This window comes from Meleagris gallopavo, chromosome 17, assembly GCF_905368555.1.
Source record: "Meleagris gallopavo chromosome 17, MGAL_WU_HG_1.1, whole genome shotgun sequence".
NCBI lineage: Eukaryota > Metazoa > Chordata > Aves > Galliformes > Phasianidae > Meleagris > Meleagris gallopavo.
In genome coordinates this window covers 56085-200263 of record NC_139420.1, presented here as the reverse complement: position 1 = coordinate 200263, position 144179 = coordinate 56085, and the positions used below count along the sequence as shown (strand labels likewise).

General features: G+C 39.6%; 4 protein-coding genes across 11 annotated transcripts; 3 read left to right on the top strand and 1 right to left on the bottom strand.

The window, feature by feature from the left end:
- Positions 1-24435: 24435 nt before the first annotated feature.
- Positions 24436-81653, bottom strand: PI4KA (phosphatidylinositol 4-kinase alpha). Its single transcript, XM_010719953.4, has 55 exons — positions 81287-81653; positions 79815-79931; positions 78467-78560; positions 77703-77791; positions 77219-77291; positions 76634-76893; positions 76094-76160; positions 74378-74526; positions 73949-74014; positions 72890-72986; positions 72408-72599; positions 71592-71692; positions 70689-70818; positions 68862-68991; positions 68169-68264; positions 67515-67698; positions 66863-66966; positions 66379-66547; positions 62518-62568; positions 50104-50212; positions 49541-49677; positions 48468-48601; positions 47377-47459; positions 47056-47126; positions 46833-46957; positions 46350-46431; positions 45677-45760; positions 45367-45456; positions 44243-44362; positions 43105-43197; positions 41370-41526; positions 41003-41130; positions 40164-40322; positions 39752-39903; positions 39148-39255; positions 38327-38454; positions 38114-38233; positions 37671-37750; positions 37336-37529; positions 36484-36574; positions 35570-35737; positions 35022-35075; positions 34213-34333; positions 33815-33944; positions 31731-31801; positions 30753-30825; positions 30572-30642; positions 29886-29995; positions 29152-29256; positions 28532-28657; positions 28087-28207; positions 27303-27462; positions 26293-26382; positions 25368-25451; positions 24436-25161 (listed from the first exon to the last, which is right to left on the bottom strand). The coding sequence occupies exons 1-55, from the start codon at positions 81500-81502 to the stop codon at positions 25110-25112; spliced, it is 6366 nt and encodes a 2121-aa protein (XP_010718255.2). The 5' UTR covers positions 81503-81653; the 3' UTR covers positions 24436-25109.
- Positions 51520-61306, top strand: SERPIND1 (serpin family D member 1). Of its 3 annotated transcripts, XM_085238630.1 has the most exons (6): positions 51520-51655; positions 53553-54417; positions 58195-58468; positions 58904-59048; positions 59475-59637; positions 60378-61306. In XM_085238630.1, the coding sequence occupies exons 2-6, from the start codon at positions 53562-53564 to the stop codon at positions 60404-60406; spliced, it is 1467 nt and encodes a 488-aa protein (XP_085094756.1). In that variant the 5' UTR covers positions 51520-51655; positions 53553-53561; the 3' UTR covers positions 60407-61306. The 3 variants fall into 3 exon arrangements, with proteins under 3 accessions (XP_085094756.1, XP_003210894.2, XP_010718253.2); XM_003210846.3 differs by lacking the exon at positions 60378-61306 and having other exon boundaries at positions 59475-59971; XM_010719951.4 differs by lacking the exons at positions 51520-51655; positions 60378-61306 and adding an exon at positions 51919-51997 and having other exon boundaries at positions 59475-59971.
- Positions 81654-81779: 126 nt separating the features above from the next.
- On the top strand, positions 81780-91468 carry SNAP29 (synaptosome associated protein 29). Of its 2 annotated transcripts, none has more exons than XM_010719950.3 (5): positions 81780-81980; positions 83240-83436; positions 84415-84500; positions 85041-85145; positions 86910-91468. In XM_010719950.3, the coding sequence occupies exons 1-5, from the start codon at positions 81780-81782 to the stop codon at positions 87065-87067; spliced, it is 747 nt and encodes a 248-aa protein (XP_010718252.2). In that variant the 3' UTR covers positions 87068-91468. The 2 variants fall into 2 exon arrangements, with proteins under 2 accessions (XP_010718252.2, XP_085094757.1); XM_085238631.1 differs by lacking the exon at positions 86910-91468 and adding an exon at positions 85428-86867.
- An 11030-nt stretch (positions 91469-102498) lies between these two features.
- On the top strand, positions 102499-143630 carry LOC100542338 (clathrin heavy chain 1). 5 transcript variants are annotated; one of them, XM_010719946.4, is made up of 34 exons: positions 102499-103147; positions 113168-113375; positions 118416-118684; positions 118965-119126; positions 119920-120033; positions 121362-121535; positions 121843-122040; positions 122448-122648; positions 122770-122922; positions 123519-123641; positions 124401-124538; positions 124770-124934; positions 125352-125532; positions 125847-126010; positions 127002-127127; positions 127799-127941; positions 128458-128692; positions 130524-130646; positions 131005-131150; positions 131539-131722; positions 132276-132468; positions 132903-133060; positions 133153-133317; positions 133730-133837; positions 134177-134344; positions 134451-134600; positions 135544-135675; positions 135996-136106; positions 136529-136699; positions 137146-137367; positions 138050-138070; positions 141243-141318; positions 141748-141795; positions 142315-143630. In XM_010719946.4, exons 1-34 carry the CDS (start codon positions 103106-103108, stop codon positions 142428-142430), a joined length of 5088 nt encoding a protein of 1695 aa, XP_010718248.1. In that variant the 5' UTR covers positions 102499-103105; the 3' UTR covers positions 142431-143630. The 5 variants fall into 5 exon arrangements, with proteins under 5 accessions (XP_010718248.1, XP_010718249.1, XP_085094753.1 ...); XM_010719947.4 differs by lacking the exon at positions 138050-138070 and having other exon boundaries at positions 102500-103147; XM_010719948.4 differs by lacking the exon at positions 141748-141795 and having other exon boundaries at positions 102501-103147.
- The last annotated feature ends 549 nt before the right edge of the window (positions 143631-144179 follow it).

The following is a 144179-nucleotide window of genomic DNA, read 5'->3' as shown; positions in this document are numbered from 1 at the left end:
TAATTGGCACAAGTTGGAGTTTTATGCCTTGGCATATATGGTTCTTAGAGCTTTATTGTTTTATGTTACTTTACCCTCCTTGATGCAGGTGTTGAGGTTCTCAGCACAGAGACACAAAGAGGCAGTCTCGAGGCTCATCATTCAGAATTCCCACAGGGAACTAGATTCTCAGCTTGTACTTTCTGACTTTAAAAATTCTCTTTAATTCTTCTTTGGATTCTGCTAACTTTCATCCCACTACTATATCTGACAGCACATCCTGCAGCAGGGGACACACCATTTTCTTTACGTAGTATAAAAAATTTGCCTTTCAAATCATGAAACATCTCCTTCCTTTTCTACTGTGGCATGTATAAAGGGGAGTTCCTCAGCATCATCATATTAGTCTTAATTTCACATGCTTCTAGGATAATCTTCCATCATTCCTTCACTCTCCATATTAAACTGATACAAGATGTAGTGATATCGTTAAGCCTGCTAATGCTCATTGATAATAGCCCTGTTTTCCAGTTGTCTGGAAAACAGGAAGAATCTGTGTCCTTGTACTAAGTAGATGACATGATATACTGACTCCCATATGCCAGGCAGATAAGGAAGTTCCACCTGGATCAGCTAATTTTGTGAAAGCAGATATTATAAGATCAAGGCAAAGAAATAACTGACCATGCACAAAGACCAGTTTCAACCAGCAAACACAAGTGAAGAGAACTACTAACTTCATCTAGAGTGCGTCAGGATCACTACCACAAAAAGACTGAGCATGAGCAAGGAGGCAGAACCTTATGTTAATGATTTGGGAGGAAGTACTGAATACGTACTGTCCATGAAAATCTTTGCATACGTAACACAAGTAATGCATGTAAGCTAAAGATCTTTTGTACCACTCTACAATCAATGAATATACAGATGACATAGTATATCTGAGAGCTTGGCTTACATAGTTATTATACGAGAGCAGAAAAGGACACTCACCCTACCCTGGGCTCACATAGGAAACTCCTTCCCTACTGGCAGTCAGCTCTTAAATGGCTCTAGGAGAGGTGCAGCCAGGCTCCAACCCCTTCCTGCAGCACAGGAGAATTGCCTTCACCTGTGCTCCCGTGGCTGACTCACTGCTCGCCTCAGGTGATCAATCAGAGGTTCAGGCCGTGATTCAGCAGCCCCATACAACCACGTTTGCACAAGTAGGTGCAAGGATCCCCTCACGCATCCAGTGCCAAGAATAAAAGAGTGCCTGCTTTCTAACACTCCAAACTGAGTCTTAGAGAGTTTCCTTATTGACCAATTTACAGTACCAAAACAATCTTCTTATATGAAAGCTAGCTCATATTTATAAGAGTAATTACTTCCTCCTGAAGACCTTTTATTCCCATAATGCTTCTTTGCACACAGAATGACTGAGAATAGAGCCAGGCTCCCGGCTGACAGTGTTCTCCCAACCTACACTGCATCTGATGTTAGAGAGGAAACTGCCAGATCTTAACCAGGAGCCGTTCTTACTATTGAGACTGCTGGCAGTCCAAAATCAATAGTTACCAACCTTTTCCATGTTGCAGATCCTAAATATTACACATTGTACAGCAAATCTAAGCAGACAGAGAAGAGGCTTGCTTTCCTTGGTCACACTCAGAAAAGCTTCCAAACCACAGATTTAATAAATAACTAAATCAATTGCCCTGAAAAGAGGTACAAGTTTTTCATTTAGTTCAACAAGGTGTTAACACTACAGTACAGTACAGTACAGTACAGCATCTTGTGTGCCAGCACTCTTCGTGGATCTGAAGGAATGATGACCCACAGAAAAATCAGAGAGTTTTGCAACTGCAGGAAGATTTAGCTGGGTTCATCTGTGTTTTCCAGACAGACTTCTGAAGCTGGAGAATCCTAAGTCAAAACAGGGGGTTTAGAGAAATTCTGATTCATTTCCTGTGGCCCTGATTAGCATTAATATATGAAAATTTTCATGCAAAAGTGTGGCATTTAAAGGTAAAATTTCCAACCCACATAATGATTACCTATACTTAAAAAAAAAAGTTTTTTAAAGACCTGTAAATATAAGATAAAAGAGTGAGCATATAACTATCATAGTTAGTATCCTACATAAGTTAAAATAGGTAGCTGAGATAATAAGATTTTTCTTTCAAAATTCTGACTCAGGAAGATGCTTACAAGTGTAATTTAAAACTTATAAATAAAGCTAGTTGAGAAATACTGGTTGCTTTTCTGAAGAAAATTCTGGAGGAGTTTATAATTTGTATTAAAGCATTTTGCTCCACTAACCATTAAACACGCCTTTAAAATATATTTTCAAAGCTGAAATGTTTCTTCCCAAAAACAGAATTACTTTTTTTCCCTTCAAGAAGGAGGAGAGAGAGCAGAAATTAAAACTCAGTGCAAAAATCTGTTTCCATTTTTCCCCTGCAAATTTTCCACAAGACTGAAGTTTAGTTATGCTTACTGTGCTGAAACAAAGGCCAGACAGGGATCCCTCAACCAGTCACATGAGGGCCAGACCTTGCAGACTCTGCACAAGGCTACCCACCTCCAGTGCCATCCCCAGTGCATGCTGTGACTGCTGAGCAGCCCTTGCACAGGATCCCAGCTGCTGCTCACCTCCAGTTAGTCATGCCTCACCTAACCCACACTGCAGCACAGAATTTGCAATCTTCACACACGAGTGCCATGAGTTGATATCCCATGTTAGATATCATGCAGGTGAAGAGCAGGCCTGCAAAGGGAAGCACACTAGGCCCCAGCCCAACCTAGAATAACTTATAGAAGAATGGCTAAAGCCATGGGCAAATCATCTGGTAACACTCTGAGAATGACGAGGAGCTGTGCCAAAGAAAAAGGCATGAGCGATCTTGCCCTGATGAGTCTCCCTCTTTCCAGGGACACCAGGACCCAGCAGAAGCTGTTCCTCAAGCAGCAATCAGGCAGTGACTTCAGCCAGGATTCTTGTCCTCTCTCTCTGGATTTACATATACCAGATTGCTTGGCTTTGCTTTGAACGCAGGCAGAGAATTGGGCAATTCCCTCCTCAAGATGAAGCTAGGGTAGAAATAAGAAAAATGTAAACAAAATTAATCCAGGACAGTGACAACCTGAGGACTGGGGTGGAAGGATTTATTCATTTTCTTGACAATAGCCACAGAGAAAGGAAATAGTCTCCTGCCTCTCCCCAGGGACCTGAATTGAATTCTCAGAGCTGCCAATCAGATCAAGAATTTAACAGCTTTTATTCTGTGGGAAGGCTCTCTGGAGCCAGCAGGTCAGCATCTGGATGCTGCCCCAAGCCTACACAAGCAAATCAGCCAGAATCAGGAATGTGCCTGGCTTGCCATGCAGTGGGAGATTTTAGAAATGCACAAAGAAGCAGTTTCTCTCTCATTTATGGCAACAAAAAGCTGGAAAATCAGAGAATCCTGAATTATTTCACTGAAACAGTAAGGCACAAGCTTCAGACCAAAAATCATAGGTATTTGGACACAGTGTTGCTGTAAACCCCACTTTGAGAAATCCAGACCCTGACTTGCTCCTGATGATTGGCAACCAACTGGTTTCACTGGTTCTCATTTGGAACAGTGGTAATGGGGGAACTATGCCAGTGCATACAAAGAAAGAGACTTTTTATGAGGTTAGCTCTTCTTCCATGACAGTTTGCAAAGAATTAAGTGGCACCTTATGTGACTTTTAGACCACAGCTTGCAAAATTAACTCTCAGAATCACAGAATGGCCTGGATTGTAAGGGACCTCAAGGATCATGAATCTCCAACCCCCTTGCCATAGGCAAACTATTCAGAGTGCAGGGAGGATGATAAGCTCTTAGGGACAGTTATTGCAAAGCTGTGTCCCAGTTGAGTTGCCACTGAATTTACTGATAATCCACATACCAAGTGCAAGGTCCTGCACCTGGGTTGGGGCAATCCCAAGCATAGACACAGGTTTGACAGAGAATGGCCTGAGAGCAGCCCTGAGGAGGTAGATTTGGGGATGTTGGTTGATGAAAGACTCAACATGAGCTGGCAACGTGCACTTGCAGCCCAGAAGGCCAGCCATATCCTGGGCTGCATCAAAAGATGCATGACCGGCAGTAGATGGAGGGAGGTGATTCTGCCCCTCTGTTCTACTCTTGTGAGACCCCACCTGGGGACGGGACTTCTTATAAGAGCACGTAGCCAAGGGATGAGGGGAAATAGCTTTAAACTGGAAGAGGCGAGATTTAGACTAGATATTAAGAAGAAATTCTTTACTATGACAGTGGTGAGACACTGCAACAGGTTGCCCAGAGAGGTTGTGAATGTCCCCCTCTCAGGAAGCACTCAAGACCAGGCTGGATGGGGCTGTGAGCAACCTGGGCTGAAGGGAGGTGTCCCTGCCTTTAGTGGGGGGTTGGAACTAGGTGATCTTAAAGGTCCATTCTAACACAAACCATTCTATGATTCTACGATTCATATTTCTATATAATTAACTTATATAGGTCAGTTGCAGTGAGTCCATCATATACAATGTTTTTTCCTAAACATTCCTGATGTATACACTTAGTATATTTATTACTACAAAGTTTGCACAACTGCTTCTACAGAAACAAACAGGACCAAATGGGTATCTCTGATACCAGCAGTTCAATCTTTACTTCCTTGCAGTTCTATTTCTTCTGCTTTTGTTAAATGCTCAGCAAGAAAAATCATGGTGCAAAAAATACCAGCCCCTCCTTTGTTCTTTCCTTTCATACCATAAATGTTTTATTGTACCAGCATTTTTTTAATGCTGCTTAAAGCATGGTACAACCTATGTAAGATGCCATAATCTTCTGAAAATCCTGGAAAGATTGGGAACCATCTTTTACTGGTAGGGAATTTCCTCAGAAATGGATGAGCCAAAGACAGGATCTTCCACTACAAACACCAGAACTAGTCTCAAACTGCAAAACCTTAGTTCCAGTGATTCCAAAAGAAAATTAGCTACAGAGATCTGCCAAATCCAGAATTGCACAAAGGTATCACAGGCATTGCTCCATCTTTCCAGTGTACTACTACTCATCCAGAATACAAGAGGACTTCATACTTCACTTGATAAACAAGAATTTTTAGCTACTCCCAAAGAGAAGTACTAGAGTACTAGTAAAGACAGTGACATTATGCTTAGTATATTGCATACTTACCTATATTAAGTCCAAAATATTTTGATATTATTGGTAAGAGGGTGGATAGCATCCACTAGAAATTGATCACATTTCTTTTTAAGAAAAGAGCGTTTCTATGTAGAAAAGAAGAGTTGATGGGAAGAAGTACCAAGGCTTCATTAAGAGCACCAAGCAAAAGGTTATGCAAATAACTGACAGAAAGGCAGGCTGTATTCTAGTGAATCTTGCAGATCGATCCAAACTGAGAACTCTATGCTATTGTTATTCACTCATTTATGGTCCTATTTTCACTTCAGTTTCCATAGTAACCTGTTGTCCTAAATCTGCAGTACTTAGTGCCTTTTAGTGTCATGGGCTCTTTTTTACAGCTCTAATTACACCATCATCCACAAGGGGAAATGGCTAGGATGCTTTTCCCACCGCAGAAACATTCAGGAAGTGCTACTCTGTAGATAGAGAGAATATAAAACCCAACCATAAACCTTCAGACATCATCCTTTTTGGACAATTCCCATATGTCATAGATATATATGCTTTATTGTTTGGGTTTTGAACATAGGCCACGGCAAAAATAAGCATGGAATCTGCAGAGGGGAAAAAAAAAAAAAAAGGTTTAGGTTAGCTTTTTCCTTCCATTTTTCTGATCTGTAGTAAAGAGTTAATTAAATATGACTGAAGAAACTCAAAAAATATTTGTAAACTGACTACTCAGTGTTACGTGGATTTAAATATACATAAGCTCGAATGGGGTTGTCGAGCCATATGGCCCAGAAACACTTCCCACTGCCAAAGAAATGAAACTCATGAGCCTGTTTGTTCATTTTCACTTGGCTCTCAGGTCCGCATGCAATTTTCTTCTCAGCATATAAGCGGTTCAGGTTTGCACCTATGCATTCCAGACAGACTCAATAAGACTTTTGGTGTGCTAAATACTAAACACACAGAGACCTTTGTCTTCCTACATGCTGGTAAAACGCTTGTTATGCTAGGCAGATTATTATTGTTATTATTATTTCTGGCATGGTCACTTCCAGCTATGGTGCTTCAAAGTACGATATTAAAAACATAAAGGCAGGCAGTCCTTCGGAAACAAGGAATTGGAACAGCAACATTGAGAACTTCTTACAGTACCCCTTACTGAAACATCTGGAGGAAGTACCATGTAAAGATTAGTGAAGATAGCTAAAAGGCCAAGACACTTACATTCTGTTTCTAGGTCTATCACTGACTGAACATAGCCTCGAGGAAGCATCTTAAAAATTACACAAAAACAGCACCTACCGTATTTTGACTTTTTACAGTAGGTAAAGACGTTTTCTAAAATTTATGGAAACTTTCTTTTATAAGCAATAATAAAAGATTTGTCTACACACACAGAGCCCTCTACTATCATTCCAGTGGTACAACAGTATTTCAGGACATGGCCAGTCATCATTACCCAAAACCAAAGCCTACTTCCTGCAGCTGCTACCTATTCCTTCCATCTCTTCACCTTACGGAAAGAGGCTGTGATCCCACCAAATTGCCAAAGAAGCACTTACAATAAGTACTCCATAACTTTCTTCAGGTGGAGCCAACAACTAGTTTCTAGCCAACAACTTAAAAGTGCTTAACATATTCAACTTTGCCTCATGCTCTCCCAGTGACCAGTGTGAGAGATTACATCAGTTGGTGATTTCATCTTTCAAATTTCATCTTAAGCTGAATCTGGAAGACAATGTTTGCCTCTAATCAAGTGTTTTCTTTAGGGAAAGAGAACAACACTAATGAATTAACACCTCTTTCCTATTAATATGCCCTTTAATCTTTCTAATTTTAAATAGCTGAGAGGCTTTCCCAGTTTTTCCGACAAGGAACCCTACTCCTTATCAACAGAATTTATACAAATATAAAAGTGGTACAAGTGAACAAGTTTTGAAGCTGAGCTTTGTTGAGAGAGATGTCTCATTGCCCCACTTCCCAAAATGCTCAAACTGAGGTCCACTGAACATCCCACAAGAGCCTTCTCGTGGATTATTCTATGAGAATAAAGCATATACTTAAAGTACTACCAGGTACTTACTGTTATCCTAAAAAAGGATATGTTGGGATGATAAAGAAAATGCATTGTTATCTTAGATATTCATAAATCATAATTGAAAATGGAAGAAAATATTTAACTGATTTTTTCCTCTATCTAAGCTTAAAAACTCAACCTTCTCTCTGTTCAGATCCTCAGAAGTTCTCTTGGAAAACCTTGACTCAACAGTATCTTCAACACGTGCAAATAAAATACTTGTGTCATGGTGTTTCCAGTAAGGCCTTTCGACAACACTTGCTCTTCACAAAGGTTATCTCACAAAATTAAAACAAGAGATCCACAAAGCCAGAGTTTCTCTAGCAGATGTCTTATTTAGCAGCAGTTTGAACTGCTCTGCTAAACAGCACAACAGAAGTCCAGAGAACACTATGAGCTGTAGCTGAAACACTGAAAGCCTGAACGCTCTGCTGCTTTTTTTTTCCTTTGTACTTAGGGGATTCCCCATGCTCTGAGTATGCCTGCTTCAATTTAGAACTGTGTCTTTCTAGGAGAGAAGAAAAAAGATGGCTTGTGGCTTCCACACAATCAAAAATAATATAATGTATGGGGCAACTGCAGTGTTGCTTAGTGGCTCCACAATCAACAGAAAAAGATCTAGATCTCCAAATCTATTCTACCTGAGTTTCCAATTTAAAAGATAGAAAGTATTAAACTGGTTTTTGAGGTAATAGTAGTGCGGGGGGAAGAAAGGGGGAATGATGCAGAACGAAACACTGTCTTTCTGCTATATTGTTATGGTTGACAAATATTCACAACACAGTGTGGTCCTCAGTCTATCACCAGATAGATCTCAAGCCAAAATATCAGGAATGCAAAGACTATGATGTCCTGACCATTCACCCATATATGCTTCAAAGAAAAAACAGCAAAAAAATATTATGCAATCTCAATTAATATTCATTTGAATTTGGGAAACATTATTTGTGTCATTGCTGTGCTCTTACTATAATCTACGTGAACAGCTTCTACTGATGCAGAGTACAGATACAGATTGTCTTTATTGAGACAATCATTGAAAGCTTCTCTGAAAGCAACTTGCATAAGGAACAGAAGCAAAAAAAATCCAGCAAAATCTACACCATAACTATTTTCAAAGTTAGGTAAAATGTTAGTCATTTAGACACAGTGACCACAGTTATCAAGCTCAGACAGTTGTTTAAGAAAAAGCCTACGACAATCTGAAAAGCCAACTCTTCACCCTTTATGTATATGTATGTAAATGTATCACCAGACACACCAGGTGCGTTTATAAAGTAAATAGTATTTATGTTTAGTATTCTACATCCTAATTCTCTCTAGAAGCAAGGAGGTGCCATGATTTACCAACATGTCTTGAACACAACATGCTTCCAAGCCAACTCAGGAGCCAAGTTAACTCTACCAGCTTTGGCTTTTTACCCCCTTGAGCTGGTTGCAGTCTGATCCAACCGTACCCTCATCAAACTGTCATCTGCTCCACGTGTTGGCAGATGTTTCCCAGCTGTATCAGAGGTCGCTATTATGACTTCATTGTTAATGACACTTGAAAGATTTCCTTTAAAAACAGATCAGGGCCATTTAAGCTTCAGCACTGGGGGTGAGGTGGAATGTGCATCCTGCCTCCACAATCTGCTCTGCCAGTTGTCTGCATGCAAAACAAGAGCAGCTCTCTCACATGTGATGAGCGGGATGTGGGAACTAAATAACTGCTTGGGCACTGGAAGTCCTTGTAAAGCTATTTTCAAAACATGCTTTGGGAAAAAAGAGAGATCACTGACTTGCTTGTTTCCAGCTAACATATGCTTTGAGATTGAAGAAGCCTGTTTCATGGAGTACAGTGAGGTATATATAGACAATATTACCTGGGGACATGGCACTGGCTGAAAACCACTCAAGAACAGAAACCAAAAAGCATGCAAAGACATGCAATGTTTGCAGAGGTGGGAAAAGCAGGAATGCAGCAATAACTGTTCAAACAGGAGAAATGGCATTATACATAGACCAGCCACTACAGACACAGGCATTAAGTTATACTACATGGAAAGGAAGAATCCCTGGCTTCTTCTTACCAGAGGTCACCATTAACATCTTCGTCCTCCTCAGGGGTCAGTGAGTCCCTTTTTCACTCAGTCTGCATGAGGACGTTAACTCCAGAACCAGCAGAAGCAAGGGAGGCTTCTCTCTGCTGCCTCAGCTTGTCCCTCAGCCTTAGCCTGTTCTGTGCACTGGCAGAGAAGTTGAGCATCTTGGATCTTCATACAACATTCATTACTTATGTCAACAAAGGCTCAGCCATCCCTTTATTTAGATCTTATTATCTGATATGACTGGGAGAATATGACCCAGGGTTGGTGTTAGGGGCACAAGTTTGTGGCTAAGCACGTGTGAAAAATTTTGAGCTCAGGAGAGAAACTCAGCAGCCCAACAACAGAGCTTCTTCCTTCACTGTTCTAGTTAATTACAGCTTACCTCACTTCTCCCCATCAGAAATCCCCTTTGTCCTTTGCACTACCATACTACTAATTGTAGAACGCTCAGCACTGACAGGTGACAAATGAAGTGTAAGTTGGTTCACCACACTGACCCTTCTCGGCAGGGTGTACTGGGCTGGGTCTGACCTTTTTTTGCAGGCTAAGCAAATTTCCCTTCTCTGATATTCTGCTCATGGGATGCTGCTTCATGGCTAGGCACTGGAGTAGAAGCTTTTCACTTCCCACTGCAAGGTTAGGAGGAGTCCTCTCCTGGCATAGCAGCCAAAATCATTGGGACAGAGCATATACAGCAGAATGTGGAGAATATTCTTTTGATAACTGAACCGTAACAATTAAATTTTTTTCTACACAGAAGAAAGTGAACAAGGGGAAATCAGAGCGCAGCTGTAGTGCTGTATTACTGTCAGTCAGCTCACTGACCAGTGGCCTAAACCAAGCCCTCACTTTGGAAAAGCACAGTGCAATAGCAGTCTGCTTCAATACTACCCATCCCTTCTTAGCAAAGCTACCGTTGCTGCCATGAACTACCAAATATCCTGTACACCTTTCAGCAAATAGAGGTTCTCTAACAGAACCAGTCAGCAACAGTCTGTTTTCAAGACAACTCACAAATAAGGGAATAGGAGGGGTGGCTCTATTAAAAAAAAACAAACCATAAAGACACATAGTAGATGCTCAGAAAGCTGCGCTCTGCACATGAAAATGCTCCCCAGAGGAGTCAAAGAATCAAAGCAAAGGGACAGTGATACTAATAGTTTGACTTTTTGAGCGCATCGAAGACCAGAAACAAGTCCCTCGTTACCCTAGAGACCATGACAGAAAAGATCTTGTACAGAATTTAAATGCTGTGATCACATAATTCAATAAGCTAATAATAAGTTAAACCAAAATACCTCTTCAGTGATCATCCATGAGCAGGACAGGAAATGGCTTTCAAGTCCCACACACTGATGCCTTCCTTCACTTCCCCCTGCTAACACATCACCTCCTGCTGGTGGAACAGATACAAAGGTTTGCTCTTGGCATCAGATTTACACAAAGGAAAACAGAAACAGATGTTGTCACTGGCTGGGAGGATGGGGGGAGAGCAGTGGATGTAGTCTACCTTGATTTTAGAAAGGCATTTAATACTGTCTCCGACGACATCCTTATAACAAAGCTGAGGAAGTGTGGGATAGACGAGTGGACAGTGGGGTGGGTTGAGAACTGGCTGACTGGCAGAGCGCAGAGGGTCGTCGTTGGTGGTGAAGAGTCTGGCTGGAGACCTGTAACCAGTGGTGTCCCCCAGGGGTCTGTGCTGGATCCGGTCTTGTTCAACATCTTCATCAATGACCTTGATGAGGGGATAGTGGCCACCCTCAGCAAGTTTGCTGATGATACGAAGTTGGGAGGATCGGCTGACACGCCTGAAGGCTGTGCTGCCATTCAGCGAGACCTGGACAGGCTGGAGAGCTGGGCAGTAAGAAACCGGATGAGGTTCAACACAAGCAAGCGTAGGGTCTTGCATCTAGGGAGGAATAATTGCATGCACCAATACAGGCTGGGGGATGAGCTGCTGGAGAGGAGCTCTGCAGAGAGGGACCTGGGCATCCTGGTGGACGACAGGTTGGCCATGAGCCAGCAGTGTGCCCTCGTGGCCAAAAAGGCCAATGGCATTCTGGGGTGCATTAAGAAGAGCGTGTCCAGCAGGTCGAGGGAGGTGATCCTCCCCCTCTACTCTGCCCTGGTAAGGCCTCATCTGGAGTACTGTGTCCAGTTCTGGGCTCCCCAGTACAAAAAAGACAGGGATCTCTTGGAAAGAGTCCAGCGGAGGGCCACAAAGATGGTGAAGGGCCTGGAGCATCTCCCCTATGGAGAAAGGCTGAGTGAACTGGGTCTGTTCAGCCTTGAGAAAAGACGACTGAGAGGGGACCTGATCCAGGTCTGTAAATACCTAAGGTGTAGGGGGCAGAATGGCGAGGCCAGACTGTTTTCTGCAGTGTGTGGAGATAGGACAAGGGGAAATGGCCAGAAACTGCAGCATGGGAGGTTCTGCACAAATGCACAAACTTCTTTAGGTGAGGTGATGGAGCGCTGGAACAGGCTGCCCAGGGAGGTTGTGGAGTCTCCTTCTCTGGAGACATTCAGGACTCGCCTGGGCACCGACTTGTGCCACCTGGTGTAGGGAACCTGCTTTGGCAGAGGGTTGGACTTGATGATCTCTGGAGGTCCGTTCCAACCCCTATGATTCTGTGAAAAGGGAAAACAGCATCTCAACCAAGAGAGGCAGTCACTAATAGCATAGTAGTGCAATGCATACTCTACTGGCTTGCTGTGTGAGAATCTGATGAAGGTACATATGTGAGAAAGTTGAGAAAGGGTAGAGTCTGGGAAGCAGAAAGGAAAAAGAACATCCTCTTCAATACAGTTGCCAAGGTTAGTCCCTGCCTGTGTCATACCACACTACTCTTCCACACCTTGTTTTCATCTTGTTCATTTCATTCTCTTGCAATCCCATGTCTCCTCAGTCTTGATTGTCATTTCTGATTTTCTCCTCCTTGTTGTGTTTGGGGCTTCCTCCATTGTTCCTGCTCGCCTAGGTACATCTCTTCCATTATTCCACTGGCAAGTCTGCCAAGTGGGGAAATGACCTTTACTTTGCCACTGTACAGCATCAGCAGCTGTACAGAGTATTACGAGTGCAAGGCAGAATGACCCAAATGTTCACACATTGCTATCCACTTGGTTACAAACGGTACAGAAACAGAATCTCCCTCTGACACTGGTGTTGGCATCAGCTAGTAATGTTGTCTCTCCTTTGACATGGAAGGTATACTGTCCCTTTCCCCTTCTAAACTCAGACAACTAGTCAGAAGCAGGAAAAAACTCTGACCCAGCCTGAGGAGAATAGATCCACACTTACAATCCTTCTTGATAGAAAGTCCATGCCCGGCTTCACTTGAGCGATCAGGGAAACCAAGTTTTGCTGACATGTACTCTTTATGTATTTACTTTTACACAAGTCTCCTTCCCACAGTCAGTGAGCAGAGAGTACTAAAACTCCACGAAACACAGCAGGGGACTGTAACACCAAGAAGAGTCATTTCCTCCTGCCAAAGCTAGAGCAGGACAGTACTATTTAATGGGTACAAAGCCTAAAGAAGAGGATCCTCAGCTCTTCTGATATGCTTGTGTATATGGATGCTTCTGGGGAATAAATAATTATTCAGTTAATAGGTACATAACCAGTTAAATTAACATTCATAAATAGGTCAATCTTGCACTGGTAGAATTCCATCCTTGTGACTTTCTTTTCTGGGCAGCTTCCTGACACTTGCCTCTCTTCCATCGTACAAGCCACATGCTAACAATTTCCCTTTTCTCTGCCTAGGAAAGTAATATTCCCATGAGACACCTTATAGAGTACTTTGCTGAAATCCATCTAGACAAAGTCTTCTGATTATTCATGACAATCAAGTTTTCTTATTAAAGAAATACATTTAGTTGCACATATGAATACTGCATAGAACAGGTTGACTCAAGCAGTGCTGCAGAACATCAGAATGTGATGTGTGTGCTCATGCCAGCATCGTTTTCAGACCCAGTGCCTTTGCTTTTCACAGCAGTGGAAAACAAAGGTACCTCCACCAAAAAAGGGGAAGTCCAGCATTTTTTCTTCTCTTTAATTAATAATCATAGAGGGAAGCACAGCTCAATGCAGCAATGACAATTCTAAGAGTAGGAGCTAACTTACTGGAAAAGGCTGAGTAGTAACCCAGACATGACCCCCATCTAGAGTAAAGCCAGAAGGGGTCATCAACTCTTTTAAATTCCTTACTATATGCAATATGAAATCACTTACTGATCATGCAAAAAAAAAAAAAAAAAAAAAAAAGACAGTACTTGCATAGGCTATTCAAGAAAAATTAATTACCTTGATGTGCTACATACATATTGCTGCAACAGAGCAGTGTGTGAGCACATTTACACCAACTGTACAGTTAATTTCAGCAATGGAGATACGGCAGAAATGGGAAAGAACTGCAGAATTGTTGCATATCATCTTTTACAAGGTATGTTATTAGGTGATTTATGCAGCAAGTGTCCCTCAGAGATGGGTCATGATAAATTCATGAGGCATGTGCTTTTGACCACACAGTGCTCTTCTTATGTCTTATTTCCAGCTCTGTCTTTCACCGGCTTCTAGAGAATTTTCTACCTCACACAATAAATGGATGATACAGATAACAGGAACTACTCCACAACAGATGGCTCTTGTGACACACCATGCTCTGGAAGGGAATAGATGCCATAAGAATTCACAAGTCTGGGAGATGGTTGCGCAAGCAGGCTAACTGAAGAAGTTAAGTCTCACCTCCTAATATACTCATTATGGGTACCCACACATGCAGGAAGGACTGACAGTGAGCAGTCCTCAATCAGCTGGCCTAAGATAAAGATACTCTCTACTGTACATGTGCAACTAGACTGAAGCACATGTACTCTAGGGAGAGAGTACTCAAACCAGATCTATCACAGAATGATCTATGTCTCAGTTTGCCCATCTATAAAATTTTATAGCTGGGAGACGCATAGAGAGGATAGAACTTGCATGAGACAAGGACTGTGTGCTAAGCTTGAACTTCCTTTCTGGGAATGATATACCAACAGGGAGATACTACCTCACAACAAACAGCTAGAGCACTACCATTTGATAGAGTTTCTCTGCAGCCTAGATACTCAGCTCTGATCTAGAAGGTGCTAGGAGAATGCTTGTCCTTTTAAACACCTTCACTAACTGCTGCACTTAGGGAGACAATAATAAGCACAATTGGCTGATTCAGCATTTAATAATATGCACTCATTAACCCAGTCAACTCTATACAGCACAATAACCATCACAAACAAGGTGTGTGGAGCAACTTGATATGGTAGGGAAGGATGGGGGAAACAGCCACTTGACAGCCCTACTACTCCCCAGTGTGCTGATGCTGATACTGGCACAGGCTGCAAGTAACTCCTAGCAGCAGGATCCTTCTCACAGTGGGGATGGGGTTCCACTGTCACCTGAGCTGGTCTTAACCATGCACCCAGCTTCCTTCTGCCAAGTTGGAGAGCAGGAGAATAGCTTCCCTTCCCCCAGGGTTTTGCCTGGAAGGGAGTGGTGCATTTAATTAAGCACTACCTGTCAACTCCCCAACAGCCACACATACACACTCCTTCCCCAACCTCCGCCTTCCTTAAGAGTCTCAGGTGGGATTCACTCACTTGCATTTGCTGCTGCTTAATTCAGTCAGGCTGGTAAATAATTCAGCAGTCACTCAGCCAACAAACTGGCAGGCAGCATAAATAGCCCAAAAGAGAGATGAAAGATTGAGAGATAGAGTGAGTCTTTGCTGGAGCTCCTTTTCTACATGCAGGACTTCAGGCAAGAAGCAGCTTCTTCCTTCCCTGCAGTAACACTCTCATCCCCTAAAGAAGCAGAGAGCCTGATGCTCCATGACCAGCTGACCACTCACTGATTGAGGTCCTCCTGAACTCAGCCTTTTGCTTAGCTTGTAAGAGAGGACTTTAGCTTTGGAATCCTCCATGACCAGCACCAACTGCATCTGTGCTAGAGCTGGGTATATGGGAGTCTGCATCACTGAATCAGATCTCTTCTCTGTTTTCCCAGCTGTAGAAGAGAAAATTAAAATCCTTTCCAATGGAATTTAGCAGACCAAACAGGAGCAGCTCGAGAAGCCTGACAGATGAAAGACCAAGCCTTGGCACTTCCAGTCCAGGGATCACAGAGCACTTTTAACAGCAGGCTCTTCATGTTATCCTTCATTACAGGCACATAAACAGATCCAAACTGTTTTGCTGACTCTCCTGATATACTGCAGTCCATCAAGTTTGGCTAGCAAAGACAACACTTCAAACTTCAGATTTTATCAAAAGAGCCCAGCAGAAGGCCAAGAAGTTACTCACTTTGGTATCCTGTGTATAAATGTGGCAATGATTGGGCACAGGTGGCAGAACAGAGGGAAGATCGCACTGATTCTCAAAATCGCCTCTCCTCTTCTCCAAACTACATCACTCCAACTTCACATCAGCTTGATGGGTTGCTTCTCTACCACATCAGCATGCAGAAAGTAAAGAGGCAGGAGGCACCAACTTGTAGAATTGTCAGTTCTCAGGCAAGAGATTCTCCATCTCAAGCCAAGCAGAAAACAACAAGCATTACAGGTATCTACAACAAAGAGCCTTTCCACAGGGACATTTCATCCTCTTAAACAGTTCAGTTTAGTCACAGTCTTTCAACATGACAGTCAGCCTTTTCAAAGTCCCAGTCCCTAAGTAAAAGTCAGTCACTGGGTACATAAGAAATCCACTTTTACAAGCATTCTGACAGTGTTTCAGAAACACTGTTCTTTCCTGCAAGGTATAAGACCTTTCATAGCTCAACGTGTATGATGCTCCCACCAGAGGTTTGGAGTTTTGTCACTCTCGTATCTGCCAGAGACCGTCAATATTCTACCACTGAAAAAAGCTGGTAGAGCAGGTTACAGGGGTGGAAAAATATATATTCCTTTCCCTGTTCCCGCTTGGTACATTGCAGTGGGGAAGGTTTAAAGGTATGAAGGAACAGCTACAGACCAGTCTTAACATTCAGAGAGAACTCAGCCCATTAATTCTGGAGCAGTCAGTGCTGTACAGTAAAAGAGAGGAATTTGGGGGTGTCGGTTGGTTGATGGAAGACTCAACACGAATCAGTGATTTTGCTCCCCTACTCTGCTCATGAGACCCCACCTGGAGCACTGCATCCAGTTCTGGGGCCCCCAGCACAAGAAGGACATCAAGCCATTGGAGCAGGTCCACAGGAGGTCACAAAGACAACAAGAGGACTGGAACACCTCACTTACAAGGACAGGCTGAGAGAGCTCTTCAGCACGGAGAAGAAAAGGCTCCAGGGGGACCTTACAGCAGCCTTCCAGTTCCTGAAGAGGCCTTACAGGAAAGCCATGAAGGGACTTTTTATAAGGGCATGTAGCAACAAGAAGAAGGGAAATGGCTTTAAACTGGACCAGGGTAGATTTAGATTAAAAAGAAGAGATGGAAGTTACCTGATACCGTGTCAGGAGTGAGTCTAACTGACTGAACTCCCACTTCCTTCCCCTTTAGATAGTCTGGCCAACATCTGAATACCACTCCTGCTGTTTCAGGCCTGGATGGGAACAATGTGATAGCACAACACTGCCATACTGTCCTTGGTATTCTAGTCCACGAGTATTTGTTTTACATCTATCACTTGCGACCTCTTCTGAATGGTCATGGTGTTAGTTTTGCAAAAGACTTGTGGTACTTGTCAGGCTTAACCACTGCAATGAGGAAAGAAAAGAGTTGGCCTCTTATTTCTTGTTCCTAGAGTCCTCTCATCTAACAACATCTAATCATGTGAAGGATCATAAGAACAAAGTGCTTAACCTATGAATGAAAATAAACAATCTCTAAAAAAATCAAGTAACAAGTAACAAGTGTTTTACCTATATTTCTAAAAGGCCCTCAGGATTTTCTGGAAAGCTACAGTCTCAAAGGACGTATGCTGGTGAATTCATTTAGATGTTCATTTAAAAACAGGAATAACGATAGTGCTATTCCATGATGGGCAAGGGCTGTCTTTGTAAAGTAAAGCCTCATTTTATTAATCCATTCGAGTTCTCTGGTGTCATCAGTGAATATAGGGAACAAGAGACGTACTATTGTGAAGCAATAGACATATATATTTTGGCTTTACATTAAAAACTGACTTCCAAGGAAATGTTCCAACTTGAGCAATACTTTGGAATGATCCAAGGTAAACACTGTGCTGTTTTGTCTATAAAAACAAACAGCAAACCAAAATATTTGCAGTGAGAATTTCTATGATTCTTAAGTATACAACAGTAATGAAGCTTTTATGAATGTTGTTTTGAAAGCAATTTCTACACAGAGAAAAACAAATTATTATAGGAGAACTATATTAATATGGCTAGTGTGCTTTAGCCAGTGATCTGAGTGTCAGAGGAAAATACCAATCTACGAAGTCAATATCTCAGGAGACTCTTACGTACCAGACGATTTCCAAAATAAAATCCAAATCTCCAAGCACTTTTGAGAGCCCTTGTGCTGCTAAAAAGACCTGTCTCTCAAACCCCTGGTATCCCTCTAGGTCATAACAAGCGTGGCTGACACAAGCACATCAGGCATCGGGCTGCTTGCACACAATGTGCTCATTAGGCAATCGTCTGCCTCACTCTGCACTGACTCCTTGCTAAAAGACATTCAGCCAGTTTGCATGTGAGGATTTTGCTGAGGTGGAAAGATGAGTTTTGAAGGAGATGACAGAGCACTGTACAAACATCTCTTAGATAATCAGTTTCTTGAATCAATCCTTGGAGCCATGTAATTACAGGACAGTTGCTATATTCTGCTAAGCAGAAATACCCTTTGCAAGAGTCAGAGACATGCAGGTTGGTTTATTAATAACATGTATCATGTGAGCATCCTCTTAGTCCCATTGAAAGGGATGGAAAAAAGAGTAACTACAGGACAAAGAAGCTTTTTCAAGCTAGGCAACAGCTAAGAATTTCCCATGCCAAAAACAATTCTACATCCTGTCATGCGCTCAGTCACCTGCCACCCACAATGACAGTAAGTTAAAAAGGAAGTGGTGCTACTGCTGATCACGTTTAGTTCTTGCTTTTAGGTCATCCCTAGGCCCACCTTGGTGAACAGTGAGGTCACATGAGGCTTCTTACAACAGTTCACAGCAGGGTTGTTCAAACCCCTTTCAGTTTGACACAGGCAGGCACATATTCCCTGAACCTTGGTCTGGAATTTTGTTTCAAATACACACAGGCCCTCCAAACAGAACCACAGAATGCAATTGACAGTTACAAGTCAAATATTCACGTGGTTTCCCCCTCAAATCCTAAATCCCATCCTGTAAACTGGAACTGACCATATCCCTGCTCCAACCTCAGTCTACATTTGGGGGAAACTTGACCTCGGTTCACTGAAAGGTTTGCAAATCTAGACCATGTTTTGGGTTTGTAACAAAGCCTCCAAAGCAAACAAAATATTCACGGTTCCAGGGCTGTTTTGGACCTTGTTGCCAGAGCCATGGCGCCATCTAGTGGTAGCAGCTTGTACGAACAAACACGCCTCTACTCGAACATACACCTAATACGCAGTGTAATTCCAGGTCCAGTGAATATCTTTCTCCCGAAGTGCATCAATTATTTGAGAGGCAGAATAGCCACAGTGCTTCAGCAAAAGCCATTCACATCTCAAAGAGAATTTTTTAAAAGGGTTCCTAGTAAAGTGAAGAGCAAGCCCTAATTTTCCTATCACTTCCACAGAACTGGTAAGCAATCTCCTGTGGAAGGGCGAGCCGTGGTAACTTTGAGGGGCAGCAGTCAGTCATTGAACCGGTTTTACACTCAAGTCATATTTAGAATAAAACTGGCAGCTGCTGAAATTTCACTTTTAATTCCATTGTTATCAGTAATACCAAAGTGTCCCAGTAACTGATTTTAGACGAAACAGGACTCAGGTTTCACTTTGTATTTAGAGAGTTCCCTTTCATAGATAGCCATACAAATGCAATTAGTTCTCAGGAACTAGCTGCAGATTTTTGGATTCCTGATTTACGTCATATTGTATTCCTTTGCATTGTAGTTTTCCTAAGTACTGAGCAACCAAAGCAACTCCCAGATTTAAATCACAATCTTTGTGGAAAAAACAACAGCCATCAAGCTCCTTATGCCTCACTTCAAACACTGCTGAAGGAATTCAGCTCATTATATGCCCCCTTTTGATGGGGTTAGGGCAACACAAATTCCTGCTTCTTGGTGAAGTTGCGGCAACTGGTGTTCCTGCTTCAAATACTGCTCTGGTTTTAAGGAGCCCTCAGTGAGATTTAAGTTCGTGAGTTTTACCTTTCAGCCAAGGCAAAGCAGGAACACAAACTCAGCTGGTTACCACAGCTCAGCCAACGTGTAGGAATGCAGTTACCATCGCTCTTGTTCTTATGCACTGAGTCACTTTTCCTACAAGCAGATATGAGCCACATCTCAAAGAAAAGACATCTATTCAGACATCTGTTCGGACTGAAAGAAGGATTACAGTGCCAGCAGAGAGGCAGGGAAAAAACACAATTTCAGCATCATCCTGAAAAGCAGCTGGATTTTCAGGTTCCTGAGGTGTTTGTGAAGTTTCTAGTTCTCTAAATCTAGTGCAGGTGTTTCCTTGGCAGGTTTGTCTTCTTGACTAGAGTGTAATTCCTCCCTCTGTTTCAGTCATTCTGTCTGCAAGTTAATGAGCCTGAAATTACTGTATACTCATTTGCCTCCCTCTGAGCTCTGATCTGTGATACAACCTCAGCTGTAACTGGACTTACTTCTCTCTTTATCAACTGGGGCTGCAGCCTAAAGGGTAGGCTTGATGCTGAAAGCATTAAAATTTAAATCACAGTTTACACGAGGAAAAAGGGAGAAAGCAATTTTCAGAGCCTAGGTTTCTATTGGGATCTACCTCTAGAAACTGTTTTTTAAGCCTGACAGCAGCACAGATCAGGATTATCTTTAAGGCAGAGGATTCCAGGCAACTGATCCCACCTTTGTTACAAACAGCAAAGGGAGGACTATTAACTGCTACTTGCCTGTATTCCAAACGACCACAGGAATTATTCGCCATCATTTTGCTCTTTATAGTTGAACTGTTCCTGTGCTTTTTTTCCCCTCTGGACCTCATTTCTTCCTCCATTTGCCTCTGTTGTTTACTCAGTGAGACTAAACTCATTGCCCATCTACTCACTATGTCTATCATGAAGGTGAAGACCTCATATGTAAGAGATAATGTTACCTGGAGGGCGCTGTATTTTTTCCAGTACGTACCTATGAATCTTAACCAAAATGACAACTTTCATCTTAGCCCACATACTGAATCTCTCTCTAGAAATTCAAAAAAGCAGCTTTCCAAAAACTTACATACAGAAAACCACAGAAACTGGCACGTCTGAAGCTGAATGTAGCTGCTATTTGTCCAACACAGAATGACAAGAACTATTGCACTGTCCACAGTAAACCTGTTTTCTGGTGAACACACTATGGATTTCTACATACTTACTATACTGGAGGAGACCCATCTATTTAAAGACTTCACCTGAGACAATAAGGCAGAGTCAGCAAAGTGCATTTCCCTTATGTCCCTTGGAAGGTCAAACCCTCCTCCCAGCTGAATACACCAGAATACAAACTGTCGGGCTCTTGAGCCATTTCACATCTGATACATAAGTATTTTACTAGCTCTACCACTCAGTATCCGCTGTGACAGATAAGTCACAACTAAAGGTCACATCAAGATTTTTCCTGCCAGATCTGCTCACCTTAAAGGAAAGGCAGAAGATTTGTCTCTCTCTCTTCGATTGCTTGGTCAGCGTGTCCCAGGCACCACTGTCTGTTTCACAATGCCTTGGTGCTGCCAGCCTACCTTGTCACAAGGCTCTGGGTTCATGGGCCAACAAAACGAACAGGATGCCAAAAAGGAGAGGCAACACTCAGCATCACGCAGCTTCATATCAGTGCAGAGTCCTCATGCTAATACTGAGATCCAAGCTCAGGGTCTGGTCCCAGCTGCCAGAGCTCTAACTGCAATGTTTGAGTTTGAAAAGCATTGCCATCTGCAGGGTTGCATTGACAATGGATTTGCAGGTCTGTGTTCACTTTCTGGGGGAAGCCATATTTCAGCTCACAACCTGCACCTCACAGAATTCTTCCCTGTTCTTATCACTCCTACCTGGGTCAGAAAAGGACAGTTGCTCCTCATGCTAGTGCTGGGGTCCCTTCTCTGCTGCCACAGGAGGCAGTTTTACTCTTCAATGGGCTGAGTCGAAGGGAGAAGTAACTCCAGTCTCCAAAGGAGAACAAGGAAGCTGATGTTCACCCTGGACTGGCACAAGACCCAGACCCAGGAATCCTTTTGGTAGAGGGGGTCCTCTGAAATGTGCACATAAAATTTCTGTCCAGGTGGAATAAGGTCAGATATTTTACAGAATCACCAAGGTTGGAAAAGACCTTCAAGATCATCCAGTCCAACCATCCCCCCATCACCAATAGTACTCACTAAACCATGTCCCTCAACACAAAATCCAAACGTTCCTTGAACACCTCCAGGGTCAGTGACTCCACCGCCTCCCTGGGCAGCCCATTCCAGTGCCTGGCCATTCTTTCAGAAAAATAGTATTTCCTAACGTCCAGCCTGAATCTCCTCTGGCGCAGTTTGAAGCCATTCCCTCTAGTTCTATCACTGGTTAAAAGAGAGAAGAGGCCGACCCCCCCAGCTCTCTACAACCTCCCTTCACGTAGGTTATATAGAGAGAGCAATAAGGTTTTCCTGAGCCTCCTCTTCTCCAGACTGAACAATCCCAGCTCCTTCAGCCGCTCCTCATCAGGCCTGTGCTCCAGACCCCTCACCAGCTTTGTTGCCCTTCTTTGAACCTGCTCCAGGGCCTCCATGTCTTTCTTGCAGCGAGGAGCCCAAAACTGGACACAGTAACTCGAGGTGCGGCCTCACCACAGCTCAGTACAGGAGGACAATCCCTGCCCTGTGCCTGCTGGCAACACTGTTTCTGATGCAAGCCAGGAAGCCATTGGTCTTCTTGGCCACCCAGGCACACTGCTGGCTCATATTCATGTTTAAGTTTCTACTGATTTATAACTTCTAATATGTGGCCAAACTGTTTATAGTCAGTCCAGTACACTAATAGTTCCAAGAGTCCTCACCTTCCTTTTCCCAACAGTCTTTCTGCCTTGCATAATGGTAGCTCTAGATAGTACAGGCAGCCAGGCCCAGCAATAGGATTGAAGTTTGACTCTATGCCAGAATATAAGGCGTTCAGAAAAAAAAATTTGCAGGAATATTTTTTAATTACCTACGTTAACAAAATTCTTCCAAGCTCAATTCCCATAGGTGACTTTATTGGATTGTTCACTCATGTACATTTGGCTACCATACACACACAGACCAGTCTCATGTGAGAGACAGCTTTGTGACGTGCACTGGATGCCAGGCATTGTGAAGCTGCTAGGTCTGCATCTTTAACCATACAGCAAGTTCTCAGTAAGGAAACAGACAGCATGTGTGTGAAGACACACAATTTTTTTTTCACCTGTACAGTAACACCAAGCATCTTAAAAAGCTCAGATGAAATGAAATATCTCACCAAGTATCACATGAGAAAACTTCACAATGGCAATATAGGATTTTTTTTTCCCCTCTTCTGCTATCCAGAGACACATTTCTCTCTGAAGCATCACTCTGATACCGCTATGAAGATGAAATCTCTCACAGATGTATGCTCATCCCTTCTCATGTCAGAAGCAAGGTTAACACCCTGCACGTTCTCTCCTAACCAGTACACGCAAATTGTATCGTCTCCCAGATTTGCTAAACACAGGCATATTCTTCCCCCAGGCCTCCCTTACACCAGGCCTGAAGCTAAGGCAGCATCTCCAGACTGGACTGGAGCCAGGGGGAACCCAGAAGTATAGTTACGGAGTAAAGAAAATAAGTGTTAGTCACTTTACCAAGAGGAACCAGCTCCTCTGTCTGCTCACACCATTGGCTGCTCCAGTGCGCACTGCTCCGCCTCCACCAGTAACGTCTGTGCGAGCGCGTGCCTCAGCACGCGGCACGAGGGTCGGACTGCTCCTCAGTCTCAGCAAGTGAGATTAACATATAAATAGCGCTGATAGAGGCACTAGCAGCACTGAACCGTGGGTCCATCGGATGGAAATGAGCCGCTATAAATTCCGCTCCTTACATAAGTGCTTTCTATACGAACAGAAGATGTGGATTGAAAAAAGGTAGATCTGGTTCTCCCACGACCTGGGGTTTCTCATAGTGGAGAAATGACAGAAACACCTTCGCTAAGTGTATTTACACACACACACACACACACACCACACACACTTACTGCTGTTATTATTTCAAAACAGGCACTCTTTTCTACCAGGGCTGTGGAGGCACCAAAATATGTTCTAACATAACGATCAGGGACAAAAACACCCAAAATACCTTTGTGTACCTTAATTCTGATCTTAATTACCTCACGCACCAGAGCAGCTCCTCCACAGGGCTCACGGCGGCCGCGCCACGCCGCTTCCCGCCCCCCCAGGCTTCCCTCAGCCGTGAGCAGCGAGGCGGGCTCCGGGCGCGAGGCGGGCTCCGCCCTTCAGCTCGGCCTCTGCTATTTGCCAGAGCAAAGTGCCCCCGTCGTAGCCAACCCAGAGAGCAGCTTAAATAGAGCGAACACTTCACACCGCTGCTTTCTCGGCAGTCAGTGAGAGAAAGGAAGCCCTACGAGCACAGCGTTGCCCCGCCTCCCAGGTAGGGCTGTTCTCCGACAAAAAACTGTAGCTATCATCACGACTCCCCAAAGCCGGCAAAGAAAACAAACACAGAGCTGAAGTACAGTGAGCAGTGCCTAGCACGTTCTATGGTCTTCTTAGCAGGAAGCAGTGGGGTAGCATGTGCTCCTCTACGCACGAAGCTTGAACAAACAATTTCTCTCATGAGTAAAACGTGACCATGGAGACAGATGAAAATCTGAAGAAAAACATTTCTCCAGTAAAAAAAAAAAAAAAAAAAGTCATATTATAATGAACAGGGCCCAGTACACAAATTGCCAGAACAATACAGTGCATGAAATAAAACTCAGTACGTGTCAAAAACCTTGCAACAAAGTATAAGGGCTTTTATTACATTTTCTAGATTAAATATATCCAGAAGCCTCTTTTTTTAAAACACACAGAAGGAAAAAAAATACATTCTTCATGTACATATGAAACACCACATAGCAGGGACCATGTACAGTGCAAAGTATGAACACAGCTACACAAGACATCACCGATGTGGACAATTATCAGGTTTTTTTCATGCAGTAAAATTTAAGCAATTCAACATTACTGTTTCCAAAGAAGTGCATGCCCTTCACTTCCATGTTATTTTGTGGGATCATGCAGGGAAGTTTTTTTTTTTTTTTTTTTTTTTTTTTTTTTTTTTACTTTTTAAAAGGTATTATAGAAATCCTTGCATCACATGAAAAATTACCAAACTCTACAACTTTACCTCTTTCACACATTCACGATTAGAGTACAGGTTGGTTGGTTGTTTTATAATGATTGCAGCCCAACTCCAAAAATCCAGGGAAAAAAAAAAAAGAACCTGATAAAGTAATCAATCAGACTGATTGTTGTAGTGTCCAGGAAACAGGTATCCACACATGCACACACATACAAAAAAGGTGGAAGATAGTAAGATGTGATTGAACATCTCATATTTATTACGAGTCCGGAGCAAGAGCACTGGGTTGCTTGTGTCACATCAGCAGTGAATCTCTAGCATCATTCAGTATGGGATGTCATTCTGGTAGTACTGAATCATATCATAGGTCCTACTCCTAGAGAAGAAAAACAAAGCCAGAGGCAAATGATAGTTAAAGAAAAACCAAAACACTGCAACCACTGTCAGAAAAACAACCATCAAGATACCACAGAAATAAAATACGGGTAAAGCACAAAAACACTGTTTTTGCTGCACTCAGTTTTGCCAGTTTATGCTGGCTTTCCTTTAACTATAGAGAGAAGACACACATAAATGCCAAACCTATTGCTGAGGAAACAATTCTGGATGATCTTGATGATGAAAGTTGCAGCCTCCCGTTCAGTCATGTTGGGGCTGAATCTGTGTCTGTATAGAAAAAACACCACCACCACAAAAAACAGGATTACAAATTAGTGAGGTTTCTTTTGAGCATGACACAAATGTGTTTCTGCAAAAGCTCAGCCCCATGTTTATTTCACTTGCTGCAAGTATGTAGTTCCTTCAAGACAACACATACATAATAGTAATATTTTAAAAGCACTTGTCTTTATTCTTACAGTGGAGACTGAGGCTGCAAACTTTTGACCAGTTGAGTGGTAACAGCAGGTCTCTCTTTCTAGACAGCCGCTGCTTCTAAAATACCTTAGTAGCTAGCAATGACTGTGAGCTCCAGCCCATTATACTTCATGAATTTTTGTTTATTTTTAGGAAAATGTAGTTAAGTTATATACAGGAAATACTGACTGCAGAACTATTCTGGAGGCATTAGCCTGAAGGGCTGCTTAAAATATGTGTGTTTGGATAAACTTTTCACGTTACAACACAGTCCCTGTTCAGTACTGCATCTGTCAAACAAATTTAAAGTTGCTGCTCCTCAGATTTCAACACCACTTCAGATAGAACACATTACCTCTCATTAAAGCAGATCTTTCCTTTACGGTCTTGCTTTGGTAGTGCTAAGAACTTTAAGATAAAACAGGTACTCACATAGTCACTTAATAGTTTGAACCTAATCATATGAAAAGGCCACTGAAAATCCTGCTTTCTGAGATATCTCCAAAAAAAATCTTAAATTTCTATAACACTAAGAAACGTAAGATATTTGAGTAGCATGACAACAACACTTGCTGCAGAAACTGTGACAATATACATGCTACGAAGAGCAAGCATTATGAACATTTTCCAGTTCCTATACATGCTGACTTACTTTAAAAGCTTGATTGTCTGCCCTCGGAAACATGGCAGCCCTGTATCCAGCATTAACGTAACAAGTGAGACTACAGCATCCATGTAAGGCCTAAAACAAAAAAAGAGGACAAAAGGTTACAGCACTTGAACTTCTGCAGCTTTAGGAGGTAAAGCAGGCAGGTTGAGAAGACTGAAGCTGGACTACACTTTTTTTTCTGTAATTAAAACAATACATGTAATCCTCTCACATTTGTTGACAGAGCTACATCATTGCTTATGATCTCTTTCTTTAAATTTCATTCCTTTATGTTGGACTATCAGAGATTTAAAATGCTGCAAGATGAGGAGCCCTCGAGAAAGACTATATATATTGGGAAATAAGACTACTTCAGCAACGGAAAGGTCGACCAGTGCATCAAAAGTGATACTACAGTAATTAGGAATTAGAAAATAACCTGTTACTCTACTACATAATTGTCTGCTACATCAGCCCAGTTTCCCTTCTTCTCCTCTCCTCCCACTCAGAGGAGCTCCCACTAAATCTATCACTACTCTGCTACTTGGGTGACATTTCTGGCTTGACATAAAACTCTCTAGATTGTGCCACTTCAAGGAAGCAAATTGTGCTCAACTCCAAGACAGCCCCTTCTGGGGCTACTTGCTGAGTAAACTAATTCTGTAAGATAACGTCATTAATATTTCACACTCATGATGATAGAACAATCCCTTATCTGGGCTCTGTCATACTGTCCTCCTAACCATATGCAACATCCACTTCACATCCATTTATTACTCATTCTCTATTAAAGCAAATCTTGCGATGCTGAGTGGGAGCCCATGTGAGAGCAGCCACAGGAACTTCTTGTGGCCTATAAGCATTCATGCTAGACCCTCAGCTCCTTGTCATTTAGGCTGCAAAATTCGTTTCATGCAGCAGTTTGACCTTCTACAATTGTTTATTATTATTTAACATCCCATCTGGTTTTTGTTGTGCAAGCACTTTCCATTTTTAAGCACTTAATGCTTTACCTGACTGCCAGATAGCCTCTGACACACATCTCCATAAACCATTTGAATGGAGTTGCTTCCATTTTTCCTCCCATTATCATCACCATCTCATCAGTCAGCTTAATGTCAGGCTCCCAGCCCAGATTACCACCAGGTGAGCTCTCAAACATGAATCCAAAATCTGCACACAAAAGATAAGCTGCTTCAGATATTCCGGTGGTTAGTTGTGCATTCTTCTGTCAAAGATGGCAGAAGAAAGGAGAGGTACATTTCACATCATAATATCTATTTCCCTACCAGCATTTCAATTCCAAGTGAAAAAAGAGCTTTGATAAAGTGTAAAAACACCAACAAAAGAATTATTTAACATTAAACAATACTGAAGGATGATGACATCAGATAAACAGGCTAAAACATCTGCAGTTCTAGAAAAGCAAAGCTAAGGCAGACATCACAGCCTGATGCAATTACATGAATTTACTCATCAAGTTTAGTTCACATCCAAGCAGTAAAGAAATGTGTATATGTATTCATACATCCATACATATTTATATATGCTTGTATACGCATGAATACACACATATAAATATACATGCATAATCCACACATGCATATTCCTTCCCAAAGCTGGTAAAACCTTGTAAAACTGAAATTATGCAGAAGCAGCTAACGCAACACACATACAATACTAAACTGGCAGGAAAAAATGTCCCATATGTATTTGAAAGTTGAAATCTGATTAATCTCAAATTGAAATTCTATTAGCAGTATTTTACAGCAGAAGGAAAAGATGACTATGACTGACCAATGTGAATGATGTGTCCCTTTTTGTCCAGCATGATGTTGCCATTATGCCTGTCTTTAATTTGGAGCAGAAAAAGGAGAAGACTATACGCAGCCATACTGCGGATGAAATTATAGCGAGCCTGTACAAGAAGTCAAAGCAAATAAGAACACATAATTTAATAACTCACTCATCCCAGAAGCAGATAAAGTTGAACGTTAATTTTCCTCCATTAATGATTAGTTTGAATCATGATTAGTTTGAATCTATGTTCAATAATATTCTCCACATATCTACAGCTGCAATAATTTCTTTAGCTAGCTTACTCATAGCTAAAAATGAATTATCTACATCAGAAGCCATGTACAGCATTACAGTAGTAATTACCTAGTTATTTGTCATTATTTCTTATGGCTAGAACATTACTCAGTTGAAACTGTACTATGTCTGCAAACTGATATTTTACCTTCTGGAATGCAAGAGTAGACTCATCTCCATATTGCCTTGTAAAGTAATCATACATCCCAAAGTCTGTCTGCCTGCCCAGCTGGTCACGGGACGTACAGTCAGGAATGCATTCAATAACACCACACTGAAAGGGAAGAAGAGAAACAGGTCTGTACAGCATACTCCCAACATACATTTTCTACGTGGCTCTCGGCAGTCACAGAGGTCTCCCAAGAGATCTGGGAAAGCCTGCACATCACCATATACAGAATTTCTAGTGTATTCATTAAAAAAAAAAAACAAAAACAAAACTACATCCAACGTTTGAGAATTTCCATGCAACGTAAGACACAAGCAATTTGTGACTTTCCACAGACTTGCACAACATTGTCCCAAAAAACAAACAACAAACATGAATAACCACAAGCAGCAAAATTTCTGAGCCAAAAGCTTTAGAAAATAAGAAAGTAGAAGAACGACTGTGTCAATGGTACTCCAAGTATTTGGTGTGATATGCACAGTATTTCTTTGCAGAAATGTTAACTTATGTGTGCAGGAAAAGATTATTTTTTTGTTCTTAAACTAGGAACTACTTTCTACAGCAGTAGAGTTAACTGCTGTAGTTACTGCTGTACTTACCCCAGGAGCTGTGGCCACCACTCTATATGGAAACACAAAAAGATCCAAGCCTACCAGCTGAAATATATTCTTGAAGAGATCAATGATTTGTAAAGCTAACATGTCCTGTTACGTAAGAAAAAAATTGCACAAGCATTACAGGGGTTACGGATCACAAGTCAGATGACAGAAATGCTCTGAAGAAACTCTGAAGTGAACATAAGTTTCCCCAGAAGGTTGTGCATACACTGTGGTTCTGGGGGAAAAAAAAAAAAAAAAAAAAAAAAAAAATCAAAAAAGGAAAAGTAAAGGATGCTCAAATGGGTAGCAAACAAAACCAAAGATTTAACCGCTGCCAGCCTTTCTATCAAAAGAATATTTCTATTAAGAGAGATACTAATAACTTCAGAGATAATAGCTAGCATTCTCCTTTAATCAAAAAGGACCAAGCTTCAATGTACAAGATAGTACAAGGTATTACCTTGTAAATTATTCTGACATTACCAACTGTTCAATTGAAAAAATGAACTCTAAAAAAGATTTTTACGTCATGGCATTACATGAACCATCTTGTAAGAACAACATTTGTATCCAAGTCAAATTTTCCAGAATAGTATAACACAATTCTCTCCCCATACCTAGTAGGGATTCTCAAAATTTCAAAGAAAAAAAACATTTCCAAGCTAAAATTATTTCCTTCTTTTATACTGTCACAAATTTGTCTTATATAACTGCAAAGTGTAGTAGCTTTGTACCTGTCTGCAGTCATCACCCACTTTAAAGATAGCTGCTTGCCAACAGATTTTCTTACTGTCCACTCCTTCTTCTGCACTTTCATCTATGGAATCAGAACGACACCGCAGACCTGCCCAAAAGGGAAGAAGCAAAACCCAGATGCACACTTCAGTTAGTATTTTCATACCATGACAAGCACCCTACACTCAAAACCACATTTCACACTGAAGTCCCACTACAAAAATTTCTGCTTTGCAAGATGAATTTCATAAGGCAGTTTCCTTTCTTTATTAGAGTTGGAACATATACATCAAAAATCATCTTCATGATTTGCTTGATAAATGCCCAAATTACATTAAGCTAGTCACTTAGATTATCCTGCAAAAGACCACAGAAAGGCAATTAATTTATGTGTTAGTCTAAAGTAACTGTACACATTTTTTCAGGATACTTCTGTGGCGTGCTTCCAGGGACTTTAAAAAAAAAAAAAAAGAAAGAAAAACAAAAAAACCCAGAACTTAAGCTTGCAAAAATTTTCTTCTCTTTCCATTTTATGCATTTTTATTTTTGAGCTGAGCCACAACAGATTAAGTTCAATATGGAAGTATTTCTTTAATGCAGCAACACGGTCACTAAAAGGATACAATTTTAAAGAAAGTGCTGACTCTTACTTAATAGCATCAATGATTAAAACCCATTTACTAACCTTCTTTTTCAAGCTCACTAACTCCACATCGTTTCACTTTAAATTTGGCCAGGTAGGGTGCTTTTGCTGCACTACATTGTAATAAATAAAAAGATGATAAGTGCAAGTTAGCCAAATGAGGATTTATAGAAAATCTAAATATCATGAATTAACTTCGTGGAAGAATACAAGAGCACACTACCTCTGCATAGGGGTTCCTGATTTGTAATCAATGTCCAGAACAATAGCTTCAGGATTGCTGGGCAAGTAGCAGCCTGCAAAATGGAGCAGAGAACAAAGAAAAGATTTATTGGCCAGTGTGACAATGATACTTGGAGAACAACTGTTCTTACTGTCTACAGCTTCATTACATACTTTTGAATTCAATGAATGCTAGAGATAAACTGGAGGATACGGTCTGTACATCACAAAGAATCCAGTACTCTTCCCATTGGTCAATGATTGGCAGAAATTAATGGAATATAGTTTTGAACTAATACTGCAGAATCTTTACCATAGAAATGTACAGGCAGGACTTCTCTTACAAGAATTTCTAGCAAGATGTAGCAGCATATTCCAGTGCACTTTTAGCAAAAGAAAAATGGTAGGAGAGCTGAAACCCATCAGACAGAGGTCAAAGTGCATTTTAAAAGGAAGATTCAGATGGGGAAAATATGTTTAAAATATATGTCTATGTATGTGTGTGTACACATATACACACACACACACACACACGTATAAATAAATAGAAGCACCTTGAGATAGTCATGTTTCAAGGGCATGTCTGAAGCAAGAAAAAGGATAATGAAGGCAACTGGACATGTTTTATTCTCAAGACAAATTCTTTAAGATATTTAATCTCTTTCAATAAAAGGTGGTCCAAAAGATAACTGTTTGCTTCCCCTCTTCAGATATACTTTGCTGTTTTTACCTGTGTTACCTAATTTGACTGTAAGCACTTTGGGGAAAGCTTTGGTGCACAATATAGAAATTAATGGCTGGTAAAAATATTCAAGTTGCTTCAAGAGAAACAATCCAACTGTATGAAGAACAGCCATCTTGTTACCAGCACCAGAATTGTGAGCAGCCACTCGCCAGACATTTAGCATTTGCTTACAGAAAATTTTGCACTGACACTGAATGCAGAAAGACCACTACATTATATGATGAAATCACTTACCAGGCTGTACTTTCACCTCAGACAAAGCACTCAAACAAGCTTTTTTTCTTTCATCTCCTTTAGGAAACGGCCTAGAAGATTAATAATATTTTATATAACTATACATACTATTGTATTTCCCTGATGTTTTGTTTCAAATTTATACAGTGACAAAAATGTCCTACTGCACCACTGTCTTACTGAAGTCCTTGCTTTGTAGATATAACACTAACTGGATGTATAGGGAGCTGTCAAATCCAAAACAGCATAAGAGCAGTGAATTACATATGAAGACACTTCCTTGCAGAGAAATTTGCACATAGAGTACGCTTTTGTCAACAGTGCTATAGTTATACCAATATAATTCTCCTTTGTGGAACTCACACCAGAATAAGAACACTGCTTTGGAAATGGTATAAGCTAACTGAAAAAGGACAAGCCAACAAAATACCTATGCAATTACACACCTAATTTGTTCACATACTTTGCATGATTGCAGGTGTCAATTGGATAATTGGTAACATGGTTAACAATTAGTACATGCAATTACCCAATTTGCACAGGCACTTGTGTTAACCATCTATTGAAATCAGCCATGCAATTGCACACATTTGGTGTAGCACCACGGAACTCAAAGTTATTACTAATACTCTAATTTTAAGCAGTAGATTACTGAAGCAGCAACATAACACATAATCATAGATTATAAATTTACTCATTTATGCCATCTACAAAGCAAATGGCATCTCCTCTGTTGTCTTTACATAGGAAATGCATAAAACGTCTGTTTTTTTAAGTTCCTGAGGTGCAAAATGAAATGCTTGCAAATACAGTCATTAACAGTTGCTTAATTATGATTCCATGCTAACAAAAAGTGTTTTGATTTCATCCTAAATATCAAGGTATTCATGCTCGAGAGCCCTCTTTTAACTCATCCAGCTGGGCGAAAACACTGAAGATGTGGTATTTGATAAGTTTCTGTGAAGCAAGTGTCCTTAAACTCATGCCTTTATACTGCTGGTTTGCAAAGCTTCATTTTAAAGGAGGTATGTTCTAAATAATATATATTATATGACTTTCAAACGTTTTAACACACCTGAGAATGTTCTGAAAATATGCAATAAAACCACGCGTACTGATTTTAGAGCTTTGTGCTGGGCTGCTGCCACCCACTGGCAAGATTTATAAAAGTTAAATTGAGTATCTTGCAGTCAGCAGTGAGAATCTCCATAAGCAAGGCTTTCACTCTTAAAGATCAACAATCTGCTTACTCTGACAGTGCATCTTTCTCTGTAACCACAATTTAGGTACAAAGGAAAAATACTTATGTATTAAAAAAGAACGATTATTTGTATTTCACCACATAGTGAGATCTCCTTGTGAAAAGTGTCACACAGTTTTAGCAGAAGGTAAGTTATTTACCAGTACTTCAGGTGTTTTTGTTGATTGGTTTTTCTTCATGTTTCATTTTATTTATTTACAAGTCCACACAAAGTGTGGATAACATGTTACAATATGCAAAAAAAAAAAAAAAAAAAAGACAGCCAACCTGCCACACTTAAATGCAGGAGTACTGCTTTTCCTGAAGCAAACTTTTCAGAAGAATGCTAACTGCTTAACCAAGAAGCCAAATTAACAAGGTGACAAGACTGATAGAGTTTCAACCTATATAAGAGCATGGATTGTTTTTCCAATTCCAATCACATATTGGAGCACTCTTACATGGAACTAAATTTCACTATTACTAACCACAATGTATTTATAAAATCAAATTAAATCTGAAGTTTACAATCATCTGTTTCCAGAATAAGAAGCAACAGCTGGTTAAGACAGAACTGCTAACTTCAAGCACAGAGATTAGGCCTAGATATAAATTATCTCTACGAGTCAAAGTAAAGTGAGACCTTTCATCCTACGACTGTTAAGTTACAGGAAAGGTTAAGGAAAAATTATCTTATCATCATATAAGTAATTAATTCTCTTTCACTAAAGACACTATTTCAGTACGACTAAAAGCAACTTAGCCTATTAACTATGACATTGTTAATTTCCAGAAGTGCACCCCCAAAAAAAAAAAATCACAATTTCTGTAGTGTAACGCTTACTTGATAATGGCTGAAACATTAGTAATTTTATTAAAGAAATCAAATTCCCGCTGGTAGAATTCCTTGGCTGGGCCAGATAATGAGCCAGTTATCTCCTCTACTAGCTGCTCCAGAAGCTCCCCAATGTCAGCTGCACATGAAAAAGAAAATATCTGTATTAGAAGCTTATTTCAGAAAGTTAAGAGATGTATGTGATGGGTACAAAAAAAGTAGCAATGCAAACATTGCTGCATCTCTTTTGTCAGGTAGAATACTTCAACAGAATGTGCCCTCTCTCTACAAACTGAAGAAGTTTCCAGCTAAAAGGATTCCCTCCTGTCAGGAGAAAGCAAGAAGGAGATTCAGCCTGAACTGAGGCAAGAAAGGAGCTAAACCATATTATATTTCAAAGAACTCACGATCTTTTTGGTGTCCTTCTTCATCCAGGTAGATATTAGTTTTCATGTTCCAGATGAATTGGTGAGCCAAGAGCTGGGATTTGGCAGCTGCCCACAAGATGTATTCTCTAACATAGCCCATCTGCAATTACAGCCAATCCAATAAGAAAAGATCATTACAAATCAAGCAGACTCAACATTACTCCTACTAATAGTGATTCTTAACGGATGGGAAGAAGACTACTGCCATCTCACTCATGTTGTTAAAAGGCTTCTGAAGAATGACGGTGTACTCTAAAAGGTAAGGAATTGACCTAACATGTTTTAGCTCTATTACTGACGTATTCCACCGCTAGCTTTGCACATCTATGCCATCTTCTCTATGTTCTACATGGTTTTCAAATCTTAAAATCTGGGTAGCTCATACTACGTATACAAACCAGAGGAAATGCAATGGCAACTCTGGTATTGCCTGGCACCACTAAATGCTCCTGTATTATCAGAAATGCATACACTATCTTATAGACTGCACATTTGGTGTAAAGAACTAAGTGCTTGCACAGTTCCACAGAAGTTTTCTAGGCAATAAGAACAAACTTAGAAAAGAAGCTGAAGTGTACAAACGAGTTCTACTCATCCCAGGGACAGCAAAAAAAGAGGTGCATCCAAAGCAAGCCAGCTTCTAGAGGCATTTGTCTTTTATGTATTAGATATACCATAATAATAAGCAGCACTATTGTAAGTTTAAATTTTGTCTGTTTGGCAGTTTTAAGCCTAAAAGCCATTTTCAAAGTTTGCTTGGTTCACATGCAGCTGTTTCATATCCTCACCTTATCATACCGCAGTGCCTGCACAATCTGTGGAATGTAGAATAAAATGGCATCCTGAAAAAGATGCCAGAGTTTTTATTGTTAGTGTTTTAGTACTCAAGAGAAGTCACATGCACAGTGAAAAGTTTCCTTCAGTTACATGATAAAATAAAATTGCAAATACCGCTCCCTCTTTACTTTAAACTGTATATATATATCCTCTCCTTTAATACAAGCATTTTTCTGCCCTGTCCAACTTCAAAAATATTAACAACAATGTATTTTATAGTCCTCATGCAAGTTTGACTAGTATTAAAAGTTCTCTGCTGAAAGGAGAATTTGGTAGTATTTGAGGGGAACACTGAAGAATTCAAGTTGGTGCAATTTATGACAAAATAATTACCAGGTACACAAGCCAGTATTATGTTGGACAATCAACTTTAAGTTTGCATCCCAATCTCTTCATGTCCTCCAACAAGGTGTGCCCATTTTGCATACATGTCTTCCCACAGTACTAAAATGAAGCCTGTGGCCACAATGACTGTGGTTGCAACTACACTAAAACTCACCGGAGGAAAAGACCGCAGGACTTTAACTCCATACTGAGCTGTTAGAGGATGAGGTGGATACATGCTTGAAAAATAGGAAAGGCCAGTTGGTGGATCCGTTGGTGCCCAGCACAGAACATGACTGAGCTCAGGTGCATCAGCATCAATTGTGTGCCAGGTAACCAGGTACTGAAAAAACAGGTGAGATCACATTAGGAGCTTATAGCACCCAGTAATATGTAGGAAATGCACATCAGATGGTAATGCTGTAATCTAGCTTAATAAAGCAGGGCAAGAAAAAACATGCTATATTTTATTTTATAGAACTACAGCTATTTTATATTCTTTGGAAAACTAACTATTGGAATCATTCCACCTTCTAGATCACTACATGAAGTTAATGAGGTCACATTACTAAAAGCACAGTAGAGAAGTATGGGGAAAAATAAGAACAGATGAGTTAAAAAAAAAGGTGCAGTTTTCTTGTCTGTTTTAGAGGTGATGTACAGAATGCTTTACTACAGATGAACATAACAAGCCTCTTCTGTTTTAAGAGGCTTGGCATCTCAAGAGTGTGTGTCGAGCTTAAAATAACTTCGCAGCAGTGCTCACCATGACTTGGTCCTATGGTCTTTCTATACATTAGTTAAAAGGAGCAGAAATAGCAGGTGCACTGCAATTTATGAGCTCTGAGATATTCTGTGTATAGTGAGAGCACACCTGGGAGCAAGCAAGCACTAACTTGCCACCTACTTTTGTTCCTGTGATTTTTGCCTCAGCATCTTATTTCCACAGCTGTTTTGTCATTTTCTCCTACAGAAATACGCTTAGCATTAGAACATACACTGTTCATACACTACAGCTAAGGCTGTGTTTCCAGTACAAGTGAACTAAATAGCCATTCTGAGGCCCTGTACATAAGTATTCACTAATACCTTTATTGCTTCAGGAACATCGCTAACAGCTCCTGGGTCCAGTCGAACCAGACGAGTTACTTCTGTCCCAATAGCTTCAGTGTTCTTAAATCTACATATAATCAAGAATACAATAACTTTATGTTAAAACTTTGAAAGCCTCTTCTATTTACATCAAGATGAAAGCAGCAAAGGACAGGAAAGTAAATGCTTGATAAACAAATAGTCCAACCATCAAACAATGCACACTGAGGGAACAATATGCTGTTAAAGAGAGGATTCAGGTTCAGGAACAACTGGTCCTCATCCAGTGCTTTTGTACTAATGGCTAGCATTTTAGCCCATTATTGAATTATTGGTTGAAATATAATGTCTGAGATTCTACAGAAAGCTTCACACAAACTAGCGCTGTTTTGCAAAAACTATCACTGTTGTAAGGAGAAAAGAATTTCCTTTCCCTTTCAAAGCCAACTATGCTAATTCTCCTAGCATACTTTTTAAAGTACAAGCCAACATATAGTTAGAACACTTCATTCAAATATACTTTTAGAACTGTTTAAATGCTATGCTTGCTAATGGTTTAAACGCTATTAATAAAATGAACATAATTTCTGCTGAACAAAACACTGTCTACATGTTAGCATCAAATGGGTGGAAGGGATGGAAATTGGACTCCGCTAGATATTGAGCCAAGTTAATATATTTTTAAGTTATCCACTTCTTTTTATTTGAAAGGTCTCAACCAGCTATGAAAGTACACAAGGAGGCTGTAAGCAGGAGCAAGTACCATCAGTGCTTATTGTGCCCATACTCACTCAACTTCTAAGAAAGGCAGCAGGAATTACATCAGCTTTTTCTTTTGAAATTTCTCACCGGGTAGGCAGCTGTACAGCAAGGTGAGGAGAGATGCTCCAAGCTAGATTCACATTATCCTTCCATTGCTTTTCACTAAGGCTGATATACTTTGATCTCCAGTTTGCCACACTGCTCTCCCCAGTTTGATCCAACTCTAATTCAGGGGAGGAGAGTGGATTGTACCACGTGATTAAGCGTTCAATTTCAGTAGCCTGAGGGAAACAAGGGAAAAAAAAAAAAAACATTCTCTGGAAGTAAGAATGCTTCTACTTCACTCTCTCATGGTACTTTAGTCAGTACATCATGCAAAAACAACAGTCTTCAAAACTCATACTGCTTCCGTACAAACTCACCAGCAATGAGAGCAATAACGTCCTTCGCTTCATGTAGTACTTGTGCAGCTGCGTACCTCTGTTAGTCTTCTTAGACATTCCTCAAATAAAGGTTAAAAACGTTTTAGTGTTTTTTATTCAGTATGTTAACGTCTATTTTTAAACTGTCCACATCTGGCAACTTCTACATTTAAGAACTGAATCACCATAGGACAATTGTAAGTTTACATCTGAATGACCTCAGAAAGTCAGCAATGCAGCTACTCATGGTGCTTGCTCCAAGTGGCATAATTTGGGTTTGTTGTTGTTGTTGTTTTTTTACCCCTCCACAATATGGCATTAATAATCAAATATCCTGCCAGGAGAACACTAGCCTAATGTTGAATATTGCCTGTAGACAACATCAACATATAAAATATACTGCAAAATTGGGTATAATCAGCTGGTTACAATTAAAAAGATACCTGATTTTTTAGATATGGTTGACATGCCACTGGACAGAGGGTAGGTATTTATCCATCCTTGGGTAGCCTGCTGCCGAGACCCAACATTGATGTCCAGGTTGCTCCTGGTGTCTTGATTATCTAACAACAAAACACAGATCTGATATAGAACATAATCAAATTAAAACAAAACAAAAAAAAAGGCCTTTTGAAACTGCAGATGAAGGATCTCACCAGGTGGCACAAGTTGGCTTGCTGTGAGATACTTTTTGTCTGAGAACATTGCTGTCCAAAACTTGATCAATATGCTGATGTCCTCACGAAGCCTCTTTTCTTCCTGCGTAGGGAACTTCGATGGCCAACTCAAGAAAATCATACAAAGAATGTTGAATGTATTTAAAAAAAAGCAGAAAAAAAAAAAAGATTTTTTTTTCCTCTCCTTTTGACCACAGTCTAAAAGAGATGAGATCAAACGTTATACTGTATTTTATGCTTATTTCTTCATTCTGTCTGCCTGAAGTTTTCCATTATAATTGAAAATTAAGGTGGTAGCCTGTCAGCATCTTGGATTCATTTGAAATTTAATATTATGATTTAATATTATGGTTTCCTCACATTGTCAGACACTCCCATTACTACATTATGTTTTGCTGTGTTCATGTCAAATCTTGGAATCAAATTTGAGTGTGGCTGTACTCTCAAAATGATTTCTGAAAACAGTATTTCAGCCACATGCTCTGTAATAGCAGTTCTTTACATCTTACATCTAGGTACAGTTTTGAGCACTGAATGAACTCCAAAAAATGAACAGAAAGAAAACAACTATAATGTATTATCTTCAGGCGTGTTACAAACCACATATTAAAAAAATTGAAATTCTATCTAAAAATCATCAAGATGGTTTATGAACAACAAATAATCACAAACAAAAGCCTTTGTTAGAATGAAGAAAGGAAAGGAAGTTAAACTGCTAGAGAAAAACAGCTTGCGCTTTGAACTGTTAGGAAATGTTACTTTCATGCACTTTCAACGAGTAGTAGCAAATTAGACAGTACCTGAAGTAATCAAAGGCAGTTGAATAAATCTTCTCTCTCAAAACATTTCGTATAGTTGCATTTGGAACCACATCAGCATGCAGCAAAGACAACCCCAACGTCAGCAACCTAATACAGTTAAGAGAATGAAAACCTTGATGTTCCCAAAACAATGACTAATGCAACACCATACAAACCATACTTAAAGCAATACTATAGCTACAATTCTATTCAACTTGTTGAAAAGTGCCTGTTTCAGAACTCTCAGAACATTCTTTTATCGTTAGGCTCTTCCTAAGGCTGTGATGACTGGACCATAAAAACTTGAAGCCTTCAAGAAGAGAAATTGATTGATAGAGCAGAATTATTGCTAACTGATACAGAGGATTCCTGATGTCAGTGATTCACTATATAAAATTATCTCAAAGTTTTCTGAAGCACCAGAACAGACTTTCAAAGTAAAGTTAATACTTCTACTTTGAAAACAGAGATTCAACTCTGCATAATTCCAGGCTTTTAGAAGAATTTCTGCCACTTGAAGCCAATGACAAAATAAACATTTAACATTCAGTTATTTTGTCTCATAACCATGCTACTGCCATCAAGGAAAAGAAACCCTGCTCACTTGAAACGGGGTCCAATTGCTGCCACGTGCCGATTCAAACTGCCCTTTGCCCCTCCAATGTTCAAGGAAAGAGATCGCTGGAGCAGGCTGGAGAAGATCTCTATTTGGTCAGAACTGCAGTACTTGGCTATTTCAAATCTCTGCACCAGAAACTGAGAAAGAGACAGAGATGCTATGCATCCTTCAATTTTATTTTCAATCTCAAAAATCAAACAAACAAGTCTCTTCTGTTTCAGACACTTTCATAATCATCACGCTCCTGTAAAAAGAGCACGTCTTTGAGCTTTGAGACAGAGGGACTACCATCATGACTCCACTGTCTTTCCAAATCACAAGAACAAACAGTACAGAATGGCTTAATCACAGCACTATTCCAACATCATAAAAGGGGGGACATCCCAGAAATACACACCTCTATCCAGATGTAATGTGGGGTGACTTCTGGCGGACAAGGCCTTGGCTGGCTTTCCTCTGAGGCTGCTAATGGATCTGCTTCTTTCTGCTCAGCAGAAAACAGGCCAACTTTCTGCTCCACTGTCATTTGCCAGGCTCCTGCCATTTCCCGCATGAACTACAAAAGCAAGATTATAACGTTTCCTGTTTCAAGAGCATCTTCTTGTATGGAAAGCACAATATTTCTCCACAAGATGCACAACTAAAAAAAAAAAAACAAAAAAACCTCCTCCTGTTCTGAAGTTCTGCTAATAACAGAAATACCAAGGGCAACAGCAGACAAGTGCTGTATTTCATTGAGGATGCCGAACTATCAGTAGCACATGGTGCTGTCCTTTCTCTGCTAAAAGTTACTACATCCTGCTACAGTATTGTAACTTTTACAAGCCTATTTTTTATGCAAGGGAATAATGCCAAATACCACAGGCACTAAATGATGAGCAGAGATATTAATGACTGTTTTAAAATATCATTCTATAAACTGCAGTAGTTCAGGATCTAATTCATGAGAAGCACAGGTACCTCAAGCAGCAAAGTAAGTTGTACAGCTGAGATCCTAACAGCCTTTATTTGCTTTATCATCCCTGCTGCTAAGAAGCATCCATTTCCCACAGTCCACATAGTGAGGGTGTTCAGATTCCCAACAATACATCAAGAGAAACTTCCTGGCAGGTTAAAGGGATTAACAATGCATTTACTATTCTTATTTTACATGGATTCACAACAACTGTGAATCTCTCCATGTATTCTTCTTCCCCTTCCCTCTTGCAGGGACAGAGTACTTAAACTGCTTCCTACCGGCACTTCTATTCCATTCTTGGCAGCAAGCAGCCACTCCCAGCAAGCAATTGCTGTTTCCATACCATGTTCGTTGAACATCTGCAAAGGTCCCCAGCACAGATGATGAAGGAGCTGGGGATCACAATCTGCAAGCAAACATTCAGATTTCCGCAGCAGAATAAATAAGAGCATAATCAGCATAAAAACAGCTAATAAGAAGGTTCTAATATAAGAGCATTTTCCCCAATACAAGCCTAACTAATATAACTGCAAACACAGTTTCACTTCAAGTTGATGCACACAGAGTTAGAACGCAGATACCTTCTGTGTTTACTACACATGGCATTCACATCCAAAACGCAGAAGTCCACTTGGTTTTCATTACCTTTGCTGCTTATTAATAGTGCAGTCAACTTAAACATGGCCTGCGTGTAGAATTCAGTCTGGCCTGATTCAAGAGCATTGTTCAGCTCTTTGACCATCAGTTTATTCAGGTCAGATGTTCGTCCTGTAGCATTTGAGAACTGAATCATTCCAGAAACCTGAAAAATATGATGAGGCTTTAAACAAAGAACAATATTTCTAGGAGTCTAGTTTGGTACTGGTCGTGTGCTGAATAAGGAAACTCAATACAAACAGATCTCTTTTACTTGTATTTTGCCTTAGTTTTGCCTGTAATTTAAGAATTTCATACAAGATGAAGTGCCCTTCTATGATGGAGCGATGGCATTGGTGGACAAGGAAAACGCGACCGATGTCATGTACTTGGACTCGAACAAGGCCTTCAACACGGTCCCCCACCACATCCTTATGTCCAAATTGAAGAGATGTGGATTTGATGGGTGGAACACCGGTGGATAAGAAATTGGTTCAAAGGCTGCAGACAAAGCGTGGTCATCAATGGCTCTGTGTCCAGATGAAAGCTGGTAATGAGTGGTGTCTCCCAGTAGTCTGTCTTGGGACCGGGGATCTTTAGCATCTTTTATTAGTGATATCAACGATGGAATTGAGTGAGGAACCCTCAGCAAGTTTGGTGATGACACCAAGCTGAGTGGTGCGGTTGACATAGTGGAAGGAGGGTATACCATTCAGAGGGACCTCAACAGGCTTGAAAGGTGGGCCCAGGTGAACTTAATGAGATTCAACACAGCAAAGTGCAAGGTTCTGCACTAGGGCTGGAGGAATCCCAGGCATCTATACAGACTGGGAGTGGTCCTTGAGAGCAGCGCTGCAGAGAAGGACCTAAGGGGTCCTGGTGGATGAAAAGCTTAACATGAGCCAGCAGTGTGCTTATGCAGCTCTGAAAGCAAATGGTATCCTGGGCTCCATCAGAAGAGGAGTGGCCAGCAGGGACAGGGAGGTGATTGTCCCCCTCTACTTTGCCCTCATGAGGCCCCTTCTGGAGTACTGTGTCCAGGTCTGGAGCCCTCAGTGCAAGAAAGACAGGGAGCTGTTGGAGAGGGTCCAGAGGAGAGCCACAAAGATGATGAGAGGCTGGAGCACGTCCCCTACAAAGACAGGCTGAGGGAACTGGGTTTGTTCAGCCTGGAGAAGAGCAGGCTGAGGGGTGACCTCATTGCAGCCTTTCAGTACCTAAAGGGAGCCTACGAACAGGAGGGAGAATCAACTCTTTGAAAGGGTAGACAACAGCAGGACAAGGGGAAATGGTTTGAAGTTGAGGGAGGGAAGACTTAGGTTGGATGTCAGGGGGAAGTTCTTTACTGTGAGAGTAGTGAGGTTCTGGAACAGGCTACTCAGAGAAGTTGTTGGTGCCTCGTTCATCCCTGGAGGTGTTCAAGGCCAGACTGGATGGGGCCCTGGGCAGCCTGGTCTAGTATTAAATGTCAAGGTTGGTGGCTCTGCCTATGGCGGGAGGGGGTTGGAGCTTCATGATTCTTAAGGTTCCTTCCAACACGGGCCATTCTGTGATTCTGTGATTAACAGCAAAAGAGCTGCTTAATAACCTAGGAAAATTATACTCTTCTTTCTTGAAGGAATTTAACTTTAGAGTCCATGCTTAAAAGAACATAAAATCACAGAATAATTTAGGACACTGTGACTTCTTGCCTGACACCAGACCTGGTGAACACTCCACACACTGCATAAAAGTGTGTACTTACCTCCCCTGCATAGCGGTTACGCAAATTAAGAGAAGCCATGAAGTTGGAATAGTCCTTCTTCACACAAGTAGGTCTTTCAGTTAGCTGGGTTGCCTATGACCAAATCATATACAGCTATTTATATTGTTCTTATCTAATCACTTATGTTTTTTCCTTTCACACCTTTACCTACGTTTTAAGCTTAGTCTCCTTTGTGCTTATAATCAGAATAGTATCAGGACTATGAGGTACAGAAGTACCAGAACGGATACACGTGAAACAAGCAACATGTGCATTAGTTACACATATACAATTTGAGATTTTTCAAAATTTACACACATGCACTTTTTGAAAGGTAAAAAAGAATGAAAAAGGTAATGAAATTCTATAATCTGACAGTTTTCTGTCACTCGATCCTTCTATTTTTTTCCATACAGTTCTTGACCTGTAGACAAGTCAATCAAAACAAGTAGTGTGAAGAAGCCTTTTCTATTATTTCCTTTGCAGTTTTAAAGTTTTTTCCAGCACACTCTTGATTCTAAGTTTTTTTTAAACTTTCCTTCTTCAGGGAACTACGTCACAGCATTCCTGCATCCTGGGGGAACTGCTTATCCTATCTACATGTAGTGACTAGCATTACCGAGAAGGATGACAGTAAGAGGGAATGCAAAAGAAAATCCTCCTAAAGCTTAGAATAAGGACGGTTTCAAAGCAGCTGCTAGAAAACAGATTTCTTCAGGAATCAAACATGTTTAAGAAAAAGACAAGCTGCATAAAACTGAATGAAATGAAATACACAATATGAAAGCATATTTTGAATGTACCTATAACGAATTAGAGCAAATGAGCATTCTATTCTAAAAAGCATTTCAGCCCTTACACAAAGATTCTACTTTCAAATTAACAAAAACCATCCCTAAATGTTTCTTTAGAGGAAACACATACAGTTTTACTTTCTTGCTTGTTACCAGCTTATTTCTTAGTAACTTACATAACAATAGTGTGACTGGAAGATACTCTGACTTCAGGTGGAAAGAAATGAGACATCTGAGTAATTTTCAAATGTTATGTCAAATACGATTTAGAGGCTCTACATTATCTGGCTAAACTTCATGTTATAAAATTAACATGACAACTACACAAACAAGCAAATACTCACGCCTAAAGTGGTGTTCTGTCTGTTGTAGCCAGCAAAGTGAAGAACACTTTCTGTAGCCATAGCCAGTCCTGTGTGCTGGGACAAACCTGATACCCAGTTCTGATGTTTGTTTAGGTATTCCTGATGCATCAAAAAACATTTGTTAGAAAACTACTGTGCTTTCCAAAACAAGGCAGCTCACAGGCTAACATTGTATGACAGCAGAAAACTTAATTTCAGATGTATGTGAGGACAAGTAGACTGTCTACCTCTTGTAGGTACTGCTCCCCAGCAAAAAAAGCCTCATCCTAAATTTGCAAAGAGAAAGAGTTGTTTCATTCTGTAAAATGATTACGTGGACAAGGTAACACTTCAAATCTGAGATTCTTTTTAAATAGAATCAGTTTTCACAAAAAGCCCTATGAAACAAAGTGCTTTGGATCAGTCTTGAGCCATCCCAGAAATTCTGTTTTCACCTCTGGGTAGTCAGAACATTAGTCTAATCAGGACTGCATGTCTTCTTCTGCTACTTAGCAATGGGTTAACAAAAAGAGAACTCCATTAAACTGTAGTGAGACTTCTTGTTTACATAAAGTGTTTTATTTATTAATACATCATAAAAAGTTTTTGCTAAGTTGATAGTGGGTTTTTTTGTTTGTTTTTACCACTTTCTACTCAACTCTACCATATGCAAGCATCTACTACATCCATGCTTAGTTAACATCTACAGTTTGCCATAGATTCATATGTAATGTTTTTTTCTTTAATTGAAAGATAAACAGCAAGAATGGAAAAAAATATATATATATGCTCCCAAGAAATAAGACTTACAACCTAACTACTCATTTCAGTCCAGCTGGTATTTTAAGCTACCTAATCTTTGGGAGGCAGAGAATTATAACAAGTTTTTATCTCTGAATTAAGTCTGGAATGATCAACTGTTTTCAAACCTGTCATGTTAAAGATACTCAAGTTTATAGATCAAAGCAACAATTCTAGTTGTTCTCTGGCAATAAAATAAGGGAAATTTTAGTGAGACAAAATTTAAAATGAAGTTTGAACAGTCCGAGAAAGTAAAAAAACAACACAACTTAATTCTAATTTTGAAGTTCTACAATGATCAAGATGAGGAACAGGCTCATTACCTGTAGATGAGATTTTGTAACAGAAGGAGCCCACTTCATTGCCTCTTGCAGAATCATCCCACAGCGTGCAGCAAAGTCTTTGACTATACTCTAGAATAATAAAGCAACAACAATGAATTACAGGATACTGAACAAGAAGCACTGGCTTTAATGGTGTAGTAAGTAACATGGGTACTAAGATGTGTCAGATAGTAATAGAGAACTTTACCCACAGAATTACTGTCCTTTTAGAGTAGTTCAGAGTAACTCACATCTGAGACAAAGAAAACCAAGCATTATTTGGTTGTTTGATAAATCAAGTACCACCTACCTCTCTGGCTTCATGTGTGTCAGGGACAGTTATTCTATACGGAGCATCAGGAATGTCATAGTATGGTTGGTCCTTGTGAATATCCTAATCAAAAACAATAATCAGTTCTCAAAATAAAATACATCATCACTTAACTTGAATATTACAGACATCACTCTTCCTAAATAACTGCTCCCAGAGTAAACCTGAACAGCTCTAAGAGATGGCTTTTATTCCAGTAAGGTTTTCAGTACAAGTAATTCCAGAATTCCAAAAATTTCCTCGAAATTCAGCATGAAAATAAAACTTAATAAAGTATTTCCATCCTTAGAAATACCAGCAGGTAATAATTGAAGTATTACAGATTAGTAATAGGTACTAAATACAAAAGATACACACTGGAAATTGTATATGCTGACAACCTTTATCATTCAAAAAAACAAAACAAGCCATCAACAAATTTTTATGCAAAATGAGATAGTTAAATTACCCAAAATGGTTAATACTGCTTCCTTTACTACTAAATTTGATTTTCTGAGTATCTGACAATTTTCAAGGACAATGAAATGCCACATAACTGCAAAACAAAGCAAAACGTTCAGTTCTATGAAAGTAAAAAAAATAAAAAAAATAAAAGAAAACATGCATCTTGTATTCCTAATAACATCATTACACCATTATAAAAGAAACTTACCGCACTAAGAGACAGTGATAATGTCTGCAGAATGTCAAGCATAGTCTTCAGCACAGTTCCGCTCCACAGCAAGTGGGGAAATCTAGAGCAAGACGGGATTGGAAGAAAATTATTTTATCAAGAAGTGGAGCTCCTCAAAGAGTGCTAGGTAAACTCATACTCTACAGAAATCACAAAGTTTGCCTTGGCTCACAACTAGCTGGCTTAATACATGCTTGAAAGCTCTCTGAAAAGCAAGGTAAGTAAAGCTATTCCATCAAAAAAGATGTTGCAGTTACTTCATGGGCGCTTTGCTCCACCCACAGGAATGCTAAGCAGAGACAGTTTAAGAGACTGGATTAAAAATATTGTCGCCTATTATCTTACAAGGTGATGTTTCAGCAGAATTATCAGCCACCAAATCCGCATTTGTTTTCCTTAATTGTGTGAGTATTCACAAAGCAGTCAATGTGAGAAGAACAGCAGAGTAAAATCTATACTCACTTGTCTACCAGACCAGATAAGTACTTGTCTGCAACTCTCCTGATCCTCTTGTGAATGTGGTTAAAATTCACCAGTAAGAACTGAGCATGTCGCTCCAGCTCTTCTTCATTCTCCTTGGTTTTAGGCTAAAACACATGCCAAAGTAGTATAAAGTCAAGCACATTCTCTTAAAATGAATAAGAACTTCCACACTAATTTTAAAGTTAGAGGCCGTGTTACCTACTTTATCAGCCATCATTGTCAGGAAAGCTTCAAACACCTTATCAGCAACAGCTATCACACACTGCATCATTCCTGAAGAATTGAGAGAAGTTACAAGTTTGATAAGAGCTGAGTTTTCTTTATGCTCAACAGTTAAAAAGCATTCATGTCTATCAAGCCAGCACTGAACCAAGCTGTTTCAAAACTAAGACAGAATATTTGGCCAGGATAAAACAACAAGCAATCTTGTGAATGAGGTTCATTCTTTGTTTTAATTGCTGGATTTGGTTTAATTTTGCATGCCTGTAGATAACTTCCATGCATCTCAACTTAGTAAACTTACCAGATTTGTCTTTTTGAATTGCTTTATCCTCAAAATAGCAAAACATGACTTGGAAGCGATCTTGATCAGTTGAACGCAGTACCCTAGGAGAGGAAGAGTTTTTGTTTAAACATCTTCAACACAAAACTACATACTCTAACAACACGCTACATACCACATAAACATAGTAATGATTCATTCCATAGCAACTTTAAGTTTCTAATAAATGCAATTCTTCCATTTGTTTCTACATTCAACTAAGTGGACCCTAATGTTAGTGGAAAAAAAAAAAGTCTGCCACCAAGAGAACAACTTTCACACCTTAGGAATGGGAAACCTGATGATAATGCACTTATAAAAGCATTGCAAACAAACAATTCTAAAAAACATACAATCTTCAATATTTCTATAGGTTTTGTCTGTGTTGAATTTGTACAATGGAACTATCATTTAGCAAAAAAAAAAGTTTCTAAAAATACAGCCAATATGTTTTTGATAAAAACTGTATGTATTGTCAGATATTGTCAAAGTAAAAATAGGATGGGGAAGTTTTTACCTACTTTCCTTACTACTAGACTTTCACCTCAGCTTTCAGCTACACAATGTTTGCATAGCAGCAATGAATATATGTCTAAAGAAATAAAATACATAAATTCAGTAAGTCACATTAGTACAAGCTAACACACACTATTGAGGCAAAAAAACACTCACTACAAAAAAACCAACAAAACACATTTTCCACAGCATCTACACTACATTAATCTCTCAGAATAGATTATTTTTCAGATATTTTAATCCTACGATGCAAGGATGGAACTTTAACTCTGTGCAGGAAACACGTTATACTTGTAAGATGCTCCCATGAAGAACCCTTTTGTACATCTTCTGTTAATTCCTATACAGAAGAGCTCTCATTTTTGTGGCTCTGCTATATTATCACATCCTTTTACCTACCATGATTTCTGTACAGATGAATTCTAAGTCTCAGAATCTTCAGTGCAGATATTTTGATTCAAATTACTGATTCTCATTTGCCACAGTGTCTGGCAAATCTGACTCGAACATAAAAAAAAATTAAAAAATCATCAGAAGAAAAGTACATATGTATATACCTCATGTACTCCAAACGGTAAACAGAAAGGAGATAAGTAGACATGGCAAAGTCCAACTTATTGATCAATGCTGACACTTCTGGAGGAGGATCCAAGAGATTTATTATGGTACTCCGCAGTTCGTTTAATTCAGCCTAGAGATGAATACATGCAGTTATGTGAAGTGGGAGAACTATATTAGTTTGTGCTCTGAAAATATTCACTTTTTGCTGTTAGTCTTTTTTACTTTTTAATGTTCACAAATAATATGCCAGAATACCTCTGTATGCAGACTAGGACCAACATGCTCTAACACAGCAAGTCAGATTCTTAGTATACAGAATTAAATAGAATGTTGGAGTCAAGATCCTTGCTAAAATAACTACTAGTTCCCATGCAATTAGACCATGAAGAAATACAATTCCTCTAATTAACGTAATGTAATTTTAATCAGTACCAATATTGTTCAGCTTCCGAAACTTCGTGGAACCATTGCTATGATGTCACAGAATAAAGTACGTAGGCACATGCAGACTTCTGTATTGTTTGGGATCCAGAGACATCTTATATGCTGCTGGAAATCAATTCACCATACACTGCTACCATAAATGGCCTTCACGTAAACATCTACCCTGCAAACACTAGAGAGAGTATACTAGTACCGTGCCAGAGAATAAAAGAACGTTCAACTAAAATGCATTTCTTTGAACAAGGAGAAAGAATGAATGCGTTGTTTTCTTCCAAAGCTGTTTCTTTTTTTTTCCTCCCTACAGTTCAAGTTTTGCCTCATTCTGATATAGAATGGATGAAACAAACTATTGAAAGGCTTCCATCTCCACGAAGACTTGATTTCTACAGCTAATCAAAATATTACAGCTGCCAGTCTAAAATACTATATTAACACACAGTAAAACAATCTAAAACATTTCTATATACTGCTGTCAAAAGAGCTGTGTAAAAAAGGTATTTTTGCTAAGAGAAAGCAGGTTAAATGCATACTCTGCCTTTGAAATACATGGTAATTCTTGGTTAATAAATCAGTTAACAGTTGATAGACATTAAGAACTGAGGCAATAGTAGAAACAAATTCTTACAGAAGTCACAGTATCATTCTTCATGGCAGAATTGTACTGAAGAACAGATCTGAGTGGTTCTTTGCTAGGAAATGTGAGTAATGGAGACTTGGTAGCAATTTCACATACACCCTCATACCATTCCTCTGGCCAGAGACCTGAAACACAAAAAATGAAAAGTGGAGCAAGGGAGAAAAAACAGTATTAATACTCCCAAGGTTAATCAGCATTATCAAGCTCTACACTACTTCCTTAAATGAATTTTTTATGCTCTTCAACACAAACACAATGGTTCATGTTCCAAATACAACACACACGTTTAAGTGATTCCAAATGAAACTTCAAAAGACATAAGTTTCTAATTCTTTTCCCTTTGTACCCCATACATTTGATTTTCCACATCAGGAACTTGGCGATCAACGTTACCTAAGCTATAGATAATTGCTCTATTAACTTAAAAAAAAAAGTCCTGTCAAGGATAAGTTGTACTGTGCTGAATCTCACAGCAAAATAGAACAGTTTTCATCTGCATATCAGAAGTTTAAATACAAGCAGCAATGTTTTTCTCTTCAAATTTACATTACCTGATCCTTCCACAGCAAATCCCATGAGCACTGAATACAACCAGAAGTCACGGAAGAGCTTTTGCAATCTGGGCTTGGCTTCTTTGATGGGTGGCAAACGTCTAGTGAGCTAACAGAGAAAAAAATAAAATAAGAAAATGGTGGCAATTACCGTAATCTAATTCCATATGAATAAATCAACTTCTGTACTTCCACCTATTATGACTTACAAAGGGAATATCTTTTGTCACCTGAAGAAACTAATATAGCATTACTAATGTTATACTGAAGAAAATTATTTTTTTAGAATAGCACAAATTCAAAACGTTAAAACTAAATTTCTGTGGTTTCACACAGAATACCATCATACTGATACAGTAATCCAAAGAATACCTTATATTAGCATACATCAACTGTAGAGAAGAAGAAACCACATGGTCTTTCAAACTGTGAGCTAAAGACAGCACCTTTAAGCTTTGTTTTAGCACAGAGGAACTCAAAATCAAAACATTAGTCAAACATAATTCTGGTTGCTATTGTTTATTGGATTTGTGGAAATACACTGAGGCTCCAGTTGGGGATCTTTTATTGTTTTCGCCCACACACATAATGACATCAGTCCTGGAGAATTTACTATCTAAACAAGCAAGTAAAGGAACATCATTCTCAGCACATCTATTCAAGCTGTCTGATAGCCTTTTCACAGACAGCTGCTACCACTGGAGCAGTTTATACTCTCAGACAACAAAACGATGTGGAATTCTTACAAATTTACATAGAAACCTAGCAGTCTTTTACCCTAAAATTGTTAGCAGCACAGAAAGCATTAAAAAAAAAAAAATAAAGGAAAGCTTAACTAAACTGTGAACTTGATCTAATATGACCAGATATTATTACTGTAGGCTTCATTTTCAGAAGTGTATCTAATCTATCCTGAAGAGATTTATTCTTAACTGTAAAATAATTCCATTGTGGTATGAAAACACAGGACTTCAGTAAAACCTTACATAAAGCTAATTCGAGTCATATTTATAGATCATAAGGCAGTCTGTCATTAAAACAACTAAAAATTCCTATACTGCAGTAAAATTAACCCGAGCCCTAGCTGGTCAACAGCACTGCTGAGTTGACAGCAAATGTCTGCACCAGAGGCACAGTGACAGAAGTAGCCTCAACCACATTCGAGGTGACATACAAATAATAGCATAACCCCATCTCAGCACAAAACAGCAGTGACGTGGTTTCTACTAGTCTTACTCAGCCAAGTTTACGAGCGTGCTTGACTGTGAAATTTTACATACACACTGATTTTTGCTCAAAGATTTTCCTCAAACATGAGCAAGTACCTGCAAAGCCATAAAAGTAGTTCAACAAACAACAAACAAAGCAATCCAGCAGAGATCACTAGGCAAGGGAGGGATTTTGGCTGACGAAGTAAGTTCAGCAGTGTTTGGTTTAGAAAATGTTTACTTTGGGAGATATACAAAAAACTAGCACCAAAGTTCAGATTTAAAACTTGCCATTCCCCTCACTTGAGCTGTTCAACACATCTTTTCCATACTGTGACTTAAAGGTAAGCCTCATTCACATCCTTTGTTATTTTAGGTAGATCTGAATCAAATGCATGTATATTGCGGAGTAGAGGAATGCTTGTATAGGTGGAGGTGAGCATTGATTAATCTTTAGTGAAGATGAGAATGTTAAGTTGGGAAACATTGACAGCAAATTATTGTATGGCAAAAGCAGAAAATATTTTTCAGTAGTTACTGGACAAAGAGAGTACTTTGGACTCAGCTGAGAGAGAAAAAAAAATCATCTTTTTCTCTTCTGCAGGTGGGGAAAATTAAAAAAGAAAGAAAGAAAGATGAATTTATGAAGAAATGAGTACTCCTGACTCAAGTCCTTTAATCACAATGTAAATCTTCTAGTGATCCTTCATCGTTGTAAAAACAATTCATTTTTTATATGGGATAATCATCCTGTTTTAAGATTTCAAGCTAATTACTTTCAGGGGAGAGTTCAGAAAATTAAGTCTTTGCTTAGTTACTTCAGTCCTGCTACGAGCCTGAAAAGTGCTGCAAATAATGTTTTACAAATTTGTGCATTTATGTATTTTACTTCTACAGCTCCTTGGTCTATTTGCTAATTTGCAAAACATTTTAATCAACCTCTTTGTAAAATTCTACTTTCGTCATATTCAACATTTTTTCCTATATTATAAATCTTTGTGGTTATTTTCCTTTATTCAAAGCAAGTGCTATGAATTGAAGTTGATTATTTATAAAGTCACCAAATAACTTTCTAAAGAATAATTGTCAAAAAAAAAAAAAAAAAAAAAAATCAAGACCCTGGCATTCAGACACCCATTTTACAGTGTCACCTGACAGAGTTATCGAATGCTCATGCATTGGTCTTTGACTACGGCAGGAAGAAATTAAACTTTTTCATACCTTTTTTTAAGATCACTGTAATTACTGCAAGTCAGAATTATGGTGAAAAGTCTCTCAGACCTACTTCTTGTCAGATGAGTGAGGCTGATGGATTAACTTCAAATTACGTACCTAGAATTAGTTCTTGATTTTGACCATGACCCCCCTCCCTCCAAAAAAAAACAAACAAAAACGCAGCAGCGCACTGCTCAAGAGACAAACAAGAGACCAAACTCTTTTTTGGGGAGAAAAAAAAAAATAAAAATCAGGTTCTGCTTAAATATATTCACAGATACAGTAAGTGAACTTAGGAATCTATCATCAGGATAATACTAAGACTGGAAGAACAGTTGCAAGCAGGAACTTATAGGACTTCACATCATGAAGAAAATAGACAACACTACATACTGTGCAGCGCTGCATAAAAGTAAACTGAAACTAAATACAACTAAATAAGAAACAGAACCAAGAATCCAAACAGAAGAGGCAGATAGTTGTACCACAGTTGTAAAACGTGAGCACACTCATGGAGTAACACACAAGACAACAAACAGGCCAGCATGAACATTTAAGCACTTTACACACTGCAGTCCCACTAATGGCATGCAGTGCAGATAAATGTCTTCTGGTGAGCTCCTTCAGTGGATCCCCAGTCCCTCCTCCTACCCAGCTCAGATCTTTCAACTTCTCTTTAACTTGTATTTTTAGTAACGCAGTTAGTCAACTTTTTAAGCAACTGTATTTTACACATAAAGAGATCAGTATATTTCAGGCAATGAATTTGTTATCACTGAGATATATCAATAACTATTACTTAAGCAGGAGAAGTTCAACCAATTATCCAGCAGGATAGAGACATTATGTAAGCAAAAATGGTTATACGAGTAAAACAGATTTATCTATCTACTTAAGATAGATAAATACTGTTGAATAAAGTAACTACAGACTTCATGGTCTACAGAATCCACTGAAGACCTAAAATTCTGGAACACACAATTAAAATTCAATTACCCTCTTTCTTTCAACTTTGTTGTCTTCCAGATTTTCAGAATGAAGTTCCTATTTCGTTTGCTTGCCTTGGTTGTCATCATAACCTCCACATTTTGTGGAATCAAGGACTTCAGTGACCATTTTGAAAGCCTCAAGGATGCACATACACATGAAAATGGAACCTATGATATGCCAGACCTACCACTGGAGTTCCACAGAGAAAATACTATCACCAATGACTTGATTCCTGAAGAGGAGGAGGAAGAGGATTATCTAGATCTTGACAAGATATTGGGTGAAGACGACTACAGTGACGTTATTGACGCAGCTCCACACATAGTTTCTGAAATTCAGCAAGGAAATATTCTGGAACTTTTCCAAGGCAAAACCAGAATTCAGCGTCTTAATATCCTCAATGCAAACTTTGGCTTCAACCTTTATCGGAGTGTAGCAGACAAAGCCAACTCCTCCGACAATATTCTCATGGCTCCTGTTGGTATTTCCACTGCAATGGCTATGATTTCCCTGGGTCTGAAGGGTCAAACTCAGCAGGAAGTATTATCTGTTCTCGGCTTTGAAGACTTCATTAATGCCAGCACCAAATATGAGCTCATGACTGTCCACAACCTTTTTCGGAAACTCACTCATCGGCTTTTCAGGCGCAATTTTGGTTATACTCTGAGGTCTGTCAACGATCTTTATATTCGTAAGGACTTTTCTATTTTGAATGATTTCAGAAACAACATGAAAACATACTACTTCGCTGATGCCCAACCAGCTGATTTTTCAGATCCTAACTTCATAACCAAAACCAACGAACGCATCCTGAAGTTGACCAAAGGATTAATAAAGGAAGCTCTTGTGAATGTAAACCCTACAACTCTTATGATGATTCTTAACTGTCTTTACTTCAAAGGTAAGTCATCCCAGACTAAACTTAAATAGATTCTATAGCTCAAAATAGACAACTGATTCTCTCAACAAGAACACTCAGTCTCTATTATTAACCCCTTAGTTTGCATGTCTTTGTAGCACATCGATATTCTACTTATGCCCTGAAATTAGTGCATACTGTAGTAGAACAGTAAGAACTTGTTATAGACAAATGCTTATAGTCTAAAAGTGAGACTAAAAAAAAAATCAACACATGAATGCAGAGTAGCCTCAGAAAGCACGGGCTCTGTATGAAAAGCATGAGTCTTGGGTGGTCAGGAAGTACTTTACATGCAAGTACTAGTCAGATTCAGTCCTACTTCAGGTTATCGACTTCACTGAAATTGCAGAGCTTGATTTTAGTTAAAACGTTTAACATTTCTGAAGTACGATGGATTCAAAGAATGATTATAAAGACCTTCTAAAAGTACATTTTTAAGTGATCAGAGTGTGATTTTTGTCAATGAGTCTATCCAGAGAGCTATAGACAAAAATCAAAACATTCTTCTAAAATTAAAATAAGAAGACATTCACTATTTGGAGTGTTTCAGAAATTCAGCATGGCCTGTCTGCTGCTATGAGCTCCTATATGCTTCACTATAGGCTGAACAATTAGAAATAAATATATATATACACACACAATATTCTCTTAATATTAATTCTTATTTTCAATTTCTTTACACTTCAGTTGTGAGTCCCTGGTAAGATTTTCAACTCTGGCTATTTGCCTACAGTTGAAAGTTCACTATTTTTACTTTTTTTCTAATAAAAAAAAAAAAAGAACAATATTAAATGAGAAAAAAAAAGACAGGACGTGCAAGCAAAAGAGGAACTGAGGAAAAAGTCAAAACCAGTTACTGACTGTGTAAGATGAAATCAGATAAAAGTGAAGTAATGCATCAGGAGGGAAAGAGAGATTACCACAAATGGATAGCAAAGTTTGAGTACAACATACTGGTTTCTATAAAGGAGTTTCCTTTTTCTCATTATGTCCCTGCTTCCTGAAAACACATACTCAAGATCTCTCTTCAATCTGCATTCCTAGCATTTGATTTTCCAACAGTGTTCCTCCAGCCTTACACAATGTACCTTTTTCACTTGCTTGCAAGGCATTATTTGCTTGAATAATGTTGCTTTTCTCTTTAAAAGATCTAGAGCTCTCAATAAGCATATGATCCAAATAATCCCCTATTTCCAAGTACCATCCAAAAATCAAAATATTTGTATCCTTAAGTACATATCTGAAGATAATGTCTTACCATAATGAAGGTGTTGATTTACTATCCATTAGACCACCCAGAAAAAAAAAAAAAAAAAAAAAAGGATTGCACAATGTGAAACAGATGCATCATTTTTCATGATGTGGTCATATTTTAAAACAGAAGATATTTTAAATATGTACTCTGAAATCATTAAGTGCTTGCACTATCTCAAAAAACAAAGTCACCAATAGAAGTTAAATAGCTTTAACATTGGAACTCCTGAGCCATCAATATAAAAAAGACTCCTGTTTTTTGTTTGTTTTTTTTTTTTCCTCTGGGAAGTCCAGTTAGTTTGAGTTACCACTGTATCTGCTACTGAAGATTGTAAATTTCTAACTCATAAAACCAAAACCAATCAATTTTGTATTGAGATGTGTCATTCCTTTATCTTACAGTAAGTCTCCTGGTAATTCCGTTTCAAGTAAAATAGCTTTTCAAAAGCAGGTTCTGCTTCTTGCGTACCCAGTGTGTTTAATAGTTATTTGAGAAACACGACGTTTTGTCCACATCTTTTGAATTACAACATTTACACTGTTTGTATCACTGCAGACAAGCTGTGTTTAGCTTCTCAAAGCTAAAGAAACCTTTGAGCATTCTCATGTATGCAGAGAGACTCAGTACAAAAGTCACTGAGCAACAATATAGCTCCAGATACCAGGAAGTCTTAAGATTCTCTTACGCAAAATCCATCAAGAATTAATTGGAAGCTATTCAGTCTTGGTTAAGAAAGAAGTTTTATCTTGGGTAGGTATTCAGCATACATCTGAGACCTATTCTCCATTCTTCCTATCGAAAAGAAGTCAGTTATTTTAGCCATGGTAGACCACAGTAGCTTTTGATGGCTGAAAAATTTTAACAGGTTCAGAATTGCTTCTCTGATATTCTAGTCATGAATACAAGAAAAAAGCCTGTTAGTGAAGACAACCAATTGGTTCTATCACCCAGATGGAATCCAAAACATCATCCTGGGAGGACTTTAAACAGTCAAAGAGTCAGCACAGTGCCAACTGTTTCTGCTAAACCCAGACCCTATGCTTTCTACTGGAGAAACAGTACTTTATACCAAGACTATTGGCTCTTGCCAATGTGAATCCAAGAGAAAGTTTTCAGCTCCCCTCTTTTACTAAGAAGAGCTGATAGATTGCTCTTATCCCGTAAGAGACAACAGAGCTGCTTCCACAGCCCACGATGGCTTGGAGTCATTACCTGGCTTGAGTCCCATGCCTGTGAATTCTGCTCCCTGAAGAAATGCAGATGGTGCTTCCTCCTGACAACTGAGGCAATTTGTTTGGGAACAGCATAATTCATTTTATATATTCCCTTCACTTCAGAATAACTACAGCCTGATGATCACCTTTGACTGCTCCGAACACATCAAGAAAACATCAGAATGGAAGTCAGACTCAAGGCTTTTTGTTACCACACAGTCAATTTAAAAGCCAAATTATGGGGCTAAGAATCATTAACTTTAATCTAACATTTCGAAGTAGACATAAAGTTTGTAGTCTATCCACACATTTTCAGTCATACTCCCCACATATTTGCTTGCCAATGGCAACCTAAAATCTAAAACTTCAACAGGAAGTACCAGTAGCCCTGTCTCCACTACAAAATTCTATCTTTGTCTGCCTATTAAGAACATTTTTCACAGAGCTTCAGCTCTAAAGAGAATAAAGTAGTACCACTTTAAGAAGTGCTGGCTTTTTTTTTTTTTTGTTTATCTTGTGTGTCTGGCTGGTTTTGGTTTTGTATCTTCATTTTTCTTTTCTTTTTAAACACTATCAATAAATATTTTGGATACCAAATAAATCTTCACGCAGCTTCACCACCAGGATTTGAATCATGTTTTCTCAGCTGCAAAATGTGCTGAACTGCATTCTTTGCAAATAAATTAGGCAACCAACAAGCATGCTAAAATCAAATCACAATGGATCATACAACTACCTAGTAAACACCCAAACTGTTCAGAATGTTTTAAGATGGTACATTCATTGACTTGGACTGATTAAACCAAGATAATGCCTTCAGCATAGTATCTTTGAAGTATTATGCAAAATGAAAACAGCTATTACATAGCTTGATGCATCAATAACATGCCTGATGCAGTCTACTTCAGTACTAGATTCAAATACCAGATCTCAAAAAAATACAGCCATACTATTAGGTGAAAGCCCTGTCAAGTGGTTTACATATATTTATATTTTTTAATTTCTAGATTCCTTATGGAAAAAAAGGGTACATGAAATCCTTTCATACACCCAATTTGTGTTTTACTTCTGTAATTCAGAAAATCAAGATCAGATGAATATTAAGCTGGAAATAAAGGCATTTTAAAGTTGCTTTAAAACTTGGTTCTCATTCTGGCTTAATTAAAAATAACATTCACCTACAGCAAGTTCACATGAATCAAAGTATAATGTATATTGTTACCCTGGAAATATTTTTCTAAATAAGAATATTTGCTTTTTTTGTTATTTATCTGTCTTCTGCATTACCAGGAACATGGGAGAATAAGTTTCCAGTGGAAATGACAACCAAGAGAAGTTTTCGACTGAATGAAAAGCAGACAATAAAGGTTCCTATGATGCAGACTAAAGGGAACTTCCTAGCTGCTGCAGACCCTGAACTGGACTGCGGAGTGATCCAGCTCCCATTTGTGGGGAACATCAGTATGCTGATTGTACTCCCACACAAGCTCTCTGGCATGAAAGCCCTAGAAAAGCAAATAACCCCTCAGGTGGTGGAAAAATGGCAGAAGAGCATGACAAACAGGTATCTGCTGAAAAATAACTTTAACAAAAAGTCTTAAAATACTTTCCTGGTCATATTGGCATGGAAAAGTAGGCAGCATAGAAGATAACATATTTTGACTTACAGCATTCAGCTTAAGCTTAATACAATCTATACAGAAGGAACAAATCGCCAGCTTAGAACCCCAGAGAATTTCACAGTTCACTACAAGCATACCCAATCACACATCAAAATGCCCAGACCCTACATACTACACACAACCAAAGCAAAGCATTGTGTTATGTCAACAAACTAACAGTATGTTAATTAATTATAAAGAACACTAATTTCTAAAGATAAAAGCATGGTACAAGTTCTTGTGTTATTTGTGCCCTATTTTTAAAACAAATACGTAGCAAAGAAATTATGCAAATTCGCATCTGCTCAACAATTTTTTTCCATTTTTCTTTTTACTAGAACCAGAGAAGTAGTCCTGCCTAAATTTAAGCTGGAAAAGAACTACAACTTGATTGGTTTTCTGAGATCCATGGGAATAGAAGAACTGTTCAGTGAAAAAGGCAACTACTGTGGTGTATCAGAAGAAAAAGTCTCCATTGACAGAGTATTTATAACTTTCCTTGTCTTCATCTCCTTTCTGATTAAGCAATATCATCTGAAAAGAAAGCACCATAGTAATAATTCACAGTTCAATAATCTAAAATATTGTTTTACATAGTCTTTCTCGGAAGATAGAGCGGGGGTTGTGGGTTTCTCTACATGTCCTAATTTTTCTTTTTTTTTTTTTTTTTTTTTAAGAAAAATATGTCTAATTAGATGTCAAACTTACTAAAAGTGTTGTGGTTGATCAGTCAATCAGTGACAGGGCTATTCAGAAGCCAAGCCCCAACGATTGCTGCCCCACAGGATCTACCACCAGGAGCATCACAAGGCAGTCACATCCAGGACACAGCTTTGCTGGGAGGGAGAAGGCTTTGAGCACGTCATTTGTGTATACTGAGACCCTCCCTTTTTATTTTATTTTTCACAGTTCAATCATCAAGGCACAATAACTGTGAATGAGGAAGGCACAGAAGCTGGAGCAATAACCAACGTCGGATTCATGCCTCTTTCTACTCAGATTCGCTTTATTGTCGACCGCCCCTTTTTGTTTCTGATCTATGAACACCGTACCAGTTGCCTTCTGTTCATGGGTAGAGTTGTCAACCCTGCCAAGCCATAGAGCAGAGAGCAACACTAACATGCTTTCATACACAGGCTGTATAATTACACATTAATATATCATAGGAGTATCACAAAAGGCAATTTTCTTGTCATATTAGTTAATACAAAAGCCCCTGGTATAAAAAAAATATATAGTATCTATAAATAGTTCTACGTGAATGGACTCAATAGTAGATGATTTGACTGCAGTGCAACATATCAATACAAGTATATAAAGAAATATCTCAAAGTAACTTTGTGTTTTACTTACTTCACTTTATAAAATGTAATCAATAAAATATGAAGACTATCTAGATTCCTGAAGGTCAGATCTAAGTTTTATTGCTGGTGAACATATTCATAATAAATAGGAAAAAGAAAATCCTAAGTACCTGACTGGCATTAGAAATCTATGTCTCTCCTGGACACTTTTACATACTCTAATAACAGTAGGTGCCAGTATTCTTGCTTTTGCTTGCATCATTTAACATTCAGCAGACCATGCCATCAACCACGAGCTTTATGGATCAGCAGAACAAAGAGGAGACAATGTCCTGGTGGAATGAAATCCTAGTGGATCCACTATCTTCCCCCAGCCTGACTTTGGTGGTTTCAACACAGTTCTCACAGTATAGACAATTTCAGAATTAGGCCAAGCATGTAATTACTTAGAATACCTTATGTATTGTGAGCAGCTAGCAAAATGCTCCTTTTTTTTTTTTTTCTCCAGCTCAGCTTGCTTCACATCTGAAAAACTGAAGATTTGCCTGCACTCTGTAGAATATTACTACCAACCCGGTACCAAGAACGAAGTTACACCTTACATACAAACTACTAAACCCTCTGAACATGTCCATGTCACACACTTTCCCTTGCGTCTTAACATCTAGAATGTATGTCTCTCAAACCAGTGATTTTTTTTGTTATATCTAATATCAAATATTGTATAAAATCTAAGTATGTTTGTATTTTAAATTTCCCTCCTACACAAAAAGCTACAAAAAAAGCCATAAACCCTTTAAACAGTTTAAGGACTAAGGCAGCTCCTTAGAAGGTGTTTTTCAGTACTAACTTACTGATTGCACATTGTAGTAGATGAATAATTACAAATGTCAGCAATTATTTGCCCCATACATAAAGTCATTTTTAACAGAATAGCCAAAGAAATTAACATCAAATGAAAACCCAGATTTTTCCATTTCTAGCTTACACTGTGCTTACTCAAAAGTCAATACTGGGAACATAATTTTTAGTACTGAAGTTTCACTACACAAATAGTTATAAAAAGATGAAATGTTTACATGAATTATCTACATTCAGAAGACTAAATATTCACACCCCAAATATAATCAGTGCATCACAGACTAAATGAGTTGGAGGATCTGATTTTTCCCTTTCGTCTTCACAACCCAAGTAACCAGAATTATTCAAGGGAAAGAGGTCAAGCATAAAGGCAAATCAGCTACTGTTCAAAACTCACGCTCTTCATACATTGTGCAAGAAAGTCAAATATTTGCTTCAACAACCATAAGTAACCATTAACTCTTACTACAGATTCTGGCACTGGCTCTATTTAAAGGTCACATTAGTTAAGAAAAATGCAGTTTTCATTGGCTATTCAGAAAAAAAATACATCAATAAAAATTGGAAACAAAACTATTTCCATAACTTTTACATTAAGTCTTTAACAAACACTAGTGTTTCTTTCTTTTGTCTCCATTATGCAAGGAATGATCTTGCACTCCAGTCAGTGATGACACTAATATCCGCTTAACTGATAAGTCAAAAATACTACCCCCGCTGGATTATACATCTCAACACAAGATCTACTATTTCATTCAAGAATTAAGCAGCTATTGAATAGTAATCCAAGCCATTTATAAATACATTTCTGCAAATCTAGGATTTGGTTATGTTGGAAACTGATGGAAAAGATAGAGGAAGGTTCTACGTAATCAGTGCTAATTTAGGGCTCCCCTCCTGGAAAAATTTCAGTAAACAGTGTGAGTGCGGAATATGAAAAGTATGATTTTTTTTTTTCTCCTTAACTGATGTAGAATATTAGCAAACTATAAACAGGCATGCTATACAAATAGACATTTTCCTCTTTTATCCCACTAGCTGTGCAAAAAAAAAAAAAAAAAAAAAAAACACAGAATAATTCAACTTCATGAGAGGGGGAAGTGACCTGATGCTTTTTGTCTTCCAGTAAGATTGTTTAGATCTCTTACACCTAGAAGTTTTGTAGAAACTACAGTTAGTTGACTAGTCCTCCTGACCTGGGAACCCAGCTTGGACATAACCTTTTTGTTGGGAGTCTATTAAGGTCACACAACAATTTTTGGATGGATTAGAAGTTACACCTCATTAAAAAAAATTAAAATGTTTGGATACAACAAAAAGCAGATAAACAGAGGATGCGAGCTTGGAATGGCCACCAGAATCCTAAAACGCTATCAGCATGATAGCCAATTCTAGTATCAGGATACACAGGATAATTGATAACACTTCCTCCCCTACTTTTTTTTTTTTCTCCTCCCTTAAAGAGGCAGAATATCCTACACTGCCAAACTAAGATTTATTTATAACTTTTGGTCTTCGCTTTTTCTCTAGGCACTTTTTCTATAGGTAAGTGCTGTTTATTTACACTGCACACCAAACGTTACACAGAGTATAACATGGTTTTATTTAGTCCACAAATCTCTCTAAATTCATGTTTAGCAATATTTTGTGATTCACAGTTAAATTATTAACTATACTACTGCATACTGGATGCTTACTTGTACACTAGCTCACTAGCTGTTAATCAAACCATACTGATACTTGATATAAGTGAGAAAAATTATTCAACTACCCAACTGGGTACTTACCACAGCAATAACAGGAATAAGCACACCAAGATTCCCTGCGCTACTGGAAGCCTGGGAAAGAAGGAGGAAATTATCATCAAAAGCCTCTGCAAAAATACTTCTAATACTTGCTAGATGACATTTCAAGCACCAAGCATTCCTACCACCTATGAAATGAAAACATATGTTGCCAATTACAAGCCTGAACCTTTCAGCTGGGTGTGCGTAAGGTGGCCAAGAAAACACCTTTGAAATCTACAACACTGGGCAGAGAGCCAAAAGCCTTTTCAACAAGATTCTTGAGGCAGCCTCCTCCTGCAGGCTCCTGAAGGAAATGTTTCCCCTTTCAGAACTAACCTAAACCTTCCAGAACCTAAACTTAAAAATTAGATACTACGCCTTGAGCTAAGGTGGAAAACATTCATTGATATCACCTTTTTTCTGATATCCAACAACCACAAGAAAAATGTCTATGTTAAATCACAGAATGAATCATAGAATGGTCATCTAGTTCCAATATATGGGGGTTGTTCAGTGCCCCATCCAGCCTGGTCTTGAACACCTTCAGGAAGGAGGCATCCTCAACTCTCCTGTTGCAGTGTCTCACCACTCTCACAGAAAGAATTTCATCCTAGTATCTAGCCTAAGTCTCCCTTTGTCCAGCTTAAAGCTATTTTCCCTCATCTTGTTGATGCATGCTCTTATAAGAAGTCCCTCCCCAGCTCTCCTTCAGGATCCTGCAGGGCCCTTTCAGGAGCTAGGCAGCCACTGTAAGTCTCCTCAGAGCCTTTTCTTCTCCAGGCTGAAGAGCTCACCAGCTCTCTCAGCACATCCTCGTAGGTGAAGTGTTTCAGCCCTCTGATTATCTTCGTGACCTTCCTCTGGATCTGCTCCAACAGCTCAATGTGCTTCTTGTGCTGGCGGCTCCAGAACTGGAGAGGTGGAGTCTCACAAGAGAAGAGAAGAGGAGCAGAATCATCTCCCTTGACATGCTGGCCAGACATCTCTTAATGCAACCCAGAACAGAGTTGGCCTTCTGGGCTGCAAGCACACATTTCCAGCTCATGTTGAGTCTTTCATCAACTGAAACCCCAAATCTACCTCCTCAGGGTTGTTCCCAAGCCATTCTCCACCCAACCTGTATCTGCTTGGGATTGCCCCAACCCAGATGCAGGACCTTGCACTCAGCCTTGTCAAACTTCATGATGCTGGCACAGGCCTACCTCCGAAGCCTGCCCAGGTTCCTCTGGATGGCATTCCTTCCCTCTAGCAAGTAGGCTGCACCACTCAGCTTGGTGTCATTTGCAAATTTTCTGAGGATGCACTCAATCCCACAGTAGATGTCACCCAGAAAGATGCACCAGTCCCAGCATCAATTCTGGAGGAATACTACTCTACACTGGTCTCCACCTGGACAGTGAGCCATTGATCGCAACAATCTGAGTGTGTGACCATGAAGCCAATTCCTTAATCCAGTGAGTGGTCCATTCATCAAATCCATTTTTCTCTAATTTCGCAACCAGGATGTCATGTGGGACAGCATCAAACACTTTGCACCAAACCAAGTAGACAATGCCAGTTGCCCTTCCTTTATCCACTGACACTGTAACTCTGCTACAAAAGGCCACCAAGTTTGTTAGGCATGACTTGCCCTTGGTGAACCACCAATCACCTAATCTTTATTTTCCTTGTGCCTTAATAGAGCCTTCAGGAGGATCCACTCCACAATCTTGCCAGGCACAGAGGTGAGACTGACTGGCCTCTAGCTCCCTAGATGTCCCTTTTTTCCCTTTTGCAAATGGGAGTTATGTTTTCCCTTTTCCAATCAGTGGGAACTTCAGACTGCTATGATCCTTTAAGTATGACGGAGAGGGGCTTGGCAACTTCATCCACCACTTCCCTTAAAACCCATGGATGGATCTAATTGTGTCCCACGGACTTGTGCACCTTCAGGTTCCTTAGATGTCTTGAGCCTGATCTTCAATTACAGCATGCAGAACTTCCTTCTCCCAGCTCTTACCTGTGCTTTCTGCAGCTTGAGTGATATGGCTAGAGCTCTGTCAGTAAAGACTGAGGCAAAGATGTCATTGAGCACCTCAACTTTCATAGACTTAGAGAATGGCCCGTGTTGGAAGGAACCTTAAGAATCATGAAGCTCCAACCCCCTCCCGCCATAGGCAGAGCCACCAACCTTGACATTTAATACTAGACCAGGCTGCCCAGGGCCCCATCCAGTCTGGCCTTGAACACCTCCAGGGATGAACGAGGCACCAACAACTTCTCTGAGTAGCCTGTTCCAGAACCTCACTACTCTCACAGTAAAGAACTTCCCCCTGACATCCAACCTAAGTCTTCCCTCCCTCAACTTCAAACCATTTCCCCTTGTCCTGCTGTTGTCTACCCTTTCAAAGAGTTGATTCTCCCTCCTGTTCGTAGGCTCCCTTTAGGTACTGAAAGGCTGCAATGAGGTCACCCCTCAGCCTGCTCTTCTCCAGGCTGAACAAACCCAGTTCCCTCAGCCTGTCTTTGTAGGGGACGTGCTCCAGCCTCTCATCATCTTTGTGGCTCTCCTCTGGACCCTCTCCAACAGCTCCCTGTCTTTCTTGCACTGAGGGCTCCAGACCTGGACACAGTACTCCAGAAGGGGCCTCATGAGGGCAAAGTAGAGGGGGACAATCACCTCCCTGTCCCTGCTGGCCACTCCTCTTCTGATGGAGCCCAGGATACCATTTGCTTTCAGAGCTGCATAAGCACACTGCTGGCTCATGTTAAGCTTTTCATCCACCAGGACCCCTTAGGTCCTTCTCTGCAGCGCTGCTCTCAAGGACCACTCCCAGTCTGTATAGATGCCTGGGATTCCTCCAGCCCTAGTGCAGAACCTTGCACTTTGCTGTGTTGAATCTCATTAAGTTCACCTGGGCCCACCTTTCAAGCCTGTTGAGGTCCCTCTGAATGGTATACCCTCCTTCCACTATGTCAACCGCACCACTCAGCTTGGTGTCATCACCAAACTTGCTGAGGGTTCCTCACTCAATTCCATCGTTGATATCACTAATAAAAGATGCTAAAGATCCCCGGTCCCAAGACAGACTACTGGGAGACACCACTCATTACCAGCTTTCATCTGGACACAGAGCCATTGATGACCACGCTTTGTCTGCAGCCTTTGAACCAATTTCTTATCCACCGGTGTTCCACCCATCAAATTCACATCTTTCTAATTTGGAGATAAGGATGTAGTGAGGGACCATGCCGAAGGCCTTGACAGGCCTTTCTCCATATCACTTGTGTCCAGGTCTCCAGTTTCCTTCCAGAGAGGGCTCACTCCGTTACCATGATAAGCTTAGACTGAGAGATTGATGTGGAAGATCTTCGAAGGCTTAAGATGCACCCGTCATAACAGTAGTAAAGGACTAACAGAATGACACAGATGACTACTTTGAGCAAAAGTGTTGACTAGGTGATTTCCTGAGGTACCTTCCAACCTGAGATTTCCTATGATTCTATGGCACTGCTAAAATTAGGAGCAGAATTCTGCTAAATTTTGAAACACACTAAGGAAGAAATATTCAGAGATCAGTATTCCCAGTTTCTCTTTGGAGTTCTACCTCTGACCACTGAACATTTCAGACAGTCATATCAAGGCTAACACAAGGCTAACTCAGGAGAAGCTGTACAATAGGAATTACCACTGCCTTATCTCAGATACAATATTCAGGTTAGCCAGGTGTTTGGAAGACATATCAGATCTGCACCCTAATTCCAGGACAAAAATACACTCTTAGGTTTAAGGATATGCAATTTCATGAAACCCACATGTAAAAATGCGGTTTTACTGCATGGAACTGAAAAGAAAAACAAAACAAAACATAATTATCTTACTTTCAGTGCTGGACCTTTTTCACTTGCTCTCTCACTAGCCCTCTTTCCTTCTAGCCCAAGCTGAACAAACAGTTCCAGCAAGTTCATCAGCAGTTCATCCACAAGGTGCTCTCCTTGAATGTTAGCAGCGATGTTAGCTAGGGCATTAATGACTGCTAAGGAACAGTGTCTGAGAAAAAAGAAAAAAGAAATTATGAACAAGCAACCCCTTGATACAGATTTCTCTAATTTCAGTCCTTTCTTCGTAATTCTGACCAGTACTTCTTTCAACAAAGCTACTACAGTCACTATTTAAATGAAAAATTATTTGTCAGCTGTGAATGATGTGGTGTTGTTTATGATTTCTTCTTGGCAGTGACAAAATTACTTTCTTGTTACAGATATGACTATAGACAAAAAACAGCAGAGGGCTGTGTTTCCGGAAAGGGAAAACAATATTCTACATAGTATCAGCACGCATTTAAGGGACATAACTGTGTCTTACCTGTATCCATGATCCTTATAATCTTTCGTGGCAGAGTAAACAACTGAACTTGCTTTAACACTGATTTGCTGAAACAGATTCCACACCTCCTGATATATGTATTGCTATAAAACAAACAAAAATACTAATTAGAGCTTACTGAATACTATCTCTCTGCTACAATGAATGACCTGGTAAAGTACATTTTAAGTATTACAAAAGTTCTTCAAGCACCTACTTGTAACATGAACAATAGCTTCAGCTTCTAAAGAGCACACAGTTGAAGTGTTTTCTCACTGCTTGGATGTTCACTTAGTTGCTTTAAAAGGTATACACTTACAAGACTTCAAAAGTTAATTGCTGATACGAAAAGTGATAATGTGCACCTGTTGGGGATGCAGACCACGTTTAGATACTACTTAACTTCTAAAAACATGGAATTTGTTTTCTAAACTTTCATAGTTTTCTGTAGGGACGAATCTTGTTTACAGGCACAGCAGTTTACACATTACTATTTACCTTCTGTTTTCTGATGTCACTGAGACTAGGATTGCACAAGCATGAGTAAGTAAGTTAAGAAAACCTTTCAAAATAATTCTTGCAGATGCAGTTTCTAAAGGAAACTAAATGAAAGAGCATAAACCAGAACTCTTTTGACCAGTTCTTTCCTTACATTTCCAGTGATGACCAAGCAGCCTAGCTGGTCAATGATGAGTACATCAAGATTAGAAGGTGGCTGGCAGAACTTCTGCTGTAAGATCTGCAGGATGGGTTCCATCATTTTCGGTGTGTCCCTAAGCGCCACTGCAATGTGCCCAAGAGCACGAATTGTGTGGTCAGGAATCAGATGAGCTTCCCTGTTATAAGACAAACAAAAAAAACCCCACCCAGTCATGCATGTATTTGTCCAGCAGTCAATAAGCCCTCAAAGCAGGCTTACATTCCATGTAAGAAACAACCAGTATACTAAATTTAAGCGTCATTAAACTTTACTGTTGCCCTCTACACACTCACATACCCACAGCATTTAGCATTAGAGACATACATGCACATGTTTACAGAAAACAAACAAACAAACCAGAAACCAGAACCTATAAATGCGCTACACAAGAATCTGTTTGTAAACTGCTCTAGAAACAACAGAGAAAGGAAGAAAATGTGACATGCAAAGCAATAGGACAAGATGGTTTGGCCAGCTACTATAGGACTTACCCTCACTCATATCAGACATTTAATTCTAAAATAACGCTGCCAGTACTTATGTCTTAGAATAAGTTTCAGACTGGTTAAATGAAGGAAAAAACTGGTTTTATAACTAACAGCTTACTTATCACTCTCTTGTGAGATGTACAGACGGTTAGACAAACTGGCAAGAAAGGCTTCAACAATCACTGAATCTATAGTCAAGCCAGCTTTCAAGCACCTGGAATAAAAATGAATAGAGAACATGCTAAAACAGAGGAAAAACAACAAAAAACAAATATATTTTTTTGTACAATTGTACATGTGCACCAGGAATAAGGAAGGGGAGTCCATACTAAAATCTAAGAACAAACTGTTCAGAAATACTACAGATATATTCAAAAAAAATGGGTGGAACTTCTGCTATTGCTTTATTCAGCAACAAAGATGGGAACATGTAAAAGATAAATTTAGAAGTGCTTAGATTTGCTTAGCATGCTTAACTCCTTATCTCTGATCACCAACTTTTGTCTTCCCTACAGCTCTGTGAAGCTGTCTAGAAGAAAATAACAATTGTTAGAGGAAACAAAAACCTGGCTGAGCATCAAAATGCGAATAGCATGAGTTAGGTATGTGGGAAGCAACACAATGAAACTAAGTGACCATTCTGAATTTAGGACACATACAGAACCAAGGGATTGTCTAAAGAAAAAAAAAGGTCATAACAGAAGAGGGCACTGTGCAGTACCTTTAAATGTTCCCAGTACTTTTCCTGCTAGGGAAAGAGAAAATACATTCTAAATGGCATACGTCTTCTCTGTTACCACACACTTCTTACCTGCAGATATTATCTATGGCAATGTCACGAAGTTGTTCATACATGGATGGCTGACTTTTCTTGCCAGGCATTACATTTAGAGTGGACTCCGAATGCTCATTGGTTACACTAATCTTGATGTCATTAGCACCTAGTCGAACACAGTACAGAAATCAGCACCATCCAAAACGTCCTTGCCCCATCACCCCAGACGTGAGCATACAGGCAGAGCTACATCTGGCAAGTGTAAGACAGGCCCTTGATGGGTCAGAGTTCAGCTAAAGAAATTTGAAACTGCATTCACTACTTTGGCAAGCTATCACTGCATTTAATTATTCCTAAATTTAGTCACCTTCAGTTCTCATTTTATCTGCTCTGCCTTTGCATTACAATAGTACTTTTGCATTAGCAAGTAATTTATATTGTACACTTTCTTAAGGCAAATCATAACTTCATAGTACAATCAAAAAACAACAACAATAAACACGCCATCAAGTATCCTCCTAACACAATGAATCCACGAATCCTACCTACTCTTTGTCTTTCACCAACACTGCACAGAAAAATCTGCTCCATGTTGGTCATTAAGCAAAAGTTTTCTTGATAATTTTTATGCCACTTTCATGTCTTTCAAGTCTAAAATAGGAAGATTCCACACGGCTGTCAAACCAGGAAAACAATATTTTCTGTGGCAGTCTGAAGTCACAGAACAAAAATGGAACACTATACTGCTAACCACTTTTTCCAAGATTAACTCTGAAAACAAACCTGAAAAGTCTAGCATTCTTATGGATTAAGAAGTCAATTCACAACACTTGCTCACTTGTGTGTGCAAGTAAGCACATCCTACTGCATACAAACATATGACCAAAAAGTATCAAAATACAGCCAACGTGTCTGCACGTTCAGTTATGATTTGCCTTATGAAGTTCTCATTCTTTCACCCACCTTATCTTTGTTACATGCTGCAATGCTATAGTGGAATGGAAATAGCAATGATAGAAGGGTGGCAAAGTCCTAGGCTGCAGCAAGTGAGGATAAGCCCACAGCAGCAGCTGTGGATACAGAAACAAAGAAAAAAAGCTGCTTACCCTTTGAAGGCCTCAGGTAAGCAGGGATCTCCAGCAAGATATCCTCACCTCCACTGCCAACACTTAAATGAGTTCTGGGAAGAGGTGGATCCTGGCTCCACCCCTTCCAACCACTCACGTGCACTGCATGCACCTGAGCTCCAATGGGCTAGCCCTGCCTTTCCACCAGGTGCTCCATCACTGCTTCAGGCTGTGACTTAGTATTTCTGCTACACATGCTAATGCTAATGTAACACAGCCTGCAAACTGAAAGTAACCATTCTCTGCTTATCACCACACGCTGCACAGCCTACACAACAGCACGGTATTTCAACACACTTGTTCCTCTTGATCAGGAACACAATTCTTCAGTTCTTTAAGCTACGTATAAAATAAACTGACATCACCAATAAGTTTGTCATAAGACACACAATACAGGGCAAACCAATGCATATTCACACTACAATAGCTAGTGATCTCATGTAGACTTATCTCAAGAACTTCTGCCCTGTTTTAACAAAGCAGGCACAGTGATGCTGCTCCAAAGATAAAAATTAGTTGTACAAATACTGTTATCTCAACTGATGGATTATACTTCTATCCCAATCTGAATTCCTCCTCTCTGTCTCCAAAAAAAAGCAGTAATTCACCTCCATTTTCCCCCTACAGATGCATCACCACAGAACATCTAAAAGCCTCAATAAGCCATAAAATAGCAAAATAATAACAAGCATATCCTTTCTAACACAGCCTTTCCCTTCCAACCCCAACCAATCACCTGTATGGTACTGGCTATGATACTTGTAAAGTTTCACAAGCACTGGGGAAGGTATCACAAGGAAGTCTCTCAAAGATGGGTTGACAGAATGAACCACAACAGGGAACCTCTCACATAAACGACCTAGACCCTAAAAACAAAAAAGGAAAAAAATGAAATTATTTCAATATAGGTTTTTATTTCAACTGTAAGCTTGCAACATCAGAACAACACAGAAAAAGCTAGTTCTAAAGTATTCAATTTTTAGAGGAGGATGAAGATGTTTCATAGAATGGCTTGGATTAAGAGGGACCTCAAGGATCATCAAGCTCCAACCCTTCTACCGCATGCAGGGCCATCAACCTCCAACTCTAATATTAGACCTCAAGCCTCTAATTCTTTTAAATTATTTTAGAGCGTGGTATGTCAGTCAACTCTTGCTGCCTTCTTCATAGTTAAGCTCACACGAGGCATATGAAATGAGTTGCATACTCTAAAAATAAAGTCACTGGACAAGTCCCAACATGTAAAGAATCCTGATAATTTCCTACCTTAATTCTGGAAAATAACACATTTGCAAAAATGTGTCCAACAAGATGACATGAAAATCAGAATAACCAGATCTCGAAGGTCAGTAATTCACCTATCCCAGTTTATGTAACAACTATAATAATAACTATTTCAGAAACAAGACACCAGTTAAAAACACTCAATATTATTCTTCAAGATCAAGTAGAGCTAAGAAGATTTTGAACGCATTTCTCTGCTGCAGATCTAGTTTCTACATCAGACTTCTGAAGTCCAAATGAAAGACATAATGAAAAGTAACACAAACAGCAGGTGTAAAACGCTTCCTAGCAACTCATAATCCCCCTCCAACTCTCACACACTCATACAGTAGAGTAAAATACAGTAAGGACAGACCTGCAAACAGCAAATTAGCAGTGGTAAATGAGCAATGATGACTTTGCTGGAAGTTTTTGACTGCAGCTTCTCTGATAACTTGATGCACAGATTTTCTGCACCTTAGTACCAAAAATCCAACAAAAATCAATAAGTTTGTTAGTCCTATTAGTAGGCCACACAAAACCCAATGCTTGAATTGTCTAAATCACACAGAGAACTTATCAGCTTCACTCTCCTCATACTACAATTCCTCAAAGATATCTAGCACTTTTTTCTGTAAATAAAATGTTTAGGAATCCAAGTATCTGCACTATCTAGCCCCTCCAAACACTATGGCTGAAAGAATGACAGTACTTAAAGTTGATTTTGAGGATACTTCATATTTGACAGAAAGTAAGCATTACAAGGATTAAAAGAAAAAAAATTACATGCATTCAGAGAATGCATAAGAATTATGTAACAAGAAAGAAAACTAGAAAAAGTTAAAATGAGCTTCCCAATACCCACAGCAATGAAAAAAAAATATTTTCAGTCATCAGACTGAGAAACTTCTAAAACACTAAAAGCAGTAATTGAAAACTTCAGCAACAATTATACTGTTCCTTCTAAATGAGCCAATCAGAAGCCTCTGATTTTATTTATGTACAGAGATGTCTGAGCACCTGGTCATCTAATTAAACAATTTATTGATCGAAGTTTGACTCTTGAATTCTAATAACAAAGAGTATTCCGCTCAAATTTATTTCATACTTCTCTGACATCAGGGAGTTTATAAATATTTCTCCAAGTTAAAAATAAAGACAGACATTCCAGAGATGGGAGAGCATTTTTCACCTTGCTCATCTTTCACAGCCCACACCATGAGATCCACACAGGCAGCATTAGCTTGACAGCGCAGTTTTAGGGGACTCAGTTCATTGTGCAGTCGATCAACATCATGAAGGATTTTCTGAAGTTCTGATTGGCTGCTGTTGAATTGTTCTAACACAAAATCATGGATTTCCTTCACAAACGAGTTGGAAAGGTCTAAAGAAATAAAAGAAGATAGCATTAGCATAGAAGAAAGAGATCCACTGGATCAGAAAAACAGCACAAATAAAATTCATTGCCATGTTATGACTGAAATTATTTCATGACATTTATGCTCGACATAAAAGATAAACTTCATAGCAAAGCACACTAGTAATCAGACAATCAAAATGCCATCTGTTGTACACAGTTTTTTTCCTTTGCTTCCCTGGCACCTAGGATGATGCTAGGAAATGGAAACATTTCAAAACACATCCTAAATTACACAAAATACACACATACTGTACCTTTCATGTAATACAATGTGTCTCTCAGCATTTTGAACTGAGCAAGATAAAGAGGATCACTGAATGTTTTATAATAGAGATCTGTATTAGTGCCCATCTGCAAAAGAGAAACATGCTTTCAGAAAATAAAAATGAAGTATTTTACATAAGATGGATAAATAAATCTTCACATTCAAGTCACAACTGTCTTTCTCTGCAACATAAGCAAATATTTAAAACATGTACCAAAAGTAACCTCACAGCTTGTTGTCCTTGCTATATTTAGCAGAATAAGTGCATTAAATGAACTCAGTGTACTAAAGATTCAGTCAGTCTTTTGACTTGAAGACAGCATGCATGTTCTCTCTTTTAATAATAATAAATACTAAAAAATCAAATCTATTGTTTTACTGAGAAAGGAGAGACAGAAGCTGTCTCCACTTTGGCCTAAATCAAAATATAGCAGCACTCAAGGGAAGGCTGGAGAGAACAACAAACACATTCCCACAAAACTGAACACACACTCCTTCCAATTCAGTTTTACACCTCCAGTGAAACAGGGCTAACTCCAGAAAACACTGTGGGGAAACAGAAGGGGGAACAATTACTCACGGGCCTACAGAAACAAACATACCATCTCTAATAGTAAAGGTCAAAGAAGCGTAACACTATTACACTTCTTGAAACTGAGCAGTTGTGATTTCCAAGGCAGAAAAAGGGGAGGGAGAAATAAAAACCCATCAGCAAAAATCTACATTCTACCACCATGAGAAAAGACAATACAGAAAACCAGTCTGGGAAACAAATGTAATTTAGAAAGATAAAAGAGCTCATGTAGCTCAGTACTTCATTTGTAAGAGAGCAACTACTTCCTTTTATGTTTGTGAAAAATATTCTTCCCCAGTTTTACATAATCCAAAGATACATGTAAAAAAACTAATAGAAATAAATGAACCAGGAAACTAGAATACTTTTGCAAATGCAAGGTATATCTTATATTTTAAAAATAATTTTCAAGTATTAACTATTAAGACAAAAATGAAGTGCAGTAATCATTAGAAGGGGATTTTAAAAACATACCTCTGCAACTTCAGCTACAACTGCATCTAAGGACTTCAGCAGAGAATCCTCAACAATCTGTTTTACCTGCAGAGTAGGAAAAAAAAAAATAATAATCTCCCTACATATGATACAATTTTGCGCATGCAAAGAAACACCCATCACAACTGCAAAGCATCAGATGAAATTCAAGAATTTCCAGTTGCAACAAGATTTAACACATTTTGGCCTGTGTGCATAACAGCAAAACAGCTGATGCGTGAAGCAGCTGGAGCCAGTATCCCTTGCACTTTTTAGGAATATTATGATGTTTAATGCCATAAAAATAATGTTACATAAAGCTTGGAAGATAAGCAGTCTTTTTAATTGCAATTCTAAAACTTAAACTGCATATTTTTCTAATGAGGATATCTAGAATCACTGCAGCCTGCATAGAGTTTCATCACATACCATATTCAAGAGCTGACGGAGCATTTCCAATGGGATATTAAATTCTTTATTGTTAATGCCATTAAAGAGAGGAGAAACTGAAAAACTGGAGCTGATGGTAGTGAAGTAATAATCAGGATCCAGTGCACTACCATCAGGAAGATAAGAACCTGATCAGAAAATAAAAAAAAGTTTAGGGAGAGAAAGGAAATACAAGTTTTGCTTAATGGCAATGCTGAATCACCATTAAAAAGAGTTATTTTGCAACACATGTACAGTCACTAACTCGCAAACTGCTTGGAGGTTCAATTCAGCTATTCTGTTGGTAAATCAAGGCACAAAACTAGAATATCCATTAGAAAGCAACAATCACGCAAACAGAATTGATTTCAGTTTCTCACATTCATGTCACAGACACGGCTCACAAGAAGTCTTAACCTACTATTGATGTCCATTTATCTGGAAATTTTTTGGTAAATGCCATGTTAGTAATGAACATAGTGGTAAGAAGAACAGGCTGAGACAAACTATCTTGCAAAGTTTTTCCCTATATTAGTCCAAATAAACATGTTGTATAGCCTTTCATCTTAGAAAAGAAGGAAATTCATTACTCCAATTGGAAATTAAATATTTTTTAAGATTCAGGTATTCTGTTAAGCAAATAGATTGCAAGTTATAGTGCTTTTGGCACTGTTCACACTTTTGAAATTACATCTTTGTCTTTTCAAAGTACTCAGTGGTCTGTACTAAAGTAGCACTCCTATGAGTAATTGCCTTTCAAACAGCACTGGTTATTAATAATAATTAAAAAAAAAATTATATATATATATATATATATATATATATATATATTATATATATATATATATATATGTTTTCAGTCTTTTTTTTTTTTTTTCCCCTACCCCTAAGGCCCAGTCTTGGCTAAAGGGGGATAAAAAAAAAAAAAAAAAAAAAGGGGAAATTTAACATGGAAGAAATTAATTTAAGCCACAGTTCCAGAGTGGAAAATGACCTAGAAATATAGAATGCTTACACTTAAAAACCTCAAACGGCCAGACAAAAAAAAAAAAATATATATATATATATATATCAAGAGACACCAAAATACTGAGTTACAGAATGAGTTAGCCACTGGACTTGTCCAAGTCTTGGTTTACTAGAAGTCCTAGACAAGCCTGGCATGTCACAACGTAAAAAGCTCAAAGCTAGAACTACATCACAATTCAGTGGTTAAGAATCAGCTTCAGTGTTTCCTTTATTATCATTGTTTTTAGCTTCAGCAAATTACTAGGTCTTAAACAGACAGAGGACCTCTATCAAGTTTACTTCAAGCGAAGCTGTGCGACTCTGTGTGTGACACAGAGGACTCAAAATTCCAGACACCAGTCCACAATTTACTTGTTTAGTGGAGTATTAAGATTTGTTTCTGAAATTTACTCCGTATAATCTCCAGAAATATTTTTTGCATAGTTGAATTAAGCTTTGCAGTGCTGTGCACTGCCTAGCATCAGAAAATCATGCTTCTCAAAAGTCTGCCAGAAACAACTAAGCCTGGAAATCAGCAGAATGACTCTTTTTTTACTCCACAATTTTTCTGAACTCTAACAGAAATGTCCCTGGGAATTTCTTAAAAGAATCCCAGAAGGCAGAGAATAAAAATCAAAAAGATTTTGGTTCTCAATTTTCTGTAAAGAAAGAAAAATAATAAAAATCACACACTGTCAAATAATTTACCTTCAAAGTAATGAATTGTAGATCCTCCAGGAGAACTGGGTGGGGGAATTCCACGTTCAGGACTAACCTGAAACGCCACACAAAAGGCATACTTTAAAAACTACTGAGAAGTCTTCCAGACAGTAAGTTCTCACAGTAAGTTTCCCCATAACAACGAACACCCTCAGCTGCTGGTAGAACCGGCAAGAGCTTGTATAGACTCAGCACACCACATAAATCTAGATATGTAGAGCCAGTTTCCCCAAATTCTGAAGGCATAACGCTTTTTTTCCTCATGAGAATAACATGAAACATAACACCGTATAACAAGAGGAACAGAATTTGTCAACTGTTCCATATGAACATTAGTAAAGTTGTTAGTTTAACTGACACTAATTATTTTGAAGCTTAGTCATGGAACCAAAATAAAGATCACTGAACGTGGTAAAACACTGCGTTAAGAGAAAATTCTACATATTCAGGGCTAAAGCTATAGTAATTTCACCAAGATCATGCATATCGTCATAGAATCAGTTCCAAAACACAGCAATTTATACAAACCTGTGAGATGCTAGACACACTGCTAGCCTTTCTCTTCAGTGTTCCTTCTTGGCAAACCGTGAGTAGAGAACTGGGAAGAATGGATCTGAAATCATTGAAGGATCGTCGGCGAATTCCTTCAAGCTCTTCTGGAACTCTTAAGGAATGTGGGGGAATTTTTGGGAAAAGCTTTGAAAGGAGAGCCTCCTCTGAATTGCTGTAGCGACCAAAGGCTCGAGAAATTCCTATCAAACAGGGCACTGCATACTTGCATAAATATTCTGTAGTGAAAAGGAAAAAAAAAGAAAAAAGATGACCGTATTAAGAGTATAGCTACAGCTCCAAAGTTTTGCTATCAGTTCATGAAACTGTTTCAGCTCAGTGTCTTTACAAAGATTTATTTGTGGAAGCAGAGGAAAAATCATAGAAGACAGTTTATCTAGCTCCCATATTTAACAGACAGCAACAGAGTTAGTGTGTGCTAAGAGAACACAGAGAGAACTGCTCACATCTCAGAAGCAATCTTCATAATTAGAAAATGCAAGAGACCTTTAGAGAACAGGAGTTCAGATACAGAAATGATATTAAGACATATTTTAATAGTACCTTTATCATGCATTTGTGGAGTCTGACACATTCCCAGCAGAAACTGCATTACTTGTAGAACTGCATCCAAAATCTAAACCATTCAAGACAGACATATAAAAACACATTTTGGTAAAAATATATTATCATCTTATCTGATATCACTGCACCACATGTGAAACTTGCTTATGAACTTAGAAATGCAAGTATCTCTGTAAGCAAGATTTTGTAACATTGCACAACTGGAAGTATACTGCTCTCACTCAGTTTACAGATCTTCCTTTGTAAAGCCTTCAGCTAACTGACACAGACAAAAAACAAAAATTGCAGTAGTTCTGGTCTCAGTACCAAAATTTGAATACTAAAACTTTGCACTTAATTACTGTCATTCTTTGAAACCCAGAAATAAAAACAGACTTAGGAATATCTACTGTGTACCTGATAGTTAACTAACTCAAGCAAAGTACAGCAACAGGATAAATGTCAACACAAACTTAAATTCTACCTGTTCTCTGAGGGAGGCATCCCTGTAAGCAACATCTGATAACAAAGTTACCAAGCAGAAGCTGAAGTTTTCTGCAACTGGAAGCAAGCCTACAAAGTAATATATCAAACACTTGAGTATTGCTAGAGAGAGCACAGTAAGAGCAAACATAATAAAGATGACACAAGTGACTTTCATGTCATACAGTTCTGAGACAGATTTCAGATATAGAGCAAACAAAACTTAAAAGTATATTCTAGCCATCATAATTTCAGCATGAAGTATTAAAATAATATTTTTAATTTGTAAAAACTTCTCCAGGTTTTCAAATACGTATAAAAAAACAAACTTAATATCTCTTGTGAAACAGAATTATTCTTATATTAATTCTAAGAGATATTAAAGGAGCAAGAAATTAAGTATCTAACTCAGTATCTAACAAAAGCAAAATATGAAAACTTCAGGTTCCATTCTCTTGCTCTAAATTACTATGTAATCTTCCCCAATCTAGCACTAAGATATATTGAATCATTTGGAAAATGCAATTTATCATTTAATTTATCACTCATCAGTCAAGCAGGAAAGCTGGGAGGTGTTCAGCTTCCTCTCCATTTCTAAAGAACAATTAATATTAAAGGCTGTCAGATGAGAACCTCATCACAGCTCTCACCTCTCTTTATACCTTACCCTGAAGAGACTTATTTCTATTTCTTGGCTATTATTTATTGAGAATGATAATTTAAAATAATAATAATAATATAACACAATACAGCAACAAACATCACCTCTGCCTTTCCGTGCACTGCTTTCTTCTATCCACTGGACTTTGGGAAGTCCCTTTAAAAGCCGAAGGAGGTAAGGAACCACATTATCTTTGTGCTAAAAAGCAAAATATTATATTTAAAATGGAGACAGAATGCTGAAGAATATCATCCCCAGTTACTTCAAAGGACTGAAAACACCACATTAACCACACACAGAACTCCTTCTAACAATTACTCCACACACTTCTTGAATATTGCAAAACAGATTTCAATACAGGCAAAGGAAAGTAAACAAATGAATTCAGTGCTATAAACTTAAGCATTTCATTCTAGTTAACAAGTTTATTCTCAATAAAAGTTGGGGTTAATTAAATTCCTGGATCTTCTTTTTCCAATTCATGTACTGATTTACAGCAAAGTCCCAAAATAATTTTAAGCCAGTTAGATGTTTAGAAGTGACAGCCTCTATATACTATATAAGACCCACTCCCTGCCTTATGCAAATCACTTAGCACAACCATTTAACAACTCAGTTAAATCTACAAATCAAAGGATAACGTTTTTCTTACTCACAGAGCTGGATTAATTAAAACTGCTGGCTTTGAAAACATCACAAAAATGCTCAGAGGAATGAATACAATTGCCTTAAGTTTCACGCTTCAAAAAAAGTCTACTATATATACAAGCTGAATCACAGTAAACAGTTGGAAACATAGGCCTAATTCAAACCCTGGCAAAACTGAAAAGCTTGAAGAAGTCTAATTTCTTTGGACCCTGAAGTCAGTACATACTTCCTTTCTCTTTCAAGAAACAATACCACATGCAGCATTGGAGGAGAAAGGAAACAGCCTGTCATAATTAGATACAACATGGATGCTTGAACAAAGCCAACTACATAAACTGGTTGTCCTTTTATCCTAGCTAATGATGAGGCATAACAAGGCTGCTATAAACCTGACAGTACAACTCATGCTTCCCCTCAGAAGACAATTCCCTCCTTTACTACCTCAAATTCAACCCTATGCGGTTGATTCACCACCTACCCATTAAAATTTGTAAACAAGTGCCTCTGTCTTGTCCACCTGCAAGCCCACATAAGATGATTTAATCTTTTCTGTCTCTCCTTAATCTGCAATGAATTGAAAATATCACAGCAGTCTGGCTGTGGCAGTACCACAAGTGCTGTCACATGTGTCAGTACTGTTTTTGCTTCCATGTCTCTCCTGACTGCTCCATCTGTTATCCCTGATCTTTTATCATGCCAACTTTTTAGAATGAATAATAACAATTTTTCATTAATTGAACTACTGCATTTGAAAGAATCTAATATCTTTCAAGTTCAGTAGAGGAAGCCTAACAGGAAAAATACCTGAAGATCAGATTCAATTAGGAAGATTCCCAGAGCAATGACAGCATCTCTGCGACGTTCATCGAGCTGAAAAATTCCATGGAAATCCACTGGACACATACAGAGCAGTTTTTGTACCTGAACAGTGAATCGAAAGAATGGGGGGGAGCAAGGCCAAAAAAAAAGTCAGAGCAATAAAAAAAAAAAAAAAAAACCCAAAAAATGAGTGTTAGAACTGTTTTTCAAAACAACAACAACAAAACACAATAACAGAAAAACAAAAGCAAAAAAACAACTCAGTAGACCTTGGGAAAATCCCAGCTGTCTTTTTTTTAAGGACCAGCTCTACTTATCACATCCATGTCCCACAGCACCCCAAGCAGAAGGTCAAGGCTGCACCAATACACATGCAAGTATATTCACAGCAGAGAATCAATCTCGGGGGCTGTAGATTTCAGGACTCATCCAGAGATCCTCTAATTGAAGGGGACAGTGTTCTTTCTAGTTCTTGGCCACACAGCCCTCCTTTAAGCATCAATGAAAACATCTAAGGGCCAAAAAAAAAAAAGAAACAAATAGCAGATACTGAGAAAATTGACAACTATTTGACATGGGTTGATTTCAGTTTCCTTCAACACTTGAACAAGCTTCTTTTTGTATTTCAAATTTCTGAAACTTTTCAAACCACCACAATTAAAAGGCTCATCTACTGATATCATTTAACTCCTACTGTAGTTTCTCACACTGGAAAAAAAAAAAAAAAAAAATTAATAGCGGGTAATGGGGAACCAACAACAGAACACTAAGAAACTGCTCAAGGAGGCTGTGGAGCCACTGTCCCTGAAGGTATTCAGGAAACGTGGAGATGTGGCACTGGGGCACATAGCTCAGTGGGCATGGTGGGGCTGGGTTGACAGTTGGACTAGACTGTTTTAGAGGTCTTTTCCAACTGTAACGATTCTATGATGTTATGATTTGCACTACGTGTGCAACCAACAACAGGACTTCAGAAGAACTAAATAAAGGCAGCGTAGCATCTGGGTGAGAACACCCACGAACTGCAGTTCTTCTTGGCACAGAGCTGTGCCACCCAGCGCACAGGCACCAAGCCGTGATGCTGTCTCCTCACAGCCATAGCAGCAAGCGGAGCAGAGATTACAGCAGGAAGCATCCTAAGACTGAGATCCTCCTACCGCGTACTACGTTCGGCAGATGTTTACCTCAGCTATTTTTTTTCCCCACCCTGAGCAGATGACATCACTCCGACTTCACCAAATACTGCAATCGCGACCAGCTCCAACAAGGCTAGGAACAATTACGACCCACAAGCCCCCAGACACACACCGCGACAAGACTCCACAGCCTCGTCGCAGACGGAGCCCGAGACTTTCCCTCGCAGCACCCAAGGGTCTCATTCGCGTGACGCACCTCGCACGCAGCTCCCACCCGCATGACAGCCCTCCGCGAGTCACACCCCCACACGGCGCCCCCACCTTTTCCAGCGGCGCCGGGCTCTGCACCGCCAGCGACCGCGCCAGCGACAGCACCGTGTTGAAGTAGAAGCCCCGCGCGGTGCCTGCGCCGTTCCCTCGGCCCAGGCCCGCCGAAGGAGCTGCGGCGGCGGCAGAGGGCGCGGCGGCGGTCGCGGCGGCTGCCGCCGCTGCCGTAGCCGCTGCCGCTGCCGCTGCCGCCACTGTCGCAGCCGCCATTGCGTGAGAGAAGTCAGAGAGCGGCTATGCCCTTCTCGCGAGAGCGCCTATCTCGCGACATTGTAGATCACCAATCGCGCCGAGAAGATGGCGGCGGCCTCCTTCACTTCACCGCTCGGAGCTCCCGCCCCGCCCAGTCACCGACGAACCGCCCTCTCTCGGTGGGGCGCTTGGCCCACCCCGGGGAAGCGGTAGTTCCGCCCGGTGTCTGCAGGCGGAAGAGCAGAGGCTCGGTGAGCGGCGGCGCCTGAGGCTTCGTGAGCTGGGGAGGTTCGCCATGTCGGCCGTCTCGAGGAGCTACAACCCCTTCGACGAGGACGAAGAGGAGACGCGGGGAGGGGGAGAGGTGCGCGGTGCGGAGCGGCAGCGCTACCTGCAGCAGGAGGTGCTGCGCCGCTCCGCCGCCACCGCCGACAGCACCGCGCGCTCCCTCTCGCTGCTCTACGAGTCCGAGCGCATCGGTGTGGCCGCCTCCGAGGTGGGTCCGGGCCGCTGCGGCGGCAACCCGGCGGCGGGGCTGCCCCTGTCCTCGGCCTGGGCCGTGCCTGGCCCGGACATGCCGCTGCCCCGCTCCGGTATGGGTTTTGATTCTGATGTTTTCCCGTCCTCTGGACGCTGTCGTTAGTTCTCGGAATCGATCAGCGTCTCAGAGGCAGTACGTCCTTCCATATCGCGGTTTGCTGCTGGAGAGGGCTGGTTTTTAAAGCATGACATCTCAGTTGGAATCTCTTTACACCGAGAGCAGAGCTCAGTTTCTTACTGGGTTTTATTAACAGTGCATATACTTAGTTTTCAGCGACTCTAATAAAATGAGGAGCCTGTGCATTTAGTCGTCGATCGTGCTCTTGGTTCCACCTCTATTAATCATTTCCTTCATTCTCACGTGCTTGTTTTGGAGTGCAGTTTATATTCAGATGTCGTTAATGAGGGCCTTGCCCTGATGTCATCCAGTAATTGGGAGTTTGCCCAAGTGCAGCAACATGACCGTCAAAGTGACCAAGCTCTGCCTTGTGGTCTCTGTGTTATGAATGGCTGAAATGAGAGACTGAGAATTGAGTCTTAGCACAGTCCTTGGTTTTGTACCGGCATTAGCTGAGGGCAGGTCTTCTGTCAGAATGAATATTTGGATTGCTTTAGCATAATGCCACTGAAATAACACAGCTGTGAGTATCAGGATTTGTAACTCCTGCACTGTTAGCATTATCTTAAAACTAATCCTGCAGTAAGAAAAAAAATTCTAGCTGTATTTACTTTCTTTAGCTAGTTTATTTATAAATCATCCAGAACAACCCAGCAATGTGAAAATAGCATCCCTTGTTAATTTCCAGTTTCAGAACTAGACCTAGTTTTCATTTGGCTGTTGTAAACCTTTGCATTTTCACTACATTGCCCATTAGGTGCAATACTTACTTGTTCCAGCAAGAAGCAATGCAATCTGACAGAAGACCAGGATGGAAAGTGCCTGAATCTCTTTTGTAGTACATACTGGGAAGCTAGTTGTGCACAAATCAAGTTTTTGTAGCTGGCCAATGCCATACCTAATTGCCAGCTCTTCATTGAAATGCCCCCAGAAAAACAGGAGTGAGTGAAAATACTTGCAAGCCTTTAGGAGTAGTCTGCACAGTTGAAAGAGGTTTTTTGTTTGTTTGTTTGTTTGAAGTACATTTATTAAAAATGCTTGATTTTTCAGTTTACCTTGGCTTTACTAGCTTCATTTTATCTGTCAATATCCATTAGGAGCTCATACGTCAAGGAGAGGCACTGAAGCGTACAGAACAAATGGTTGATAAAATGGACCAGGACCTGAAGACTAGTCAAAGGCACATAAATAGCATTAAGAGCGTTTTTGGAGGCCTGGTTAACTACTTCAAAGCCAAACCACCCGAGAACAAACCAGAACAAAATGGAATGCCTGAATATTATGGCAGCAATAGGTAAGTCAAATGAAAATTGTATTGGGGCGTGGTACTGTTTTCTTGGGTTCAAGCAGGGGAGTTGGCTGTCATTAGAATTCTTCTGAGAGAATCTGGATCTAGAGCAGTTCTTCTAAAGTAAACGTTGAAGTGGGGATAGTGCTGTCGTATTTTCTCATTCTGTTACCAGGGCCTTAGCTGTCTTTGTGCTCTTTGATCCCTCTCCAATTACCTGACTCTTACAAAGAGAGTTTCGTCTGTTTCCTCACAGCGTCACTATTTCCATTCATGTGTCTTTCTCCTAAACTCCTCAGTAAGTTTTCCTCCCCAGCATCTCTGAAATGTTACCAAAAAAAACAGAATTTAAAAATAATGTATTGATTCTGTAAACTACTGAGATGGTGTCTGGTTCTCTTTTTGATTTAAGTCTGAAAAAAATGTTCTTTTCCTTATATTTGTAATGGTAAGAATAACTTCAGATTTTTAGGAGTTTATTTGCAAGTTATTTTTCAGAGTCCCTGAATCATCATGCTTTATTCAGTTGTATTAGGAAATTATGATTTTGCAGCATTGGCATGCTTTCACTTAAATATTATGCATCTTTCTCAATTTTTTTTATTAAAAGCTATAAGCAGAAATGAATTGCTGTGTCTTACAGTACTTGTCTGTCTTCAGCTGAGAAATTTATGTGAAGCATGGTAGTGCTGTATGGATTATTTTCCTGCTTCCCTTTTTCATTTTCAATTGGAGGAAAGGAATAGGTTGCCTCCAAGACTGCAGACGTGGTTTTGTTCCTGATACAAAGCTTACACTATTCTCAGCACTAGAGCAACCAATTCTGTTTTCACTGAAGATGTGATAATAATTAGTTGTAAAGGGATATGTTGGATCAGGTCTAGTAAGTTCTCTTGGATAATTTTAATGTGTGTTCTTGGACTGATTCAGAATGAAGCCTTTGATCTGTAAGAATATTTTAGTTTTACTATTTTTCATTACCAGATTAAAAGAAGCAATGATGTCTAGCAAAGATCAAGACCCAAAATATCAGGAAAGTCATCCGAATTTAAGGCGCCTAGATAATTCAGGTTTGTTTATTTTATACTGAATGCCTGTCGTCAAAGTGGAGGGAATTTGCTCAGTGGTGAAGATAGGACCAACTGCTGATTTGTGTTGCTACCTAGTTTCTGGAGGCTGGTATCCTACCATTTCTGATTTGTAATTCTCTAAGAAAAGAAATGCTTTCTGGTAACATCAATCTCCATTACGTTTCACATAACATTAAGAGTCTGTCCAACAGAGGGCAGAAGTGACTTCACCTGAGTGAATGTTAAATGCTGATAGAAGGTAGTAAACTTGTTTTGTTGGTAGTGGGATTTATTGGTTATTTTTGGTTGGTGTCTTTTTTTTTTTTTTTAGCTACACAGTAGAGTTGCAGAAGATAAGAGTGATTATAGCTTTATAATTGTTTGAGTGTGTCCAGTAGGTAGTGATGTTGGACTGCTTTTGATGCTCTTGCTAACTGATTATATAATTACATGGCAACTATAGTCAAATTAAGTTTTGATAGCTTTCCAAAACTTGATTCTTGTTTCTTTATTATATACTTTATCTTGTACTCTTAACAGATAGTGATTTCAGCAGCATAGATTCGATTTCTTCAGTGCAACGGGATGCCTATCCAAAGAATCAATGTCTGCAAGCTTACCACAAAAAAATTGATAACAACTTAGGTAGGTGAGAAAATTGAAGCTGTTTGACATTGTACAATTTTCAATTTTTTTGTTCTCAAGCCAGAGAGACCCTAATATATTCCTGAGAACTTTTTTTTGTATATTTCATATGAGCTTTGATATTAAAAAAAAAAAAGCTTGTAGATTGTCTTTCCAAATTATCTACACCAAAAGCATGAGTCCTTAGATCACAGCATCATAGAAGGCCACCAGGTTGGTCGAGCACGACCTCCCCTTGGTGAACCCATGCTGACTACTCCTGATAACCTCCTTTTCTTCCAGTTGTCTGGAGATGGTATCCAGCACAAGCTGTTCCATCACCTTTCCAGGGACAGAGGTGAGGCTGACAGGCCTATAATTACCTGGATCTTCCTTCTTGCCCTTTTTGAAGACCAGAGTGACATTGGCTATCCTCCAGTCTTCAGGGACCTCCCCTGTTGTCCAAGACCTCTCAAAAATGATGGAGAGCGGTTCGGCAATGACCTCCGCCAGCTCTCTCAGCACACGTGGATGCACCCCATCAGGTCCCATGGACTTGTGGACCTTAGTACTGCCTAGGCGCTCACGCACGTCCTCTTTCCTGACTAAAGGGAAGTCTCCCATTCCCCAGACCCTCTCACTAACGTCCAGGGTGTGGGATTCCTGCAGGAGAGCCTTTTCACTGAAGACGGAAGTAAAGAAGGCATTCAGTATCTCTGCCTTCTCAGCATCCCCCGTTACCAGGACCCCCCCCTCACTTAGTAAGGGGCCCACATTCTCTCTAGTTTTCCTTTTGCTGTTAACATACTTGAAGAAGCCTTTTTTATTATCTTTTATCAGATAAAACAGTAGAAACAGTAATGACTCAACTTGACATCTGGATTAGAGTAGTATGGTACTTAGTACCTCATTATGTAAAGTTTACAGGTTACCTTGAAAGATATATTGAACTTAAACTGACAGCTGTATCATGCATGTGTTAAATTGTACATTGATTTGGACGAGGAGAACTTAAAACTGCAACTTTTGAAATAGACTTGTTTTGCAGAAAATAGAACAATTGAAAGGTACTGAATAATTAGTGAATTTGCTGCATTTCTTTTATTACTTCCAAAAATATTCAGCTGACTTTTTCATTTTACTGTAGTGTATATACAAAGTGTGTGCCTCTTTGCTTACAAGTGTCACTATTTAGCTGACCTAACAAGAAGAGATTGGGAGGAAATCAGAAACTAATAAATCAAAGAAACGATCAAGCATAAGAGTTAGTGGAAACACATTTGTTCTACTCACAAATCATGCAAAACTTAATAGCTTCAGAAGCATCTGTACCAGTCATGCACAGAACAGCATAGTTTTCTTGTGGTCAAATTCTGGAAACTTAATTTTCTCATCTATGTTAAATAATTAACTGCTTAAATCTTTAGTGTACTTAGAATATCTCTGCATGCAGATCAGTTGGAAAAAAATAGCTTATAGCTCAGTATTAACAAGATCTTTTAAAAAGTGAAAACTACATTAGAGGGTGCCCTCATCATAAAGGTCGAATTTGGTTTTAAGCATTTAACTTGTAATGGAAATAAAGACGATTACTTTCTGATTGTAATGCAGTAGCAGTGTTTAAATTTTGCTTCTAGCATTGTTAGAGAATACTTGGACTTGAGCAGTTGTAAATAATTTTTTCTAACTCAAGGTTTTGAAGGAGAGGAAATCCTGGTAGTATCCATTTAGAACAATATGCTTTCTACTGCTTTGACTTCTTACGGTCAATCTCTCCTTTGACAGATGAGATGTCTTCTGGATTAAGCCGTCTGAAAAACCTTGCTCTTGGTCTGCAGACAGAAATAGAGGAGCAAGATGATATGCTGGATCGGCTAACCAAAAAAGTAGAGATTCTGGACATCGGTATTAAAAGCACTGATAAAAAAATCCGACAACTTTAAAGATCTAACAAATTTTTGTCCAGCATTAGTTCTTCTCAGTTGTCTTTTCTCCGCAGATCTCTTTAAAAAGAAAAACAATCTTGGATGATATATATATATATATTTTTTTTTTTTTTCCCCTGTTAGGCTACTGATTTTGTTGACATTAAAAATGTAGCATAATACCTTAAATTTCTTTCCAGTGTACATGGGAAAAGTGCATTTTGAGCAAAATCTCTCAGTACTGTTAATTTTTGTGTATTACTGTGCATTGGGTACATGGAGGAGTCCAGAATCTACAAAGTTTCAGTATCCCTGGCCTGAAAGCTGTGATGAGAAAATTAGCTGCATTTTGCCTTTTTAGTTCCGGGAGGGGCAGGGAGAACAGAATGTATTCCTTTGTTCAGATCAAGCATTGCAAGTTCTGTTTACCTACAGCTATTTTATATGTTGAAAAAATGCCAATTTCCAGCTGTACAAATAATTCTGAAATCACTGCCTTCTGGCATTCTTGGGGCTTAAGGAGCTAACTGTTCAATGGAAGGCGTAAAAGGTAAACTATCAACAGTGTAATGCAAGAATGATAAAATCCTGTGGTTGTTTTTGTTCCTAAGATGACTTTTTCCAATGAGCAGTGGTATTTATAGTGGATCACTGGATACTATCAGCTTTATGCTATTTTCAGTAAAAATCAGTAAGGGTATGTTATGGTTTGCAAGAAATGTTGATTGGCAAGTGCCCAAAAAGTTTGGGTAACAAAGTCACAATTTATGCATATGTACTTCCTAAGATTCCTATGTAGCAATTGTCACCATCTGCTCTTTTCTGCCCTTTCTCAACTTAGTTATGTAGGTGGTTAGTTTCCATTTTTAGAAATGGAGAGTTGTTCTGCTACTATGCAAACAGGTGATAGGAAGTCATTCCTTAATTTAATATTTATTTCAGATAGAGGTGATTCAGGAGCGAGCAGATGCTGTGTTCTCCTTGAACACACCTTGAGTTTTTAAGAAGCTCAACTATGATGCACATACTCCTGTATTAGCTTTAGCAGATACAAAAAGTTCCCGTAGATGAAGAAAAGTTCAAGTTTTGAGTCTTCCAGATACAAGTTGGGTCTTCTATTTCATTTTATTCATTTGTAAATACAGCTGTGGAATAACTACACTTGTGCTCCAACCTGAAGACGTGACAATGAGAACTAGATGTCTCTCTTGAAAACAAGTAATTTCAGTCTGGAGAGAACCTGTGTCAGTATTGCAATACTTGCTATCAAAACTGACAGTGAAAGGCCAAGAAGAGAGTCACTTCGTGCTGATGCAATATTCTCTTAGTTAATATCACTAAGGTGTTTAGGACTACCAAGCTTGTATCTTTCATGAGTATCACATTCATACTTTTTTTTTTTTTAAAGGGAATGCCTTACATTGACTTGCTATAAAGTTCACCCAACAGGCTAAAGAGACCTAAGAAAACTTGACCATTTCTTGACTTACTATATCTCTGGGGAATTCAACTCTAAAGACAATCACAAAAAACCCCAAAACCACACACTTCTAAAGCATAGCGTTATGAAAAGTACATGATAGAGTTGTGAATTAGATGGAAGGTGTGCTTCTGTTTCTCCTAATCTTGCTACTATCGTTAATTTAGTCCCTAAAAAAGATAACGCTTGCAGAGACTTAAAACTGCATGAGCTTTTGAGCATGAAAAGCATTATTTGCTTTCACTTTAAGATATCATTTATACTAATATGAAGTTTTGAAAAAAATTAATGTCAATGTTATGATCCCCCTTCTTGGTCAATGTCATAATTAATTTTCTTTAACTGTTAGAATAGTCATGAATTATATGATCTAATGCCTTGAGAAGGTTTAGAGATTTACTATACTAGTCATTAGTTATCAAAATCTGTTAAGCATGTCAGTGAAGAAATATTGCAATTATGATTGTATTTGTACTGATTACATATTTTACTCACTCCCTGTTTCATTAATAGGGTATAAAGAATGGTTTTTTTTACTTATTCCAGTGCTGATTAACAGAAACATTTGCATCTTAAAAAGGATTTGTAATATCTGTCAAGAACATAAGATATTCAACAACAACAAAAAACCACCACAGTAAATAACTCAGTGTAGGTTGAAATCTGCCCCCGCTTATATGCAGATATTTCAAAATTAAGTTTTTTTTTTCCAAAGTCAGACTTCAGTAACTTGGATGTAGATTGAGGTTTTTTCCCCCCACTAAGTTTGGGTTAGTGGAGGAAAAGTGTAGCTAGAAGATCTTGTTGTATTACATGAAATAAATGCAGAGCTTGATTCCCAACTAAAATTTTAGTTTATTTAACTGAATGTTGTCTTAACAATATGTTGTCTTTTTGAAGTAAGCTCTTTGGTTTTTTTTTTTTTAGTTTAAGTTAATTTACAGAATGAACTCAATTGTTTTGGTCAACAGCTTAGTTGTATCAGCATTACTAAATGTTTTGCACATCCTGAATGTCTTTGGCCTTGAAAACACAGGTAAAGAAGGGGAATAAAAAGAAATTTTTAAAATCCCTATTTCTGCTTTGAGAGCCTTATAATCCAAGCAGACTAAAATCTCCAACATGCAGAGGTTATACAGAAGTCTGACTTCTCATGTCTTTAACAATTTAATTCATCGTCTCTGTAACACGTTGTAATGCTATAAGGTGATGGGGAAAGCACAGCAACAATAGCAGGGTGACAAAGTCTTTAGCTGCAGCAAATGAGAACAAGCCTAAATGCAGCAGCAGCAGACAAAGGAGAAGGAAAACAAAAAACAACAACAAAAAAATAGCTGCTTACCTTTTGAAGGCTTCAGGAAGGAAAAAATCTCCAGCAAAATACCCTTGCCTCCACTGCCAACCCTTAAATGAGGCCTGGGAATGGGTGGATCCTGGCTCCAACTCCTCAGGTCACTCAGGTACATTGTATGCACCTGAGCTCCTCTGGGCTGACCCTGCTTTCCCATCAGGTGATCTATCACTGCTTCAAACTGTGACTTATCATGTGCACTATGTGTCATTATTTTCTTGCTACTTAGGCTTTTCTGTTCTATTTATTAATTTTGTTTTGTTTAATAGCCTTTTTTAAATGATTGCTTCACATGTTGAGTTTTCTTTCTTACGGGAAAAAATGTTGATGGGAATTATTAATATTTATTTGCTACTAACTGAATTACCTTTCTCAACTTTCATGTTTTATGTTTTCTGTTGATTTACATGAAGAAACAACAGTATTTTGTATGTGTGATATTTTTTTCTCATTAGAGTCACTTTTGCTCCTGTGGGAAGGTGGAAATTCCAAGGTAGGAAAAAAAAGCACCGTGATCTTTGCCTTTCCAAGAAATGTCACCTTATATATGTAATGACAGACTTTCTGTAACTTTTTGTACTCTTTTCTGTAATGAAGTACAATTTTATTTCTTTTTGGATACTGTTGAAAAACTTACTTTGTATGAAGTATAGGACTTTCAGAAGACTCAAGTGCTAACTTGATAAATTGTTTTGTCTATACGTTTGTGTTGGCATATGAAGTTGATGTTCTTGCAGCAAAATAGCTCTAATCAGTATTATTCCTATTGGCTTCAGTAGAAGCCTAATACTAAGGTCAGAGTAAGAGAGGAAAACATTATTTTCAGTCTACTTTGTAAAAGGATACATATTGTTTCTCAGAAAGTTTGCTAATAAATTTTGAAGAGTTGTTAAACACTGGGAACTAGCATACACTTTCTAACGTAATAAGATATATGCTAAAAACAGGAAGGAGGAAAAAAAAAGTGGGAATAGTCAGATATGTTTACTAGTTTCCTCTGTGTGTATGATTTGAAGTTGCTTGAGTGTTGAATTAAATACTGTAACAAATTATGCATAGCTGTATTTTAGTCCGTGCTACGAAGATGTGTTGCTGCGCCTGAACTCTTGTCTTACCGAAATTACTCAGACACTGTTCTGTGCCCTGTCAGGGTGCACGAAGTGTGCTATCCAACACTTCAAGGAGAACCTACTGCCTTTATTTGGGTTATATGTAAATGCTCTCTATGTGAATCTGGTCTTTTCCCGAAGAAGGTTTTACAGTTGTTGGTGGTGTTTGTTGTTGCTTTGATTTCTAATATGCGAAATTTATCTGAAATATTTTGCTGCCTAATAGCTTTTCTGAAGTGATGTTGTTTGATAAATGGTGAAATAGATAATACAACCTCTACCTTCTGAACCAATAGACCTTTATAGGCATTTTTAGAAGCATAGCTTTTTTTTTTTTTAAACAAGACTTTATGTCTATACCACCCAGGTATATCACTTGCTTTTTCTTTTCTTTAAATGTTAAAATGGACTGCAATTTAGAAGATTGAATTAAACAAGTACTGAGTGGTAAGCTGGTTAATAAAGATGTTTATTGTTAATAGAGGGATTTTGCATTTATTTCCCTTATTTTATTTTTATTTAATTACAACTTCAAATAATTCCTTCCCGTAGTAAGATCTATTAAATTCCTCAACATTTTCTGTAAATTTTGAGTCAAAATGGAAATTAGTTTGGAGCTGGTGGGTTTTGCTTTCTGAGCATAAAAAGACGGTATTACGTTTTACTTGACTCTTGAGTAGATTTTCTTAGATAGTGAAAGTAGAATGCAGATAAGCATTCATTTATGTAAAGCCTTTACTTGCAAAGAGGAAATAATCTGAGATGTTACTTCAGGAGTAATCTAGCTATAGTTCCTGGTATTATCAAGGATAAATAGTATGCATGAAGACGACAATTAGGATAGGAATAAGACAAATAATTGTACCATCTTGAAAACTTAAAAGCAACAGGTATGTAATATTCCTGTATGGTCCCAAATTTTGTGATGGCAAAAGTCTTCAAAATGTCCTGGTGTTTAGCTGGGTTCTTACCTGTTTATGAGGTCAGGAACTTGGCTTCTGTGTTGTTTATTATAAAAAACAAAGTTTAATTTTTGCTGAAGTAGTGACGCAGAGATTCAGAAGTGCTACTGCAGAATCTCTGAAAAGGGAATCTTTATGCTGGGCAGGCTGGCAGACTCTTAAAATTCAGAGAACTGTTTTGCTGCCTCTGCAGTTTCTCCAACAAACAGGAACTAAGAGCTGTTCCTTTTATGCACCTTTTTAGTTGCATACAGAAATCTCTAAGTCAAGAGTACAGTTGAGAATGGTAGAGAATGGTGTAGGGAAGTGAATACTGAATCTTCGCCAAGAATATTATTATCTTTTGTTACTTGCATGGAGAATCAGTTTCTGAGACTTAGAAGATGGTGCTTCACACTGAAGTGTTTCTACCTGATCCACGTAGAACTTTTTCAAGTATGTACAGATGGAAAGGGCCTGTGCTTCTGTCTGATGTTTTTTGTTCCTCTTTCCCCTACTTCTGAAAAGTGTTTTTTTTTTAAGCAGGAAGTCCCACAGTTTGCATTTTCTTTTGCTAGGTGATTGGACGGTTTGTTGCTTTCAAATAAATATATCCCTGAAATGGGAAAGTAAGAACAACTGCCCTGGGGTCCTGAACTAAAGGGCTGATAACTCTTGAAAGAAAACAGAGGTGCCCTCAGAATAAGTGGAGTGCCAAATTAGGAAGATCTCTGGATCCCAGGCTGGGTTTTCTAAGTACAGTGACTTTGGAATCCTGTCTCAGCTATTCTAGATGGATTGTGACTTCATTGTTGGCAAGACTGTACCAGGCATCTTCAGGGATAGGATATTTTCCCTCCTGAACAGGACTCTTCTCTGGTGGAGCAACCAGTGTTTCTTTTGGTGCATCACTATGATATGTTACTGGGCCTAGGATCTTCTGAAGTTCTTCTTTCAAGGGTGATGAAGACAAACTGCTACTTTGGCTGAGATAGGTGACCCATCGTGCCGCTGTTTGTGCTTGGACCAACCGTCTTAGAAAGGTGGTTCAGATCTTTCACCCACTCCTGAATCAGCAGAGTGGTCTTAACTAAAACTTCAGCCATTTGAGTTATTGGCTCTACTTCCTGCAATGCCGAATATGCAGCCAATAGCTGTTTTTCAATCACACTGTATCTTTCTTCTGCTCCGTGCCAGACCTGAGACCATAAACCAATGGGGGTCCAAACAGAACTCTGGCGTTGCCACAGGCCCCAACCAAAGCCGTCTTGAGTGATGTGAACATCCAACTCGGCTGGGAGGGTAGGATCAAATATACCCAATGCCTGGGCTTATTTAACTGCCAGTTTTGCCCATTGGAAAGCATCCTGTTCTGTTTTCCCCCAATCCGATAGCTGCCCCTTTTTTGTGAGTCTATACAGTGGCCTTAGCAGCTGCGCTAGGTGAGGTATAAAGGAACACCAATAACCCAATACACCTAGAAACTCTTGCAGCTGCTTCGATGTTGTTGGGACTGGAAACGCCTGAACCTTTTCGATGACAGCACTGGGCAGTACTTTGGTCTTTCCTGACCAAACCACACCCAGGAATTTTACAGACAGGCCCGGACCTTGCACCTTTTGGGGATTTATAGCCCATCCCCTCTGTTGGAAATAGGCGGTTAATGAATCTGCCGCCTGCCCATCCAGCAAGTCAGATGTCAGCAGGAGATCATCAATATAATGATGTAGGTTAACATCATCAGGTTTTTTCTAATCAGCCAGGTCACGCGCCACTAGATTGTGACGATACGTTGGTGAATGCACGTACCCCTGTGGCAGGACCTGAAAGGTCCACTGCCTGCCTCCCCACATAAACGCAAACTGATCTTGTGATTCCTAAGCAACTGCGATACTGAAGAATGATTTGCTAAATCTAGGACACAATGATAGGTTTTTATCTCCCTACTCAATGTGCCCACTAGGGAGGCAATATTGGGTACAGCCACATGAATAGGCGGCATGACCTTATTTAATTCTCTGTAATCTACCATCATTCTCCACGTGCCATCCGACATTCACACTGGCCATATGGGGGAATTATATGGGCTGTGGGCAGGTCTTACAATGCCCACTTTTTCTAATTCCTGCACTGTTTTCGAAATTTTATCCTGCCCACCCGGGAGTCTGTACTGTCTCACATCAGTAATCCGGCGTGGTTTTGGCTGGCAAATTGGCCCATGTTTTGCATGGCCTCTTAATATTGCCTGCACCGCCCAGATACCAATACATCTCTGTCGAAGTCTGAGCTCTCCCATGGTTGCCTGGAGAGCCAGACCACATAGAATATCTACGCCCAAGACATATTCCTGGACTGGGGCATTCACCAAAACACTTTGTCCTGTACTTCTTTTGTTTTCTGAGTCATGACAGGACACACTTCTAGTGGATCTGTCAAAACCAGAGATCCGAGATCTAATTTAGATGTTTTATTTTCCTAATCAGCAAAGTCTGTTGATTCAGGAGCCTGGTCATTGCTTATTGAAATGTTATGAACTTGACCTATTGGAAGATGCAGAATTGGTTTCTTCCCTGTTAATATGCCAAGTTCCTGCTCTAACTTTTCAATACAGTCTTTCAAAAGTTGGTTTTCGTTCTCTAAAGTATCATTCCTCATTTCCACATGATTTAAAGCATGTTCTCCCCCTTGACCCATTTAAAGAAATTCCGTAGGAAGGACATAATGTAAAGTTAATATATTTGGCCTGCCTGGCTCACTGAGAGTACAATTAGTGAATATACTGATGTTATGGTATAGTAGTATACAATTAAAGAACATATCGATGTTAAGGTATAACAGAGAGCTTGGCTACAATGTTGTTACACCAAATCAGGAAACAGAAATTATAGGTACACTCACCTGTATCCTGGGCTTGTGTGGGAAACTCACTCCAGTAGAGCAGATCTCCAGAGAGATCCTTCCCTACTGGCAGTCAGCTCTTAAATGGCTCTAGGAGAGGTGCAGCCAGGCTCCACCCCTTCCTGCAGCACAGGAGAATTGCCTTCACCTGTGCTCCCGTGGCTGACTCACTGCTCGCCTCAGGTGATCAATCAGAGGTTCAGGCCGTGATTCAGCAGCCCCATACACCTGCTTTACAAATGAGGGTTTGAGGTACAGCATTGAGGTCTTATTCCCCTTTCAAGGTACCGTGTGTTCTGCTGGGTTTACAGTGGCAGCCTGCAAGAAGCCTGAGGGCTTCATGAGTGACTAAATGAGATAAGATGAGCAACTCAACGAAGGCAACTTTTCACCATGATGTATATAGTGGGACATCACTTATTTCCTGGTATCATTAGACACCAGCAGCTAGTGGCAAGGACAGAACTGTGGGGTTTGGGCATATTAGAATGCAAGGAGCTAAGTCCTTAATTCAAAAGTGAACTTAAATATAGACATATTTTTGTGTTGTTGAGAATCATATTAAAACCATTTAATTCCTTCCATTGTTATGGTTAGGCACATACTTTGTGCCTATGGTAGAAATACTTTTTGAGTCAGTCCTACCATGTTAATGATCTTCACGAATCTCTAGGGGTGTCTGCTTCCTTGGGTCTCGCGTGTCAGGATGTAAAGGTAAGTACTGAAAGAACAATTTTCATTTACTATATGAGAAAACTATTAATTCCAATTTATCCTTCCATGTATCAGTGATAAATTACGGAATTGATAACATTTGGAAATATTTTTTAAGCCTCTACAACCTTTTACATGCCTGTTCAGAACTACTTAAAATGAATGTTCTTAAGGAAAGGAACTTCTGATGACAGTCTCAGATGCTCTGTGATTTATTTATTCAATTATTCATAGGCCATGTAGTATAAATATATAATTTATTTCTATTTTGACTTTCATCAACTGTTCTGCTATTTTAGTACCTCTGCTGTAGTATGAAAGAAGTATGAAGACTGGAAGGTTGCTGGGTAAAAGAAAAGTCTCTGTGAACAGCCAGAAAGGATGATATGTAGAACTAGTGGAAAGAAGAATCAAAGGTGATGTTGAGATAGGCTCAATATTGTCTATTTTCCATTCCCATCAGACATATCAACATAAACAGCTGCTACTTTATGAAGTTTCTGAAGTGAATTCTGCTGCTTTAAATAACTGTATTCTACAGGAAACAGATGGATTATGAGTTCTGTGAGCAGACTTCCAGGAAACATCTTGGTCTTTGGGAACATGTCCATGCTGATGCTCATCATACCCTCCTGGCACAAGGGAGAGAATAAAAGGCTTGTTTTTCCTGCTGCTGTATTTATATGATTCAGACAAGAGCTGGAAGGCTGGATTAGGATTAGGGTTGCAATCCAAATACACCTGAAAATGATACCACAATGTCATATGTAACTATGAAAGGAGACTAGAGAGGAAGTGTTGTCTGAGATAAGCAGTTTTGTTGCTTCATAACTCATCAGTTGAGGAGACAACATACTAATCCAAGCAAGTCAGAGAACCCTGACTAACCACAGCAGGACCATGCCACTCACTTGCCAGAGTCCTAGTATCACCAGCAAGTGCAGCTGCATTGTTTTTGAAAAGAGCAGTTGGACAGGGAAGGGACAGACCATTCCAGAATGTTCAACTTTATATTACAAATGATGGATTCAGTCTGTGTTTTGTGTTTTAATCCTATGGCCTGTATTTTGATATCGTTGGCCTCTGTTTTGATATCATTGGTTGAACACAGAATTTCCAGTCTTTTAGCAACAATTTGTTCTCTTGCTTTGTGAATGAGTATGATCAGTCACAGTCCAGATAGAATCATAGAATTTCTCAGGTTGGAAAAGATGAAACCAAGCTCCTGTTTGCAGGCACAAACTTGGCAATATCTGTTAACTGAATATACTTCTTGCATCGGGCAACACAGTGTATGTTATCTCAGTGACATTCTGGGCTGGGAAAAAAGCATGTAGATATTTAACGATCTTCAGAAGGGCACACAAAAATTGTGGTTCTTTCATTTATTTAGCTCTCACATTCCAGCATAACCGAAGAAACAAAAGAAGAGTTGCTTATTATTATTAGCAATCTATGTTTCATAAAATGACAATAGATAGAAATGCACAAGGACTTTGGATTTGCTCTGATAATGCAAACTTACTTGATCCAGTGTCCACACCAAGTTCTGGTTGAATTTCGGCAAATGATTTGCAGATAGCGAGTATGAAAGGGGGAGAACTCTGACACTTATTTAGTTCCTGGATGCAGTATTTTTTAGTGCAGAAAGAGGGTGACAAATAAAAGCCACTGCATATCTGGACCTCCACACATTCTTTTGAAATTAATGCTTCATCTAGTCATATTACTCTATGATGAACACCAAACATCTGCAAATTATGGCAACAAAATATAATAAATATATGTTTCAACTAGTACTTTGTATGTTTTCACCTTTTTTTTTCTTTTCATTTTTTAAAGATATCTATGTGGGATAGCATATTTTGCTGAAATTGGTATTGCTTTTATAGGCCTTTTTGTAGGCCTATAGAAAAAGCAGAAAGTACCAAACAACTTTTTTTTTTTTTAAATCTGGGCAGATCTTCCTAAAAGATATGCATCTCTAAGAAGATTAACTATACTCTAAAAAGACAGGATTACAAATTCCCTTTCTTATTTGCTAAGGCTGCCTCTGCATAAGAGTTTTTTTCCCTTTGCTTAGTAAGCCTGATACCAGAAGTATCAGTTACACTGAAAGCACTGGCATAAAGGGGCACAGCTGTCTTAATCACTGTGTCATCTAAATTTATTCTGGTGGCAGTTAGCAAGAAATGGTTACATATTGCTTCTGTTAGCACTGGTAGGAATATTTTTAAAGGTGGTTTAGACATTCTGTTCTGATGACTTTGTGTAAATCTGTGTAAATCCTACACTCTATTCTATGTTGGTAGTCTTGCCAGTTATTTTTCTCAAAAATCTGGAAGGTAGCAAATGTGTATGGCTGTTGAACCTCTCTGGGGAACATCTGTGTTTGTGTCTTGAAAATGTTACTTAAGACTGAAGTTCCAGAGAAGCCAGTCTATTACTTTTAGGTTGTATATATCACGAAGAACTATGAAGTGCAGAGAACTCCTATTGAAATCTGTTCCACAAACAATTCTCGACTGAGCAAGATGAGAGTAAGAAAACTAGTGATTTCATCTTCGGCTTCTTGTAATCCTACAAGGTAACAGGAGAGGTAAAAAGAAAGGTGGGTGGGTGCTCTGTTACCTAAGATAGCATTACACGGTCTACTAAGAACCTGTTTTTGAAGAGAGCGAACTTGAGAAAATAATGCTGTTTTCAGGAGGAGGTCGGGGATTTCTGAACCTATTTGTCTCTAAAGTTAATGCAGAAAAATGTACAGGTTTCTACAAAAGCAGGAATTTGGGCATAAAGTGAACAAAGCATTTCCTTAAATTAATGCAAAAGAGTACAAGTATTGATCAAAGATTTTATTTTCCATGATTTGGGTGCGTTTTTTTTCACAGATTTACCAGCTAGTCTGTCTAACTAAAAGTCTCCATTCTTTGGCTGCCTAATTCTCATGAAACTTGCAGAAATCTATTATCTTTGAGTCTATTCCTCTCCATCAGATGGCTGAATTTGGCCAGTGGTCTGAAAACTTGCTATGATGAAGAAGAGGAAACAGGAAAACATAGTGAAAGCATAGCCATAATTGACTTGTCTGCTTCTGGGGATGAGGGGGAATTCATAACTTATATTTTTAGCAAATGTTTCTTTCCAGGATTAATTGCAGAGGAAGAATATTGTAACGGTCCTAAGAAAATGAAAAGTCTGTTTACCATCTGCATGTTTTACTACTATAAAATATAATTAGGTTTCTGCTTTTCTTGGCTTTATTCAGTTTCCTGGAAAATAGAATTATGTTAAGAAAACGAACACTGAAGTTTCCTTGTCAAGGATCTATTTTGAAGTAAGTTGCTAAAAGGCCCTAACAGTCAACATAGTCAGTACTTCCTAATTCACTTTATTGATCTGTGATTGGAAAACACTGGCTCACTAAATCTCACTGTAAGGTAGAGGTAATAACCAAAGACCTCTTTAGACCATTTCCAGCCTTTTATTCCAATAGTTTATGCATGCTTACTAGTTATTCTGCTGAAAGGCATTTAACCACTATGCCCATTTAGACTAAGATTCTATTTTGTCTACTTATAATACAGTTAGGTTTCTGTCATTCCAGAACTAGTGAAATTAGTGATAGAAACACATTTGATTTATATTAGTTACCACCTTTCTTTTCACTGGTTGTATTTTCTAACGTATAATCTCTGTCCATTTCATGGATATATTACCCGAGAAAATTCTGTAAAGGAATTCAGCTTTAAAAAAGTTTTGCATAGCAAGCAGCCCTGACCCCTCTGTCTCGATTTTGAAGATGGATGTTGATTCTCACACCCTTTCTTCTGCTTTCCATCACTGACCAGTAGACCTCTGTTTTTACAAGGCTAAGATGAAGCTGCAACTTCAGCTGCCCAATATATTACCATGCAAGCGATTCAGCATCTGCATTGCAAACCCTAGAGAATGCACATGTCCAGAGAAGAACCAAATGATGATGTTAAGACACAGGGAGCATAAATGTCGGTGTTCTACGCAGAGAGAGACAGAAATGGCTTCTTTAAATGAAAACATTTCCTGAAGGAAAGACAGGCATACTGTTTGCAAGTCACAAGTGAATTATCATCATGGCATTAGCTCTGTGGGAAATCTGAAGACCCCCAGCCTGCACTGCTATTACCCATCAACACTTCTATACATTTTTACATAAAATACCATCAGAATTCATCATCTCCAGCTTAGCTTTCCATGCATAGGGAATACAGGATGGGACTTCATATACCAACCTATAAATTCATGAAATGACCTTTATGAAGAAAGTGTCAGTAGCAAATCCACCATAAAATATTTCCTTTCAGTGCTGTGTGTAAAAACTTGTATCTCTGCCAGAGAATAAACTAGAAGGAATTTGAGCATGAAACATTCACCTACTAAACAGCGCTGCAGCAAAATCCTTATTTCAGATTACTTTTTGAAAAATGCTGCACTTACTGTTTCTACCAACCTGCTGCCAGAAATGTGCACAATGACAGGTAAAAACCACAGAATGTATCCATAGCCTCAAACTGCTTGGTACAATCTGGAGTTATGCATTCAATTTTTATAACAACAACAGATGGGGAAAGAGGAGTGGAATTCCAAGGGAAAAGGACTGGAATTTTATGCTACAATGGAGAATGACTACAGGACGCATACAAGGAGTCAATTCTGGATAAGAGAAAATGAGAGGAGACTGTTATTGACCCAGCAGCAAGGAGCTTGTTGGAAGGAGAGAGGATAGGCTCCAGGAGACAAGCAGGAAAATGTCTGAGGAGTGAGAGTGTGGTTTGAAAATCAAGGAGTACAATTCCAAACCAGATCCTACAGCAAACAGGGCAGTTAGTGAGCGCCTTGAGATGCATGAAACATCAATTTTTCTTAGTGAGATCAAATCAGGTCTTCTGGAGTTTTTCTGCTGTCTTTGCTGTTCTGCCACATCTTCATGCTATGACTGCTGACACAGCATTCCTAAGATTTGCTTTCACCTGTTAGGCAAAATATTGTCACTCGGACTGTTCCAGTCAGCATATGACTGGAAACAGATGTGCATCAAATCCTGCTTTTGCTGTCATGCTGAATGGTTTGATCAGCAACAAGAATGTGCAGGTCCAGCCTGCAGACTCCTTACTGCTTGAGGCTTTGTTCCCAAATCACAAGCTCTGCTATCAATGAGTGGGTAGCCTCTCGTGTAGGCTAAGATACATGTTAGTGCTGGGAACTGTTTGTTTGTTTACTTACAAAAATTAAAGTAGCCAAGCATTTGCAAATTGAACTCTTCTGTAGTTAAACTGTTAATTGAATCGATGTTGTGGAGCAAGACTTCAAGAAGAACATTTTAAGAGAAACACATTTTGTTTTTCCATGAGACTAATTCTGTGGAAAGAAGACTAGGAACATGCACAACACACATAATGTATTTCCACTTAAGTAAGAGTCCTTTCAAGGCTAAAATGCAGCATTTCTCAGGCCAGTTCTCAAAGTCTGAAAAGGAACATCAGGCTGCTATTCATAGGAGGAGCTAGAAAACCAAACCTCTGGGGCAAAAAAAAAGAAAAGAAAAGAAAAAAAAAAGAGAGAGATAAACATTTACTAGGACCTTTTCCATTTTGTTGTGAAAGGATTACTAGAGATTATGCCCTTGGCTGCTAAGTGCTGTAGTTCTGTCTTTTATAAGAAAGCAAGAAAGGTGTTAGCTAATCAGGGTGGTACTAGCACAACATACAGATAGAGACCTGAGACCCTTTATATTTTCTTTTTATAGAGTTCAAACTGTTGGAGAAATGCCTTACATAAGGCCAGCAGTGCTTTTCAGTTGAGGCATTCCAAACTAAATGGAGTAAACAAGGTTGGAAGGCTCAGCTAAAACACTCATACGTTCAGCTAGCTGTAGAGAGGTCAACTTAATTAGCTATGGAAGAACAGCCATTTGCAAAGTGGAGAAAAAAAATAGCAAAATATTTTTGATTTGTGTCGAAATTTCAAACACTATCAACAAATGTTTCAGAGCTGATCAGGCTTCAAACAAGTCAACCTTTGCGATCAGCAAAGTAAGATGTTAAAAGAACAGATCTTTAAACACAGAACTGGATGGAGAAGGCAAAAATGAGGAGGAAAACATGAGTGGACAATAGAGTGCCAAAAATGCATATACAAAGTAAGATGCCATTTTTTTATCATGAAAAGAATGGGACGCTGTAATTAGCAGGATTTGGCCAGTGGGCACGTGTATGGGAACTGTTGAGTCCTGGCCTGAACTACTGATTGAGCACCTGGGGAAAGGACCCGCTCAGCCCTGTGAGCACAGATGAAGGCAATTCAGCTATGTGACCTTATGAAGAAAAAAAACAAAAAACCCTGTCTCCACCTTGGCTCGATTTTTCCTCGGTGCCTACCACCAGCGAGGGACATAGAAAGTGGACTTCCTGAGGGATTTGGCTGTACAGAACCATAGAATTATTAAGGTTGGAAAACACCCCTAAGGTCATCAAGTCCAACTGTCAAAGCACGCACAAATATCTCAGTGCTAAACCTCCATGTTTCATGAACACCTTCCAAGGATGGTGACTCTAACACCTCCCTGTGCAACAGGGACACATTACCACTCCTTCTGAGAAGCATTTCCTAATTCTTCCTTCAGCGGCACCTCTGTGCCTTCTGCTCAGGGCTTCCCCAGCACCTGCAGCCCTCCAGGCTCCCCTTTAGGCTGCATGGGGCACCCCCCATTTGATGGGTCGCCTGCCTATGGGAATCAAGGTTTTAAATATCAGAAAGCTCTGATTTACGGCTTGCATCTGACCCCTCACTCCTCAGTTACTCAACAACTTTCCAATTCACGATGTTATCTCGTGGAAAGATCTGTGTTTCCACTTCAAAGCTCAGCGGCGGGGCTCCACGACACATCCGATAGCCGTCCTTCAGCTCCTGTCAGCCCCTCGCCCTTTTGGTCAGCCTCGGCGGACGGCGCTGAGGGCAGAGCAACGCCGTTATCGGCCCCTGCCTCGAACGGGAGCCTCCGCACCACCGACGGGGAGAGGAGTCAACAGCACAGACCCCCACCTGCTTCCGCCGTATGGAGCTGGGTCACGGGGCGCTGCGGAAGAATATCCACTTTGAAAATTTGGCACGGAGGAGTCCCCTGTCCTCGCAGTCATTTCCCCGCTGCTCAGCGGGAGTCATGTGGGATGGAAAGGCGGCGATGGGCTGAGGGGCAGGCTGGAGGCTGGGGGTGAGTAGCGGAAGAGGGGGCGCGGCGGAACGGGACTATTTGAGAAGACCCTGGCGGAGTTTGTGAGGAGCGGAGTGATCCCACCACCGGAGTGAGCGGCTCCGCGAGGCAGAAAAGGGCGGCGGGGCGCGTTCTCTGTGAGGATACCGCGCCTGCGTCACTCTTCCCCTCCATCTCTTCCCCCCTCCCCTTCTCCCGCTCTCTCTCCCCCCACGCTTCTCCTCGCCGTGTGTGGGGTGCAGCGGTGCCCTCTCACCCGCTTTATTTCCATCTCTTGTTCCTCGCGCCCGTCCCCGAGGAGTTCTCCCTCAGCCATGGCTCAGATCTTGCCTATTCGCTTCCAGGAGCACTTCCAGGTGAGCTCAAGGGGAGAGGGAACACGGGCTGGGGGCTGTTCCCTTCTGTCTCCCCGGGTGCCTCGGAGGGGGGCGGCCGCGGCCTAGTCCGGGCTATGGGGAGCGTGCGGTGCGGGACCGCGGGGCGCAGCGCCCCCATCCACCGCCGGGCGCGATTTGTGCAGAGTCACTCGGGGCCGCTCCGGGAAGGGAGAGTGGCTCCCCAGGCTTTTGAGGGAGCCGTCGCCTCTCGGGGTGTACGAGATTTACTCTTCTCCGCAGCGACCGTCAGTCTCCGGTTTCGGGGAGCCGTGTGGCTGCGGGTTGGGGGTCGAGGGCCCAGAGGGCCTCTGCCTCCCTTCCAAACACAACGATATGGAAAAGAAAGAAAGCCCTTCTTCAGAATGACACAGTTCTGTTCCTTATGGTCTATGACTAGAATCAGTGGTGGAAGAGGTCCATCACTAATGGGTGTCATGCAGCCAAGCCGGTTTCTCTGTTCCTTCGTAACCCGGTGCTAAGGAAGGGTTGGAAACGGAGTGGGAGAACAGCAGCCAGTGAGCATGCAGTGTAAGGCAGGAATTAAAGGAATTTGCTAAATGAATGAGGGAACAGGAAGTGGAGTTGGCAAGTCATCTTGCTGTCTCTGCACAGCCTCCTTCTGTCAAATCTGTCTTCCATCTCAAAATATGAACTGTAGACCCATCCTCTGGGAGACTTGGTAGTGCTGCAGGCCTTGCAGCTCCTTTTTGGGGAGTGATTTCGAGTGACTGTGAGGACTGCCTTGGTCATTCTGGGAGGAGACCAAGGCTGGAAAAAAATGATTGGGCAGTGAGTTCCAGAAATATCTGCTCTGTGCCAGTGGGAGCACACACCTGCCTACTCTCTGGAGATGAGAGTTTAATATAGTGAAGAATTACTCCTCCCCCCTTAACCCTATAGGATAGCAGTGATTGCTGTAATACAGTTAATTCATGGTAGCTACAGGGCAGCTGTCTGAGTAAGAAAGTAAAGGATCAGAACATTTTTAATGTCAGACTCTTCTTAGGAAGAAGCATTTGGTTCTCACAACTTAAAGCTAGCAGGTGTCACTGATCCTGTTGGTTGTTTTTGGCTGTGCAGTGATGATAAGTGGATGTTATGCTTGATGTTATAGGTGCAGTGTCCTGCTTTGCATGTTATCTGACTGTTTCTGAGGGCTAGTTCTGTCTTGCATCACTGTCCGTGTGAGCACTAGAGCACTTCTGGTTTGAGTCGGGGGCTACTAACTTCCCCAGGGAGTCCTACTGAAGTCATGCTATTTTTTGCCACCACCTGCTTTTGCTCCTATGTGTTATGATATTACTGGGAGGACTGAGCCTATGCTGGAGGAGACCGCACAGGGGAGTGTGGGAAACCCTAGGACCATGCCAGTGTGTGGGATTGTTCTGTGGGATTCACTCCTCCCTGCTCCCCTTCTACTCCCTTAGTCTGAGAGCAGTGGCTCCCAAGCAGTGTTCCACACTAGGAAACTGAGGTTAATGACTGGGACAGGAATTCATCAGTCTCCTTAATGTTACTTCAGCACCTGTCTTTACATGACAGGTGAAATGGGGAGGGAGATGAGAAGAAATGTGGGAGCTGGTAGTGTTTGTTCTGGCTGGATATCTCAAGTATGGTTTTATCAACTCTAACTTACATTATGTCTCCACTCTAGATGTGTTAACTCTTTGCTCCTTGTTGTTGTCCAGTAGGAAGTTTTCTTATGACAAGAATAGGCCTTCACTCCTGTTCATAATGCTTCGTTATCATCCAGATTAATCTTTTTTTTTTTCTTCTCATATTTCTTCCAAGGAATTGGTTTGGCTACAGTTAAATTCTCATATTTGAAGTGAGTAGTATGACAGATCTACTACTCTACTTTATGATGTTAAATCAAAAATAGCTTCTTATAACTGCCGTGTATCAGTGATTCTATATGAATTTGTTCTGCATCTTAATTCAAACTGTAGTTCTTATCTGTAGATATAAGTATTTCTGTAAGTAGCTAGAGTAGCTGTTAACTCTACTCATTTTCAAATTTGGCCTGGTGCTTATTTCACTTATACTAGGTCTTCTCTATACTCGGAGAAAAGGAGAAGTGAAGTAATGCAGAAAGTGGTTTTCAGGGAAGCTAAACAAGTGGTGCTAAGTACTGAACTCTCCCAGTCTCTATCTGGATAAACAAATGTGGGGGAAAAAACCCTGTGATTTTGGTTCACATAAAATTGAAGGACTATTAGGTAGACTGCTTACATTCCTTGTGCAGCTTGTTTTGTTTTATGTTGATCATTTTGCTAACTAAACTGTACCTCCAAGGCTGTGAAGGAGTAATGACGGCTAGTCACAGTGTGTGTGAAATTAGAAGTTATTACAGCTTGCACCTTCAACCCTGGTATGAGCTTATGAGCAGACAGTAGCTACTGTAAGAGATACAGATCTTTAAGGTCTTTTCCAACCTGAGCAATTCTATGATTCTATGAATGGCATTGCCATAAAAGACTAAATATGCTGGCAAACTGACTGGGACTGACATTACTGGACTTCAGTGAACAAAATGTTCTTGATCTGAAATTGAACTTTCCTTTTACTTAGTCATAGGCTTGTTCTTAAAAGCTTAATTTCATCACCTTTTGATTTTTTTTTTTCAGCTCTCACTAGTAAAAAATCTCAGCTAGCTCTGTAGAGAAAACAACAGTTATGCAAAGTCTTGGGTTTCTTGGCTCTTTGTTCTGTAGATGGACAGGCACAATGATCAGTAGGCAGGTTTCTGCTTTCTCTGGAGTGACTAATTCTTTTAATTAGTTTGAGATCTCCTCTTAAGGATTACTGCCTATTGTGCAGTAGGCATGATTGAGCTGAGCTGTAATGGATTTCCAAAGTGCTTTGGCTAGACATATGTGAATGTTAAAGCATTCAGGATGTTTCCAGCTGTAAATAACTTATTGGACTTGTTCAGAAGGTAGACCTATATCATGGTGACTCAGCTATTTAGTGTTGAGGAGACCATATTTGCTCAAAGAATTGGGAAGTACCCTGTGTGTGGTAGAGACACTCTTTGGACAGATGATCTGATCGCCATCATTGACATACAGGAATGGGTTTGTATAGGGAATGGTTCTTTTTTTTTTAAAAAAAAAAAAAGTGTAATTACAGCTATAACTAATCCTGTGGTCTTGTATGTTTCAGCTGATGTGTACATCCTTGATGTCCCTTGCCTGCCAAGATGGGGAGCAACAACAGGAGGGCTGGTAGTGGGGACAGGATATCCAATGGCTATATACAGTTCCTTATTGGGCATGTTGTTTTAACTTTAGATAGCTATGCAAGCTACATAAGTGCTCTGAGAAACTACTACCATGTTCTTAGTTTGCTTTAAATGATACGTTCTTACAGAGCTGCTAGGAGGTAGTGCTTAATATTTAGACACCCATAGCCTCTGTACAAGCCTTGCTCTTTTGTAGTGGGATTGAAACAACTGTTAATTGAAACCTCTGAAAAGTGTTTCCGTTAGAGCTGAGTGGCACTAAGCTGGAGTGGGATATTTTCTGGACCCCATCAAGTTTTGTGAGCTCCAGCATTTAACTGGTGATATGTCCCAAGTATTTGGAGATAGTACTGAGCACAGTACGTTAGTCTTAAGAACTTACCACTAGAGAAAGGGGTTTAGCTCAAAGACTTTGTGTCAGTGTCTGAGTTGGTCTTTGCTGGCTTGGTCTAGATCACTGTTTTTCTGCAGAAAGAGGGTTGCACTAGAAAGCCCAGTGCTTATTAAAATTCTCGTATACAAGCATCAGTAAACTGGAATGGGAAAAGATCATTAAACTTCAGATGAATAGTCACATTTCATCCTACCTGTGGCATTTAAATAATATATCGCTGGCTAATTTTTTTTATCATTACAGGGGTTATCAGTATCTTAACATTCTTAAAATTGTTTGATAGGCAATATTAGATGTATTATCTGGGTCATTCAGCCTGATAGTGAAGAAGCAACGCTGGCTAAATATTCCTCTCTTACAGTTGTAGAGAGTATCTGCTCCTGTTCTTATGTGTAGTCATAAGGAATATGCTTGTTGAACTCTTCCATGGAGCACATGCCCTCTGATATGGATGCTTACTGTTGCACTGATGGAAGTAAATCTTAAGTGCTTTCAAATTGCTAAAATAGGAAGCTTTTTTTATTAACTGAGGGAGTAATTACATGACCATCCTTTAGGAAGTAGTAATATTTCTGCCTTAAGAAGTTTACTGACTAGCCTAATAAGAGGATGGCAGCAATAGTCATGCACCATGTATAGTTAATTTCTGAAACTTTCTGTAGATGTTATGGCAGTTAGAACTGGAAGTTATGCCAGAATTTGAGGCAAAAACTTATTTCTTAGTAAAGATACCTTAAGTATTATGGTTCTTCAGTAGGGACCAGATTTTGCAGGGAATAAGCTTGGGCTTAAAGCTGAACTTGAACTAGACTAACACCTCAAGAGTCTCACTGTACAGAGTGTCAAGTGGCTGTCATGAGGAGAGTGTCAAGCTGAAGCACAGTGTCTGAGAAGAGGCATTGCAGAGGCTGTGCTTCTACTTCAGTGCTCTGAGTTAGGGCTAATTAAATCAAGACAAGCTTGGCTATCCTATGGTTAAATCACTTGTGATGCTTCACTTTATCAGTCTTTCACAACAGGTTATATTTTGGTAGGTGAACTGATTTCATGCCCAGCACTGAAGAGTGAATGCATAATTTTCAGTGAGTGGATGTTTTCAAGGCTAGAGCATATAATCAGGAACACTGAATCTAAGGAACTGCTCCTTATCCTCCTTGTTCAGGGTCATAGATGACTTGGCTACAACTTATGTGTTTATTGGGTAACAAACTTTCATATTACATGAATATTAATATGGAGACGTTTTACCTTATTGATACAGAAGCCTGTAATAGCTACATGCTCTCTGGACAGTTCTAGAAGCTCTAGTTACAAGTTGCTTCTGATACTTTAGTGTCTAAACTTTGATAACCTTTTGGCATGAATGGCACCTACTTCTGTGTACTAGCTTGTACAGAAGTATGTACCTATAAACTGAGGAGACAGCTGAATGAGTCTTGATTATTGTGCTGATGTTTGTTCCTCCTCCAGATTCCATCTTACACATGCATACATTTAGCTTGTATTGCATTACTGAAGCTTATGTATGTCAAGATTAGCAACTACTAAGCTGAATAGCTATTCTTTAGTAAGCTGAAGAGAAAACTATTCCTGAGGTCTTTCTTGGGTGTGGCTCCAATGCAGTGCTGCATTTCTAAGTATCTCAGTTACATACCCAATTTATGGGTTAGTGAGTAGCTTTACATAAGCTGCAACAAACCATGGTCAGTTTGGGACCTGTATGGGGCTGCTGAATCATGGCCTGAACCTCTGATTGACCACCTGAGGCGAGCAGTGAGTCAGCCACGGGAGCACAGGTGAAGGCAGTTCTCCTGTGCTGCAGGAAGGGGTTGGAGCCTGGCTGCACCTCTCCTAGAGCCATTTAAGAGCTGACTGCCAGTGGGGAAGGATCTCTCTGGAGATCTGCTCCACCGGAGTCTATTTTGCGAACCCAGGATAGGGTGAGTGTCTTTCTTTTCCTACTCCAGTATAATAATTACATCAGCCGAGCTCCTGGATATACTATACCATCTATATATTCATTGATTCTACACTGTACCATCTGTATTCATTGTTGTACAGGACCTAAAGGCCCCTGACTGAAGAATGATTCTGGGATGGAACAAAATATTGACTGTTTTAAGAGAACTGATATTTGTGGCTGTCGCCGCAAATATCTTGTTTTGTAGAGAGAGCCGACTGTGGTAGTTTATCTTCTTTTTGTAAAGACTTGTTTTGCAAACAGGTGTTCTACCTGGGCTCTGTATTATGCGTTGACTGCATGGGTACAGCATGCAATGGAACAAACCCTGCAGATCCCGGAGAGAATCAAAGCAGGAGAGTGACTGCAGAGGGGATAAAAGGCAAAGTGCCCTTTGAAGCAGGGGACGCCCTGCTGGTGCTGCCTATAGCATCCACTGCCAGCATGGTCTTCCTCTCTCCTTTCAGTGGTTTGCTGTCTCTTAAGGGTCAGAAAGTAATAGTGCACCTGCTGAGGGAGGTTCTGCTTCCTGCTTGCAAGGATTATCTAAAAATGAATGCGTGAGTGTGTATGTGTGTATATGTTGATTAAAACTTGTAACCTTCTGTGCTGCTCTGAGTCCATAGCTTGCTTGCCTCTGCTCCTGAGAAATCCTGTCTCAGATTCAAATGTACCCTGAAACAATCAGCCAGATCACAGAATCACAGAATTGTAGGGGTTGGAAGGGACCTCTAGCGATCATCAAGACCAACCCCCCTGCCAAAGCAGGTTCCCTACACCAGGTCACACAGGTAGGCGTCCAGGCGAGACTTGAATATCTCCAGAGAAGGAGACTCCACAACCTCCCTGGGCAGCCTGTTCCAGTGCTCCGTCACCTCACCGTGAAGAAGTTCTTACGCACATTCGTGCGAAACTTCCTGTGCTGCAGCTGATGTCCATTTCCCCTCGTCCTGTCTCCACGTACCACTGAAAAGAGACTGGCCTCACCGCTATGGCTGCCACACCTCAGATATTTATAAACCTGGATCAGGTCCCCTCTCAGTCGTCTTTTCTCAAGGCTGAACAGACCCAGTTCACTCAGCCTTTCTCCATAGGGGAGATGCTCCAGGCCCTTCACCATCTTTGTGGCCCTCCGCTGGACTCTTTCCAAGAGATCCCTGTCTTTTTTGTACTGGGGAGCTCAGAACTGGACACAGTACTCCAGATGAGGCCTTACCAGGGCAGAGTAGAGGGGGAGGATCACCTCCCTCGACCTGCTGGACACGCTCTTCTTAATGCACCCCAGAATGCCATTGGCCTTTTTGGCCATAAGGGCACACTGCTGGCTCATGGCCAACCTGTCGTCCACCAGGATGCCCAGGTCCCTCTCTGCAGAGCAAGATCAGAATATACTGAACAGCTTGTGACTCTAGGTTGCTCCTGAAGTCCATGAAAACTACAAGAGATTCAGTGAGCATAGTAACAGTGTTGGGAGAGCAAATTTGGAACTACAGAACACCTGTTTTCAACAAAATCACAGCTATGCATCTTTGATGGTGAAGAGCCTTCATGCTATGCTTGTAAAAGTCTGCATCAGTGGGTTTGAGCCACTGTTGCTGTTGTCACTGCACCACCCACTCCCACAATGTGCCCACATAAACTGTTTGGTCACAATAAATTTTGAGGAAGCATTGATTAATGCTTCAGTGGGTGGTGGTTTTTTCCTCCATAGAGGACTTAATTTCCACACCTTTGCTTCATATGCACTTCCATGTCAGACATGACTTTGTGAGATTGCCCTTCTGCTGCCATCTGTCACCCAGCAATGAAATGTAACGGAATATTGGCAGGAAGGTTCAAGCTCTACTGCCATGGCACCAACATCTGCCTCTGATGTTGTGGGCCAATATAATAGGATAGGAGGCATTACTTCTGGAGCAGCCTTCTTGAAACCTGTTCTGAAATTCCTGTATCAAAACAGAAAGCAATTTTTTTTTCTTTCATATTTTTTACTTTTCCCAGGACTGTGTTTAGCCAATGTATCAAAATACAAAGCTATTTGCCATAAGTTGAGCTAGCACTACACTGCATCCTCTCTATGGCCTAGACCGTGCCCATAGCACTCTGATGTTGGGCTGTTGCTGAGTGATGGGTGTGTGCCTGGGGCTGGGCCAGGCTATTTGTTCAGCAGGGAATAGCTGCTGCCATGATGGTGCAGGGCAGAGGTTGGACTGTAGGATGAGATAAATCTCTTAAGAAGCTTCAGTGAAACTGAAGCTGCTGCTCCTTTGCTTAAAAATCTGTGCTCTGGGGCAGGTTCTCGGGCTTGTCACAGTTACTGTTGCATGAAATGTAGCTTACGACCATACCAAGTTGCAGCATGAGGCAGTGCTAAATCTGAGATATTCCAAACCAGTTGAAACACTGATCTGCCTTCCCTGCTGCCTGGTCTGACTAATCTGACGCTGGAAATGGATGGAGACAAAGTTAACGAAGAGGGATGAAAGTGAGAAATCTAGGCATCTACTCAGTGATACAGAATGACTTGAAGTTGCTTTAAGAATAGCTACTTTATCATGTGTCTGAACTCAAGTGATGTTTGAATTGACCGTAAGTGGTGAGGAGGAGTCTGCATTGAAATCCCTGCTTGTGCTGCTAATCTAAGTGATGTGACTTCTTGGGCAAAGAAAGTTGGAATAAGTGGTTATTTTAACACATTTTTCTTAGTTTGCAATAGTAAGAGTTAAGTTCAGAGGAGCAAGATGAATAAGTCCACTAATAAAATTAGGCCATTGCAAATAGTGCTGAACTGCATTATTTGTGCAGTCACACAGCGTTTCTACTAAAGCTATCAAATAAACCAGTACTAAAGACTCTAGGTTACTTGGGACTATGGGAGAAGAAGGAAGAGGCTGGATAGCAGGAAGTAGCTGCAAATTAAACAACCAAACAAAAAAAAACAACCAAACAAAAAAAAACCCACACCCAACAGCAGCATCAAACAATACACACACACACAAAAACAGTTGAATTTGGTATGACTGTAACGTAGGAGTTTCTATTGTTTCATGACAGCTTTGTATTGACTATGTCTAGAGATTTATCTGAAACCTAAATCAGGAAATATCACTGTGGCAGCATTCACATTTTGGTTGATGTAACAGAAGGTATATTTTAACAAGCCATGGTAGCTGTTAGCTGGTAAAAAAGATAGCATAAATGCTGTATAAACACAAGCTATGACTGCAGTTCCAATACATTCAAGGTTATTATGTGCTTCAAGGGAAGTAGTTGGTGCTAGACTCAAAAGAAAGGAGGAAAGAGGTGTCTGACATATTCTACCGAATTGGGGATGCCTGGACCTGCTAATCACAGAATCACCAAGGTTGGAAAAGACCTCCGAGATTATCCTGTCCAACTGTCCATCTATTGCCAATATTTCCCACTAAGCAATGTCCTTTAATACAACATCTAAACATTTCTTGAACACCTCTAGGGTTGGTGGTTTGGCTATCACCTCTGCCAGCTCCTTCAGCACCCTCAGGTGAATCCCATCTGGCCTCATGGACTTGTTGCAGCCCAGGTGGAGCAGCAGGTCTCTAACAGTTTCCACCTGAGTCAGGGCATTTTTATTTCGCTCCCCATCCAAGTCTTTCTGGTCAGGGTACTCTGAGGATAACTGGTCTGGCTTTTAAAGATGGATATAAAGAAGGCATTGCTAGTCATGCACTTTGTCTCCACATGAAAATAAGAGTTAGCTTACATCCTGATTTTTTTAGTCCTGGCAGTACTATGAAAATAGAACATGGTGGTCTAGCTTTGCCAAGGTAGATGTGGTGTGGTCTCTGCAGTGAAGGACAGGCCCTGGAATGATGTATGTTGTTCATCTATCTATTGCTCTCTCATCTTTCCTTTTCCTAATGAGGTGATGTGGAGTTGACGATTGGGAGGGAGATTAGAGGACTGAAGACTGCTTCTCTAATTGTACTCTAAATGCTGTAGCTGTTGTAGTTGGGTATTTCTGGTGTCTTCGGGCCATTCCTTGGGAAGGAACTCAGCATTACAGCCTTACCTTGGTATGCTTGTTACAGTACCTGTTTGAGCAGAGAAGCTGAGATAAAACCTGTGAAGATAAGTGGTACTAATTTGGTACTTACCAGTTCCTGAGTATATTCAGATCAATGTAACAGTCTACATTAGATTGGTAATTGAACTACTGATGCTCCCTTAAATATTATGGGAATTTTGCAATATCGTTTCCATCAAGAGGGAGAAGGAAATAAGTCTGTCTCTATGTATGATGTGAGCAACTGGAACAAGGGATCAGATGAGATAGCAGAAGGGGATCTTGTGTGTAGGAACTTAAGTTAGACTGATAAATCTTCATGATAAGAATAATAAAAGACCGTTCTCTCTTTCTAGCTCCAAAATTTGGGCATTAACCCAGCAAACATTGGATTCAGCACCCTAACAATGGAATCTGACAAGTTCATTTGCATCAGGGAGAAAGTGGGAGAGCAAGCACAAGTAGTAATAATTGACATGAGTGATCCAACATCACCTATCAGACGTCCAATTTCTGCTGAAAGTGCCATCATGAATCCAGCCTCTAAAGTAATTGCACTAAAAGGTGAGTAACCCTTTATTCTTGTAATGTGAAACCTACTATTTAGCTTCATTACTGCTCATGTATGCTCTGAAGCGTAAGAGCTATGTAAGATTTATATGAAGGAAGTATAGTAAAATAATATCTTACCTGCTGTATTTTGATTGTGAATATTTCAGTAATCTTTGGATGATTTGCCTACCACTAGGTGAGAGATGCTTGGCACTGCTGCCTGCTGTTGTTGCTGAGTACAAGTGGATGTTCAGAGAATAATGGACACTTGTAGGGATGAGTGGGGAGGAAGACTAAAACAGCTTCTGCTCTATACTTACTTTGGTGTGAGTGCTTACTGGATACCAACTTATTGTTATAAGGCTGGCCAGTAACTGCATGAGACAGCATGAAAGTCTGAATGCGTGAACTTGTTTAGTTAGATAACCTTGAGAACCTACAGATGGAAGACCTCACATGTGGTGTTTATTTTGTCTTTAGGTAGTGTTCTGAGCTCTCCCCAAATATTTTTTACTATATTTCTTTTCTTAGATGAGTAACTTTTAGTACTTAGTTTCAATAACTATTTGTTACTGGCCATGTACTTTTCTTGCATCTTATGTAAACAGATGGTGAGTGTCCTTTGTTATTTCATGTTTAGTACTACAGACAGTACTGGTCTAATCTCATAAAAAGTACTGAACTTTGAGATAATCATTTGACAGTTCACTTCATAGCCATATAGAGGACTTAATCCTCAAGTGGTATTATAGTGGAAGTGTTCTCCGTTCGTAAGATGCCAACTATTTGTCTGTTTTGACTATTGACTGTACCAAGTGGAAGAGAGGAGTGTTCTGTGTGGATATATGGAGATATATATATAAAAAAAATGGAAATACAGTTGATAGACAAAACCATGTTGCAATACTTTCATAAGAGACTTCTGTTAGCGTGTCCTGTGCGCTATTCATTTCTTCCTAAATGTGATATCCAGTGTGAAAATTTGTGATGAATTTCCTCAGGGGTCTAAAAAATAACATTCCTCAAACAGACACAAAATGTGCGTCTTACTGTCTATAATATCTGTCTTACACTGACATTAGGTGAGAACTGACGTGTTAACATTTTACTTTAGCTGTAGTTGTGGTTCAGTTGAGGTGCTTTTACATCTTGCAAAGAACTGCATTACTTGGGATGTGGTTTAAGTCAACAATGAACTGATTTCAGATTTGTTTGATTTCACTGTCCTTAACTTCAGACTCCTTTTAACAAACCTTATTGGCAGGGAAAGCACCTTTTCTGTACTAGCAGAACTTCAACTAGCTCTTAAGGAAAGAGGATCATCTGTTTTTAAAACTCACCTACTAATGCGAACTGAACAGATTATCAAGAGATTGTAAGAGTATCACTACTTTTCTTGCCAGCGTTAGACTTGCTGAAAAGTATCATCCTGTCCATGCAGAGTGAGTAAACTTGTCCTCAGAGCAAAGTTATTTGTGTGATGTCACATTGACTTGCAAAATTGCCAGGTATTGCAAGCTGAGCTTTTCTTATATCAAGTCTAATAGCCAAAGATTTAAGGAGAAAAGAGAACTAATAGAGCCACCTAGCCCACATGCTATTGCTCAAGATAACTGGTAGAATTACAGTAAACTGCACTAAAGACATGGTTGAAGCCAGCCTGTCACAACAGACTTTCCCTGCCTACTGACTGAGGCATCAGTAGTTAAAACTGTTGTGTATTGTGACTGAGTGTGCTGTGACTGGGAGCTGCTCATTATCCAAGAATTATTGAGCAATGAACGTACAATCCCATTCAAACAATAAATGAAACATTTCTTGAGTTAAACTGAGAGTATGCACAATTTCATTTCTGGATTGCATGTGGCATTCTCCTGGCATTACCAAGCTTCATACATTATCCTTGTTCCAAGATTCTGTTGCTTTGCTCTGCACTGAAAGTAGTCTTCAGTTGTTACAAGTGGAGGATGCAGTACTCAAGGCATTCTTCCATTCTTTATGGAATGGAGAAACTTCATGTTCTGGTGAACTGAAATGTAAGTTTTGTGCCAGTGTTTATAAGAACACATGGAGCAGCAATCAAAAACCCCAGCTTTCTTGACTACATTTGCAGAGAATTATCTTAAATATACCAATCAGTCTGGTGTCTTGATCAGGAAAACCCATGTAAGTCTGGTTCTTTGTCTCAGGTCTTGGCCTGAAAAAGCAGTCAAGTTCACAGAAGATTCAAAGCCACTTGCCCTTGCTGTTTGTGATTTTAGAGCAGGTTCTTCTCTCTCTTAATCCACATAACTGAATGACTGTGATTTAATTACAGTTTAGAGCTCTGAAGCTTGAAATTGTGTTGCCAAACTTAAGAAATAATACTGCTGGAGACCTTTTGGTTACTATCAGAGATAGTCAACTGATGAAGCCTTTAAAGCAATTTTCAACTGTAACAGTGGTTTTTTTTATTCTAGAAAGTAGACAAGCACGAGCTTCTGAGTAATTTTGTAGCTTATTGGTTCTTTCCATATTCTTAAAGCTAGGGTTGTCTTGCTTCCTTTTCAGGAAGACAAAGAGCAGTTTCTGTATGCACATACTGGTGTTCTTGTTTAGATGGTGAACTAGTACTCTTTCACATCTGCTTATCTGTCTTCTGAATGCCACACACTACAGCCCATGCTATCAGTGCTTTGATAGCACTAGTCTTTTGCCTAGGTGCTTCTTGCATGCATATAATATAGTAACTGCATGTGCAGAAGTTGCAGCATGGTCAGAAGAAGGCTGCTTTTCGTCTAAAGAAAGCTCACAGGCAGTCATAGGAGCTAGCTGATCAGATTAATAGATCTGCTTGCTTTTAATCCATGGAGCATAAATACTGCATGTAGTAACTCTGAAGTCTTGCTTTGTCTTTTGGCACTGTGTTAAAGTATTATGATCAATTTAACGTGTATGTTATTCTAGACCTTTACAAACAATCAGATAGATATTAACTTGGGGTTATTATCTCTTAGAAGCAGCTTACATCTATCTTTCCAGTATCCCAGAATCATAGAATCACAAACGTTGGAAAAGATCTCTGAGATTATCCTGTCCAACTGTCCACCTACTGCCGGTATTTCCCTCTAAACTGTGTCCTTCAGTACGATATCTAAACATTTCTTGAACACCTCTGGGGTTGGTGACTACCACCTCCCTGGGCAGCCTGTTCCAGTGCTTGACCACTCTTGGAGAAGTGTTTCCAGCCTGATTCTCCTCTGACAACTTGAGGCCATTCCTTCATTATTGCTAGTTACACGGTAGGAGAGGCCGACCATCACTTCATCGCAACCTTCCTTCAGGTGGTTGAAAAGAGTGATAAGGTCTCCTCTGAGCCTATTTTCTGGACAGAACAATCCCAGCTCCCTCAGCCGCTCCTCAGGTCTGTGCTCCAGAAGACCCCTCACCAGCTTGGCCTTTCTTAGAACACACTCCAGAGCCTCAATGTCCGTCTTGTCATGAGGAGCCCAACACTGAATGCAATACATGAAGTGTCATCTCACCAGTGCTAAGTACAGAGGGCTGATCACTTCCTTGCTCTTGCTGACAATACTATTTCTGATACAAGCCAGGACGCCAGTGGCCTTTGCCAGCTGGGCACATGGCTGGCTCATCTTCAGCTGAGTGTCAGCTGATACCCCCTGGTCTGTTTCCTCTATGCAGTCTTCCAGCCACTCTGCCCCAAGCCTGTAGCATTGCCTGGGGTTGTTGCGGCTAAAGTACAGGATCCAGCATTTGGTCTTGTTGAAGTTCATCCCATTGGCCTCAGCCTAGCTATCCAGCCTGTCCACATCCCTCTGTAGGGCCTTCTGACTCTCAGGCAGATTGACACTTCCTCCCAACTTGGTGTCGTCTGTGAACTTAGGGTACGCTCAATGCCCTTATGCAAGATATCAGTAAAGATTTTGACTGGGACAGGCCCCAGTACTGACCCTTAGGGAGCACTAATTATGACTGGCCACTGGCTGAATGTGACTCCATTCACCACCACTCTCTGTACCTGACCATCCAGCCAGTTCTTTACCCAGAAAGGGCATTTCAGAAATATGCAAGTAAAGGAAATGCAAACCAGTACTCTAGCAGTTTGAGTGGGTGTCTTGTGAACAGCAAATGGTATTTCCTAGAGCTAAATTCTCTCATTTGCAGTTAAGTAGAATAACACTGACTCCCTGCAAGGCATAGAATTCCTTATTCTTTGAAAAGGAGTTGTCTCAGTTATATAAGGTTATAAGTCTACCCCCTGCTTCTTCTGGTGATTCAGAGTTGGCTCAGTTATTTTAGTCGTAATTCTACCCTTGCTTCTTCTGGTGATTCAGAGGAACGCTGAAGTCACGCTTAAAGCTTCAGTATGGTTACCCAAATTGTGAAACAATCTTTTATAGAACTAAAGCTCCAAGCCTTTTAATAAACTTTCTAACCTTTTTAGTGCCCTCTCCAACAGGCAGTTGTACTACTGTTTTACAGAGCCCATCCATTTCACAGTTAAGTGCAGAGCCTGTTTGGTTCCAGTCCAAAAAAAAAAAAAAAAAAAGAGAAACCATGGTCTCACTATTTCAAGAGCTCTTGCAAGTCTGTTGCTGCTGGTTTCAGACTGGGTGATCTACAAAAGCTACTAAATTGATGCAAACTGGAGCCATTCTTTCTATTATACTGAATTACATCAAGTAGACAGCTATAATTTGATATCCCAGTGCTGCTACGTAAACCAGAATTTACTCAAATAGTGTGCTTAGTTTATTAACTACACCTTGTAGTTAGTCAGAATGTTTTTGCTTGTCAGTTGTTGGTTGGAATGTCATGTAGGTGTCCATAAAGACTCTTTTTGCTTCGTGGCTGGAGGAAGTTAAGGGTTGGGAAGGGTTTCCATTTTGGTACGAGTCAAGTATCAAAGGACACTTGGGTGTGACATGGCACTAACTCTGCCTGTAAGATCACCAGAATAGCAGGTTAAGCAGAATTGTAAGTAGGCAAACTACAGGATGGCTATTACAGTAATTGATCAATGATGTTTCTTGGATTTTGTCATACCAGCTGGAAAAACACTTCAGATTTTTAACATTGAAATGAAAAGTAAAATGAAAGCTCACGCTATGGCAGAGGAGGTGATCTTTTGGAAATGGATATCTGTGAATACAGTTGCCTTGGTGACAGAGACGGCAGTCTACCACTGGAGCATGGAGGGAGAATCTCAGCCCCAAAAGATGTTTGACAGGCATGCTAGTCTTGCAGGCTGCCAAATCATCAATTACAGAACTGATGAACATCAAAAATGGCTGTTGCTGATAGGAATTTCAGCACAGGTAAGTTACCTGGAATTATCATGCTATGAAAATGGTCAGGAGAGCTTTGTTCTGTTTCCCTTCACTTATAGCTGCTATAATTTCTTAACTTTAGTTTCTGTAGATCAAAGCTTCAAAAATTCTTATTTTGGAAGAATAACCTGACCTTTAACATGATTAAAACATTAGTGGAGGGGATGAGAGGCAGTTGTCTCTTTTTAGTTGACTGTCCCTAAGGTCTTGTTCTATAAGTAATTGAAATGTTATCTCGAAAAGCTGACTTTTTTCCTTTTTCCTCTAGCAAAATCGTGTGGTTGGTGCAATGCAGCTTTACTCTGTTGATAGAAAAGTCTCCCAACCTATAGAGGGCCATGCAGCAGCTTTTGCAGAATTCAAAATAGAGGGAAATGCCAAACCTTCCACCCTCTTTTGTTTTGCTGTGAGGAGTCCTGCAGGAGGCAAGGTAAATTTTGCATCTGTTTTCTTGTTCTGGTACAGCACAAGTCATTACTAGTAGAACTTCAGCAATCACATTGTTCAGCTGATTGAAGAACAGATTGTGAACCATATATGCAGTATATTCAGTTGGTATATAAATGCTTTATTTTAATAGAATAGAAACTGCTAAAAATCTGAATTGCTTTAGTGAAACTTAAGCAAAAGAACCAATGTAGATGTAATGAGAACTGAGATCAAAGCACTGAGTTATGCTCACATTACGTTTTGTGTAATGAAATGAAGTCATCAAGCAGCCATTTATGTCTAAAATCTATAGAATAGAAGAGACTGGATAAGCCTTAGTGGTGTGGGTAGGTTTGCATGTTACTGATAGTCAGGCTCAACAACAGTTGAATATCCTCCAGCGTTCATTAGCAGTCTGTAAAGGGCGGAGGTCATGTTACAATTTTTTTAATTCTTTCTGTTCTTATATTATACAAATTGTTGATAATGTTGGTAAGTCTCACTCAAAACGTCTGGAACAAGTTGAGTGCCTTGAAATAGAAATATACAGTATGCTTTTATAGAAAACATTCTTTAGCTTTTCCTGGTATTTACATTATTAAGTTCTGGTTAACTTATTCTTTTTCCTCTCTTAAAAATCTGGAGCACAGTTTCCCCAGTGTATTTCAGGATTGGACAGATATTTAGTGGCCAAGTGTGACAGATGACTTCATCAGCTTATCTGAAGATTGAAACTTCTTTCATGTGACTGGATTTGCCAATGATCTTGTGACATGTACTCTTTTTCTTCTTAGCTTCACATAATTGAAGTGGGTCAACCAGCTACTGGAAATCAGCCATTTGTTAAGAAAGCTGTTGATGTGTTTTTCCCACCTGAGGCACAGACAGACTTTCCTGTGGCAATGCAGGTAAATGTTTGACCAAAAAAGCGAATTGGCATAATAGCCTGAGAAGTAGCAGGCATCTGTCACTTAAAAAAAAACAAACACGCTTTCTACAATTGCTTTGCTGCTATTCTTCCTAACTTTGGAAATGGTGTTAGTGGATCTATGGGAAGCATACTAGACATTAGAACAGTAACTCTCACACAAATATGTAGGCTATATTTATCTGAATATGTGAACTTTGGTTGTGTTAAAGAAAAAAAGCCAAAAAAGCCACACCAAAAAATAATTTGCATTCTTGTTGAATGTCCTGACACTGGTCAGAACTCTTTTTGAATAGCTAAAAAGTTTGACGAGTTTGTGCTTTGTCTTAATAACAGCAGTTCGAAAGTAACTAGATACCAAGCATTGAAAGCAGTCTGTCAAAACAGCAGTACTCGTAAGTTCTTGTCTAATTTGATAACGCTTGTTGATAGCAGGATAATTGTTTTGTTTTTTTGTTTTTTTTTTTCAGGCTATTGAACTGTCTACTAATTGTCAGGGTTCTTTATATGAGTGTTACAGTGCTTGGCATTTCATCTACTGTTAATATCATAAGACAAACAGTGGAGAGCCCTATCTTAGTACCTCCTGTAGTAGCAACAGAGAAGAAGGTACCTTAGGATATTAATAGGAAATGTTTTTTTAGGAAAAGAACATGACTGGTTACTTTAACAGACCAAACTTCACTTAGCATGTGAAAAACAAACCATCTTGGAGCATGTAACTGCTGTCCAATCTAATATACCAGCTTTGTAAATGAACCAAGATAAGCCTTAATGAACTGAGGTGAACAATGCAGACTGTGTGCATGACAGGCTTCATGGGCTCTGAAGACTTGGTCCAAAGTGGAAGTACTTCTGTCTAAATACAGTATTGGCTTGAAGGCCTATTTTCTAGCTAAACAGTAGTCCTCAGCAGCTGAGCCTGGTTCAGGTTCTGCTGGTGCTTTGATTGGTTCTTGCTGGAAAAGAGTGGGATTATCACACAAGATTTCTGAAAATATACTTGTACTGGCGTATCTGACCTGAATATTAATTATGCCCAAGCTATATCCCTCATCCTCACTCATTAGAATAGTATGGTCTTTGTTGCAGATGAATCTTAGTTTTCCTTCTGCATGTGTTCAATGGAGGTATGGCTCTGACTGGCTAGCAGAGCCATTCATTGCACAAAGAAGCCTGAAGCTGTATTTGTTTCTAGTGTTAGTGCAAAGGCATGTCATTGCAGTACTGTCTTGTGACTAGGCTAAAGGCAGTTGTCTTAACTGTTGCTGTGTTAGTCTATACTAGTAAAAGATTATCTTTTGACAGATTGGAATTAAGCATGGTGTTATCTACCTGATCACAAAGTATGGATATATTCATGTGTATGACTTGGAGTCTGGAGTTTGCATCTACATGAACCGTATTAGTGCCGACACTATTTTTGTCACAGCTTCTCATGAACCTACCTCAGGCATTATTGGTGTCAACAAAAAAGGACAGGTAACTAATCCAGTAGTCTGTTTTTAAGTCTTCTAAGGCTGAGATGGAATGTAAGTAAACCTAATGAGTGACTTGATATAAGAAACATCGTTTCAGGGATTGAGTAACTACTTGATTTTTTTTTTTTTTTTTAATCCATTTTTTAACCTCTCCTAGCACAGACTGCTTGAAAGGAGAAACTGACTTGTTTTCTTTTTGGGTAATCTGCTGCTTTGCTGACAGGCTGAATAGATATTCAGTTGTTGTGTTATGTACAGTAGTATTGGAAAGGACAGTAGGTCTTAGGTATGGCTTTTATCCTTTCCAGGTGCTTTCTGTATGTGTTGAGGAAGACAACATTGTGAACTATGCTACAAATGTTCTCCAGAATCCTGATTTGGGTCTGCGTATGGCTATACGTAGTAATCTTGCTGGTGCAGAGGAATTATTTGCCAGAAAGTTTAACACACTGTTTGCTCAAGGAAGCTATGCAGATGCTGCTAAAGTAGCTGCATCTGCACCAAAGGTGAGTTATTCTAAGGGTAGAGGTTAGAATCCATCTAGATTGCCTTAGCTTAGTTGACTTGCACTTCAGCACTTGACATTCAAAAGTTAAAATGCTTCAATGCTAACCTAAGCTCTCTGTAGTTCACTTCATTGTTCTGTCTAATATATTCTCCTGTATAGCATTGAGGAGCATCTGCCATACTTTTCCAACACAGACTTGACTAGCTGTGGGCACTGACTTCTTTCTAGAAGATCTTTGGTTTAGGTTTGATTAAAATCTCCACCCTGAAAGATTAAGAGCTATACCCTTCAGTGTATAGCTGAACTTAACAACTGCTTTGGTGGTGGTGGTGGTTGTTGTTTTCTCTAACACTATTCAGCTTTCACAAATTAAATGTTACTTCTCTGTATCATGTGCCTCTACAGGGAATTCTACGTACCAGTGATACAATCAGGAAGTTTCAGAGTGTACCAGCTCAGCCAGGGCATGCCTCTCCACTGCTCCAATACTTTGGAATATTGCTTGACCAGGGACAGCTGAACAAGTTTGAGTCTCTGGAGCTCTGTCGCCCTGTTCTACAGCAAGGCCGCAAGCAGCTGCTAGAGAAATGGCTGAAGGAAGACAAGGTAGGCTTGATCTTGATGCTAACTTAATTCAACTGCGTTGTAACAGTTGAGTGTGAACGACTCTTTCGTTCATACTACATATATGGATGCTTGTGCTTGACAAAATATCGCTTGTCTTCAGCTGGAGTGTTCAGAGGAGCTGGGAGACTTGGTGAAGACAGCTGACCCAACCCTTGCGCTCAGTGTCTATCTTCGTGCTAATGTGCCAAACAAAGTGATTCAGTGCTTTGCTGAAACTGGTCAATTCCAGAAAATAGTACTGTATGCTAAAAAGGTAAAATTGTTTATCACAAGCTGCTGGACTCTATCTTATGTTTAATGTGTACATTCTCAAGTTACCTTCCATGAGAGGTTTGATTTATCTTACTCAAAAACAGGATAAGTAGCAAAGATTAAGAAATAGTAGAGTTCATAGTATGTGACTAAGGTCTAATGGGTGTGGTTTATGAAAGTTGAAATCAGAGCCTCCAGAATTCTGTATACTATCAAATTATGAACTGTCTCAAGCTTATTATAAAAAATGACTCTCCTTAAATCATTAAGGAAGAGATTTTTTTTGACAGAATTACAAAGTAGTTTGTGTGATGTGTGCTTATAAATTGTGTATGATAATGCCTTGAGCCTCTTGATTTGTTTCTAGTAATTTTCTGAGTCAACAAGAAAATTGCCCTTGAGTAAGTTCAGTTGCTAAATAAGCAAATAATGAATTTGTGTTGACATACAAACAATGCTTTTGTCTGAGAATTCCTGGAAGATGGAGAATGGGTGTTACAAGCTTCAGTGTGGCTCATAGCACTTACGCTACAGATTTAGAAGGCTTAAAATATTTAAAGCTTTCCAGACATGCGTGACTCTTCCTGAAATCTCTAGGTTGGCTATACCCCAGACTGGATCTTCTTGCTGAGAAGTGTGATGAGAGTCAGTCCTGAGCAGGGCCTGCAGTTCTCTCAGATGCTGGTACAGGATGAGGAGCCTCTGGCTAACATTAACCAGGTGATGCCTACAACAAGAGCACTGGTCTCTTTCTAGACAGAGGTAATAGCATAGGACCGTTTTGGGAACTGGTAAGGCCAGTTCAGATCTTTAGTTGGCTTGGTTAGAAAAGGGACTAAACTAGTCAAGTTTGGTTGCCATTGGAGGCAAGTGTTGTCTAAAGTTCTTGTGCAAGCTGTCTTTATTACAATAATCTTGATCCTGAATCTGCCGCAGTCTTAGTCTAAGCAATGAAGAATGTTACTGTCAGTTTAGAAAGCTCCTGCTGACTCTAGTAGAGTGTGTGTGAACTCTTACAGTAGCAGAGGTACAGTAGCAGAGGATTTATAGGAAATAAATGAGCACTAAAATGAGCACTTGCTCACAGAGGCCACTTGTGATTAAATCATCAGACAACAACTTACCTTATTAAATAAGTGAAGTTTTTTAGAAAAAGGAAAGGGTTAACTTTTCTTGCAGAAACTATCCTATCAGAAAAGAAAGGATGGGCTTTGCTTGCTTGTTAAAACTAAATAGTTGGTGGCAAGGTCTGGCATAATAGGTCAAAGTAGTGCGCACCTTAAGTTCTAGAGAAAAAGTGTGAAATTTTTGTCATCTTTATTGTCTTATGATTAAAAAAAGTAAATATAGCATATTAAGTGCTAGGATGAGCTGCCTTTCTAGACAGGCTATTAGCGTATACAGATAAAAAATATAAATATTTATATATAAAAATGTGTATATATAGACTCCCTTTTCTAACTTCATGATTGTCAACAGATTGTGGATGTGTTCATGGAGAACAGTCTTATTCAGCAATGCACATCCTTTCTGTTGGATGCTTTGAAAAATAACCGCCCAGCAGAAGGCCACCTTCAGACTCGTCTGCTGGAAATGAACTTGATTCATGCCCCACAGGTAAGACTTTTAACCTAGTTCCTCCAAAAAATGAAGGGGAAAAATCAGAAGGCTTGTGCTGATATTCTGCATCTAAAGTTCTTACAACCATCTGATGTCTGATACTGATGTCTATATATAGTTTACCAACATGAAAGACTATGAGTGAGTCACTGTTATGTCTCTCCAACAACTTTTAGTCTGAGCTGTTGTGGTTTTCTAACTGTCTGCATATGGAATCTAATCTCCTAGGTTGCAGATGCTATCCTTGGAAACCAAATGTTTACACACTATGATCGTGCTCATATTGCCCAGTTATGTGAAAAGGCAGGCTTGCTCCAGCGAGCTTTGGAACACTACACTGATCTCTATGATATTAAACGTGCTGTTGTTCATACTCATCTCTTGAATCCTGAGGTAAGTCTGTGCAAATGAAAGCCTCAGGTTCTGTAGTTGAAGTGACCACTGCTTAGCACTCCAGTAGCTGCTAAAATTCCTGCAGCAGCTTTAAGATGTTTTGTAGGTACCTAAGCAGCACGTGTAACTGTGACTCAATAACATTTATCCAGTTAATTACTAGACCTCAGTCTATACTTTTGATGGCTTAAGTTTGCCCTCAGTTTCCTGCGTGGGCGTTTCAAGTCTGCCAAGCTGCATTTTTGCTCTAGCTGTAAAAAATGAGTCTGTCAGTCTGTTTCATTTCAAGTCTTCAGTCTTACTGCGTGAAAGATTTACCTACAGTAGCTGGGGTAGAAACTCTGACTAATTGTCACATTTTTAAAAATTGGTTGAATCCTCTATAACTTACTGAGTAAAGCTTCTTTCTCTTCGCAGTGGCTTGTGAATTTCTTTGGCTCTCTCTCTGTTGAAGACTCTGTAGAATGCTTGCGTGCTATGCTGTCAGCCAACATTAGGCAAAACTTACAACTCTGTGTACAGGTTGCTTCTAAATATCATGAGCAGCTTGGCACCCAGTCTCTTGTGGAGCTTTTTGAATCTTTCAAAAGCTATGAAGGTACAGTATTAAAAGGAAGAGCAGATACTAAGGACCTCAGCTTTTATGGGAAAGGTACTTTCACTTGGTTGGATCCTAGAATGCCTTTATTCAAGTGCATTCTTGGGATAACTCTTGTTCTAGAAAGCTTTTTAGCCCTCTCTTAGAGAGAAAGAAAAATCTGGAAAGGAGTAAAAAAACCCCAAAACTGGCTTTCCTGTAGTTAAATAAAAACTACTCTTAGCAATGTTGAACTAAGTTATAAAATGAAGTTCATAAGTCTGTACTTACTTGACTTGTCTTTCTAACTGGATTAAAAATGTAACTCTTTTTAGGACTGTTCTATTTCTTGGGTTCCATTGTAAACTTCAGCCAGGATCCAGATGTTCACTTCAAATATATCCAGGCAGCTTGCAAAACTGGTCAGATAAAGGAAGTAGAAAGAATCTGCCGTGAAAGTAACTGCTATAACCCAGAACGGGTGAAGAACTTTCTGAAGGTAAATTCTCTGTCCAACAAATCAATCTCTGTAGAGTAGCAGAACTTCAGTCTTCTAAAGGGGGGAGAATACCAACTCAAGTTTTAACTGACGTGGCTATAAATAGTCAACTATGTAATTGGAATAGGAATCCAGTCCTTTTCCAGGTATGCAGTAGCTCCTTGGCTATCTCTGAAAAAACCACAGTTCCTTTACAATTAACCCATAGAATCAGTAAGGTTGGAAAAAAACGGAAAGATCATCTAGTCCAACCATCAACCTTCCCTCATGCCCACATATTGTTCATCAGTTGCTTTAATGGTGTTGAATTGGCATGATCCAAAACATGTCAATTTAAACAGCTGGATTGTTGCATACCAGCCTTTATTCCTTTTGTTTGCTAGTCTAGACACTGCTGCAGTGTCTGAGCAGCTTGGAGCTGTGACTGAGTGGACTGTAAGCATCCCAATCCCACCGCTCTCTTCCTTCAACTGGTGTACAGAGATTGAGTTGGGTACAAGCTATCTTCACCTTACAGTAGACGGATCAGTGTTGGCAGAAAGAAGTAATATGCTGAAGTATTCAACTGAAACTTTAGCAAAGGCATTGATTAGACAAAGCTCAGTAAAACCAGAGTCAACTGTCATAATGCTTTGCGTACTTTGTGACTGGTAAAGTGGGATTTTAATGCCATTTTGTTTATGCACTAAGTTCTTGGCCTGATAATGGTCTTCTGAATGGATATGTGAATAGATAGTCCTGCTGAAGCTAGGGATGTAGGCCTAATGTGTGACTTGTTTGAAGAGCTTAAATTTAAAACTCAATTGCTAGACTGACCATATGATTTTCATAGTGGTTAACTTGCTTTTGAAGTTAATTGTTTGCTCAGCAGTCTTAAATTAGAATGTTTTGTGATTTCTAGTTCTGAAACAACTCAATTATGCTATACTGCTTTGAAAATGCTTTAACAAATGGTGAATGCTTTCTCACATTTTTTTCACACAAAACATAGGAGGCAAAGCTAACAGACCAGCTTCCTCTGATCATTGTCTGTGATCGATTCGACTTTGTTCATGACCTGGTGCTCTACTTATATCGCAATAGTCTGCAGAAGTATATAGAGATCTATGTACAGAAGGTAAGACAAATGCACTTTTAAGCTGTTGCTCTTTCCTTCCAAGAAATTTACCTTTTGGTTTGTTAATCATGGAATCTTAGAGTGGCTTAGTTGGAGATCACCTAATTCCAACTGTCAGCAGGGTTGCTACCCACTAAATCAGACTGTCCAGTTTCCCATCCAATATGACCTGGAATGCCTCCAGAAGAGGGGCATCCACAGCCTCACTGGGTAACCTGTTTCAGCACCTCAACATCCACTGAATAAAAAATGTCGTCCTCATATCTAACCTAAATCTTCCCTCAATTAGTTTAAAGCCATTCCCCTTTGTCCTGTAACTATCAGACTGTGTAAAAAGTCTGTCCCTCTCCTGCTTGTAATCTCCCTTCAGAGAGAAAGGATGCAATGAGGTCTCCCCATTACCTTCTTTTTTCCAAGCTAAACAAACCCGAAATTAAAGCAAAGCAGATCTGGCTGCATATTTCATGCTCACGCTTATGTGGATGCTTTTTCTGAGCTCTTGTCTATCACAAGCCTACGAGCAGAGTTTTTCCTAGAATTCATGTAAAAATTGATTAGTAACTTAAAATTCACTGTTCTTAAAGCATAGTTTAAACTTTTAACTAGAACTTTGTGTGGAGGACAGGGAATGGGCACTAATGACTGATTTTAATAGTGGTGGCTTATTTTAGGTGAACCCCAGCCGCATACCAGCAGTAGTTGGAGGGCTTCTTGATGTGGATTGTTCTGAAGATGTCATTAAGAACTTGATCATGGTGGTTAGAGGCCAGTTCTCAACAGATGAGCTGGTGGCTGAAGTGGAAAAAAGAAATCGGTAATGAAGATACACCTGTAAACACCATTCACAGGCTTTCCTGACCCTGATGTAGACCCAAGTTGGATGCAGCTTTTTTGAATGATACATTATTAATATTGGTTGTTTTTTGTGTGTCTTTATAGAGAAACAGCTTAGATTTGCTAGCAAGTCTCCTCATTGTTTGAGCAATATAGGAATGCCCAACAGCACTGCATGATGAATAATACATTTGAACATTTGCCATCCGTGAGATGTGCCTTGGAGTAAATCTAGATAAAACTGTCTTCACAGTGTCATTTTTGACACACAGCGCCTTTTGTAACTAGTTTGCAGTTACCTGTAAAATGAAAAAAATGATTGTAAGTGTTAAGAGACGTAATAGAACAGAAGTTGAAAAGAAAGATGACAATACTTAGTGGAACCTGCAGGCGTCTCTTACATTTAACTGAAGGTCAGATATGGCCAGATATTAGTTGATACCTGTCAGGCTTCCTTAGCCCAACTTACAAACCTCAAATGTTTGCTTCTTCAAAGGCTTAAATTGCTGCTGCCATGGCTTGAATCAAGGATTCATGAAGGCTGCGAAGAACCTGCGACTCATAATGCCTTGGCCAAAATCTACATTGACAGTAATAATAATCCAGAACGGTTCCTTCGTGAGAATCCATACTATGACAGTCGTGTAGTTGGCAAATACTGTGAAAAGAGAGACCCTCATCTGGCCTGCGTTGCATATGAGAGGGGCCAGTGTGATCTGGAACTCATAAAGGTTAGCAAAACTACATTTATAAACATGTTAAAGAACGTACTTGCTGCCTGAGGTGAAAGCTGAGTTAGCAGTTTGTCTAACATTTGCAGAATCATGTCTTGCAGCCTCACTCAGGATTTGAGATAGACATGAATCTTCTGCATGGAGGCAGTAACATTTGTCATAACAAGGAACTATAATGCTCTGTGTCCCAACTAAAATTATGTAATTGCAGATTTAAGGTGCTATTTATGCTTTTCATTCACAGACTGCTCAAAATTAGATCAAGTTTGCTGGGCTCAGCTGATAAGTATGACAACTGTTAAATCTTTGTTAACTTAGGGTATCTTTGTTCTTTTGTTTTGAGCCTTGAGCACTTGATCAGCAGAAGGGACAAGTTGCAACCTAATTTAACACTACAGGAGGAAGAAAGGTTTTCCTGAAACTTCAGTTTGAAACTAGAAAGGGGAATGTGGTTTTCCTTTGTCATGGCTGACCTTCAGAGAGCTGCTCTGATGCACAGCTAGAACAAGGAAGAATAAATGTTGACAGTTCAACTGCAAGGACCAGTTCAGATAGCATTCCTCTCCTATCTAAAACTTATTCATTCCTCAAACTTCCCTTGGAAGTTCAGGGACAAGTGAAATTTGTATGGTTCTCCAGACACGTAGTGTCTCATACTGAGCATTAGAGCTTAATGTCAGACTGCAATGCTAGTGACTGCTGTGAAAGAAAGCATTCTCCTACCTGCATTTCTGTGATAGTACATACAAAGACTGTCAGTTGTGTAGGGGTAAGAACTGATTTGTTCTTACCCTGTTTAAAAAAGGAAGTAAATGTTATTTCCTGACAGGACTTGCACTGTGGCAGTTAGAATGGTGGTATTATCTAGTTTTTCTCTGAAAAGAGATAACTTCCCTGTCTGAAGCAACTATTTTTGAAGTGATACCTTCTCTGTAGCTGTAAAGTTAAAAATGTAACTAGCTGTATCCAGCTCATTTCTTACTTCAGGATACAAAGGTGGCTCTCAATTGTTTTGATAGGAGATATTGCTAGGATAAGCTTGAACTTCCTGGATGTGTATGAACACTCCTCCTTCTGTATGAACTATACTTAAAACATTGCTCTTTCCTGGGAATGGGCTCAACTTCTGTAACTAGGCAACTTACAAATGTATATTGAAAAATAAAAGTGAGCTACTACTAATTTTCTTACAACAAAGTACTTTCAAGAGCTAATAATGGTACTAACAAAGTATGACCTGTTGGTAGAAGAAAGTGAATAGGCCTTCAGGTTTCTACTCTTCCAGCTGGCAATATAAATTAGTGGCACTAATAGGGTCATAATTCATAGCTACTTGTTGCACTTCTGTAGGAAATTCCACATTTATTGGTATTTTAACAAGGGAAACCTAGCGACTTGCTACTCTGAACATTTCTAGAGTAAAATTAATGACACCAAATATGTAACCTATTTCTGGCTTTAAACACAAGCACCGTTCCTCAATTCACTATTTACGCTCCCCAAGTAAGTGACTCCCTTTCTAGATTTAAAATTTAAGTTCTTCAGGCTTCTGCAGGTCTTCACTTCAAACAGAAGCAAATAGTTACTGTGAAGCCACTGTCACAGTATTTGTGTGTCGGGCAAAACCAAGAGAAGCTATAGGAATTCTTCTGGAGACCTTCTCTATGAGCCTTCCAGATCGAAGGTTGGGTAAGAACTTTGTGGCATTAGCATTGGTCAGCATCTAGTTTTAGTCAGTCTTTTAGAATGTCTGACTCATAGCTAGTTAACCCTGTCATGTGATACTTATCCTCAATTTTAATTCTAATATTTGCATCTTCTCCTTCAGGTATGCAATGAGAACTCACTATTTAAGAGTGAGGCTCGCTATCTAGTACGCAGGAAGGACCCTGAACTCTGGGCAAATGTTCTAGAAGAAAACAACCCATTCAGACGCCAGCTTATTGACCAAGTACGTTGCAAAGGATAAGCTATTTCAGTATAAGAATTACTCAGACCCAATATGGAACGTTAAAGTAACTGGCTTCTCCCACGAGGCCTCATCTCAATTGTGCGGAAGTTTAAGAGTTTGAGTGTCAAGTATTACCTCAGAACTTCATGGTCAGAAAACTTAATAAGATATTGCTTGTTCCTATGAAGTGATGTGCCTCTACTTCATTTGCTATGCATTCTGAAAGTGCAATTTTAATAGCCATATCCACTTCAGAAGTAGCTCCTTCTTACTGAGGATGTCAGTTCAGAAACATTACATTGTTGCTCACTGAAATGTCATTTTGGAAAGGCTTATACTCTCCCACTTTCAAATCCAGGTTGTCCAAACAGCTTTATCAGAGACACAGGATCCAGAGGAGGTTTCTGTCACTGTGAAAGCCTTCATGACTGCAGACCTTCCAAATGAATTAATTGAGTTATTGGAAAAAATTGTCTTGGATAATTCTGTATTCAGTGAACACAGGTAAGAAGAGAGCATTTTTCCCCCCCCAAATTTAGCACATTTAGTATGTCTGTTTAGGTTGTGAAATAATCCAAGTTATTTCTTGGATCTAAGACCTAAACACTCCTAAATGTGAATTGTCAGGTGAAAAAGCAGAATTTGAGACGTTATGTGTTTTAAATGTAAAGCTTGTCCATGCTATTCAATTTGCAATGATCTATTGAAAGAGAACAGCACCAACACTGGCGATCCATTTCTTTTGCAAGGCAAATATCAATACTTATCAATCCGGGGATGAAAGGTTGTTGCTATCAATGGCAAGCAGCTGTATGTAGCTGCTTTTGTTGCATGTACAATACATGTCACTTAAGAAGGTGTTATTTTGCACTGCCTATGCCTTTTGTTAAAGGAATCTCCAGAATTTGCTGATCCTGACTGCCATTAAGGCTGACCGCACTCGTGTAATGGAATACATTAATCGACTGGATAACTATGATGCTCCAGATATTGCAAACATTGCCATCAGTAATGAGCTGTACGAAGAAGCCTTTGCTATATTCAGAAAATTTGATGTTAATACTTCAGCAATTCAGGTGAGCAGTTCTATACTCATGAAGGTTTAGAATGCTAGTAATAGAAAGAATGGGAAGAAGTACATTATTATTGATTCTCCCAGACCAACTGTAACTTAAATCTCTGAGAGGTAACAGTATGGTTCCTATATGATATCAGATTGTAAGGAGAAGTGGGAATGTGTCTGAAGAATAGCATAACAAATTCAAAGTAATAACTTCAAATGCATATCTGTTCAAACTAATTAAAAATGTTTGTGTATTGTGCTACTTGCATGTGTGCTGTGTTTGATTCTGAGTGGCTTCCTCAGAACCTTACACTTGAAGGGGGTAGGAGAATTGAATAGTATCAGGTGTTATCTTCAGGAAAGCATACTGATTTCAAGGCAGAAGAGAAATGATAGCAGCAGGAGTTTTATTCTTGCTGCCTCTACTTTACTGGATAGAAATAACTTCTTCTAAAGGCAGTTAGTTTTGCATTGCTTGCTTAAAACAACCTGTATGCTTGAAGAAGGACAATTTAAGGCTTTTTTTAAAAATTTTTATTATAACTTGCAACTTCGACTTCAAACAGGTGCTGATTGAGCACATTGGGAATTTAGACCGTGCTTATGAATTTGCAGAGAGATGTAATGAGCCAGCAGTATGGAGCCAGCTAGCCAGAGCGCAGCTGCAGAAAAACTTGGTAAAAGAAGCCATTGACTCCTATATAAAGGCAGATGATCCATCTGCCTACATGGAAGTTGTTCAAGCAGCTAATAGAAATGGTAAGCCAAATCATCCTCAAACTTAAGGATGCTCAGATATGAATTGGGTTATTTCATCTACCTTAAGCGGTAAGGATTCTTGAGATTTGGAAATTATGTTTCAGAGTAAACTGGATCAGCTAATCTATGGATTAGTGAGATTCCTGTCAAAAAGGTTGTCTGTGTTGCTACATCAAAGAGAGACCTTTGTGTAGTGATAATTTAGACAGTTATGGCCTAATTACAGCCAAGTACAGTGTATTGATTTAGCTGTATGGCAGAATTTGGCTGTGTGAAGGTGGCCCATTGTTTAGTGGGGAATATCTTATCTCAAGTGTGAATGGTTTAGTATCAGTATCACAGAGTATTCTAGTAGAAACTGTTCCTAACGTGGGCAAGGGAAGCAATACAGAACAACTAAATAGAGAGCATTAAACGTTTCTTCTTTCTTCAAGATAACTGGGAGGACCTAGTCAAGTTCTTGCAGATGGCCAGGAAGAAGGCTAGAGAGTCTTATGTAGAGACAGAACTTATTTTTGCCTTTGCAAAAACTAATCGTCTCTCAGAACTGGAGGAATTTATTAGCGGCCCTAATAATGCCCATATACAGCAGGTATGCCTTGATCACTCTTCGCATGTCTGACTTGCTGCTTAGCTGACTTGATTCTTGCTGTTACCCCTGCTTACTTCGGACTTCTAATCCAGGTTGGTGATCGTTGTTATGAAGAGGATATGTATGAAGCAGCAAAACTACTTTATAACAATGTATCTAACTTTGCTCGCTTGGCATCTACCTTGGTGCACCTTGGAGAGTATCAGGCAGCAGTGGACAGTGGCCGCAAAGCCAACAGCACAAGGACTTGGAAGGAGGTAATTTTAAACTTGTGTTTTCTGTTTATAGAATGTGTTCTGGTATTGCTTTTGAGCATAACTGGACTCCTTTGCTCTGTCAGTAATGTGGGAATTAAAGAACAGTTGATTCATGTTCATCTACAATGATCTCTGATAGTGACTTGCTAACCATTTCTGGCTGCAGTGCATGTCTGTATCTATCAGCTGTCACCTCCCCAAAATTAGAAAACTGGATTTTTATAATAGTGTGAAATGTGAATGGCACAGATTTCAATGATAGAACAATCATTATAGTAATACCTGCTTGGAAATGGAGTAAACCTTGAGTTTGGTAAAGCTTTGTTAATCAACTTTGTTCTTTGATATGAGGAATTGATGTAAGCATTGCAGATTCTGCTGTGAACTCACCATTTGTTACCTCTCATTGCAGGTATGCTTTGCCTGTGTGGATGGAAGAGAATTCCGCTTGGCACAGATATGTGGCTTGCACATAGTCATCCATGCTGATGAACTTGAAGAGCTGATTAGTTACTATCAGGTTAGATCACTGTTTATGCCCTAGAAAATTTATAGGGCTTGCTTATATCTGCTAATAAAACAGTCACAGCTAAAACTTGACACCCTGTGAGACTGATCTTTAATGACTGAAGAAGTGAATTGAATACATTTTTTCCATTTTGCAATAGTTGCATTTAATTTTTTTAATAGTAAATGATATAAGGATGGTAGTTTTCAGATTCCCACCTTTTGCAATTTCATTGCCTCACTGGAGTAGTGTCTTAAAAAAACTCATTTGGGAAGGAGAGCTGATTGAATTAAGCTTTTAGTGGTAGCTGGCCATAAATCTGCAATTAACAATTATTTTCTTAATATCCAGGATCGTGGCTACTTCGAAGAACTGATTGCCCTTCTGGAAGCTGCCTTGGGCCTAGAGCGTGCTCACATGGGAATGTTTACTGAACTCGCCATCTTATACTCCAAATTTAAGCCCCAGAAAATGAGGGAACATCTGGAGCTCTTCTGGTCTAGAGTTAATATTCCAAAGGTATTCAGCAACTACATTGCAAGCAAAGTTAGGAAGATGTCAGTGAATGCAAGTGAAGAAAGGAAGATGTCAGTAAACCGCATTGACTATTATCTTCTTTTATCAGGTGCTCAGAGCTGCAGAACAGGCTCATCTCTGGGCAGAACTTGTATTCCTCTATGACAAATACGAGGAGTATGACAATGCAATAATTACTATGATGAATCATCCTACTGATGCCTGGAAGGAAGGACAGTTTAAAGATATAATTGCCAAGGTACGTGTTTTGTTTTCAGCTGGGACAGTCCGGTATGACTAGTTAACTGAATTAAGGTGCTGAAAGATTATTTCAGAACTGTGGCAAAAATGCACAACAGAATCCCCATCTAGAAAGACTTGCTTAAGCTACTTCTTCCATGTTTTCTTTAAAAAACATGTAGTTAAAACAGAACTTATAAATTTTTTATAAAGACATGTTAATGGAAGCTCATATCCTTTGTTTTCTGTTGTGCCTCACATCCTGTTGAGTAGCATCAGGTAGAACAATGTTTTCAGGGTATGTTCAGGATCATAGATCACAGGCAGGAGGTATAAACTCCTTAGTTTCTTTGAAATTGACCACTGTCTTTGTCTGAGGATGTAACAGTTCTTGAGAGACCTTTGCAAATGTTTCCAGCTGTTTCAGTGGGAGAACTGGGCTGGCCAGTCCTATGAATGTAGTGGAGAATAGTGGGATGATGAATAGTTTAGATAAGATTCCAGATTACATACCTATTCATACCTATTCTTACTGGTTTTACAGGTTTTAAGGCAAAAAACAAACAAAAAGAAAACCAAAACTGTGTGTGTGTGTGTGTGTAAAAAAAAAAAAAAAAAAAAAAAAAAAAAAAAAAAACAACCAAAACTGAAGAGTTCAACACATGTCACGCTACCTCTAAGTCTACTAGGATGCTGATACCAGGTTCTCTTAACAGTAGATGAGATTGTGTTGGTTTGGACTACTCCTGGTAGGTTGTGACTTCACCATCTGGAAGCAGATGACACAAGGAGCACTCATAAAATTGAACAAGAATTCTGAATGCAAGTGTAAAGCTTCTGGCTTGTAGAAGGAAACTTACTCCTTTAAGAATCAGATAAACTTTATGCTGAGTTAAGTGACCCAAACTAAGCAGCTTAAATTTACTTGCATTTGAAATACTAACTAGTGTGTAACCACATAGGTGGCGAATGTGGAGCTGTATTACAAAGCCTTGCAATTCTACTTAGACTACAAACCTCTGCTGATCAATGATCTTCTGCTTGTATTATCTCCACGACTGGATCACACCAGGACAGTCAATTTTTTCTCGAAGGTTAGTTTGAAGATACTGAATAAACAGGAAGTCCAGCCTCTGTCTGGGGAAGAAAGAGCTGGTATCTGTCAGGTGGTTTTACCTCCAGCATAAAGGACTGAGAAGCAGCCCAATCCTAGTTTGATATGGGAAGCACTAGGAGAGTTAGCATAACTGGCTTAAGAGGCCACTTAATTTTATTTCTGGCGACACAAAACGACATGCTGGCAGTTCTGAAGGATCCTGAAAGTAGGCATAAACTTTTGTAATAATGAATGGGAATTTGTTGTGACGCTCAATACTCCTGGTTTAATCTTGTATTAAAAATATCTCAATTCCAGGTTAATCAGCTGCTTCTAGTAAAGCCTTATTTGCGTTCAGTGCAGAACCACAATAATAAAGGAGTTAATGAAGCTCTAAACAACCTTTTAACACAGGAGGAGGACTACCAGGTAAGCCTCACAAAAGATACTAGTACTTCTGAGGCGTACATCTTGTTCTTCAACAAGATGAAGACAGTTTGATTGTTTCCAAGCTGACAAAGCATGTTTCCCTTGAGCAGAAGGGATCTTCTGCAGTGCAACAGTAATGGGGTTGTAGAATCAGAACCTCTGGGGGCATGCATTGGGGCTTGAGTCACAATATGATAACCTGAAAATGAAGCAGATATGTTCATATATCTAATATATTATATTAAAGACAACCTTCAAGACAAAAGCCTGAAATGTGAATGGCAAACAAGCCATAGCCAGCCATAGCATCGACATCCACCTGGAAAAACTTAAGCACTTGAGAAGCATCCAAGCATAGCTCACTTCTGTAGTGCTCATCTACTACCATCTGGAAGCATGGGTAACAGTTCTCTCTCAAACAGGGTTTGAGAGCTTCCATTGATGCCTATGACAACTTTGATAACATAGCTTTGGCTCAGCGTCTGGAAAAGCATGAGCTCATTGAGTTTAGGCGTATTGCAGCATACTTGTATAAGGGTAACAACCGCTGGAAGCAGAGCGTGGAGCTATGCAAGAAAGACCATCTGTATAAGGTGAGTTAAGGTAACCTTTCCTCCTAACTGTCAAGTCTGATCTGTGAAGCATAGATCTTCTGGAAACTGAATGAATTCTTTTCATATCTTTAGTTTGTTCTAATAAATCTTAGCCCTTCGCTTGGAATTTAAGGAAAGAATCTTGGAGTAGAATAGCTTGCAATTTCAAATTTATATCTTAAATCTAGTTTGATAATGCTATCCTGTACTCAGATCGCTCAGTATATACCAATTGCATCTGTACAGTTTTCACTCAAAATAAGAGGACTTAAATGAGCACATATGTTATGACTCTACCTCCTACACAACATGTACGTTGATATGAAAGACTAACTTCATGTTTTGCGTAATACTCCACTTATCTAGCTAGTAGTGGCATGTACGTAAGGTGGAGAGAAAGAAACTAACAGGCAAGGGTCAAGCTTAACTGCTGTCCTTTTCTGCAGGATGCTATGCAGTATGCTGCAGAGTCCAAAGATGTAGAACTAGCAGAAAAGCTGCTTCAGTGGTTCCTGGAAGAAGGCAAGCAGGAGTGTTTTGCAGCCTGCCTTTTCACATGTTACGACTTGCTGCACCCAGATGTAGTCCTCGAGTTGGCATGGAGGCATAATATCATGGACTTCGCAATGCCTTATTTCGTCCAAGTGATGAGAGAGTACCTCACCAAAGTGAGTATTGCATAGGCTAAGAAATTGAAACTTTTAGTTCGCTGTACGATTAGTTTTATGCAAACTGAGTAAAGCTCTCTGCATGTACTTGGAGTGTTATTATTCCTCACACTAAATCCTCTGGGAATTTCTGAGTTCAGTCACTTCAGGCTAAATAGCTTAATTTTTTAATAGGCAGCTTGGGACTTGAAAGAGATGTAGTTAACGTCTGCTTTCAACAGGGGACATAAGCAATGGTATGCTTTTTAGGGCATCTCCGTAGTTGATTAAACTATGAATTTGCTAGAGAGAACTAGTATCACTTTTTGCTTGATGTAGCTGTGAAAGTACTCAGTTTTCTTGTTACAGAAAGCATAGCTTCTGTGTGACTAACAGTACACCAGCCATACCAGTAGACTGCTGAAAGTGAATTTTCATTGAAAACAGAATTTCAGGAGCATAATCTGTACAATATCAGTAGTTAGTCTTGAACTGAGAGAGGAGAGATTCTGATCATGTGCTGTCTTGAAATGCTTGTCTCAAATAGCTCTAGCATATTAAACTAAAATTCTTCCTTAAAAGGCTCTACGGTTGCTTAGATAATCAGAATTAAGAATTTTTTGAAGTCAGTAATGTAGAAGTTAGTGCTTCAGATTGCCTCTAATCAGTCATGTTAAGAATTCCCCTCTGAATTTTCTTGCAGGTTGATGGGCTGTTCTATAAGGTGACACTCTGATTTCAAACTTTGTGTTCATTTGCTTCTCTCAATATCCTAGGATTCTCTTACAAGAATCTAGCTGTAGCTTCTGCCAGAAGAGCAGTGTCATTTAGCTCTAACTCATTTTCTATTCACTTTCTAATGCTACAAGGATGACTGTTCACGAGTAACTTGAAAATCCAACCAGTCTATGCTCTTTTTTTCACGGGAAATGGAAGCAAGTGATTGAAGACTTGACTGTTGGGACTCCTGATTATTATATCACAAATACCTTGTGGCAGAGAGGATGATGTTCTTAAAATGAAAGCAGTTAGCACATAACATGATGTGTTCTGAGTGCAAATTACTTGTTAAAATATATTACTAGAGTTTGTAGCTTTCCAGGCACTGTGAGCTTGACTAGCAATCTAAAACATCAGTAAAAGTTTTGCATAGATCTTGAACTCCTCATATTCCACTGAAGGAAAACTTGCCACAGAAGTGTATTCTTCCAAATAAGGCTTAGGTTAAGATCGTGGGTTTTAAATTGCTGGTTGGATTTACAAGCAGTTACTTACTAAACACTGGATAACTTGCCAGAAGGAAAATGTACGTGGTGAAAATGGTTTACATTGAAACTAATTTAGTCTGAATTAACTACAGTCATAGTACTAGAGATTGGGTTTTGAGTGTGGTATGTCTAAAATTTTGTCATGTGTCTAACTTTAAAAGCCCAGAAGAAATTGTTAGTTTATCAGTGGAGTATTTATGTCTTCTGGAACTTACCTTTGGTTTAATGCGTAAGAGAAAGATGTGAAAGCCTGTGCCCCAGAAGGAACTAGGCACACACAGTATAATAGCATTCATTTGGAAACTTCTTCAAAAACTTCACTTTCAGGCAGCAAATCAGAAAGATGTTTAGCCTCTGCTGAGGAGCTGCTGCTTTTGTCCCTTCTTCAAGGTGTCTGTGTTCAGCATGCTTGCAGTCTTTTTCCAGCAGAGGGAGTAACTGACCTTCTGCTCCAAGCTCCTTAGTGCTTTTGGGGCTGTAAAGAGTAAAGACTAATTCAGGAGAGTGGGAATTAGTGGTCATAAGTACAACAATATACCTTATTTGAAAATGGTAGCTCTTAATTACTTTGGCCCATATTAATAGGGATAGTACTCATAATGCTAATATTTAATGTCATTCTAAAAAATTGTTAGGTTGACAGCTGTAAGTTTGTGATTTAACCCTGCAGATGGCTGAGCACTACACAGTCATTTGCTCACTCTCCCCACTCCCACTGGGATGAAGGAGAAAAGTGTTTAAATAAATAAATAAATAAAAAACAGCAACTCCAAACCAACAACAAAGAAGAATTAGTGAGTTAAAACTATTTATTAAGATAGGGAGAAGGAAAATAGTTACGACTATATGTGTGAATACGTGTGTGTGTGTGTATGCATATATATATATATATATGTATATATGTGTGTGTGCATATATATATATATGTATATATGTGTGTGTGCATATATATATATATATGTGTGCATATATATATATATGTATATATGTGTGTGTGTATATATATATATGTATATATGTGTGTGTGCATATATATATGTATATATGTGTGTGTGCATATATATATGTATATATGTGTGTGTGCATATATATATGTATATATGTGTGTGTGCATATATATGTGTATATATGTGTGTGTGCATATATATGTGTATATATGTGTGTGTGTGTATATATATATATATATATAGGTGTGTATGTATATGTGTGTGTATATATAATATATATAGGGGTGTGTGTGTGTGTGTGTGTAGGTATATATTAAGTGATGCTCAAGAAATTGCTCACCACCCCCTGGCTAATGCCCTGCTATCCCCTTGAGCAGCAGAAGAATGCCAGATGAACTACCATCCCCTTCAAAACTCTTGATGTTATATGGTATGGAATATCCCTTTGGCTGGTTAAAGTCAGCTGTCCTAATCATGTTCCCTCCAAGCTCCTTGGGCCTTTCACTGAAAGTGGCCTTGGCTCTAAACAGCACTGCATAGCAGTCAACTGTAAACATCAGTGTTGAAAACTATTTTTCTCCTAGAACCAAAACAGAGCATCATACCAGACACTCTGGAAAAAATCAATTCTATCCCAGCTGAAACTAAGACAAAGTTGAACGAGTTAAAGACCTATGGCTGCTGAAGTTTTTGAGGAGCAAGCTTCAAAAATTCAGGGAACTGTTAAGAACTAGGTAACCTCCTTGAAGTATATTAGAAATCCCTTTTGCAGCACTTGTCAAACTGGATGTGATTCTTTTAGTGGGAAAGGAGGCTGAGGAGCAGCTTGGAGGAAAAAAAAAAAAAGCACTGAGCTAACTGAAATATTTTTCAGGGTCTTAGTACTGCCTGCATCTGGGAATGAATTTGTATGATTTTGTGGCTTTACAGCATTCATTCTCAGTGGTTTGCCTATGAATATGTAACTTTTTAAACCTGAATGAAGGAAGGTACTGTTGCCTTTTCTCCCCACCCTTTAATTCTTTTTTCAGTTTAAAGCTGTGTTCCGGTTTCCTGCGCTACTGTAACACTTTGGTAAAGGACTTTGTCATGAACAGCTTTGTTTCTCACAACTCTGGGTTCTATATAGAAGCTGATACTACTAGAACACATGGCTCTAGTTTCCTCCAAGAGGAGTCTATGTAAATATTAATGCAGTTATACCAGTACTCTCTAACACAGATTTCTAGTTGTAGATAAGATCTTAATGGATCTGGAATATTTGTACATATCTAGGTGCTCTTTTTTTGAAATGGGGAGGGCTTGCAGGTTAATAGATAACTGTAAATTAGGCCCGTTTGAGATGATCCTTGGAACTACAATCTGTTGGCTTGTTTTCTGGGTCACTGAGTTAACAGTGAATAGAAGAGCACTATGAAAAACCATGCACTTTTAAAGGTAATGGTGTTTTTTCTCCACTACCCGTGACAGCAATTGCAGTAAACTTAAAGCAAACTGGGAAGGCAAGCTTACAAATGTGCAGAATCAGTCTGCATGTTTGTGTGTTCCCAGCCACAGTCTCCAAACTAGATTAGTAACAAAAGGATTCCTTGATAGCTAAGGTACCAGACATGAAAACGCTCATGTGATGGTACAGTTCCTAGACAAGTCCTTCATACATCTCCTGTTCACTTTAATGTAGGTGGATAATCTTGATGCTTCTGAAAGCCTAAGAAAAGAAGAGGAACAAGTAACTGAACCTACTCCAATAGTATTTGGTATGTGAAATACTTGGTTTTAATTGAGAACCTTTTGTCACTCTGGTCTCTTTGTGGAGGTATCTTAAGTGACTTACCTCCAAAGTAAGCTTGCCAGAAGCTAGCAAAGTGGTTGTCTCTGCTAGAAAAGGTGTGCCAGTTGAAGGGGCATTAAAGTACAGCTAAAGACCTACTTCTCTTACATGGCTCACAACACTAGCTTAGGAATAGGCTTTTAGCATAGTAACAGGAGAGGGGATACCAAGGTGTGCCCAACTCCAGAAAAAACTTATAAAGCATGCTAATTCCTCCTACTGTTCAGTCCAAGAGGAATGTGTCTGCTTTCTGCTCTTCCAAGCTGAAAGGCAGACTGGCTTTCTATTTCATTCATTTTGAGACAAAAGCAGCCAAAAAAAAATGTAGCTGTCCTCAAGTGTGCTGCTATTTTAGAAGCCCTTCTGAAGAGGCGTTCTGCTAACAAGCGTCTAGAAGTGGCTGGTAAGGGAAGGATGTGAATGGTTCGCTGTCTGATATAAACATTAACTTTAAATCTAACTTATGCATGAAGCATGCGTGCTCTTAGTTACGAAGACAAATCTGTTGAGGTGTGTTCAGACCTTTTGCAGCACTCTCTGGATTGAGACCTAACAGACTGAACTAATTGCTTGAATTGCTTTACTATTCAATTCTGACCATGCATGGTGTTTAAATATATCAGTTTGGCTTTTAATATGGTCTCTTCAAAACAAGCCATCATTATTGTACGCTCAAAAGCAGTTGATATTCCTCTTTCATCTGAGTCCTGTCTTGCTTTTAGTTTTAGGGTAGCAAGAGCAGATGACCTAAACGCCCACTCTGCTGCATGTTGAGTAATAGTGTAATTTGCTAATGTGTGCTTGCACTGTGGCCGATTTTTAGCTAAAGCGTCATAATCTTGTCCCATAGTACAGCTAGTATTAGGAAAGCTTAGGTACATAAACTAACTCTTTTTTTTTTTTTTTTCTCATGCTTTTCCAGGCCAGCAGTTGATGTTAACAGCGGGCCCCAGTGCAGTACCTCCCCAGACAAACTTTCCATATGGATACACAGCACCAGGATTCACCCAGCCACCTGTTTATGGTTTCAATATGTAACTAGCTCTCTGACAGACCTTCACTGTTTCTTCTTTCTTCCCGTCCCTTTTTAACTTCTCAAAGGAGCATATGATGCTCCTAAAGGCAAAGATGACCTTCTGTTGTCTTAACACACTAGCTGCCCTGCTCAATGAGGAGACTTCAACAGGATGCCTGTTACTGTTATTTATTGATTACTGTCCGATTACATTTCAACCTCTGAAAGGCAGCTTTTGTTAATGACATTGTGAGACTCTCGTCTGAAGTTAAGGCACTGCTTCACTAACTCATATAGCAATAACTGCTTGAGGCCAGGGAGAAGAGAGCATATTTTTCTTTCTTTTGCGAAGCCTATTAAAGGTAGCTGGGAAATTGCCTGGTACCAAGTTGTTGAAAAACTTTAGCTGAAGCTGCTGAAGTAGCAGGGTTGTTAACAATTCAGTGAAGCATCTCCTTAATGAATTCATCTGACTACTCCATTTTGTTTGCAGTCCTACGTGTGGGGGAAAAAAAAAAAAAGGGCTTTCTAATACTTGTGCTCTGAATGTTTAGAGGAATAATGGGAAAGTTTCCTTTTCTGGACAATAGTGCTGTTGGGGTTCGATGCTGTTTGAGTCTGTTCTGTATTTTCTGGAATAGATCTGAAACTCAAAGCAAATAAATCTTCTCATGCCAGAGAGCAAATACTTCCCAGATCCTTTTTGTTTATCAAGAGCGAGACCATGTTACTTGTTGACATTTAATGGTACTAAAGGAAGCTTCATCTGTGTGTGGCAAGTGAATGTGGGAGTGCATATGGCCTGCCAAAGTTGTTGAGGTGCAAGAGCACAGTATCAGAACTAGGAAGGTGGATATATTACTAAAATAATGAGGCAGTAGGGACGTGATCCTGTCTTTTTATTTGCACCTTTAGTTGGTTCTGGCATTGGTTTCCTGCTACACTATGTTCCGACCTTGTCTGATGGGCAGTCAGCTCTATCTGAATCGACAAGTTTCAGAGATTCAGTTCTGCTGTGCTGCAGTAGCATCAGTGGTGTCTACCACCTGCCTCTTTCTTTTGAGAATGCCTGTGAGGTTGTATTACTACTTTGTGTCGCTCTTCAAATACCTGTATCATTAACATTTTATGTACTTAGATAACAATGTATAATTTATGGTTATGAATCTTGTGCTAATCTTAATTATTATAAAAGTCCAACTATAAACGTAAATCTGCAGTAACTATTGTGTGGCTCTAGTCTTCGTATCCTGGGGATGGGTCTGGTTATTAGTAATAATCTGCCACATCAGGTATCTTAAACTGAAAACTAAGGATGCAAGGCAGGAAAAAGGGAAACTTGTGCCAAAGCACATAATATGGAGGGCTCAGCAAGTGACTTACAAGGGATTAGCGGTCTCTTCACTGGACACATCAGCACACTTTGTCACGTGCAGAGATAATGCTGCAGGAGGCAGTCACATGCTTATGTAGCTTCATTCATTGGTCTGGAAAATCATAAGCACAGTCCTGTGCCAGAGGAGATGATACTGTTAGTCTTCTATGCTTTCTCCAATGAAATGCATTAATTCAGCAGCAACAGCAGTGAGCTACACCTTTCATATCATATTCTACTTGAATGGGGCAAATAGTCTTTAAATGTCAACAAGTATAGAATTAATCGTAGAATCATAGAATAGTTTGGTTGAAGGGAACCTTTAAGATCATCTAGTTCCAACCTGCAGCTATAGACAGGAGCACCTCCCACTAGACCAGGTTGCTCAAAACCCCAT

What these genes read in the sequence shown, in the direction of transcription:
- PI4KA (XM_010719953.4), bottom strand. Translation starts at nt 81,502, where the DNA reads ATGGCGGCTGCGACAGTGGCGGCAGCGGCAGCGGCAGCGGCTACGGCA. An exon ending in GACAGAACACCACTTTAGGC is followed by an intron (nt 43,198 to 44,242) that starts GTGAGTATTTGC and finishes ATTTGGTCATAG; the next exon opens with GCAACCCAGCTAACTGAAAG. An exon ending in AGGCACTGCGGTATGATAAG is followed by an intron (nt 34,334 to 35,021) that starts GTGAGGATATGA and finishes CTGTAATTGCAG; the next exon opens with ATGGGCTATGTTAGAGAATA.
- SERPIND1 (XM_085238630.1), top strand. Translation starts at nt 53,562, where the DNA reads ATGAAGTTCCTATTTCGTTTGCTTGCCTTGGTTGTCATCATAACCTCC. An exon ending in TAACTGTCTTTACTTCAAAG is followed by an intron (nt 54,418 to 58,194) that starts GTAAGTCATCCC and finishes CTGCATTACCAG; the next exon opens with GAACATGGGAGAATAAGTTT. An exon ending in CAGTTGCCTTCTGTTCATGG is followed by an intron (nt 59,638 to 60,377) that starts GTAGAGTTGTCA and finishes TTTTTTCTCCAG; the next exon opens with CTCAGCTTGCTTCACATCTG.
- LOC100542338 (XM_010719946.4), top strand. Translation starts at nt 103,106, where the DNA reads ATGGCTCAGATCTTGCCTATTCGCTTCCAGGAGCACTTCCAG. An exon ending in ATCTTTCAAAAGCTATGAAG is followed by an intron (nt 125,533 to 125,846) that starts GTACAGTATTAA and finishes AACTCTTTTTAG; the next exon opens with GACTGTTCTATTTCTTGGGT. An exon ending in GGGTGAAGAACTTTCTGAAG is followed by an intron (nt 126,011 to 127,001) that starts GTAAATTCTCTG and finishes CACAAAACATAG; the next exon opens with GAGGCAAAGCTAACAGACCA.
- SNAP29 (XM_010719950.3), top strand. Translation starts at nt 81,780, where the DNA reads ATGTCGGCCGTCTCGAGGAGCTACAACCCCTTCGACGAGGACGAAGAG. An exon ending in TCGGTGTGGCCGCCTCCGAG is followed by an intron (nt 81,981 to 83,239) that starts GTGGGTCCGGGC and finishes AATATCCATTAG; the next exon opens with GAGCTCATACGTCAAGGAGA. An exon ending in AAGGCGCCTAGATAATTCAG is followed by an intron (nt 84,501 to 85,040) that starts GTTTGTTTATTT and finishes TACTCTTAACAG; the next exon opens with ATAGTGATTTCAGCAGCATA.